General features: G+C 28.7%; 7 protein-coding genes across 7 annotated transcripts; all 7 read left to right on the top strand.

Moving 5' to 3' along the window:
- The first annotated feature begins 21,517 nt into the window (after positions 1-21,517).
- On the top strand, positions 21,518-22,820 carry LOC127248438 (zinc-finger homeodomain protein 1-like). The gene has a single exon (XM_051270769.1). It carries the CDS (start codon positions 21,579-21,581, stop codon positions 22,317-22,319), a length of 741 nt encoding a protein of 246 aa, XP_051126726.1. The 5' UTR covers positions 21,518-21,578; the 3' UTR covers positions 22,320-22,820.
- Positions 22,821-36,717: 13,897 nt separating this feature from the next.
- On the top strand, positions 36,718-44,165 carry LOC127248888 (ATP-dependent 6-phosphofructokinase 5, chloroplastic). Its single transcript, XM_051271441.1, has 13 exons — positions 36,718-37,191; positions 37,327-37,417; positions 38,036-38,109; positions 38,950-39,061; positions 39,479-39,574; positions 40,100-40,201; positions 40,305-40,379; positions 41,494-41,634; positions 41,743-41,859; positions 41,951-42,055; positions 42,238-42,318; positions 43,435-43,563; positions 43,675-44,165. The coding sequence occupies exons 1-13, from the start codon at positions 36,896-36,898 to the stop codon at positions 43,840-43,842; spliced, it is 1,587 nt and encodes a 528-aa protein (XP_051127398.1). The 5' UTR covers positions 36,718-36,895; the 3' UTR covers positions 43,843-44,165.
- A 10,140-nt stretch (positions 44,166-54,305) lies between these two features.
- Positions 54,306-60,183, top strand: LOC127248761 (protein DETOXIFICATION 27-like). Its single transcript, XM_051271277.1, has 8 exons — positions 54,306-54,718; positions 55,948-56,489; positions 57,114-57,200; positions 57,316-57,372; positions 58,471-58,709; positions 59,472-59,590; positions 59,674-59,763; positions 59,990-60,183. The coding sequence occupies exons 1-8, from the start codon at positions 54,461-54,463 to the stop codon at positions 60,032-60,034; spliced, it is 1,437 nt and encodes a 478-aa protein (XP_051127234.1). The 5' UTR covers positions 54,306-54,460; the 3' UTR covers positions 60,035-60,183.
- A 6,970-nt stretch (positions 60,184-67,153) lies between these two features.
- On the top strand, positions 67,154-68,787 carry LOC127248421 (putative clathrin assembly protein At4g40080). Its single transcript, XM_051270741.1, has one exon. It carries the CDS (start codon positions 67,198-67,200, stop codon positions 68,209-68,211), a length of 1,014 nt encoding a protein of 337 aa, XP_051126698.1. The 5' UTR covers positions 67,154-67,197; the 3' UTR covers positions 68,212-68,787.
- An 8,138-nt stretch (positions 68,788-76,925) lies between these two features.
- Positions 76,926-79,261, top strand: LOC127248822 (uncharacterized). The gene is made up of 5 exons (XM_051271364.1): positions 76,926-77,209; positions 77,287-77,361; positions 77,657-77,730; positions 77,823-78,025; positions 79,111-79,261. Exons 1-5 carry the CDS (start codon positions 77,028-77,030, stop codon positions 79,183-79,185), a joined length of 609 nt encoding a protein of 202 aa, XP_051127321.1. The 5' UTR covers positions 76,926-77,027; the 3' UTR covers positions 79,186-79,261.
- Positions 79,262-92,782: 13,521 nt separating this feature from the next.
- LOC127248398 (dicarboxylate transporter 2.1, chloroplastic-like) lies at positions 92,783-101,669 on the top strand. The gene is made up of 4 exons (XM_051270712.1): positions 92,783-93,459; positions 97,178-97,491; positions 99,172-99,620; positions 101,353-101,669. Exons 1-4 carry the CDS (start codon positions 92,845-92,847, stop codon positions 101,466-101,468), a joined length of 1,494 nt encoding a protein of 497 aa, XP_051126669.1. The 5' UTR covers positions 92,783-92,844; the 3' UTR covers positions 101,469-101,669.
- A 3,065-nt stretch (positions 101,670-104,734) lies between these two features.
- On the top strand, positions 104,735-106,917 carry LOC127248684 (homeobox-leucine zipper protein ATHB-6-like). The gene is made up of 3 exons (XM_051271152.1): positions 104,735-105,517; positions 105,792-106,120; positions 106,204-106,917. The coding sequence occupies exons 1-3, from the start codon at positions 105,451-105,453 to the stop codon at positions 106,606-106,608; spliced, it is 801 nt and encodes a 266-aa protein (XP_051127109.1). The 5' UTR covers positions 104,735-105,450; the 3' UTR covers positions 106,609-106,917.
- The last annotated feature ends 10,196 nt before the right edge of the window (positions 106,918-117,113 follow it).

A 117,113-nucleotide genomic window follows, 5' to 3' on the forward strand; every position in this document is an offset into this window, starting at 1 on the left:
AAAATAAATTATTAATATTTATATTTTCAATTTTGTGTTGATTTTAATAAATTTATATAATTTACAATTAAAATAATTTATATATAAAAATTAATTATTTTAAATTTATAAAAGTAAAACTATAATATAATAAAATATTCTAATATAATTAATAAATAATCAAAATATATTTATTTGAGTAAAATGTATAATAAATTTTTAAGGGCAAATAAGGAATAAAAAAATTTAAACTGAAAAAGCTATTTCAAAACGTTGGGTAAGTTAGTTTTCCAGAAATTAGTTTTTTTGGTCCAAAAAAGCTATTCAAAAAAGTTAATTTATCAAACACCTAGATTAGTTGTTTGACCAGTCAAACAGCTAAAAGCTATTCAATAAGCTAAAAACTCTTCAAAAAGCTTTGTCAAACACCCTCATAGTTATATTTAAATTTAAAAAATTTGGTATGCATGTATAGATTGCTATGAAAAATTACTTGTGATAATGAGCTAGAAAAATTTAGTGTGTTTATGCGTATATATATTTTGGTTTTGTCCATTTCAATTTTGTGATAATAAGTCGGTCAATTATTTAATATATATTTGATAGTGTTTATAAGGTTTGAAAAATGAGGATAAGTAGGTACGTTCATTTGTCATTTTTACCAATTCACCTATTTTACACACTCTACATACAGTATATGATTTTGACAAATATATGCCTTTTGGATCTATCAACAATCGTTTTGTTTGGTAGTTGTAGAAGTAGGCATCATAAAAAATTGGAATATTCGACTCTTTTATACCATGGCACTTTGTTGATGTGAATTATTGTAGCTAGACAAATGAGTAACGTAGTTATGGTTATTTGTGGATCAGACCTTGTAGTTGAGGAGATTCGTCAGATTAATCATATCTGCAATGGACTTAAGTGAAATCAAGATGAAATTATACATGCAAAAGTGGAGAATTCGATAACCCAATTTAGTTAACCTAAGTTTGGGGTGAGTCAAGCAACATATTTTTACTAGTGTGTTTTTTTGTCTGAATTTAAAAGATAGTACAACAAATTTATATAGGCATTAAAGTAAAATAAAAATCAAATGGCGGTATAGGTCTTGGATGTATAGTACTCCTCTAGGCTTTATCTTGAGGCTTCACGATATAACATTTTTTCACTTGAAGTCAAAACTCTCCACACTTTTGTTTTCCATCTTCAACTAGTGATTCCAATGCTATCAAGCCTCAATTTTCAATCATCAAGGCTAATTGAGGTTGAATACAATTATAAATTTTGTATAGATACCACCTTAGTGAACATGTCAATTGGATTTTTCGCCTTGAATATCTCCAACTTTAAAATCTTTTTCTTCCGAGAGTTTACAGGCTTAAAGAATCCTCAATTAATATGCTTCTTATGTGCATGGAATATGGGATTCTTAGAGAAGTGAATTGCACTTTAACTATCACTGTAATGCTATAGTTCCTTAGATCATTTTCCAACTGAAGTATAAAGCTATGTAGCCAAATTATATCTTTGATAGCCTTCAATAATGGATTGTATTTAGTTTATGTCATTGATAAAGCAACTATCTTTTGCAGTATTGAAATTTATGATAATATTTTTTCTTCATAATTAAACACATCTAGACGTGCAATTCTTTTTTATCATAGTAATTTCTTACTAATTTAGCATCCTCAAATTCAACTAAACAAGATTTTTTTTTTTTTTTTTTTTCTCTCTCTGTCTCTCAAATATTATAGCTTTTTCTATAGTACTTCACAAATACCTTAATATCTACTTCACTTCTTTAAATGTTGCTTTTTAGAATTGTTCATAAATTGGATCACCATTTTCACTACATGTACAATATTAGGTATTGTACCAAATATGGCGTACATCAAGCTTTCTATGAAAAATGCATGTTGAACATTCCTCATATCATCATGTTCCAACTCATTTTTTGGTTAAGTCTTTATTTGAAAATTTGAAATGACTCCATAAAGAAGTGTTCACAAGCTTTACATCTTGCCTGTTGAAGCACTTCAAGATCTTCACATACTCTGTTTTTGAGAAATACAGTCTCTTGATCTCTCTCTCTTAAGATATTCACATGCTCAAAATATGTTTTTCCTCTTCAAGATCCTTTGTTGAGTATCTTTAAGACAATTATTGTGTTAGCTTCTTAACCTCTAAGCACGATACCTTTCAAATAGCATATTATCTACATACCACAAGAGTATTTATATATGAACTATCAAACCTCTTAAAGTAGCAACAATGGCCGCATTGCATCGTGTAAATATAAATAGATTTTTAATATTAAGTACAATAACTCAAAAGGTAAATGTAATTCTTAGAAACGGACGGAGGTAGTATATTATAATATATCAACACAAGACTATAATGCCACTAGCACCACATATATTTCATATCACCATTGAGATCCATTAATACCAATGATAGGTATCTACAACTTCAATACCGAAGCAACATACATTGAAATCATGATTTAGAACGAAATGATTGTTTTGCTTCGGGGGAAGCATTACACACAAGATATGGGCACGTTGATTGTGCGCCAAATAAATAATTTAAAAGAGAGAGAGAGTGTGTGAAAAAGGGATGTCATTTAGTTGCAAAAAAAACGAATAAGTTCACGAATGAATTGAATTTGAAGGCGGTGAAGGGTCTTTGGAAGTTACTATAGAGTGAGAGATGAGCGATTCACCTTCTGGTCCAAATAAGCCAGACGGAGTGCAAGAAGGTTTGAGAAATGTACATAGAGGTTTACAGGGAGGATTTAGAAGTGATTTAGGGTTTTCACAATCTCCATCCAGTTATATGATGTTCAATCCATTCAAGCGCATTGCCACTATTGCGAAAGATGCTAAGAATTCGAATCCTTAAAATATATGGAATGTATAATATTTTTATACAATTACACTCATGCCCCTATGATTGATTACAACCGTCCGATAAGGAATTAATCTAACGGATTGGAGCTAATCAACATTTTGTTGATTAACCCTAATTAGTATGCGAAACGCCGTCTAAAATAAATATCAATTAAATTAATTAATTCTTCTTACAAAAAATAAGTGTGCTATCTCATAATTAATATAAAAGATTATTGAAAATTTATCGAAAAGAGTTTATAGAAAGTGAATCCCACTTTATGATTATTATTAACCATGCCTACCATATATATATGAAATCAATTTAGTTATTTACCATATAGTGAAGCATACGCCCTATATAAAAAGGATGTTCTAACGGGTCATATATCGTCGAATACAGCAACTTCAAGCAAAATTTTCATCGACAAGCAACCTCAATACCATCTATTATACATTTCTCCATTTAAGTTATGGATCCTCAAAGTTCTTGGCTCCAAATTGTCTTTGCGAGTATAATCTTGCAATGGCTCAATAATCATTGGTGAGTCTTAAATCATTCCTTTTTAGTTATTGATTTCTCGAGTGGCTCTCTACCGTTTATGTCGAATACATTGATGTGAATATGATTATAAATTGACCTCTAAAATATGTGTAGCTTAACTCTGAGAAAAAACAAAAAAAAAAAGAAAAGGAATTATTGTTTGTATTTTTTATATATTTTTTTTATTAGAGATTGTAATAGTTTTAGTTTCTTAATAATTCAGATGTTTACTCCCTGATAGGATTCAAACATTCACACCTTTACAGATATTGAATTTTAAGAAACGAAATCAATTCATTTAAGTTTTTACCGTTTCTAATGTGAATTCACTTTAATGTATTGCTTTTAAAGGGAAACAATTTTAAGAAATTTATCATTATTTTTATGTCAGAAAAATGTTGTATAATAGTTTAGAAATATTTTATTAAACTTTAAATATTACAATAAACGACACTGCAATGAAATAATTTGAAGCTTGGTATTGATAATAACTTCTAATATTCTTATTAATTCAGTTTTTATATATCAAAATGAGTATTCTCTTTTTTCCTTTTTTCTTTTTTCTCTTTTGCAATTCAAATTATTTTTTGTAGCCTCTTTCACTTATATCAATTCATAATCACCATTCATACAATTTATTATTATTATTATTGTTGTTGTTGTCATCGTCGTCCATAGTAGTAGTAGTAGTAGTAGTAGTAGTAAAATGTCATTTCTCTTGGCATGTATATTACGTTGAACATTCTTTACATTTATATTTTCAGATGTCAATAATAATCAAATTTTCTGTGTATAACATATTCCTCAGGCAAATAGAAGATCGCCAAAGTGTCTTTAATCTTCAGAACAAGCATCGAGATCTACGCGAATTGGCAAGTGAACTTGTTAGGTGTAGTGGGCTTGATATTGGTGTTATATCATTTTCTACCACAAGCCCACCATCCTCCTTCTTTCATCCATCTATGGAATCAGTGATAGAACGCTATCAAAATCCTAACAAGCCAACGAACCATCATGCACAACTCAGAGATACCCACACAAGGGCCCGAGTGGAAGGCCTCACTAGTAGCCTAATTGGGGTGCGGGTGATGAGAGAAAATATCAAAGAACGAGAGCTGGACATAGACGAATTCGACATGATTCGACACAAGGGTTGGTGGGAAGAAACCCCTGTTGAAAATTTAAACCAAGAAGAAGTCCAAGAGTGGATAGAATGGTGGGAGACCTTGCTAGCCAGAATCCATGCTCGAAAACGTGATCTTCAAAGAGGACATTCGAGCACTTACACATTGCAAGGGCAAAGTAGTCGGAATATCCCTCATCATGCATATTCAAATGATCCAAACTCTGAAGTTTTAGTGAGGATCCAACCCGACTCAACTCAACACAATAATCATCTTTCAAGGACATCACCAAATAATGGCGGTGAATCGAGTGGAGATAAAAGTAGAACCATAGAGTCAGATCCGAATGATGATGTTAATAGTCCTTAAATGTTAATTTTATTTCCATATAAATGATTTGTATGGGAAATATTATGTTTTCGGATTAGAAAATAAGATATTATATAACAGAATATTTTATTTTTATTGTCTGAAAATAATTTACTGTATGCATCTTTAAAAATACCTTATACGCTATCCAATTTATTTGAAATTAGGCCTCAATATTTGTATTTAATTTGTATAAGAATGGTGAAAGTCAAATATATCGTTAATGATATGTAAATTTTTAACATTCATTTTTATTGCATCTAAATATGTGTAATTTTATATATTAAAACATATAAATATCCATATTCTATTGTTCAAAAAATTCCTATCTAACCTAGCATGGCATAAAATGAATAAATCTATTTGATTGATATAATATCGACCTAATATAAATAATCATAGTAAAATATATTAAATATGAAAATATTTCAGCATCCCATAATACGAAATTTACAAATATTAATTTCAAACACGTAGTGATGCACATTCGTTTCTATTTGTTTTTATTTGACCGTTGAGATTTTTAAATTTACTTTATACAAGTCGGTATGCTTAGTTTGAGTTTCAAATCCAAATCAACAATGTTTAATTCGTATATTTACATAAATATACTATTTATTAATAAAAAAATATTATATATAAATACTATCCAAATCAAAATTCAGTTGAAACTAAACAAACCCATATATATTATATATTTTCTTATATTCAACTGCTAATAAATATATAAATTAATATAATAACATTATAAAATTTGAAATCAATTGATTCCTTAGATGTAATTTAACAACTTGTTAGAAATTCATAGAAAATAAATATAATTAAAGACCTACCATGTTAAAGTTATTAAGAAACCTTAATTGAGATCAAATACAAAAATTCAAAACAATATAATACCGAATATTGAATATCGGAGTGTAAGATCTTATGTCACAAACCTTTAGTAAGCGGATCTCTAATTTGTACCAATATGTTTAATGGGTAATTCATAATTTTGATTTCTTTCTTTTACAACTAGGAATTTTATAGCAATGTGCTTCGACTTGATTTTGAGCTCTTACTTTTATTGGAGTACAAATCTGCAATCTGATGTCACAAAACAACTTGAGTGGCTTCTCGATGCTATCTACGATCCGCAAACCCATGACAAGGTTATGCCCCTACCCCTTGATTTGATATCTTGTAACATGTTACAGATCCACAACAAACCGTTTTGCATTCTTCCAAGAGATGGCTCATCCGGAAAGTAAATAGATGGTACCAAGAGGGATTAAAAGCTATCTTAGCATCCACAAAGTCAAAATCAGTATACTCAACAATCTCAAGTTGTTCCGATTCTCTATAAATGCACTAGGAATCTTTTGTTCTCTATCAATATTGTACTACCCGTTTCACTACTTTCTGGTAGTCTATGCTAAGATTGATCAAATATCTGTCTAATATTCCAACAATGTACGCAAGATCCAGATGCAAACATACTTGAGCATACATTAAACTCCTTATGGTTGACGCATAGGGAATACATTGCATCTCATTTGTCTCAAAGTCATTCTTAGAGCACCGTTTCAAGATAAACTTTTCTTCTTTTAAAATAAGGGTATCGTCTGGTTTGCAATTTTGCATACCAATTTTTTTAGAACTTTCTCAATATAACTTTTTTGTGATCATCCAAACATATACAGGGTGCGATTGTGATGAATCTGAATTCCTAATACAAAAGAGGCATCTCCAAAGTCTCTCATTTCAAATGTTTATATAGAAAAGCCTTAATTTCATATAATATGCCCATATCATTACTGGCAAGCAGTATGTCATAGACATAAAACTAGATAGAATACTTACTCCTACTAAAAGTGTGCTAAACATAATCATCAACCAAATCGACGTCAAATCCAAACAATGCAATGACTTGATGAAAGTTGAAATACCACTGACAATGGACTTGATTGAGTTCCACAGATGAATTTATTTATTCTTGACATCATCAATTTTTGAGTCACCAACCACAAAGTTTTTCGAGATTGCATAATATAAATTATCTCATCAATTTTTTTATTAAATAATTTTGTCTTTATAATTATCTAATGTAGCACAAGATCAAGATGTGTCACAAATGCCATTGTCGTCCTAAAGGAGTCTTTTGATGAAACTGAAAATAATGTATCCTTTAAAGCCTTTAGAAACTATTCAAGTCTTATATCATTTCACATTGCCTCTTGAATGCCTTTTGTTCTTAAATATCTATTTCTAATCATTGTGTTTTGTACGTTCAAGTAATGAAAAAATATCACAAATCTTGTTATCTTGCTTTCTTGAAAAAAAAAAAAAATAGAATACAATGATTTGGTATTGTACTTTCTTTCTCTAGTGAATCTTCGTAATGGGACTGGTACTTAAGGTAATTGATTTTGTCCCTTCTATATTTGGTGGTTGTTTATTGTCTTGTTTTGAGATAGCTTCTTGAACAATGGTAAGAATAGGATCCGTCTAATGTCAATTGCAAGTGTGAGAATATTAACACATTTTTATTTTTCTAGTAGAGCTTCTTGAACAATAGTAGAATTGCGATCCTAACCAATGTTAATTTCAATTGTAGGAATATCAACATATTCATCTTCAAAGACAAAGTCATTATTGTTATCTCCCTCTTGAGGTTCGATATCTTCAAAGAACCTGACATTTCCTATCTAAAAAATTGATCTAGAAATGGAAATATAAAACTTATACCTTTTGATCTCTCTAAGTATCCAACAAAATAATAACTAAATCATTCTTGTGTTCAGTTTCTTTCCGTTTATCATATAAGGTCTTGCCTCTATAGGAAATCCCCTTACATGAATATGATTTGAACTAGGTTTCTTACCTATCCACATTCTATATGGTGTCTTATCAGTTACTTTCGTTGATACTCGATTAAATATGTAAGGTGCAATATTTAGTAATTTACCCTAAAATGACTCAGTTAAGGTGGAATAAATTATCATGCTTCTCACCATACCCTTGATGTTCTATTTCATCACTCAACAACACCATTCATACTCGGTGAACCAGACTTAGTGTACTGCGGGAATATATTGTTGTCTTCTAGGAATTTAACGAAAGAACTTTGATGTATTCTCTAGAACCATTGTATATGCCATAGCAATCACCACCAAGATCAAACCTAATGTTTTTTATGTTTTTTAAGTTGATTTTCCAACTTCATCTATAAAAGCCTTGAACACAAATGATTGAGATTTTTATGAATATGACATAGGTAGCCATATAGAGAATAATTGTCAATAAACGTAATAAAATATTATTGGTCATTCTAAGAAGTTGTAAGAAATGGTCCACAAGTGCTTAGTATCAATTCTAAGACATTTGAAGCCCTATTGGCACTTTCCTTCTGGCTGTTTTTCCTTGATGCATCTTCTAAAGATTTTTAAAAATTTTAAAATTTTAAAATCAAAAGGTCTCAAAATTCAATCTAACACAAGTCCTTTCATTCACTTTTGAAAGATATATCCTAATTTTTTGTGCCACTATGATGTTAATTTTTTTTATTTAATTTTTTCTAGTTCTTCAATTTCTCATATGGAATTATCATGGTATGAAGTAATATTCATAAGAAAATAAATATTATTACCATCAAATAAAGTACCATTACCAATCAATTTTGAATTTAAAAAGAGGCTAATAAAATTATTTTAACAAGAACATGATAATCATACTGTCCAAAAAGAAAACTGAAATGAAATTCCATTTAAAAAGTAGTACTACAAAAGTCTTAATAAAATCCAAACAACAACTAATACATAATAATAATCTAAATTTTCCACCGGCATCAAATTCAACTTTCTTGCCACCAACAACATATATGTATATTTCAACATCACTCGCTTTTTAGCAACTGAAACAATCTTGCATAGGTGTACTAATATGAGTTGTTGCACCAAAATCTATCTAGTAGGTGTGTTTAAAAATTGAAACTAAATTAATTTCAAAACAAACCAAATTGAGAAAAATAAATTTCTTGACACGTCAAGTATTATAAATGGCATGTTTCTTTTTCATGCGTCCATTAGCTTAAAAAGAAACAACTATTCTTTTTAGGTTCTTATTGTTGTTTCTTTATAAATGAACCTGAAACTTCTTCAGAAATTAATTTTTGTTTTCCTTTACCCTTTGAAGTACTAGCCAAATTAGCATTTTATGTCGTATCTTACTTCAGCATTTCATATGGTTATACACAATATGAAATGAACTCATTCATAGACCAACTATCTTTATGACAGTTGTAAGTCACTTTAAATTTACCATGCAATGATAGAAGAGATATAAAAACTAATTGCACTAGAAAATACTAAAAAAGTATTAGGTTTCATTGCCCTTAACTTTGAAGTATGATTTGACATCTTCATGATGTACTCCCTTATATATATATATATATATTTAAAATACCTCCTTTTGTGATGAGTTTTATAAAAGTATATTAGTTTTAATTTTTCACTTTCAGGAAACATTTATTTATTTATTTATTTTGATATGATCAAGGAATTTTTTTGGCATTCATATTTTCTCGCATACTACCCCTAAATGCTTATAGGATGGAATATTTCATTAGTCGGCGATTAAGGTGTTAATTTGGTCAAATCAGCACCATGTTTATTTGACCAAATCAACATACTAATAAAGAGGAATTAACAAATCATCACATAATATAGCACAACACATTAACTTGAAACAATTAGGAAATTATTATAAGACATATAACATATATTGTGCTATATAATGCGTTATTGTGTAATGATTTGCTATTTTCTTTATGGACGCTATTTGGATCAAATTATTATTATGTTGAAATCAAAATATATTTTTCTAAAATCAAGATATATTTTACTACATATAATTATATAGTGTGCTATTCAAATATGTATTATATTCTATATCGATATTTGCTATTTTCTTTATAGACATTTTCTAATTTGGTCAAATCAACGGCATGTTAACTTGACCCAATCAACACAGTAATCGGAGCGATTTCATTATCATCATAGTCATGCGACTTGACTTCTTCTACCTTTTGAAAATTTTCATTTCATTTGATGAACTCATTATCAATAATGGCTATGGGACAATATTCCCTTATCACATAGTCAAAATCTATAATCCTTAGATGGTTGAAGGAGTGAGCATGATCACATTTGTTCATTTTAAGTCTAATTATTAATTTGATTGGTACTTCACCTTATGGATTACAATGGATTTTTATATTCACAACTAAGAATACTATTTCAAAATGAAACCACTATCATTGGATAGCTTTGTGATCCGATTGGCAAGTAATTATATTTAACTAATTCTTATGTTTCTCTTTATTCTAGATTAAATTTTGCTTACAAATTAATTAGGTTGAAATGGCTATCATATATAACTACAATGAATCATCTATACATTGTTATGCTATTCATGTACAGACATTGTCAATCCTTATTTGTTTTTCTACAATCTTAGCAAAAATCTAATTTAAACAACTTAAATGTGAAAATGAAGTTTGTGCGTGTATCAAAATGAACATAGAAAATTAGTGATACCTATAGCTAATGAAAAATGTAAATTGTTTTTCATTAATTATACTAAAAAAAACAATAAAGATGTCTTTGGAAATGGATTTTGGTGGCAGATATGAGTTTTCATGGGTTGAGAATCTCCATAAAACCCTATGACCTTACACTAAAGTACTAAAAAGAATAGGTCACATCAATCCATCTCGATCATCAAGGTAGTTAACTTTCAACATATATATTCTTCATTGGCAACATAGGACACAAGAAGAACAATTTGAAGGAAAGACTTCACTTGGAGCGATGATCATTGTCATTGTAAATCTTCGGAGAATGCTAAATCTATCTAGAAAGTTGCACCAAAGGTCTCACAGCTTGCTCTAGCATCCATCAAGTTTGCTCCAACAAATAATGTTTGCAAACTTGTAGTACTTAGGCACAAATGGATTGTCTGGTAGTGAAGCTCATGCCACTGTTGGCTCACGTCTTTGGGAATGAAACCTTATTTTTTTCAGAGCTTTAATGTAGTAACATCATCTTTGGAAGCTTGAATCATTTCAAGTGAGAAATAATGATAATATATGTCATGAATTAAATATTATGATGATTTTTGTGCAAAATACAAGTACTTACTATATTTTGAAAAAGATAAATACATTCAAATTTGGGGTTATTAGTCCTCATCTAGAAATCCTAAAAATTTACTCACCTTTGGAATTTCTTCTAACATATATGTTTTGCATATCATGAGGATTTTGCTATTGTTTGGCTAGAGGACTGAGCTTTTAATGGTTGCCCCTTGGGCCTCCACTCTAGACAAATATTTAGTTTGTGTTTTATGTTATTTTTTCTCAACTATATATGTCTATGATGTCAACTATAAGATTACTTATGTAATTTTTTCTGTTTCAACCTTCTTTTTTGGTACTAATGTTGTATTTAATATTTTGGTATCATGACAAATGTTTGGTGTAACTCAGAACATGATTCATTTTCCAACTTTTATTTTTAAGTACTTGGTCGAAATGTTAATTAGGATGTAGCATAATGACTACTCAATCCTTTGATATTACATGTCATATTTTGTGATCCATAGTAAAACTAACTTCTTCCATAGAGTATTCTTTGAAAATAAACGGTCACAAATAGGTGTCCTCCGTGAGAGGCTTCTATACGGCCAATTCTCTCAAATATGGTGATCTAAGATTATTTCTTTTGACCTATCCTTTTAGCCAAAAAAGATATCATATGTTTGTCTAGTCACACTCTAATAATACTTATTAGGGCTGAAAATGGATTTGTATTAACTTCAACTTTACATGGTTAGTCAACTTAATGTGGCCTTTTTTAATCACCTTTCGAACTGCATTCCAGAATGTTACATAATTTTTTACTTGATATACGAATATCCTATACCATTTAAAATATGGTTTTTTTCTAATTCCTTATTTTTCGGGAATATTTTGTCTTCTTGAAGTTGAATCATTTTAAGGCAGATAATTTGAAGTTCATTTTAAGAAAAATATACGGTCCTTTGAGAAAGATTCTTCCAATGAGTAAAGATCGCAAACTATTACAAGATTGGGAGAAACGGTTGAGGAGATATACAGTTAGGATGAATCCGAATTGTGATGAATACGATGACACGCTGATAAGTTCAACTGGTTATGAGTTGCCGTCTGTAAAGGCTCCTTAGGAAGAAAACTTGGAGGTCAACAACTAGTGCAATAGGCCTTTGAATTCAAAGTTTAGAGAAGCAAAACCAACAAAAATATCGCGCAATTCAATGATGTATAAAAGAATTGCACAATATTTTTTTGGGGCGGGGAGGGGGACATTGCTATATTCCACCAAAAATCAAATTGAACGGAATAAAGATTGGGTTATGGTTGGAGTGATAGGTCATTTGAATATTCTGAGAGTCATAAAAGAAAAAATAAAAATGAAAAAAAAGCCAAAATAGAAGCCCAATTTGAAATCAATGATGATGAAAAAAAAAAAAAAAAGAAGAAGAAGAAGAAGAAGAAATAGTTGAATTAATTGGAAAATTGGTGAGAGGAATTATGAGAGAAATATATAAATAAATAAACTGATGGTTAATGAAATTTTTTTAGATAAATGGAAGCAATCTATAAATAGAGGGCATGTATCCAATTCCACCCCATTTCAATCTATCTTTCATAATGTAATTTCTATTCTTTTTTATCTTTACTTTTGTTGCATTTTTTATTCAATTCCAACCACAATTTTTTTTAGTTGTTCTTTTTTTTTTTTTGTGCACTTTTTATCATTTTGATCTATTAAAAACAAAAACAAAAACAAATCACATATGACACATGACACTTCATCCGGAAAGTTTGCTAAAATTAGTCTGAAAACCAACCTTGATTCATCCGGGCGATCCAATATCCAATAAGACCGTTGATTGAAATTTTGATCGACAATAGATATATATATATATATATATATGAGAGAAAAATGGTTCAATTGAGGATAAGATTGCTATATTTTTTTGTGTGCCGTGAATGCTCTCGTATTGTCCTTCATTGTCTTTTTTTTTTTTTTTGGTTAGGTCCATATCATTCATTCTCTTTCAACTTTTCACTTATGCGATTATGGTCTCTTTATTTTGATCATGTATTCATCGTTTTTGCTCATAGGCCACCTTTTGTACACTTCTATTATTTTTTATTTTTTTGGGGGATATTCTCAATCCCGTTTTGGTTTGATTAATTTGTTAGATCTCCACCTCTTTTATTTCAGTCATGGGTTGAAGCCAAGTATTGGGCCAAGGGTAAGAATTTAAATTTTCAAACAATTAAAAATTCATATTTGAAGTAGTTGTGGGCTTATTCAATAAAATAATTTTTGTTGCTTTTTTATTGGATGTATCCTTCTGGGCTTGAGCTTTAATTTTTTGAGTTATGTTTTTATTTGAAAGGTAGTTTTAACATTATATTTTTTGTTAGAACAATCTATTTTTATAGAAAATTACAAATATTATATAGTAAAAAAAAATTGAAATAAAATTCAAAAGAATTAAATAGAGCTGAATCTTGCTACCATATTTGTTTTTCTGATTTATATATTTTGTTATTTTGCATTATAGAAAATTTCTGTCTACTAGTCAACCCTCGACAATGTTGTGACCACTTTGAAGTTTATAAGAACTTGGGAAACCTTTGACGAAAAAAAAAAAGAAAAAAAGAAGTAAAGTTGATGGTAAAAATATATTTAGATACTATTAATAAATTTCTGTATCAGTTCCTGCAATTGAATAGACCATTATATAATTTAAAGATGAATACACACACAGTTATATATATATATATATAAATATATATAGAAACAAGTCGACTCATAAGTCATAACTGAATTGAGAAGACTTGCCTCTGCTCTCACAAAATACATAACATACACACACTGACACACATATATATATATATGAATCTATCTATATAATTGTCATATTTTAATTTTTTATATCGTCGTGATTTGGTTAATTAGGTTAAGTCAAGCTAATACGAAAACAAAAAAATAAATTAAATAAACTACGAGAATAATAATAATAATAATAATAATAATAATAATAATAATAATTAACAATTACAAGTTAGAATAATAAGGCATGGATAGGACGAAGAAAGGTAGCGTGATAAAGTGAAAAATTCCAAAGATGATTAGAAAGATGCACAGTGTGCGATAAAGTGAAATTTTTTCTAAAGATGGATAGAAGCATGCACAGTGAGAAAGATGATGATATATATATGATGATGGGATAATTGAACAAAAACAAAAGAAAACCAAATTGAATAAAATTAATTAAAATTGCAGTATACATACATATATATATATATATAGATATATATAAAATGGTTGTTGATGTCACGTCAAGGCTTAGCTGTAATAAATGGAAAAAGGTAATAAGGAAGGTTGGCATTGTGGTGGTAGGGTAGTTCAGAAAGAAGGCTGAGGGGGAGCAGCTGCAGCTGTGGCTGTGGCTGTGGCTGTGGCTGTGTGTGCCACCAGACAAACCACATGAAAACAATTCCCTTCTTCCCTGCCTGCCTGCCTGCCTGCCTCCCTCAGCGCCTGCCATGCATATATATGTATGTATATGTGTGTATATATATATATATGTGTGTATGTGTGTGTCTGGCGGGGGGCCAAGGCAAGGCAAGGCAACAACTAACAAGTCTTTCATCAATTCAATCGGTTTGGATCGCAAAGGGGCAAATGATAGAATTTAATTTGGGGGAATCAAGGATTGCCTTTCTTCGTCTTGTCACTGTCTTGTCCCCTTCTGTTCTACTCCCCTCCCCCACTCCCTGTTTGAAAATTGTACGAAATGTTCTATTGTTTAAAAATTGTGTTGGATTTTTTTATAATTTAAAAAATCACCGTTAACTAACGATGAAAGCAGAGTTAAACGCAAAATTTCTGAAAGTATAATGATATTTTTACGTAATTTTTAAAATAATAGGAGGTTTCATCCACTTAATTTTTATAAACCCTAATTGATTTTTACACGATTTTGCCTTTTTTAGGATTTATAATTTGATGATGATATTGTTAAGTTTGACGAGGAAGATTTAATTTGAGATTTATATTTAAATAGTATTGAATGTGGTGTTTTATGAATATATTTATATATATATTAGAAAACATAAAGTGCAAATAATAAAATTTAAAAAAATTATTGGAAAAAAAAAAAAAACATCTTTTGTGTTCATTTATGGCATTGCATGCATTCATTTTATTTGTTATTGCTTAGATTGGAGTTGTGGTTGGACATTTAGTTTAACTTACCATATAGCTTACTTATATTTTTCAAATTCTTATTAGAGTTTGATGAGCATGTCCTATAGTGGATTGATTTCTTGTATGATCTCTTGAATATGTATAACATACAAATATAACATACCTCCCTTAGCTTATGTTAATGAATTGTTATTGTTCCTAATTGAGGCTTAATAATGAGTGGGCCATCTAAATACATGTGTATATATATTGTGTTAATACATGTATCAAAGTTTTGTACATTTATCTCCTAAGTATCCTAAATTAAAAAGGTGAGACACTAATTACTTTACACGAACAAAAAGCTAAGCCATATTTTGTTTAAAGACAAAGCAACGAATCGTATTGCAACGCAACATTATATTAAAGGATATGAAAAGGCATTCAAAGATACACAAGAACTTAGAAGGTTTTTGAAAGAATTAAAAATATGGTTGCCTAACAATTTTCTATACCTAAAAATAATTTGAAGAATATTATTTTCCCAAGTGTCATCGATAGTTATAAACGGTGGATATATGCATGGAGATAGTTTTCTCAATTGAAATTCTCATATATATATATATATATATATATAATGTGATGTATGATACAAGACACATCTCATTCAGACACATACAAATCAATTACATAGCATGGAGGTTAAAAAAAGTGTTGGAAATATATGTTTCTAACTTTTCATCAACGGTGGAGCGGACATTAGAGTTTGATTTCGAAGATTTTTTACATTTCAACTATAGTTGTCAATTAACTAAATCAAACCAACTTATCATGTTTGAGCTCGCCTAGTTATAAGAATTTAAGCTCGGTTAATGTCCATTTTTGAAAAGATATGGCTGAAAAATATGTTTGAGCTCAACTTTGTTAGGCTCGGCACATTAAGAAAAATATTTTGTTTTTGTTTGGATGGGCTCGTTAGGTAAATCTTTTTATTTTAATTTTTATTTAAGGTTATTTTAAATTATATAAGTACTTATAAAATTGTATATTTTATTAATTATTGGTGTAAATAAATATAATATTATACTATATCAAATAAATAATATTAATTTAATATCTTAACTGTGAATGAAAAAAATCATTTTGTTATTTTTGGCATATGGACAAATATGTTTTCTTTAACAAGTTATTCTATTTCTAGCATACAAATGTTGCAAAGAGTCGGTCACTGCAACCGTGCAACAACCAACTTTATGAGTTTGGCATTATTCAATGTGTTCAATCCCTTGAATTTCTCAAGTGTCAAATATGATATTTTCGGGGTGGTAAAAAATGTGCAGATTCATTCAAGAACACTCTATCCTATTTTATGTAAAGGGAAATTAATGAGAGGGCTGTTCTTTACAAGGTTGCATGGTATATACAACCAAATGAGACAAAAAGTTGTTGAAATTTCTAAGTGAACAAATTCTATTATTGCCATAAACCATTGCTCAAACTCGGAGGCAATTTCTCGATTATCACACTCGTGACGAACTTTTCTGGCAATTGCATTTTCTCGTCGATAACAAAGTGAACAATGTGTTGAAATTCTTCCACTTGTTCGACGACGGACTTGCCATCTACTATTATATAGTCCATAAATCGGGCCACAACAAATATTTTGGACCTGGCATTCTCAGAAATATATTTTCTCTCAAGGGTATCCCATAACCCTTTCTTACTCTTTATTTTACAATTTACATTATAAAGAGAGTTAGAGAGACTACCTAATATGGTATTTCTTGTTATGTAGTCTTCATGTGCCCACGATGCATAATTCGCATGCGTCTCCTGGTCCGCACCGGGCTCTGGGATAACTGGGCCATCGTGCAATATGAACATGGCGAACTCAAAGGCAGTCAGGTAGAAGGGCATCTTCTCATGTCACCTCTTAAAGTCCATTCCAATGAATTGTTGTGGAACTTGTACATGGGGCATCATCCGTGGGCCAAGCCCAGGACCAACAGTTTGGGCCGCGAAGGTAATAGAGGGTGCGGCACAAACCCAGGAAAGCCCTCACATCCTCCTGTACCAAATCCAAAAAACATAGGACTACCTATATAGGGAATTGGCCCAAAGGGGAGTAGTAACTCCGGTAGTAGCTCCGGCAACTCCTCTGACGGCGGCTCCGGTGGCTCCAGCGACTTCGGTAGGAGTTAACATTCTCGGAAAGTAGTATCTAATTTTCAATTATTAGTTTAAATGGGTAGTGCGAGAATAAAATCTACCGTAAACTCGAGTCAATGATGATCCCCTTTCCGAAAATTAGATATGTCCCGGTAGTGCCTCTGGTGGCTGGTGTTCTAACCCAAAGATAACTCGGTTTCCGTCTCCAACGTATGACACCTCTGATCGTGCTCCGGCGAACAAATGGAGAGAAGAATTGAGTTGGGGAAGTTGCCGAAAAGTTATAAGAGTTGAGAAAATAAGGAGTGAATTGTTGGTGTGTTTGGAATAAAAGGGGGAGACCCTTTATATAGGCGTCTCCACTCAACCAAAATGACATGGATCAATTACGATCATAATTACGACCTTAATTACCGATGTAATTTATTTTAATTTCAAACATTCCATTTGAGACGCCGTAATTAATTCTAACTACAAATCTTTCATTTGAATATGATCATAATTTATTCTAATTTGAAACATTCCGTTTGAAATGATTGTAATTTATTAGAATATAATAAATTCATCTAACGGATAATATTTTATCTAGATAATACTGCGACTTAAGTCATATGCTCGGGTTTAACTTAGTGTTGCACAATTTGGATTGTCTCGAGATAGGAAAAATAGCCAAAATTATTAACCAAGCCCAACGTATAATAAATAAATATTATTTATTTATTTCATCCAAATTAATTAGGTTCCTCGACCTTTCCTGCCACCTCTTAATGGTGAGGGAAGAATGATAATAATGAATTGAATAAACTCTTAGTTGTTTTATTTATCCTTAATAGGTCCTACCTGTAGTTGGTATGCAAGCCTTGGATCGAATTCTCTTCAAAATTGAACGAATTTGGAATGAGCCTTTAATGAAACGTTTATAGCCCTTTACCTGCATGGGATCGTGAAGTAGATTAAGAGAAACCTAAAATTTTTTATAAACCTTTTATTGGACACAACCCTATAAAAATCAAGTACTAATGCTAATTACTCAACTAATTATCACTAATCGAAGGCAACTCAATTCTACCAAATTTTTTCCATATAAAAAGGCCCAAAATTCATTTTGTGAAACTAAATCAAGTCTATATTGAGATTAATTAAAGATCTCACTTTGGCTTGTTGTTTTTCTTGGATTAACTAGTCACACGATATGACATCAAACTCACTTGGTAGAGTTTGCTCAAGTAGCTCATTTAAGTGAAACCCACTGTCAATATTTGTAGAAAATGAACCACGTAAAATTAATGCAAAATTGAATAAAAGACTTAGGATCTTCTGTATACTATCTTTACCTCAATTTCGAAGAGAATAAGAATTGTATTCGATGAAGTTTGCTCGAACCTTCACTTCTTCAACAATCGCGGCCAATGGCTTGAATGTATAGTGGGTAATGGGTGGAAATGAATGGGATTACAGATTTGAATCACATATTAGTCTTTCATAAATTTTGTACTTAAAAACACATAAAAATAAAAAATAAAAAATAATTGAAGAAGGACAACCGTGATGGTATTGTAATGGTTGGCTCTAAAAAATCTCTTGTCTTAACGTAACAATAAAATTGTCATTCTATTTTGGAATTATTTTGAACATTTGTGTGGTCCCACTCTTATTATTATTCATTAAGCATTGCTAAAAATGCATTATTGATTAATAAAACTTACACATATTATGTACTAGTAAAGCTTCATTTGAGTGTACTTTCTCAAATCATTCCAATAACAATTTGATTTGTCAAAAGGGAAATTCAAAATCAAATTTATCCAAATAATGGTTTTAGTTCATTTTACAAGTTTCGGTTCTTCTCCAATTGGAATGACTTGAAACCACTCATTTATTTATAAGTTTTTTTTTTCCTTTAATTTATTTCTCTATTATTAAGAGAAAAAATATCAGTGTGATGCACCAAAATTTATAAAATTACACGTTTTTAATTTAAACTTATATAAAATATATACAAATAAAATAATGTTCAAATTTGATCCATATTCATTCCATTTATCATATTTGAATTATAATTTGTTATACTGTTGTTGGATCCTAAAATTCAGAGGTTTTAAAATCGTTCGTCGATTTGTCGGTGTGGGTTCCAAAAATACTCCAAATAGTCAATCCGTTGTCGGGTCACTGAGATCTCGAGCGATTGATCAAACAAAACTAAGATAATTTATGGAAAGCAAATAAAACAAATTGCAAGAAACATAAAAGCTTATAATTCGAATTAAATTGCATAAAACAAAACTAAAACATGAAAAAAAAAAAAAAGAAAAAAAAAAATACGAGTTGTTCTTCTTCTACGTGTGTGGTGTTTTTTTTCCTAGTTTTAATCCTAAGATAGAATAACCACTTCTTCCACTAAAAAAGCAGTTTCAATTATTCCTCCACCACTCTCAACTGTCAAGTAACTTCTTTTCATCGGCTCCCAACTGCTTTCATTGCCTCTGGACCGTGTTCTATTGTTTTGAATATCTTATGTTGTTTTTGGACCGGGTTCCATTCGCTTTGAACTTCTTCCATTGCCTCTAGATCAGACATGCAGTTTACCCTGACTTGTTTCCATCATACTCCTAGCCGGTCTACGGGGATATGTCCCCAACAGCCTCGAGTTATATGAAATCTTTCTTGTTCTTTCTTTTAGTTTGACCTATGGAGCTTTTCATATAAGAAAAAGTAGGTGCCGGGGTCTTCCATTAATGTTATGAAGTTACCAACCCAGAGTTGATTGAGGTTGTTATGTAAAGGTCTGTGGAAACTACATCATCTTACTCTATGGAAGCACCGCAACCCGATGAAAGTTGTTACCTTCAACTTTGAGTCATTTGGACTTGGGATCCAACAATTGTAAATACATAACCTTACAATTTTAAATTGATAAAGTTTAAACTATTTTTAAAATATACATAAGTTATAACTCAACTTATAAATACAATTGGAAACATTACAAACTATACATTAAATATCAAATTATAATTTAATTCATATAAAACTTGCAACCTATATACAATCAAACATTAAGTAAAGACAAAATAAAATAAAATTTACTAGTCCTGTATTCCAATTTAAACGGCTGGTTCAACCGTCACAAAATACCATATATTTGTGTCTAACGGTAACTAAATCTCATTTGAACTAATAGGAAAAATAAAACTTTAAAATTCAAAATAATAATTTCAAAAATTTGATAGACTTAAATATATTAAGTGAACCTACGCATATTGAAACGGTCTCTGAAAACTTTTTTGTAGAAGTCCTGAACAAACGCTTATTTTGTAAGAACCATAAATATTACAGTCGCTTCGAAAATATTAAAAAGGGGTCCACTTATATAAAAGTCTTGACTAAACACTTTTATGTAAGACCCACGTATACCTACCAAACGTCTTTTCGAGCGTTTCTAGACCAAACACTTTTATGTAAGACCCACATATACCTACCAAACGTCTTTTCGAGCGTTTCTAGGTGAAACGTACATATCTGTTTTCTACTATTGTCTTATCCCGGCGGTTTCAAATGGGACCCACATACACTTAAATCCCTTGTCGAGTTCTTCTAGGTGTAACCGCACAGCGCGTGGTGAACTTATCGATAAATTTTAATTTAAATAGTACTAATTTTTAACGTTCATTTTTTTTCTATGTAAAAATGAAGTACTATGGTAAATATAATTTTTCAAAAACTTTGTTCAAATTAACTCTTCAATTTTTATGAACAATCTGAATCTATAATCATTACTCCCATGCTTTAAATAGAATGTAATAGAATAAACATAGATAATAATAATAATTAGAAAAAAAAAAAAAAAAAAAATTGAATCCAAAGCGATAAAAACATAGTGCAATCCGCGCGCGTGGCGGCACACGCGAGGCTGAAGCGTGTGGCAGTAGCAAAGCTACAGCTACATTTATTACCGAAAGAGCTGATACCTGTCAGGTACATAATTATATTAATTAATAAAATGATTTACATAAATTACTGTAAGGGGAAGTCCCTTAGAATTTATGTTGTACTAAGCACAAAAAGACAAAAACGGGTCGAACAGGTTGCCGGTGACCCCCACCCCGGCTAGGGTTAAGAAATGCATGTAGACAACCTAAAAGCCTATTAGTATATATATACGCAGCTGATCTGTGATAATTAAGCTTCAAAAATAAAGCTAAAAAAGGGGATATTGATGGAGTATGAGGATCAGCACGAGGGGGCCGGAGAGGGGGGATTGGGCCCGACTTTCAGCGACCCGCCGCCGCATCAGCCTCCCGCCGCCGCCGCCGCCGCCGCCGCCGACTCGGAGGCGCCGCAGCGGAGGCCCAAGTACAGGGAGTGTCAGAAGAACCACGCCGTCGGCCTCGGCGGTTACGCCGTCGACGGCTGCGGCGAGTTCATGCCGGCGGGGGAGGAGGGCACAATCGAATTCCTCAAGTGCGCCGCCTGCAATTGCCACCGCAATTTTCACCGGAAGGAGTCGGCGGACGCCCCCGCGGCGGCGCCGCCTCCTCCGTACCCGCTCCTGAACCCGCACGGGCATTTCGGATACCGCGGGCCGAGCGGGTACCTTCAGGTGGCGGCGCCACCGCCGGGAGTGCAGAGGGCTACTCCGCCGCCGCTGGCCCTTCCGTCGAGCTCCGGCGGCGGCGGGGCGGCGAGCGGGTCGAGGGATTATAACGAAATGGAGGATTACTACTACTCGAACCCCAACGGCGGCGGCGGTGGGAAGAGCAAGCGGTTCCGTACGAAGTTCACGCAGGAGCAAAAGGACAAGATGCTGAGCTTAGCGACGCGTTTGGATTGGAAAATTCAGAAACAGAACGAGGAGATGGTGCAGCAGTTCTGCGTGGAGATCGGAGTTAAGAGGCATGTCTTCAAAGTGTGGATGCACAACAACAAGAACACACTCGGTAAGAAGCTGCAGCTTTGATGACGATGAAGATGATGATGTGGCCTTTCGATTCATCGATTATTCAGACAACATCTCGATCTTGATCTTGATCTTGTAGGGGATTCCATAGACATATATGATCTCTAATTATTTACTAGTATTCTATGCACCTAAATAATTAACAAACTCTATATATATATTTCCATTCCTGCTAGATCAGTAAATGCAGACAGAAAAAAACTTGTGGATTCTGCAACCTCTCATGGAGACAATTGCTTGTGTGGTGTTCTTTAGTCTATTGTGGCTGAACTTTCCCTAAATTGGATAATTTAGGGTTTCCTTGCCCCTTTTTTTTATTTATATTTCTTGTGTCTGATTGCTGATTCTCTTGCATTATCATCTTCTTGTTTGAAGCTAGCTAGGTGTTCTTGAGTGGTTTTTTCCGTATGGGTTTTTGTGGAATGTATGATTTCTGTGATTCTTGAATTGGATTAGAATGTTGAATAAGTTTAAGGATGATGGGCATATATAGTTTGGTTGTGCTCAATTTTGGTTTGTGTTTTTCTTGAATTCTTGAGCTGTATCAATTTTTGGTTTGGTGATTCCAATGGAGTTAGAGCCATTCAGTTAGTTTTAAAGGCATTTATTACTCCAAACAACCTTTTTGTTTTCATTGTGCAGATATCTGAAGCCTTATGCACATCATTCAAGGCTTTGCTAGAATTTCGATTTCTGTGCTTTTCTTTTCGATATATATATTTTCTTTATTTCTGATGTATGAAAGTATTTTATGTGAGTTTTTTCATCAACTTTTTTTGAACCCAGAAATTAATTAATGAAATTAAATGTGGGCAGAGAGGGAAGTAAGAAGAACAAGAATTGAATACCCTTTACATTTATTTATTTAATTTCACACACATTGCATGCTTACATTAATATTTCTTTCATTCCCCTTCGATTCAATGCTCTTCAGCTTTTCTTGTGTATTCTTCTCAAATATTGTTTGTACGTATATATATATATTCGTACATATATATTTATGAAGTTTAGATTGAATTTAATTTGAGTTGGCAAATACGTGTGCTCTCACTTCATTTACAGTGACAATGATCAATTTTATGTGTATATATATATATATGTATATATGTGCCAGCAGTAGCCTGCATGAGACAACTGATCATCATTATTAACTCATAGTCAAGACTATTCTTGATTGTATATAGGAATCATGATTGTGACTGGTTTTTTGGGGGCTTTAATTTGTCTCGATCATCTCTCTATACATCACTAGTTTCCATTTTAATTAGTGTATAGAACTGTTAAATGAGTCGAGCGAATTTGAATATCTATTGTTCGAGTTCGATTCGAGTTTGTTAGCAGTAGAAGCTTGAGTTAGCTCGTTAAGAATCTGAGCTAAAATAATGGTTTGAATTGACTCGCTAGACTTAAATTCAAATTCGAACTTAGCTCGTAAGACTCGAACGGGAGCTCGAGTTTAAATTTGGCTCAAATTATATACTCCCTCCATCCCCAATCTATTTATTCATTTTGTTTATGCACGGGATTTTAGGAATATGAGTATTATATTGAGATAAAGTATAAATAAAGGTAAAAAGACTAAATTAACCCTAGTAGTATTGTATGATATAAAGGTAATGGCATTTGTGTAAAATATTGTAAATTAGAAGGGTATTTGTAATGTTAGGTAGATAGTACAATTACTAAAAAAGAAACGGATACTTTGTTATGGGACGGGCTAAAATGGAAAAATTGATAGATTGTTAAGGGACGGACGGAGTATAATTTTTTAAAGATACAAATTAAATAACTCTATTTTTATTTAGAATTTATTTTAATAAAATATTTAAATTTTATTAATAAATACTAATTTTGGTATTAAAAAATTATATATATTATATTAATGTATAAAATAATATAAATTTATTATTACTACAAACTCAATTAAGCTATCCCGAGCTCGAACTTGGCTTATTTATAAAAATAATAATTTTCGAGCTCAAACTCAACTTGTTTATCTCTATAACGAGTTGAGTCAAACTGTTAACAAGTCGGATCGAGCTTAGCTCACGAGCTACTTAGTTCGTTTATAATAGTCCTATATTGCTTTGTTGTTATTATTATTATTATTATTATTATTATTATTATGATATGTTGATGCACTTTGTATGTCTTCTTGTAGTTCTTGATTGTGTTCGAGAAGTTAATTTTTTTTTTAGGTAAAAAACTTGCATTCTTGATTACCATACATACATAGATCAACATTGATGGTCTAAGTGATGATGCAAAAGTTCAAAAATGATTGTTTATATTTTAGTCTTTGTACACCTTATTGGTATTTTTAATAAAATATTCGATTCAAAATATGAATTTTATATTGTAATTATTAAGACTTCCTCAATATTTATTGAAGTATGTCTTCGGAGTAATTTTAAATAAATTGATTAATATAATTAATAGGTTTTGAATATAATATTTTAAATATATCATATATTTTTAATGTAATTTTTAAATAAAAAAAATGGTTTAAATACCATATAGTATTATAGATAATTCATTTTTTTGATAAATAGTATAGACATAAATTAAAAACATAGACAAAGTGAATTAGGATAATTTGAAACATATATCCCATGTTGTTTGTTGTAATATTATTATAGGATTAGTCAATATAAATATTAATTATCTCTATCGCTAATTATTATTTTATATTTTGTATTATATTATATATTGTATATAATATAAAGTAAAATATATATATAGAAATTTGGATGTGTGTGCGTGAGTGTATATATATATGTATGCAGTATGTAGGATAGTATATATATTATATTATATGATGTATATATAAATATATGTATGTATGATATTGTTGAAATTGAAAGAGAGAATGGAAGAGAATGAGTGAATGGAGAGAATGAGTGGAGGGTATTTGATTCATTTCATTATTACCCATATTTATACACGACGAAACCTCACGCTGAAGGAAATAAAAGCATACACCCTACATAGCGATTATGTGTCTCGTACGTGGCTATTTTAGCACTCCCCCTTGAATGCTTTTATACAAAGAATGTGTATCGTTAAAACCTTACTAGAAAAAAATCCTGTGAGACAAAAAATTCATAATGAAGGAAAAAGAGTACAACATTCTTGTATCAATTCGCTCCCCCTGATCTGAGCATTATTTGAGATCCCTTAGTCGACGCATCCCAATTTTCTTTACCAATTTTTCAAATGTTTCCGTCGGATGCTTTTATACAAAGAATGTGTCTCGTTAAAACCTTACTAGAAAAAAAATCCTGTGGGACAAAAAAATCATAGTGAAGGAAAAAGAGTACAACATTCTTGTATCAATTCGCTCCCCCTGATCTGAGCATTATTTGAGATCCCTTAGTCGACGCATCCCAATTTTCTTTACCAATTTTTCAAATGTTTCCGTCGGATGCTTTTATACAAAGAATGTGTCTCGTTAAAACCTTACTAGAAAAAAACCCGGTGGGACAAAAAAATAATAGTGAAGGAAAAAGAGTACAACATTCTTGTATCAATTCGCTCCCCCTGATCTGAGCATTATTTGAGATCCCTTAGTCGACGCATCTCAATTTTCTTTACCAATTTTTCAAATGTTTCCGTCGGTAATGCCTTGGTTAATATATCCGCTAAATTATTATCGGATCGAATTTTCTGCACATCAATTTCACCATTCTGCTGAAAATCATGAGTAAAAAAGAATTTTGGTGAGATATATTTCGTTCTATCTCCTTTAATGTAACCCCCTTTCAATTGGGTTATACAAGCCGTATTATCTTCATACAATGTAGTTGGGGGAATTTTATCGTTGGGTATTCGCCCACAATTTTCAGAAAATGTTGAGTCATTGACCTCAACCAAACACATTCTCGACTAGCTTCATGTATTGCCAATATTTCAGCATGATTTGAAGAAGTGGCGGTTAAAGTTTGTTTTATTGATCTCCAAGATATCACTGTTTCGCTACAAGTGAATATATAGCCAGTTGAGATTTGGCTTTATGAGGATCAAATAAATATCCTGCATCGGCAAATCCAATCAATTCATGTCGAGAATCTTTCGAATAAAATAACCCGAGATCAATTGTTCCTTGGAGATAGCGAAAAATATGCTTAATCCCACTCCAATGTCGTCGAGTAGGCGATGAACTGAATCTTGCCAATAAATTTACAGCCAATGATATATCAGGTCAGGTGTTGTTGGCAAGATACATTAATGCGCCTATAGCACTCATATATGAGCACTTCAAGGCCAAGTGTTTCTTCATTTTCCTCTTTTGGTCTAAATGGATCCTTTATTGGATCGAGTGCTCTGACGATCATTGGGGTACTTAGCGGATGTGACTTATCCATCAAAAATTGTTTTAGTATCATTTTGGTATAATTTGATTTGTGGATAAATGTTCCACTTTCCAAGTGCTCAATTTCCAGACCAAGGCAAAATTTAGTTTTTCCAAAATCTTTTATCTCAAACTCCCTTTTCAGATATTCAACAGCTTTATGGATTTCATCAGGAGTTCCAATTAAATTGAGATCATCGACATATACAGCGATGAATACAAATTCAAACCCATTTTTCTTTATAAAAACACATGGACAGATAGGGTCATTTATATAACCTTATTTGGTTAAACTTTTGCTGAGACAATTGTACCACATTCGGCCTGATTGCTTGAGCCCATACAAAGATTTTTGCAATTTGATGGAATATGATTCTTTTGGCTTTGATTTAAATGATTCAGGTATGTTAATCCCTTCTGGGATTTTCATATAGACGTCATGGTCTAAAGAGCCGTAAAGACAGGAAGTAACCACATCCATTAATCGCATATCAAGATTATTGTGTACTGTCAAGCTCACCAGATACCTGAATGTTATTCCATCTATGACCGGCGAATATGTTTCTTCAAAATCAATACCCGGTTTCTGGGAAAAACCCTGGGCTACAAGCCTTGCTTTATATCTTGTGATATCATTATTTTCATTTCTTTTTCTCACAAACACCCATCTGTAGCCAACAGGTTTCACATTTTTAGGTGTTTGGACTATGGGTCCGAATACTTGCCGTTTATTCAATGAGTCCAATTCAGACTTAATTGCGTCTTTCCACTTTGCCCAATCATCTCTTTTCCGACATTCATCAACTGATTTTGGTTCATAATCCTCGTCATATTTCATTATATCGAGTGCTACAGAATATGCAAATGCATTTTCAATATTTGTTTTCTTTCTATTCCAATATTTTCCACTGGTGGTATAGTTAACAGAAGTTTCAATAACTTCATCATCACTTTCGTCAGAATTTTTAGAATCAACCTCTTCAGGGGTTGTACTGACCTTTTCAGGTATCTGATCATTGTTGATCTCTTCACCAGTATTTACAATTTTCTTCTTTCGTGGATTCTTATCCTTGGAACCCAACGGCCTGCCACGTTTTACGCGGGTAGTATGCTCATTAGCACTCGGCACCTTCCCTTCTGGGATATTTATTTTAGCCAGTGCATTTGCTGCTGCAATATATGATTTTGTAACTCGGGCAGCATCATTGAAAGCATCAGGCAATTGGTTTGCAATTTCCTGCAAATGCACAATTCTTTGAACTTCAAGTTCACTATGTTTAGTACGATGATCAAATTCAAGTGGTGTTTTCCACGAAATTTCTTTTTTCAGTTGATTACTGTCTTCCCCTAATGTCGGGAAATGAGATTCATCAAAATGACAGTTTGCAAACCTTGCAGTAAATAAATCACCCGTTGTTGGTTCAAGATATTTCGAAATCGAGGGTGATTCATACCCGAAATATATACCCAACCTTCTTTGAGGTCCCATTTTCGTGCGTTGAGGTAGCGCAATTGGCACATAAACAGCACACCCAAAAATTCGCAGATGAGATATATTTGGTATTTTTCCAGAAACCAATTAAGTAGGGGAATAACAGTGATAACTTGTCGGCCTTAATTTCACGAGGGCTGCTGCATACAATATAGCATGTCCCCAACATGATACGGGAAGTTTAGACCTCATCAATAATGGTCTAGCAATTAATTTCAATATTTTGATAAGGGATTCAGCGAGGCCATTTTGCGTATGTACATGGGGAACAAGATGTTCCACAGTAATCCCAATTGACATGCAGTAATCATCAAATGTATGTGATGTATACTCTCCAGCATTATTTAGACGTATTTTCTTTATTGGGTGATCTAGAAATTGTGCTCGCAATTTAATTATTTGTGCAAGTAGTCTAGCAAAAGCTAGATTGCAAGTAGATAACAAACATACGTGTGACCATCGCGTTGACGCGTCAATTAGTACCATAAAGTACTTGAAGGGTCCACACGGTGGATCTATTGGTCCACAAATATCACCCTGAATTCTTTCCAGAAAAACTGGGATTCAAATCCAACCTTTGTTGGAGATGGCCTGATTATTAACTTCCCTTGGGAACAGGCAACACAAGCAAATTTATTCGAACTCAAAATATTTTTCTTTTTCAATGAGTGGCCATTTGAATTTTCAACAATTCGCCTCAGCATTACATTGCCAGGATGCCCAAGTCAATCGTGCCAAGTTTTAAATTCGCTAGTAGCCATTTGGTCTACTAGGTGATATGTTTCAATGGCACTGATTTTTGAGTAATATAAGCCGGAAAAAAATTATGACAATTTTTCTTTCACAATTCTTTTGCCATTCACAATATGAGTTATCAAGAGATACTCATTTTTTGCCTCATTCAATGTTTCAATGTGATACCCATTTTTTCGAATATCATTGAAGCTCAGTAAATTCTTTCGAGCTTTGCTCGAGAACAAGGCATTTTCAATTGCCATTTTTGTCCATTTTGGGAGAAATATAGTAACTTTTCTTGAGCCTTCAATCGTTTTCGATGCACCACTGATAGCAGCAATAGTGGTCTTTCCCATATTCAAGTGGGAGAAATAACATTTGTTTTTCAGAATGCTGTGAGTCGTAGCATTGTCAATAAGACATATTGTCATCGGCTCCAAAATATTTGGCATCCATATCTTGCGGAAAATAAAATATATAATCGTGCTGATAACTTGTTGTAATATTATTATAGGATTAGCCAATAGAAATATTAATTATCTCTACCGCTAACCACTATTTTATCTATTGTATAAAGAATAACATATAGATATAAGTATTATACTATAGATATATAATATATATGTAAGCTACTGTGTACATTTAAATATATGTGAATTGGATATGTGCATTTGTAATTATATATATAAATATATTATATATAATATAATATTACTCTACCGGTATTTATACACGAGGATACCGCGAGGCGAAAGTAATTAAAAAGCATACAAAACGGTTACGTAGCATATTCGTATGTGCTACGTGTACAACACTCTCCTTACGCCCGGGGCGCGCTGTCTGTCGGGCTTCCCCCGATCCTTAGGATCGACTAACCCATGTGCAAGTACCGTTTAGAAATATTAATAATTTCTACCGCTAACCACTATTTTATATTTTGTATTATATCATATATTGCATATAATATAAAGTAAATCTATATATAAAAATTTGGATGTTTGTGCGTGAGTGTATATATATATATGTATGCAGTATGTAGGATAGTATATATATTATATTATATGATGTATATATAAATATATGTATGTATGATACTGTTGAAATTGAAAGAGAGAATGGGAGAGAATGAGTGAATTGGAGAGAATGAGTGGAGGGGTATTTGATTCATTTCATTATTACCCATATTTATACACGACGAAATCCCACGCTGAAGGAAATAAAAGCATACATCCTACGTAGCGATTATGTGTCTCGTACGTGGCTATTTTAACACATGTTACATAGACAGAGATTGATTCTATTTTTGTTTTTTTTTTTTTTATATTTTAAGTTGTTGGTTGTATAATTTGAATATGTGTGGTTGCTCTACATTTTTTTTTTTTTCAATTATTATATAAATTTCAATGATTGCAAATTGTGATTAGAATTGATTGTCATATCTCTAATATAAGTTTTAAATTAGACTAGTTTTTAAGCATAGTATTGTTACTTTTTCAACAATACAATGTATTTTTATGGTTAATACATTGTCTAGAAGGTTTAATAAATTGACTGTAGTTTGAAATTGATTTGAAATAATGTATTGATTTGAGTTTATGTTAAAATAGTATTTGTAATATAAGGTTTTGTGAGTGAAATAGTATATTTTTAATTTATTTAAAATTATTCAAAATAAGTAATGTTTATTTCAGTTTGAAATAAAAAAAAAAAAAACAAAGTATGAATTTACTTAACAAAAACAAATGTTTAATACATTAAATTTGTTGTCTAGTAAGTACATTTATCAAATAGTTATAGATATTCAATATACTATTTAACATATTTGCCATGAAGGGTTTAGTATATTTACAATTCAATTGATTCAATCAATTATTTTTATATATCTCTTTTGTATTCAATATATTTTGCAAAGACAAACTTTTTACTACAAATACATTAATATATTTCCATTTTCAATTTATAAAAATGTATCTTTTTTTTAGAATATAAATATAAATTGGAGATGAGAATATATTTTTTTAGAATATTTTAATTGCGGATTACACATCCGTATGTATGTAGATATATATATATTACTATTTATGTTTTTTGAAGTCTAGTTAGGCTATAATTTTTCGGCCATAATGATTCAAATAATTTCAAATTCAATGTATATCAAAATTATTTATTTTAAATCTACTCAAATTCAAATTCTCTAATCCAAAATAGAAATTAAAATGTTTATCCAAGTAACTTCAATAGGACTTTCCATTGAAATCATCGTGAAAAAATAAAATAAAAGTAAATATAATTACGTTGATAAAAAAAGCTACCAATGTAAATGTAATGTGAGCAATACATATGCCCAAAGTATGAAAATATTACCGAGTAGAAAACATCAAACAAATTGGTTTTGGTTTGAAATTGAAGTTTGATTCGGATTTAAATTTATATAGTATTTTGATGTAATATTTTATAAAAATAAAAATAAAGAAACTTTTTTTCTTTATCATTGAAACACAAACACAAACACAAACACAAACGGAACACACCCATACCCAGATCATTTCATTTCAATTCTGTTTTCTTTATTCATAAGGTTTCATTCGATGTACTATCATCCCATATTAGTTTGAAAATTCAACAAAAAAATCAATTACTTTTTTAAGCCTACATTATCGAATTTCATCAAGAATTTTGTGTGTGTTGTTCCCTTTTTCTTTTTCTTTTTTTCTTTTTTAATTTCCACAACAATATAATACAAATTTTATATTTTATGTTCTTATAACATTTTTGGCGAATGTTAGCTTGTTGAATTGAGTCGAAGCCAAATCTTTCTATTCAATGGTGACGAATAAGAATATAATTCAAGGGATGCAAATCTTTTAAATATATGAAATAATTTTTTTATTCATAAAAAAATATACTTTATTTTAATTTTATTATAAAGTAACAAAATACATAACATTAGTAACTATATATTGTAAATACTTATATTTGTATATTTTAGAATAAAAAATAATACTACCTTTCTCCGGCTCCAAGAGTCTCATAATACTAATAAAAGAACATTTGTAGAAAATATTATACTAAGGATATCTTGTAGAAAATACTTATATCTTTTAATGTCAAGTAAAATGACATAAAAGGTAAATGTGACGGTTTGAGAGGGACAGAGAAGTACAATTTTCAATTAAAAATAAATTAACATTTGATATCTTTTATTATTATTTTTTATTTCAAATACTTTTAATACATTATACATACATATATTTTCTTAAAAATAAATAAAAATAACTAAATAAAATAGGGGTGGGGCAAAAGGGCCCTTAATAGGTCCGCTCCTGCTTCTATTGGAAAGGAAAAAACATGTCTAGACGATTTTTAGAAAAAAATTCAATAAAAACATCTATTTATTACATGGATATCGATGTAAAAAATGTCCAACTTGAAAGACAATGTTTATATTAATCATACAACTGTAATGTTCAGTCAAAAAAATGTTTCAATTGGTGCCATCGCTTTCAAACCCCTATTATTGTTTTGAAACTCTTTCATAAGAATTTTTATGATTATTCTTATTATCCGGAACTTCGACTCTTTTTTTATTCGATATCGAAAATAATCAGAATAAAAAGTAGAGCTTTTGTAGTAGATCGATGTATTCCTAAGGATGCTATCATAGCTCTTGTCCAATCCTCAAATTGGGTTGAGTTTTTACTCATAAATGAATATTGTGCCATGGCCTAATGGCTTCTTGACATTTTTCATAGTAGCTTACTATGACTAAGGGTAGAAGATCAGACCAAACTTTAGCTAAATAGGCCAAACTTGCTTTATAATATTAAAGCATAAGCCTAGCTTATCGGCCTATAAAAATATATTTATAAGGTTTAGGCTTGGTCTACTTTAAAGTATAATATGACTTACAAGTTTATTTAAAAATCTATATAATATTTTTTTATTTTATATAATCATTTGTTATATATATAATAATAAGCTAGTTAAAATAAACTAATATAATTTTTATATGTTTTTGTTGTCACCAAATATAATTTCTCTATGAATTATAAACAATTAAAAAATAATATTTGTACATATTAGATAAAATATATATATATATATATATGATATAGGCTAGTCTGATAGGCTAAAAGAGTTTTTGTAAAGCACAAGTATATTTTGTTTATTTAAAAAGAATTAAAAGTATATCTAAATTTAATATTTTTAATAAATAGACTAAACCAGACTTTATGCAAGTTAGGCTATAAGCCCCTGAGAGACCGTTTGACCTATTTCCATCCCTGATTACAGTTGATAAAATCTTTTACGAAAAAATCTAAATTGAAATCTAAATGATTAGTTAATTGGTTAGGACTTTTGAAAATTCTATACTAGTCCATCCTACATGCTAATGTAGTTCTTGCAAATATGGTTAACCAATATGTTTACTAAAGTTTACAACCATGTAAATAAAGACACAAGAATTCAACAAACATGCAATACAAACTATCATCTCTTACAACTTTCTTTGGATCATAATATATAAAAAAATCATGGGTAAATTATAAAATATCCGTTTGTGTTGAAAATGTAAAATTTCCACGGAACACCTTCTTGTTTAAAATTGATATTTGGTTTTAAATGAATACCTAAATTAAGCAAGTTTTATATAAATATAAAATGCAAAATATCTTAAATTATTATTTTTTGAATAAAATAAATAAATAAATAATTGATTAATCCTTCATTTTATAATTTTTGGAGATAAATTGTTATCTAATTTTAATAAAAACTATAAAAATAAATGATTGATCAATTATTTATTTATTTATTTTATTCAAAAAAATTATTTTAGATATTTTACGTTTTTTATTTATATAAAATTTGCGTAATTTAAGTCTTTATTTAGAATCAAACATCAGTTTTGGACAATAAAGATGTTTCGTGCAAACTTTACATTAACACAAGACTTTCACACAATAAATATACGCATAATATTTTGTACATTTTTACTAAAATACAAGAAATGTTATATAAATAAATCCTTGTTATTTTATAGTAATTACTTCAGCAAACCATTTGTCTAACTGAAACTAAGTATGCCTATAGGTTGGTTATGGGATGTGATCCCCAACCCTCATTTCTTCACCTCTCACATAAAGTAATATATATATATATATACATTATATGTATGTGCATATATATGGGATATATATACATATATTATATGTATTTATATATTACATATATACATACTGTGTATATATACACAATATGTATTAGAGGGGGCGTGGAGGGATTGGACAACAAAAGGGCTAGTGATCCCATCTCGTTACTCATATTCTTCGATTGGACCTTCAATTTCTCATTCATTAGATCTACTTTCAATTATTTTGGAAATTTTAGAAGTTCTTCAAAACATGATGGGGTAGAATGAATCATATGAGATAATACTAAATATTGTCACATTACAGAATTTGATCTCAAAACATTTACAAAAAATAACTTTTGACTCTCACATTAATTTTATCTTTATGTTTGGTTGTGTCTACAAAGGTAAAAAAATGATCATTTCATATTTCTATTGTAAATGTGAGAGAGTATTTCAACTAGTAGACCATCCATTTTGAGAATTCTAAGACAGATTTTGCTTAGTACGAAAAACAAAATTTTGTGATCATTTTTATGTGCAATTTTTTTGTCTGATCGCCTTTGATATTTTTGTGGACATATTTTATCTTATTAATATATTTCTATGCAAACTTTTTTAATATCATTTTTTACGGTAAAGATATTTCTTCGTCCAATTCCACCAGTTGCATGACTTCAACAAATAGTAAAATATTATTGAAAGTGTCTTCTTATAAATAGTTCATCTTTTAGGCAAAGAGAATCTCATTCAATCTTTTAAGACTTAAGCGTATTTGTTTCTTCAAGTACATCAAAATTTGAGAGCAAACTTCTTTGTAATAATACAAACCATTTTCCTCACCAACTTTTATTTTTTATATTGGAGTCCAAAACCGTATGTTTGGTGTACCACATATGTAAAACGACTATAATAGTGGACAACACATCTATCTTCAAATATTCAAATATATTTTTCACAATTTGAAGTTTTGATACTTTCACTTCTATAGTTCATTTGAAGACACTAGTATTTTTCTAGGGATTGTCTTCAATGGTGAAGTCCATCCAAACTTTATAAAATCCCATCTATCATCTCCAAACATCATCAAGATCGCCACCATATAGGTCTTCCAATACTTGTAGTTTTTTTTTTTTTTTTCCATCAAATAATGGTAGACGAATTGTAGAACATCTTTCTCGACTTATTTTCTAACAATGAATAAATCTACTCGGGGTATGTGCATATTGTTCTAATATCAAATGTTAAAAATAAGATCTGATCACCACTAGAGAGGCCAACCTCTATAATGCGAGCAAAATAATGAAACCACGGTAAGATTGCATATGTGACAAACACATAGTTGTTTTGAGATTATAGTGACGATGAATATTAGGATGTGATTTAATCTATGGGTGAACAAGTTAAAAAAAAATAACCGAGTAACACACAATGTTAATCTAATTTTGGTATCGATACCTACATCTAGCATATTCCAATTCAAAAAAATCTATTAAAACGTATCACCATATATATATATATAATAATAATAATATTAAACACCAACAAACATACAATACAAACTATATTTTACTATGACTCTCTTTGCATCAAAATTCACAAGAAATCCGTCATCATTTCGAAAAAATGACACTAGTAAACTATGTGTCTGGATGAGAGTAAATGTACATATAAACTTATTCGGTTAGACCTCCAATTTCTCTTTTTTTTTTTTTTTTTCAGATCTTCGATCTCCTTGATAATTTTTTAATTTTTTAAAATTATTGAAAGCTGAATTGATACAGTTGCAATTATATTATATGTGCAAAATGGAAAAATAAAAAATCCTAACTAATATGCATAAAGTATTTTTAATAAATACTTGCAAGTAACAATAAAGGGTTGTCTATCAAATTACACTTGCAAATATATTTTCTCACCGTCCCATCTTAAATGATACATTTGATTAGATATACATATTTTATAAGTAATGATGTTTAATTAGTTAATCACAATAAGTTATAATATTATTTTACTATAATTTATATAAAGGATATTGTTAGTAATTTTAAAATAAGAAATAATATACTCCCTCCGTCATGCAAATGTGTGTTCATTTGATCGGGTATGGATTTTAATAAAAGTGAGTAATAATTGTTATTTTTTTCTTTTATAGTAAAAAGAGTATAAAAGTGTAATCATTTTTTACTTAAAGAAAAAAATCGAGAATATTTTTTTATGACAATCCTAAAAGGAAAATGAACATAGATTTGAGGATGAGGTATATGATTAAAAGAAATCTAAAATATGTATTTAAATATTTTAAAAATAAATCTCAAATAAAATATATATAATATAAATATCATTTTTTATTAGAGAATAAAATTTTATATAATACAAATAAATAAAAATACATTTATTTATTTATAATTATTGTAAACTAATTTTTTCTCAAAAAAAGAAATTAAATATAAATAAAAATATTTATTTATTAATAAAAAGAAATAGATAAATTTTGAATCATATTTATATATCATATTATATATTATAAAATTAATTAAATTATTTATATTTATTAAATATATACCCAATTAATTAATTTAATAGAAACAAAAGAAATGTCCTGTAAATGACATGGACAGAGCCCAGGAAGACGAAAGGGCTGATTCGCTGAAGCACTTCACATGGCCGCTTTCCAGGCCAAAGCCAAGACGTCTCTTTTCTCTCACTCTCTCTCTCTCTCTCTGCACTCCATTGTCAACTATAAACCAAACACTCCTTTTTTTCTCCGTCACTTCTCTCTCTCTCTCTCAATTATATATATATAGAGACACTCTCACATACACATTAATCGAGGAGTTCGAAATTAGCCTTTTAGTTTACTGTAAATGGAGGCGCTGTCGCCGGCAGTCAAGCCGGCTTTCGTTGTCCGGCCGAGAACACGGTTTGATCGTGCCCTCCTCCCGTTCGGATCGTACAGCTGCTCCGATTCGAAGCGGGGCTTGTCTCGGACAAGAGTTGCGGTGAAAGCACAAGGGGAGAAGCATGCGGCCTTTGATTTCAACGATCCCGATTGGAAGTCAAAGTATCAGCAAGACTTCGAGTCTCGCTTCCGTATCCCGCACATCACTGATGAGCTTCCCGACGCCGCTTCGTACCCTTCCACTTTCTGCCTCAAAATGAGGTTCCTCTCACACCTCTTGATTGTCTGCTCTACTCATTTCGTGCTGTTCCCCTTTTTTGTTCTTATAGTTTTGAAAATCATTTTTGAATGCTTCTCTTAGATTTAGGAAGAATCTCATCTGATTTTCTTTGACAGGACGCCGGTGAGTCCTGATTTTGCGGAAGGATATCCATCGGATGAGGCGTGGCATGGCTACATCAATAACAACGACAGGGTACTGCTAAAGGTATAGGGTATTGATTTCTTTTAATGTTCTCCTGTTAGGCTTCATTTGGGTTGGCGATAATCCCAATGCTAAACTAATGAAATTAGATCTTCTTCTATAAATTTTATGTTTGACTAAGTTTGTGAAATTCTAACTCATTTTTGGATTTCCGAACTAGTGATTTCCCTGTGGCCCTGCTAGTGTTGCAGTGTATGAATACATTGCTCGTATACATGTTATGAACTTGTATATAAAAGGAAGGCACTTTATCATCATTTAACTAATTCATTCATTCATTTGTTCATGTATATTATGAGTAGTTTAATGCTTGTTGAGCTCATACTTTGAATCTTGGACTTGCCTGGAAAAGCTAGTCTAGCTTTGGGATCAAGTCAGCTATTTTTCTAGTTGAATATTTAGTTGCTTATGAATGTTCACTCTTGTCCATACCCCTACACAAATGTTTTGTTATGATAAGGTGAAGTGTTTAGGAAAAGGAGTGTGTAAACTGTCGTAGGTTGTTGATCTTAGTTTTCGTGCATACCTTTAAATTGGGACTTTGAGGCTTAGTTTCCTTTTCTTTATATTAGTGCTTTTTATGCTGATGTTTTAAATGTCTTTTGTTTCCAACGGTTTTAGGTTATATATTATTCATCTCCAACGTCAGCTGGTGCTGAGTGCATTGATCCAGGTTGTACTTGGGTTGAGCAATGGTAAAATATCTATTCATGATTTGGAATTTTGAGGTTACTGCACATAGAAGTGCAGTAAGAGCTGCACATTTTTAAAACATGTCTTTGATGGAAAACCTTGAGTTTGTCGTGCAAAATGATCAAATGGTATAGAACCTGGTTGTGACTTATGCTACTTGATGTCATTCTAAATGATAAATTGTGGGAGAATCACTTCTGTGCTTATACGACTGCATATTGTTTGTGGCCATGCTTTAGAAACATTTCTGAAAAGTCATTTAGTGTATGTAGTGTGCCAAATGCTTGTTGGGCTGGCCATTTGGCTGTCTTAGATGTAAAAACCAAGGGTACTCTAGTAATGTGGCATGGAAAGAAATTTCACACAAATCAGTTAAGGGACCATTTAATGTGTATTGCGATTTGCGCCTGATTTTTTTTCATCGTCATACATAATTGATATTCAGGTTACAAAATTTAAAAGATATTACGTCCATCTAACTAATGTTTTCTCTCTTTTGGAATTTTTACCCATGTAGCCCATATCGAATTAATTCAACTTCATAATTGTGTGATAACATCCTCTTGTTGAAATTATATTATCGAAACTCACATTCATAAATTACTGGATGCATCTGTATCCATGTAAATTACCCAATTCATGTTAAACCATGTTGAGCTATGATATTTCCCAAAAATAGTATATATTCATGTGATTATGTCACTTTTAGCATAGGTTGCCATTGTTGTACTTCATTAAATTTTATTTATTCACTTTAAGCACATCATTACTCATTACAATTTTCCTTTTATATGATATTATTGCATTAATTACTAAAATCTTTTACTTTAATATAAATTCAGGGTTCACCGTGCTGGTCCTCGAGAAAAAATATATTTCAAACCAGAGGATGTAAAAGCAGCAATTGTTACCTGTGGAGGTCTTTGCCCTGGTCTCAATGATGTCATACGACAGGTAATAAGGCAAAAGAAAGTGGATTGTGATAGTTTATTGTCTTTAGTATTGATACAATTCAAATTAGACCATAGCAGAGTCCTCATATAACAATTGAATAAGGAAATGAGAATTCCCTGCTTTTATTGCTTTCGCATGGTAAGAGTCAATTCATATGTGCTTTGAACTGGTGATGGGCAATAAATTCACCTGTTGTCAATTATACTAGTTTTGGCACTACTTTTGCTTGCTAATTTATTTTATATACCATGTAGTTTCATATTTTAGAAAAACTTTTCTCATGAAATGCAAATAAAAATGTCTTTATTTAATCTTGGGAGTTGACAGTTTCAGTTATACACCATTTTGAAGCCGTGAAGTTGTTAAATTAAAGCGATGACCCATTAATCTAACTTGTTTGCTTTGTAATTTCTGCAGATTGTCATTACCCTGGAAATATACGGCGTGAAAAAAATTATTGGAATCCCTTATGGTTATCGTGGGTTTTCTGATAGCAGATTATCTGAGATGCCTGTGAGTACATACATCCATTTTGTGAGGGCTATATAGTCGGTATCTATACATATATATTTTTGCTTCTGTAATTCTTCTCTCCATGTGAATGGATTGCTTAATTCTGAGGCAAATTAACATTTATGGTGACAGTTCAGAAGTTATGGCCTATATGGTAGCTTGTTTCAGAAATAGATATTTGCCTTTTGATTTGTAAAATTCCAATTTAAGCTCCGAAAACTTTGTAAAACAATTTATCAGTAACCTTAATTTCATTTACGTATTATATTATTCAGGTTGGACAGTAAGGTGTTGATTCCTACTTGTATTGTAGGATTTGACATGCTTGCCATCGGTTCATTCTGTATTTATTCTCAAGTCTGGAGACATTGCCACTTTTTTTTTTCTTTTTTTTTTTTTTTTTTTTTTTTTTTAATTATAGCATATATAATTTGTCCAATACTCTGTGAAGTCATGTGACTCTACAAACATTTCTTCGCGTGCCTGTAGCATGCTTAATTTGACTGTTTTCATATGAAATTGCAGCTATCCAGGAATGTGGTCCAAAATATCCATCTATCTGGAGGAAGCTTATTAGGTGTCTCACGCGGAGGACCAAAAGTTAGTGACATTGTGGATAGTATGGAGGTACTCATAGATGCATCTACCTCATTTATCTATCTTCAACAAACATTACCAAATTTTCATCACCATACATTTGCCTAGAGCCTAATTTAAGAATTTATTGCAGGAAAGAGGTATAAACATGCTCTTTGTTCTGGGTGGGAATGGTACGCATGCTGGTGCGAATGCCATACATGAAGAGGTTTTTCCGTTAAATATAGCATCTCGCTAATTATTGTTTTCATTTTCAGAAAGCTCGGGTTTGTTCACCCAACCAATTTTGGATGGCACGGATTCTCTATAAATATTACAAATATATATATATATATTAACGCAATATATATAATATATGTATACTCTATTCATCCCAAAACGTAAAAAATTCAATACAAAATATTAATTTTTATATTATCGACATGATTCTTCATATCTAACATAAAAAAATAAATTATTCAAAAACACAAAGTGAACACACCAGTCGATTTCGTGTTGGTTTAATCTTTTGAATTAAACTAAGGTTGTTCTTACAATGGTGTTTGTTTTTTCCTAGTTTTTGTTTTGTTTTGATATTTTTGAGGTAAAATAGAATGTGATGTTTTGTATTAAAAATGGGTGTTGGATTTGATTTGGTTGGAGGAAAATCAGAAGATTGAATAGTATAAAAATGAAAAAAAAAAAAAAAAAACTCAAAGAGAACAAGCTCTAAATTACCTTTTTTGCTAGACAAACACCTGGGTTTTCTATATAGTTAGATATTAAAAAAGGTATTCATGATTTGGGCTTGTCCTGTATCCATATATAGATACCTTTCATGAACTCTGAAAAACATCGTGCTTCTGCTTTTAAATGAATAGTTTGAGAGTGTTTGTAGATTTTCTCTTCTGATCCTAAACATAAAAAGAGTTTTCAATTAGAATAGAGAGGTGGTGCTTCAAAGTTCCAACAGCTTCTTGAGTCATTTGAAAGTGATACATTATATAGTTTTTTGATGTATAATCTTTATTAAAATAACAAGAACACATATATATATGCAGTCATACACTGCAATCAAGGATAAAAATTCTATTTTAACTTGAATATTGTTATGAAATCCCTTTTGGTACAGCTAACCATTTCTTTTTATGACCTTATTTGAAAATGGCCCCGACTACCACTTCTGATTCTAATTTCAACTTTCAATTTTAAGTTTAATTAAAAGGAAGGTAGAAGGTTTTGCTGATAGTGCTATATGTATCTGAACATGGAACCATGTCTTGTAGTGGTTCTTTCACTACTCATTTTTCTTAATGTCTGTGTTCTTTATATTTTCTATCCAGTGCCGAAAAAGACGATTAAAAGTAGCTGTAGTTGGTGTACCGAAGACTATAGACAATGATATCTTGCTTATGGATAAAACATTTGGTTTTGACACCGCTGTTGAAGAGGCGCAAAGAGCAATTAATTCTGCATATATTGAGGTCTAAAACTGTCTTATATTTATTTAGTTTATATTCAATCAGGATTTGACCTGTCATTCAAGGTTTCTTTTCCACACCCATCTTTTGAATGAACATCCTTCCAAACAGGCACACAGTGCTTATCGAGGCATTGGGATTGTGAAACTAATGGGGCGTAGCAGTGGGTTTATAGCTATGCAGGCATCTCTTGCCAGCGGACAAATTGATATATGCTTGATTCCTGAGGTTCTTCTACTCTTCAATACATATGTCAAAAAGGTTAATGCCAGTGCAATTATTCGGCTAGCTCTCACAGTGGATTTTTTTAATGAATTAGGTGCCATTTAATCTGCATGGTCCTCATGGTGTCTTAAGTCACCTAAAGTACCTTCTTGAATCAAAGGGATCCGCTGTTGTATGTATTGCAGAGGGAGCTGGGCAGGTAAGATTTTGTGTTTGCCCCTATATAATTTCACAGTTGGCTCTTTTTATATCCCTAAAAAACTATCAAATCATGATGTATAATATAGCCATCTTAGCAAAGATGCAACAGATTTTCACAAAATTGGTGGTTTTTGGTAGTCTTTTTAAATTTCAAATCATGATATGAATGTCTGTGTGCAGGAAATTGTTGAGAAAACCAATGCTAAAGATGCATCGGGAAACATTGTACTAGGAGATGTAGGTGCTCATATACAGCAAGAGGTTTGTCTTCCACCTAGTTCTTGATGCCTGATAACAATATGCATCTCTTTGTTAGCTTTCTTCCATCAATTTGGTGATATCTATTCTGGTTATGCTCTGCTTCTTACCGTTCTTGACTAAGTTGAATCTGAATGTGCCACTGCGTTCTTCTCTATAGCTTATTTCCTTGCTTATTTGAAGTCGCTTCTAAATGTTGATACTTTATCAGCTGTGGAGATATATTCAAATGCTAAATTACAAATTGTTCGTATGAATTATATTAATCATATCCTGTGGTAATCTTATTTAGTCCCCCATGAAGTCAATTACATTGGCTAACAAATTTCTTGTATTTTAGTCTTTTGTGCGCATGTGTGTGTGTTGTTAACATTAACAGAGAAAACTAAAGCATATATTCTTGAACTTGCATTTTCTGTTGAGATGCAATATTATCAATTATGGGACTAAAATCACAAATAATAACATTTTTGTAACCCTCCTAAATTTAAATTTTGTAATAATGTCATTAAACTGTATATGGTACTTATTCAGGAGCTGAAGGTGCCATTTTGCCACATTAGATATTTGAGAAGCTTAGTCTCAGAATTATTCTCCATAAATGAGAATGTTTGCACTCTACATTTTAATTCTTCTAATATTTTTGCCTTTTTGGAGGATGTGTTCATACAATTGTCTATAGTTACTGTGAATGCTTTTAACACTTATCACTGACACTTTTTAACAAGCTTCTGATTTGATTTTATTTTCAGTTATTTTTATTTTTTGCATTTTGTGACTATCTTTCCAGTTTGTATGCTTTAGTGTGAAGATGTTTTGGTGTGAGCGAATATCTGTATCATATATATATGTATATTCACATTGTTTATTGGTTTATCATCACTCTTTGGGTCTAAGTGAACTTGTAGTTCTATTCTTTTTGTCTCTTAGTTTAAAATTCTGATTAAATCCTAACCTCACAGCAAGAACTACACTGATTTTTACTGAGTTCATTTTTGTGAAGTCATTCAATGTTTTGTCGATAAGAAAAGCAGTCAGTGATTTGGTACTCTAATGTTAACTTGGCTCGATCCTTTTGATTGCGTAGTCTTTTCATTTTTCAATTATTGCATATTGCAGATCAAGAAGTTCTTCAAAGAGATTGAATTTCCAGCTGATGTAAAATACATAGATCCAACATACATGATCCGAGCATGTCGTGCAAATGCATCCGACGGGATTCTCTGCACTGTTCTTGGTCAAAACGCTGTTAGTCTTCCTCTCCCATTCCCTCTTTTCCCATTCAAACTTCAACATATCTAAATTCAAAACACCAACAGGACCTAACTTTAAACCACGATCTTAACATCCCGGTGGCAGGTTCATGGTGCATTTGCAGGCTACAGTGGAATCACAGTCGGTATATGCAACACACATTACGTCTACTTCCCCATTCCTGAAGTGATCGCCATGCCCAAATGCGTAGACCCTAACAGCCGGATGTGGCATCGGTGCTTAACTTCCACAGGTCAACCGGACTTCATTTAACCCACCCGGTACGCCTCTTATCTATTCATCTATTCATGCTCGAGAAAATTTATATTTTGTAGCTAGAGATGGGAAGGCCTGGTGAGCATTTTTTTTGGTCTTGAGAAGTGTATAGCATTCACAATGCCATTAAATTATGATGATGATATGCTGGAAATAAGTCTTACCATTAAATTATGACTTGTAAGAGGTAATAAAACTTAACTTGAGCTTTTACCCATTCATTGGGTAGTGCTAATTCTGTTGTAGTAAGCAGTGAAGGAAGCAGAGAACTTGTCAAGCTACTTCCTAGTGCTATTTATAAATAAAAATAATTCATGATTTTTTTAGTATCTTTTCTCTTATCATTTTTGTTTTAAGGGTTTGTTTAAATGTTTACACATGTTTTGGATATATATATATATATATATATAAAATAAACAAACTCAAAGTTCAACTCCCAAAATCACAGTTAAAGAAATCTATTGTATTTTTTTTTTTTTTTATTGAAAAACATTGTATCAAGTAATATATAAAATATTCTCCTTCTGTCTAAAATTTTGCTCATTGTCTATATATATATTTTTTTAATTTAGTATAAAATTACGGAATATTTATATATTTCCTTGAACCTATGACCTTATGGTCACAAGTCCAACCCCTACACCATCACCATCCCTTACGAGACTATAAGATTGGAATATTGTATATATAAGAATATATCACAAGAATTGTTCAATGAGTAATAGGTGGCAAGTTGTACATCAATAACTTGAGTCTCCTTATTCATGGATTGTTGAGTTGCCATATAATGACAAATACATTATAGATACTTAATGTTTGAAGCTAATTAAACGAATTTCACAACTAATTCATCAAAATCAATTTTTTTAAAACTATTATTATTATTATTATCATTATTATAGTCTTTAAGAAAAATAAATACACTAAAAATAAGTACAATACATATATTATCAACATCTAAAAATAAGTCCAATAGATATACGATGAACTATAATAACAAACACAATACTATGGAAAACTTTTGTATTCATACGCAATAAAAGTGATTGTGATATATGAAACGGTAACCGTAATTAGAAATCTCCTTCATCAATGGTATAAAGTTTATGAACTACTCAAAATCTTAAAGAAAAAAAAAATTCTACAAAGAATTCACAATAAACATAATTAAAGTGTAGATCTTTATAACAAGTTTATGGGATTCCATCGAACACCTAGACAATGTTGTTTTCCATAAATAAATAAATAAATAAAAGTACTTCGTAGCATAAATATACTCATGTACCCAAAACTTAAAGAGGTATTTTTTTTAAGCATAAACCAATCACATAAAATTTCATCCAACAATATGAAATAAAGTTAATAACTAAAAAAATAAACAAAAATTATTCAACAAAAACATGAGAGATGAAAGATGTAAAAATATCAAAGAATATAATATATAAATAATATTTCTTGCTTAATTTAAATTTTAAGTATTCGTCTTTTATTCCAACAAATTTTAAAGTAATAGAACTTGAAAATGTAAGACGCAAAACAAATTTAAATTTAAATTTTTGAAACAATTTGAATACAAAAACAGTCCTAACAATATATAACATCAAACAAGGCCAATCACAATAGAAAAGGCATCGGACACCATAAACAACTCCAACAAACAAATTAAGGTTAAACACACAAACCTTTCATTTTAGAACAAATATAAAATTTATTCTCGCATAAATAAAATGCAAAAAAGGCCTAAGCCTATTAGTCTCCCACACAATTATAATACAAACATATATAGGCCATATAACAATAATAAATGTACAAAATAACCTTGTAAAAGCTAATTAATACCGTCGGAATTCAAAATAGTTAAACATGATTATAATTGATGTGTATTAAAAAAAGAAAAAAAAACATAATTAAAATTTTGAAATACATAGACTTACCCATATGAGTAGAGTTGAACAGAAATATAATTTCAATATATTTAGTTCTATCAAGAAAGATACAATTTTGACTAAACTAAATAGTAGAGTGTCTATCACCAATATATATATATACATACATATATTATTTTCAATAAATTTAGTTTTAGATAAAAATATTTTTCAACCATAAAGCCTTTTTCAATGCTTCAGTGACTATCATTTACTCTAATTTGTAGATAATGTAAGAATGTGATGGAGTTGAGATTTATAACTAATGTAAAAATAATTTAAAGTAAAGATATATGATGTATAATCAATTTTCAGTCATTTTTAAAGGTATGTATAGTTAGAAACATATTTATTCAATTATTATTGAATCTAATCAGAATTTTATAGTATTATTTTAATGTATTCCAATAAATTTTTATTTCAAATTAAACATATAATGTAAATATCTCAAAGCATATATAGTTGGTGTAGTTCTTACATTTAAATACATAATTGAACATATGACATTTAAATAACGTCCATTCTACATATATTTCACATCAAAATTAGATTTAGGATATTGATTTTTACTTAAAGCAAAACAGGCAACCAAATGAATATTTTCAATTATTTGCGTCAAGATATAAAAAATAATATTATAACATTTTTTTTCAACATAGGGAACTTGGTTAAAAAACAAAGTATATATTTTTCTATTATTTACAATTTTCATTTCAAAAAAATTACTTTAGTATTGCCCAAAATTTTATGTCAAACTTTTCACTTTGGCATTTATTGACATATTAAATGCTTTTAAAACAACATGTAACCAAAAGTGTATCATTAACATAGATAAACAGAAAAATATTTAGATTTTTAAAATGTAAAAAAAAAACATTCTATTACTGCTCTAAAGAGATTCAATCATTTATAAGAATCGTAGAATTGAATACTATTGGTAGATCAAATCACACACCCAAATATATATAATACATTTAACCAAAATATTTCTTTATATACATATCCACACAAACCCTAAACCCCAAAAGTGTATCATTCACATAGATAAATAGAAGAATACATAGATTTTTAAAATGTTCAAAAGACAGAAACATTCTATTACTGCTATAAAGAGATTTAATAATTTATAAGAATCATAGGATTGAGTATTATTGGTGGCAGATCAAATCACACACCCAAATATACATCACACATTTAATCAAAGTATTTTTTCATATACATATCCATACAAAAATACTTGTAAAAGTCCACTCGAAATTACATAAATCTAAATACACACTATAAACATAATACATATCACAATTAAATAAGAAAGTTGAAGAAGATCAGATGACTCTTCACATACGAAAACAAATATATATTTGATATTAGAAACAAATAATTAAATACACACTTGCAAATGTCAATCAATCCAAAGATCAATATATCCCCTTTGTGTAACTGGTGTGCTTTGGACAAACAAAACACTTATAATCAGTAGGTTGATCACGAAAAATCAAAACCTATTAAATTTACAGTGTACGTTGACTACATTTAAAATTCAACGATTGTATACATTCATCAAACTTCAAATTACATTCTCGAGTAGACTATTTTAATTCCTACAAAGACATTTTTATATAGATACATGTGGTTAACCTTGGTTTTATCCGCAAATCCAATCACGTTATTACATAAAATTCTTTCAAAACATCTTGTAGAAATTTATTTTTTACAGCAATTTATTTTATTTTTATAATGAGTAACAATAAATAGCATAATTTGCACAAGAGTAAATATTATTACTTGAGAAAATGTTTAATTTTGATTTACAAATTTTTTTTTTTTTATGTAAATTTATTTTCTACCATCTAGCCTCAAGCCTAAAACTTTTATTTGTTGTTTTTACGTTATAAATACATTTACAATCAATTACTCAATCCTAAAATCTTGTGACACAATTTATTTAGTAACATATAAGAAGAATAATTCATCATCTATGTAGAAAAATATGAAGAGGCTATCATGTTCTCACTTTTTCAAAAAAAATTCCTTAATTTTTTTTGCAATTATATTTTATTGAGGTATATAAAGAAAGTTCTATATCCATCAATGCAACATTCAACATATAAATAATCAAACTATTTATTGTAAAAAATTAAAAATTTGCCATTCTAAAAAAAACTCGATAAACTTTCATGTTTGTTTGTTTGTTTATTTGTCATCACTATCATAATTAGAATCAACAAATCATTTCAAATTAAATAATAAGAATAATAATAATACTTTGTGTAATTTTTTCTGACATTAATAGTTCCAACAAAATATTTAAACAATCACTTTAAAGTATACCAATATTCTAAACCAACAGCTTAACATTTTTTTTATATATTTTTTTTAAAAAGATACACAACAAGAGTTAAAGAGAAAAACATAATAATCCAAAGTTATACGTTGAAAAATTAAATAAAGATTTCAAGTTGTGCTATGTAAACTCGACTGACAATATATATCCTTTTTAGATGCAGTTCTCGTATGCTTACACTAATCCTTATTAGGGACTGCTATGACCCTCATAGTATGATTCTTTAGGTGATGGTAGCCGTTGAATATGTTTCGTTACCCATTGATATTCTTGATGACAGTTACAAATATATCAATATGAAGCAGTATCATGAAAGTCTTCGGATGAGACAAACTTTTGCAAAACTTGAGGCTCAAAACAAACTTATCAAAACTTAAAAATCATACTCGCATGAGTCTTGCCACCAACATGCTCAGAATATGGTTAGAGTATCAAAATGACACTTTCTAAGCACAATGAAGTCTTAGTAGTCCAGCATCCTCCCTCCATCAATATCTTAAAAAAGCTCGACTATAGATCCAATTCACTTCAACTCGAAGATGAACTCGACCGAACTTTGTGTTAAAGCTAACAAGTACATGGTTCATCCCAAGACTGAAGACTTACATGTTTCTTTTGGTGCTCTCCAACAGCATCAGGTAGAAGAAAGATTTTTGAATGTTTGTCTCATATGACTGTGGTCTTGTATACAATGGGAATCGGCACTATGCTCCCATCATCCGGTGATTGACACGGTAAACGAAAGGCAATGCCAGTTTTATATCTTAGACATTATTCTTTATTCAAAATAAAGTAAAATACCAACAAACTTTGCATCAGACAGAGAAAATTTATGCAAAATTATATATATATTGTTTGATATATAAAAAATGAATATTAATGCTTATTTTTAATTATATTCATTTCAAGTATTATTTTAGCATAGGGTGTGCTTGGTTATTGTTTCAATTTTGGTTGGTATTATCTTCCTAAATTTTTATTTATTTTTTACAATATTGCATCATATTAGAAATTTTTAAAATATTTTATTTTTATTTTTCTCTTTAATAAAAAAATATATGTATATACATTAAAAAAAATTTATTTTTTATAAAATTAATTTATATCAATCATAAATAAAGATTTTTATCTTTTTATTTATTTGTATAATATAAAATTTTATTCGCTACAAAATTATATATATTATATATTTTTTATTGAAATATAATTTTTATAATTTCTAAACACATTTTAATTTTTTTTAGTTGTATATTATATCATAAATAAGATAAATTATTTTTAATTCAACTTTTAACTTAAAACTCAATCGATATCCAAACACACCCTTAGATACTTTATATTAAAGCGTTTGCTCAAACGACCATTTATATGATTTATAATACTCACACTTGAACTAGTTAATATTGTATCATTAATATAAAACAATAAGAAAATATGATGTTTTCCAACATTTTTGTAATAAAGACAATGATCATATTCACTTTTAAAATTTAATAGTTGCATACACTTCTAAGAGATTATTTTAACTATACAAAAATTTATTCAACAAATACACATAGTCAACCTTGGTTTCATTATTATATTTCTCATGTTGCTTCATACATATTCTTCCATTCAAGTTGTCGTATAAGAAAGTAATTTTTACATCTATTTGTTTTGATTCTCAATTAAAAAAAGAAAAAAAAAAAAAAACAGCATAATACAAATAATAGAAAACTTAACAATCAATTAGAAAAATTCATGTAATCAATACTCTTTCTTTATCTAAATTTTTTTACTATTAGTCTTAGTCATAAGCACAATATATTTTCTTCTTATCTTACTTTAAAGACTCATTTATAATCTATAAACAAATAGCTTGTGACTTTAGACTCTAAACTTTATTAACATGCAAAAACTCACTAATGGTCGTCAACCATTCTTTTTTATTTTCACAATTAACCGTCTCATCAAAAGGTTTAGGTTCATTATAAATAAAAGCATAAAATGAAAAATCATATTCTTCTAATTTAGAAAGTTGCTTTATTATTCTTCTACTTATTAATAATATTGATCAAAATCATGGGATGTATTTTTCGCACTTTTCAAAAGGGCATTTGTTTCAACAACGGAGTGTTCAATACTTAAAATATATATTTTGGATTTTGCATTTCAGTTTCAGACGCGGACAAATTAGGATCAGACATGGTAATCTAAAAAATTATGGTCAAAATGTATGATTCTTCAATCTTATTTGAACTAGGGGCAATTTCATCTAAAGAAACATAATTTTCAAATATGAACTAAATAATTTCAAATTTATTAAAAGTAACGTCGCTATTGATAATATTTTTTTAAAGTAAGTTCTTATTGTAACCATAATTTATAATTACTTTTCACTCTCTTAGGCGAACGCTACAAAAAATTAATGTATTTGTAACGGAATTTTATTCCTAAAGTTCACGTAGCTAACGTAATTCCATTCCTATTTCCGTCTCTAATGTCATTAATAACGGAAAAAATAGATCTAGAGACAACAAAATTTTGTTACAAAAATAATTTTTTCTTATAGTGAAAAGAAATGCAACTCAAACTGTTGACCTCAATCCATGTATAGATGTGTTAGGAATATATGCATTTTATTAGAAAAAATCATATTTTTTTGAGAAAATTATCGATAATAGATTGAAAATACATGTTACCACTGCCACCTTATATAGTCCTACATAATTTAATAATGCTCACCAATTATCATATAAGGATAGATGAAATTTATCATTACCAAAATATCCAAATTTATTTAATAATTCAATCTCATTGTTAATAATAACCTAATATAATTTTATCCTATCAACAGTTACAATATTAACATAAATTTTAGTTTGCCCAACAAGAACAACTATTACAGTATACAAGTTATTTTTTATTTTTTATTTAAACAATTGCAAAGATTTTTTTACAAATTTTTTGCAATTAACTTTACATTTGTTTTTTTCCTTTAAACCTTTAAAAAATAAATTTGCACAAGACAAGAGATTTTTTGACAAATAATGTACATGTCTAATTTTATTTAATTAAAAAAATGATCTAATTCAAATTTCAAATACATAGATCCAACATCCATAATGTTAGAGATTCTATCATCCATTATGAAAATATGCAAACCATTGGAAGGTTTATAATCTAAAAAGGTCTTTATGGAGGAGGTCATATGAAAAATCAAAATAAAGTATTTAGTTTTGTATCATATTTTATAACATAAAAGTTTTAAAATGTTTTTATTTTACAGTAAAACCATCTTTTTAATATTTCACTTTGTCTCATATTTGCAGTTTCATTTTAGGGTGTGTTCATTTACAAGATTTTCTCCAAAATTTACTATTTAGCAATTTTTCTCCAAATATATGAAATCAAAACACTTATTTTATATTTTTTATATTATATTAAAAATTAATTTAAATACAAAATATCACATCGACATAATTATATCATATCATACAACTATTCTAATTCAAAATTTTTGCTATTCAAATCTCAATTCAAAATTCAAAACCCCAACAAACATACCCTAATCATTTTTATTTTTGTTTATTTTTTAGAATAATTATCTTTAGGAGAATATTTAACAAAGTGATTTAATTCACTACATTGGAAAACAACATTAACATTTTGAGGAGTTTTAAACTTAAATTAATACTTTAATTTTATACTTCATTTGTCATCCAATTGTGTACTTGTTTGATCGTGAACAGATTTTAAGAAAAATTGATATAAATAGAAGCTTTTACTTTTTTAAGGTAAATTAAAAATAGAAAAAATTGTATTTTTTTTACTAAACAATGAAATAAAAATATATTTAGATGACAATAAAAAAGAAAAATAACAATAAAATTTTATAACATATGGGAGTATACTTTATTTATTTATTTATTGTTATTATTATTATTATTATTATTGTTATTATTAGAAAGCCTATTTTTATTTGATAGCTATGATAATTTACATCTTGTATACTACAACTAAATCTATTATATTTCAATCATATTTTATGAAAAAATTAATGTGTCATAAATTTGGAATAACATTTAGACTATAATTATCTATGTTATTATACCTCATCAATTTTATATATTATATATTTTTTTACTTTGATCTCTTCCACGTATTTTACAATATTTTTAAAATAAAAAATAATTTACTATATTTTATCACATTGCATCATTCTAATAAAAAATTAAATATATATTTTTATCTCTCATTACATAATCTAATTCTCAAATTATACTTGATACTATCCAGTTAAATTCACATGTCGAAAACTAAATATTTTACCATATATGGGACAAAGAGAGTATTAATTTTGTAAAGTATCAATATTTTCATAAATTATTTTTAAAAATCAAACTTAAAGCTAAAAGTTTTTTTCAACAAAAGAATCATAGTAGAAAGAAAGCTTTAGATAAGTAATTCATCAAGTTGATTCCAATACACTTTTGTTGATTCTTTTTTTTTTATTATTATTCTAACTATTGGATTACCCAAGTTTAAAATAAAAAGAGACTAATCCATCTATTTTAATTCTCTTTCAAGAGAGATATGTATGGGATGTGATCCCTTAGACACTTCTTTATCATTTATTCACACATGGCAAGATTATTTTATCATAAAAAGTTTGAATATTTAAAAAGGCAGGGGTTGAGACCATTTTTGTTCAAAAGCATATTACTTGAATAACAAATAAGTGTAAAGAAAATTATATCTTTTAGACCTTTAGTTATGGTTAATTATAATTTTTATAGTATAAAAATGAGATATATATATATATATATTTCGTTCAGTTATCAATGTTCTTCGTAAAAACATAAATACTAATCTGTTTCAAACATAATGGTTTTGTTCATCAAACACTATATTTCAATTGCAATTTCCCTAAAATTATAATAAACAATACAAAATATTTTTTACAAAAGTAAAAAATTCTAAGAAAAAATTATATACTCATTACAAAAAGTCAAAAAGTCAAAATATTCAACTTAAAACAATATATTTTATATTTTTGACACAATTTCTCATATCACACATCTAATATCAATTCATCTAAAAACGCTGGATAAACGGAGATTTGTTAACCGGAACATCAAAACTAATATCTATTTCTTCTTGAAAAATTTAGGGGCATTTTTTTTTTTTTTTCAAATTTATTTTTTAGGTCGGTTTTTTAGTTTTTGATATTTTTAAGGTGATAATAGTTGTTTTCTTTTATGTTTTCATATAGAAAATAGGAGTGTTTTCTTTTCAACTTGATTTCTTTTTAATTGCTTAGTAATATAAACCAAATCAAATTCCGAAAAATCATATATATTTGACGGTAATAATTTTGAAGAAAAAATAAAATACTAAAAGAAAAAAAAAGGGATTGAGAGCATAAATGAACAAAAACTTTGTTTTTACACAATTCCCGATACCTAATATAAAAACAATATATCAAAACACAAAACAAACACACCCAAAGTCTTAATATTTTTAAAACAATTTATATGAAGTAGTCTAGTGTGAGAGGTGAATCCGCACTTGTAAAATAACCGCTGCAATTTTATACTCCCTCCGTTCCATATAATTTGTTCCTATTTTTTATTTTCGTATGTACCACATAATTTGTCTTTTCATTTTTTGAAAAAATACAATTACACTTTAATCATATTTTAAAATTTAAAATTTAATTTTTTTAATATTAATTAAACTATTTAGTTATCTTAATATTAATCTATAATTATTTTTAGTATATAATAATTAGTTTTACTAAATACACTTTTTAATTATTTACTAATTATACTTTACCTAAATTCTCGTATCTACAGTAATAGACTCGTATTATCTAGGACGGATTGAGTAATATATTTAAACAAAGTCTTATAAAGTTGATATATGTACGCACTAGATGTATTTCTTGAACGTTGTGGTCTATGTAATATATATACTCTTTATAATATATATATATATATATATTTTGTGTTAATTTATTAAATTCGTTTTATTAAATAATTTGCAACCTTGTGCACGAGGGAACACCACTATCCTCGCGCTAAATAATTTATACACTTGAGAATTAAGCAATCCAAACACAAACAAAACTTTTACTACAATCCAATACTACTTATAAATTCTTGCATGTCCACACAACAATTTATTAATACTTACCACAAGTTGTAATAACTAAGCTTTATGTCCTCTATATATATATATATGAACAGAAAGTAACAAGCTAATTACAAGTAAGGGAGAATAAAAAATAATAATAATTATTATTACTATAATTATATAATAATATCAATAATAATAATAATAAGTTGTAAGCAAGAACTGAAGCATGGGAGAATTAGAAAGCAGCAACTCCAGTCCCTTATTGATAAAGATCAGTGATCCCGACGAGGGTGGCCTCCGGCAAAGAGCGTTGACGGAATCGAAGCTGTTGTGGCGAATAATCGGGCCTGCGATTATAAGCAGGCTCTCGAGTTATTCGTGGAATTGTATAACCCAAGCCTTTACGGGGCACATCGGTGAGATCGAGCTCGCCGCGTTTTCCATCCTCTCGAGTGTCGTTTGTGGCTTCGATCTTGGCTTTTTGGTAATTTCTTCTATATTTGATTATTTAATTTTTTTAAAAAATAAAAAATAAATGTATTAAATATTTTTTTATAAATTTTGTTGTAGAATTATTCTTGTATTAGCCTAGCCAAAATGGTTTATACCGTAACGTAAAAGAATGTAACTAAGCTATATAGTAAAAGTTTACACAAAAGAGGCATTTCGTGGGTAGATATATAGTAAAGCAATTTTAAAACGAATGTATATGATATTTTTTTAATGTGTTTTTCTTTATATATATAATATATATATATATATGTATATTAATTCAAATAGTAGTTGCATATGATGTTTTATAATAATAATAATAATAATAATATCTTAGAAGATATTAAAGGGGAAAAAAAACTAAAAAAGAACGTAGTAGAATTTATATCAATTTTATTATGTAATCCACACACTTCTTTTTTTTTTTTACTAAAAATATCAAATTAAATAAATATATATATTTTTTATATTATACTAAATTAATTTTATATTTAAAACATCGTATCAACGCCTATTTATATCATATTATACAACTATTACAATTCAAAATTTTTACCATTCAAATCTCAATTTAAAATTCAAACCCCAAACAATTACACCTTTAAACTAAAATTTTGTTACATAGACTCAAAAATCACCTATTCAATATAATTAAAAAATAATAATAATAAAATAAAATTCACTTATGGTTTATAAAAATTGTGTGAAACCCTATTGGCAGTGATTAATGTGCTAATTTTGTACCATTTAACTGTTTTGATAGCACCAAATATATTTGTATAAAAGCTCAACATATTTTTCTAGAACACCAATTTTTAAAATAAATGATATTGTTCGTTTTGAGCTTAGACCGTACGGATTTATTTTTGAACTTGCTCCAAAAAGTTTCGTACTAATGTGGAGTTCACTTGGAATTTATAATATGTAAAAAAATTTTCACAATTTTCGTTGTGGAACTTGAGTTTGCACCCAACAAAACATAACTATTATATTAATAAAAGCACAATATTATATTTACTCTGGAAAATCAAAATAGTACGGACATTTAAAGTGTTTCACGGTAATTAAAGCGAACCTTATTATTCAAAAACTTTGTCAGATCCCTTTTATAATTTCATAAACTAGATGGCCATTAAATAATAACAAAAGATTAAACCCACAATTTCTGAAAAATCTGTTTTGCCAAAAGATAAATATATATATATGCATATATATGTATAGATCGGTATGTCGAGTGCAATGGACACGCTGTGCGGACAAGCCTACGGCGGAAAGCAGTACGAGATGCTGGGCGTATATCTGCAGCGCTCCTGCCTGGTCCTCCTCGCCACCGCGCTCCTCCTCCTCCCTCTCTACCTCTTCACGGCGCCGCTCCTCAAGCTGCTCGGCCAGCCGCCGGAGGTGGCGGATCTCGCCGGCCAAATGGCGCTCTGCACCATCCCCATGCACTTCAGCTTCGCCTTCATCTTCCCCCTCCACAAGTTCCTGCAGTGCCAGTACAAGAACTCCGTCTACGCCTGGGCCGGCGCCGCCGGCCTCTTCGTCCACCTCGCCGTCACCTGGCTCGTTGTCTCCGTCATGGGCCTCGGCGCCGTCGCCGCCTCGGCTGTGCAGAGCGTCACCTGGTGGTTCTGGGCGGCTGTCATGGCGGTGTATATCTTAGCCGGCGGCTGCCCGCTGACGTGGCAAGGGTTCTCTGTGCATGCGTTTTCTGGCCTCTGGGAGTTCGTCAAGTTGTCTGCTGCCTCAGGCGTCATGATTTGGTATATAATTTTATTTTTTCTAATAGTAATTTTTTCAAATAAGTATTACATCAAACAATATTCTTTCCGTATCTTACTTTTTTATTATTTTTAAAATAATGATATCAAAATATTAAATATACAATTATTTTATACATAAAATTAAAATATAAAATATAAAAAATTCTTACAAACTTCCAATAACTAATAAAATACTATTATGTTTTAACTTACTATAAAATGCCAAAGGCCTTTTCAATTTGAGACAGAAAGAATAATATTTTCTATATAAAATACTCTCTACATCTTTTATTTATCTATCCGTTTGTTTTTTTGAACGGAGTTTTAGAAAATTAGTATTATACTGTGGTGTGATATGAATAAAGTAAAAGAAAAAAGACTAAATAACTTTAGTAGTATTGTATGATATAAAATTAATAATATTTATGTAATATATTGTAATAATATTTTTAATGTTAGTAGAAAGTACAATAACTAACCATATGAGACAAATCAAAATAAAAAGAAAATGAATAAATTGTTAAAGGGAGATGAAATATTATATGGATACTAATTTTTTACTATTTTTAAAATTTTATAAAAATTTGAAAACTTGCGTCTGAATATGCCCAAAATTTTGGACAGTTTGGAGAATTGGTATTACAGAATATTAGTGCTCATGATTGGCAACATGGACAACGCTGCAATAGCAATCGGCGCTTTATCAGTTTGGTAACGGAAAATTAATTTATTTTTATTTTTATTTTTATTTTTTTCAAATAATAATAGTCATAATAATAATAATAAATGATGATTAATTAATTAAGGTGTGTGAATGGGTATGCAGCATGTCAATAAATGGGTGGGAGAATAGCATTCCACTGTCCTTCTGCGGTGGTACGAGGTAACCAACTACAACTAATACTAATACTACATTTCTTACCACATAATATATTTTCACTTCATCCTACCTCAGACCTTAAATTAAGCATACAAATAATTACTTTTGATACCAAAAAAATAAAAATTGCAAATTTATTGTGCATATGACAATAGCAATTTTATTTAGTATAAATTTGAACCGATTGGAATGACTGTCTTACCTAAAATGAGATGTATGCGAGACTCAAATTCGACACCTAAAGTCTAATATCATATTAGATGAGTGAAATGACCGTCTCACCTCAAAATTTAAGCTATTTAAAATACTTCATCCGTCTCATAACAAAGTATTCATTTCTTTTTTTCTTTTTTTTTTAAGTAGCTTGTATTATCTACTTTACATTACAAATACCCTTACAACTTACAATATATTACACAAATGTCATTACCTTTATATCACACGTACTAATAAGGTTATTTTAGGCATTTCTACTTTATTCCTACTACATCCAAATATAATACTAATATTTTTAAAACTATGTGCAAAAAGCAAATGGATATTTAATTATGAGACGGAGGGAGTATACGTTATTAATTATTTTTCTAACATATGAAAGTCCCCAAGAATATATATTAATTAGAGAATGTTCATGGTGCTAATCAGCACATGAAATATAGATGGATAACATATATTGTGTTTTAAAATTAACTGTGCTATATATTGTGTAGACTATTGTCATATGTTATATTTCTATTAAGTGAAAAAAAAAAAAACATTGTGTTGTTAATAACAATATATAATCACAATCCACAAGAGTAGTGTCGCCACATTTTAATCGATATCTTAAAAAATATAGATATACATCTCATTTTTTTAACATATTATAAAAATCATAGTTAACCATAAATAAAGGGCTAAAAATTTGCAATTTTCCCTCGTAATCATCCTAACCATTTTGAGTTTTCAATAGAAGTTATAGATACCTACTTCATGCATTTTTAATCATAATCTTTACTCAAACTTAAAAAAATTAGTTTCCAAATTCATCACCATGTATGTATATAATAGACAATGCTTGAAAGCGATATAGTGTGACATGTATATATATTATCCTTGAAGTGTAAGGGTTGCAAACGAGCTTGGCGCGGGAAAGGGGAAGAAAGCGAGGTTTGCGACAATAGTGTCGGTGGTGACATCGACGGGCATAGGGGTGTTGATCATGACCATAATTCTAGTTTTCCACAAACCAATTGCATTGTTATTCACTTCAAGCAAGTTAGTTCTTGATGAAGTCAACAGCATGTCACTACTCTTGGCTTTAACTATTCTCTTCAATAGTGTTCAGCCAGTTCTTTCAGGTATATTTATATACTCCCTCGGTCGTGCAAATATGTGCTCACTTGATCGGGCACGAGTTTTAATAAAAGTGAGTAATAATTGTTATTTTTTCCTTTTATAGTAAAAAAAAGTATAAAAGTATAATGATTTTTTACTTAAAAAAGAAACGAGAATATTTTTCGATAACAACCTAAAAAGGAAAGTGAGTATAGATTTGAATGACGGAGGGAGTATATAATACTATGGCAAAATTATAAATTTAATTACTCATGTATATATATATATATATATATAATCTACAATCACTCTTGTTTAATTTCCTATGTTTTCTTAGTTATGTTTTAATCAAATACTCTTGTTATCTTTACACTTTCTCCTAAATTATACTATATATTAGAACTCAATGAATGTGTGAGTATGGTTAAATTTAAGTGTTTTTGAACTTAAATAACAAATAGGTATTTGATCGATATAATATAAAGAATACGAGTCTATTTATGTATATATTTTTAATTCACTAATTTTTCAAAAAAACCACATAAATACTTAATACATCATATTCATTATTTAATTATATATATATATATATATACTCTCAAGTGTTCCATGTAAGCTCTTAAACTCCAAAACTTCAAAAATATCTATCTAAACTGAGTTTTTGAAGTAATTTTTATATATAAAAATGAAGTATTTGATAGAATACTTCTTGAAAATATAGAAGAATTGATAAATATTTCAAAAATAAGACTGAAAACATAAGTACAAAACCCATTTGATTGCAGGAGTGGCTGTGGGTTCAGGATGGCAAGGTCGTGTAGCTTACATTAATATTGCTTGTTATTACATTGTGGGACTCCCTCTTGGGATTCTCATGCAGTGGGTTTTCCACATGGGAATTATGGTAATATTTATTTTATTTTTATCATGTTGGATTAATTCGATATTTAATTAGTTAGAATAGTTAATTATAAACTAATTAAGCAGGGTGTGTGGGGTGGAATGATATTTGGTGGAACTGCACTTCAGACAGTAATTCTGTGCATCTTGACCATCAGGTGTGATTGGGATAAAGAGGTAATAATAATCAAGAATTTAACACACGACACAAATTAATTTAATTATGTCATATATATGACATAATTAATTGCCCATATTTTTTTTACTACAGATATATATATTGGACAATACATAATTATATTTTTAAACATCAAAAACCCTATAATTATAGACTAAAATGATTTTCTTATGTACAGATGCTCTAGCTAATTGAAATTGTACGTTTGATTGTATTGAAATGCAGGCAGAGAAAGCAACCAAATATGTCAAGAAGTGGTCAGAAGTTTAGGATTTAAAGTTAGTTTGATCTTTGCTGTTTCACATTTAATTTCCTATCTCAAATTGATCGAGATGATATATGTATTGTTATCGATCATTCTAAGAGCATATACAATAGTAATGTTTTAAAAAAAAGCTTCTAAACCAACGTATTTCTTACGTGTCCGGGCATCTATTCGGAGACAATTAATTTAAATATTTTATCCCACAAAAATTATTTTTATGCCGTCAAATAATCTAGTTCATTCTTCCATTTAGCCGAGTAAAAATTAGCTTGCCCAAACTTACTATGGAGAAAACTACCATTGATGGTGGTTCTAAGTATAAATGAAATTAATTTGAGCAATGAAGTATTACTTTGCTTCATGGTTTATGAATTAAATTTTAAATTATAATTCAATTTATAATTATTTTCTTCCATGGAATTTATTGTTCTTTATACAAAAATATTGTGTATATAGGTGAAATTCTAATTAAAAAATATTTTATTATTATAGAAAATAATAATATAAAATAGAGTATTATACTTAGAGTTGGCAATGAGTCGATTCGTGTCGGGTTGAATATTTTAAACGAGTTAAATTACTCAACCCTAATCCGACCCGTTTATTATTGTGTCGGATTCGGGTTGACTCGTGTTGACCCGTATACATAATTAAGTCGAATTTCTTGATTTAAATTAAATAATTTTTTGATTGTGTTGTCGTGTTATGTTAGTTTTTATTGGTTTGAGTGTAAATTAGGTTAATTATTTAAAATTGAATTTAGTTTAAATTAATTTACGAGGAAATTATTAAATTATGATTATTTTACATGTATAATGAATCAATATTAATATATTATAATTGGGTTGTCGTGTCGGGTTCGAGTTGAAAACCCCAACCCTAACCCGACCCGTTTACTATCGTGTCGGGTTCGTGTCAACCCGTATACATAATCGGGTTGAAATCATTGACCCAAATCCAATTATTTCGTATCAGATCATATCTTGTCAGTTTTTGCCAACTCTAATTATACTCCATCCGTTAAATTTAAGAACATTTCATTTGTAATTTACAAAAGATTTGTCTCTAAATCAGACGGAGTGAGCATATTTTTTAATTCCCCCACCCCTCTATTGTGTATATATAGATAATATTTTCATCTTCCAATTTTACAGTTTACATTTATTTTTTTATATGTGAATTAAAAAATGTTAGTGTTTTAATAGCAACGGGTAAATATAATAGTATAAAGGTCAAATTATCATTACTTTTAGTGTATAATAATAATGTGAGGATAATAATGTAAATAATTATTATAAAAATATTACTCTCTCTGTCATTCAAATCTATGCATACTTTACTTTTTTTTGTTGTCATAAAAAATATTATTGTTTTATTTTTATTTTTAAAAAAAATAACAATTATTATTTACTTTTATTAAAAATTTTATCCAATCAAATAAGCACACCTCTGCAGAGAAAGTAATACTTAGTATTTGAATCCACTATTACTAAAAAAATAATATATATAAATCTTTGAATTTGATAGATTAAAATGGAAATATATAAATATTAAAAATAGCTAATGCATTATCAAGACTTTCTAATAATTTGTTATTTTTATATAATAATTTTGGAAAATAATAATTTATACATTTAGTTCAGACCTATGGATGGATACCCAACCTCAACAAACAATATATTAAATAATCCTTATTTAATTTGTGGGTCCAAAGTAACATATTTTGTCGTCTTTCTTTATTTCATATTAAATACAATTTCTAGACTTTTTATTTTTTATTTTTTTTTTTATTTTTTTATTTTTTAAATAAGTACAATTCCTAGACTTTTAATTAAATATGTCCGTCTATATTTATTTCCTGAATGTTCGCCTTTATTAACTATTGCACAATTAAAGGATTCATTTACAAATCACCATTCAACTTTAATCATTAACATAGGCCAATTTTGAAAAAAAATTTAATGGTATCACAATATATAAAATTAAATAATATTAAATTAATAAAAATTAAATAATTATGAAAATATACAAAAAATAATAATATAATAATATAGAAAATATTGTTTTTTATATTAATATTATTAAAAGATACTCCCTCCGTCCCATATATCGTGTCTACTACACGACACGGTATTTTAGGAGGGCTGTAATCAGTAGATAATTAAGAATGTATTAGTGAAAATAATTATTCTATAATATAAATAATTATAAATTAAGATTAAGATAACTAATTAGTTTAATTAAAATTTTAAAAAAATAAATTTAAAAATTTAAAATGAGATTAAAGTGTATAATTATTTTCCAGAAAAAAGGAAAGTGATAGGAATATGAGAAGGAGGGAGTATTAATTATTTTAATTGGATTGAAATTTAATTTGCCTTTCTTCCACACTTCTCAAAAAATACATTTTGCTCAAAAAAATTAATATATTATACACACTCGTTATTTTATTATTATTTACATAATTTTTTATACTTTACATAAAAAAAATATATATATATTTTTTTAAACAATTTCACTATATAAGCACACATATTTTAAACTTCAATTAATTAAATAGCTGTGATGTTTCAAAATTTAAATATTAAATAGAGCATTGTATATTTTTTAATAATAACAAAAATATTAAATTATAAAACAATTTTTTTTTAATAGAACGAAATTACTAGTGCCATGTGTTACAGTAATATCAACATCTGCCTATACTTTGTGATATAATTTTGTTTTCAAATAAATTTTCGCACTAATATCACGTTAAGTAGTTTTTTTTTTTTTTATATAGAATTTTACATTAAATATTAATTTTTACTATGGAAAGGATCTATGCTTCAATATATATTATATAGAGAGTGTTTTATAGATTAGATTCAATTATTTATATAAATTTTATAGAATTGTAAAATATTTTTTATTAATTTATATAATTATATGAACTTATATATAATACAATTGTAGATAAAAATAATTGAAAAAAATATTAAATAAAAATATAAAAAATATATATTAGTTTTAGAAAATACAATATTATTATTATTGTTGTTGCTGTTGTTGCTATTTAATTTATTTTAATTTTTATTATTATTATGCGTCGATTTCATTTCTCAAATAGCATTAGCAATACTAATTTTTTTTTTATATTAACTCTTCTTTATAATCAATGAAAAATTAATGAAATGAGCATGCTTTAATAAATATTTTTATATAATTATTAATAATATAGAATTATTGTAACATAATAGTATTTTATATTAATATTTTAATTTTATAATATTAATTTTATTATCATTTAATATATCAATTTATTTTAATTTATATTTCTTATTAGTTAGTATTATTATTCTTATTTATATAACTTTTTTACATAAAAAATAAATATATAAAAAAAATTAACATCAGAATTAACTATTTTTGAAAAAATAAAGTAAAAGTAAAAATGAAAAATGAAAAAAATGAATAAATATGAATTAATCGTTCAAAAAACAACTATAAATATTTAGTCCATTTTACCGGAATGACAATATAAAATATATTTCAATAATTGAAAAAAAAAACGTTAATATATATATTTATTATGATAAATAATATTATATTTATCTTATATAAATACATATTCTTAATAAATTCGATAATTATAGTATATTTTAATTTTAAATATTATATTTTATTAAAAAGATATAATAACATTAATAAAATAATTCTGTTATTATAATAATAATAATAATAATAAAGAAGGTGGGTAATTGTATTAAGCAAGATAAACACGGCCAGATTCTTTTTCTGAAATAAATGGCTGTTGAAGGCGTGTGTGCATGTCTTTTTTATTTATTTTAATTTTATTTTGTTATCAATAATTAACGTTGAAGATGGCAACCTAAGCCAAGTTTGACCATTAAATAATTAATGCCAACATTGTGATATTCAACTAATTGCATCATATTTGGATATGAGAGGTTGACTTTTGTGCACTAGTTGGGACTCTATTATATTAATCCGCAACTAACAATTAACTATATATATATATTATTAGTTATACAAAAAAATAAATATTTTATAAAATAAAATATATATATATATATATGTATTTATTTATGATTAATATAACATACTCTCTCTATAGAAGAGTAAATTTTTTCATTTTATCGCCTTTAGTTTGTCCAAGTAAATTTTTCTCATTTTTTTTTAAAAAAAAAAGTAAAATCTCATCTAAATACCAAAATAATTTTATTTTATATTTTCCACATTAATTTTTATTTTAATGTCAATGGTAAAATGAATATTACACTATATATATATATATATCTATAAAATACTAATTTATTTTAATTACGATACAAAAGTCAAATGAAAAACTTACTGATGAACGTAGGGAGTATTTCTTTTTATATATAAAAAATAAAATATTTTATATATCGATAAAAATATTTGTTTATTAAAAAAAAATAGCAATATACATATTTTAAGTAAGACCTAACAAGTTCTAAACTTTCATGGAAAGCATGAGATGCAAATTTAACAATTGTGGTTACTAACTATAATATAATTATTTTGATAAAAAAAAATATGTAGATCATACGGTCATTAATTCGATCTTTTTTTAAAAAAATAATTCTATATTATTATAGATTTAGAGATGAATACATAATATCTATCTCAAGTAAATATTTTGTTTTCGTTGAGGATCGAGTTAGTTTAAGTTTATCAATTTCAATGTTTTGTAGATTTATCTAATTTCATCGGTAGATGACATGTCTCAAAGAAGACTATATAAGGAATTATGCCGTTCATTTATTTTGTTCGATCATTATTTTTTTTTTCTATATATCCCACAATCACTTTTAAAGTACTTTTTTGTTCTTATGATTACTAATTTTGGTTTTTTTGTTGGTTTGGAATGATACAGCGAATAAATTTTGTAACAGTAGAAATAATTATTATATAATATAAATAATTATAAATTAATATTAAAACAATTAATTAATTTAATTAAAATTAATAAAATATTGATTATAAAATTAAAAATACAACTAAAATGTATAATTATTTTTTCTTCAAAGAAAAATAAATAAAATAAGATAAATGAAGATAAAAATAATAAACAAATGAATTGAAAGAAATGAAGTCTATTACTAGTATAATCTATTTCAAAAGAGTTCATTATTAATATCTTTCTTAAGACACACATATCCAGAAAATATATATGAGCTCTTATTATTCGATGTTTATAGATGAATTGATTTTTAGTGTATGATATAAAAATTGTATAAAATATATAAAAATATATTATTTTAAATTGAATATTTAATCTTTTAACTTTTTTGTAACAAGTATTTAATTTTTTTTTTACTTTTTATAATAAAATCTTTTATATTATTTATTTATTATTTTTTAGAATAGTAATTAAAAAATAGTATCAAAAATAAAGAGCTCATATTTCATGCCTCTAAAATTTAAGAAATTCAGTGATATTGATCATATAACAAAACTTCTCTTTAAATTTCTTGAAGTTCATTAAAAATGGAAATAAGTATATTTGGATAGTACAAATGATTTTTTTTTTAGAATTATGTTCAAATATTTATTATCAAGCAAAACAAGATATTTAATTAATTTTAGATAAAATACTATTATAATCTTTAATTTAATATAATTTTTTTTACAAGTTATCAATTATATTTTCAAAAATATTTTAACCATAATCCAATTACATACTGCTTACCTTATATTAATGTTTTTACTATAGTATATACCCCCTCTCTCCAAAACGTAAATTTTCTATTTTAGTTTGTCAAAATCAATTTCTTTTTAAAATAAAGTAATTTTTATTTGAACATTAAAATACTCGTATGTTTTATTTTTTACATTATTTTTATTTTAATGTCAAGAATAAAATGAACATTACTATTTTAAAAAATCAAATGGAAAGCTTAATAGTGAACGGAAGGAATATATAACAAAGATAAATGTGGGCTTTTTGTTTAGTGTCTTGATCCGAATTTTTTTTGATGTAAGGTATATGTAATGTTGGTAATATTTTATGTTAAATATTATTTTTTATCAGATAATAAATATATATATATTGTGAATTTTGTCGGAAGAAAAATTACAAACCCTAGATACATAAATAATAAAATTACTCCATATTTGAGACACAAAGTTGTGTTCTTTTGTGGACTAATTTTTTACAAAATTTTTACTATTATTATTTTTAAAATATCAAATTAAAAAATTATTTTTTAATTTTTTATTATATTAAAAATTTATTTTTTATTCAAAATATTACATTAATTAAACAACAATTCAAATACAAATTTTTAATCTTAAAATTTCAAATCCAAGAAACAAATTTACACACACAAAAGTAAAAGGTTGGCCTCAAATATGTTTTAAGATTTTGAGAATACTTATAAAATTGAATAACAACAAATGCTATTTATATATTTAAATAAAGAGGTATAATTGAGAAAAAAAAAAAAAATCGAAAACTTCAAGCATACAAAAGCCTTTTCAAAATGTGCCAATCATCCAAAAAATTTGTCTAGAACAATCATCCACGCGCGCGCACACACACAGGGGTTTATGATAAATTAATAAATAATAATATTAGTTTATTGATTAATAAAAATATAAAATATTTTGATATTTTTTTCTATTTGATTTTATGTATAAAATAATTATATATATATAAAATAATATATTTATAATTTATATAAAAAATTAAATATACTTTAATATCAATATATAATTATTTTTTTTTTATTAATAAAATAAAAATTCTATTTTATTTATTTTCTTTTTAAATAAATGTCCGAACAAGTAGATATAAGTTTAGATTATACTCCCTTTGTTTTATAATTATGCATCTGTTTGTTTTTTCACGAACTTTAAAAATATTAATATTATATTAAAATATAATAAAAATAAAGTAAAAAATAATTAAAATAACTTTATTAGTATTATATAATATAAAAATAGTAATATTTATTTAATATATTGTAAATTTCAAGAATATTTATAATGTTAAAATAGATTGAGACGAACTAAAATTAAAAAATTAACACTTGGAACGAGGGAGTAGTAATTATTTATTTATTTATTTATGCACCCACTATATAGGCAAGACTTGTCCCATTCTTCTTCAACATTCATTTTCTGTCATTCTTAATCTCTAATGGGAAGAACAGTCAGTCTCCGGCGGCGTATCGTCGCCCTCCTCAAAGACAAAGCTTCCCTATCCAAAGCCTCCTTCCTCTCCGCCGCCTCCCTCCGCCTCGCCCTCCTCCGCGCCACCACCCACCACCCCCCCACCCCCCCCGACGACCGCCGCCTCTCCGACCTCCTCCTCCTCGGCCAGACCTCCCGCGCGGCCGCCTCCCCCCTCATCTCCGCCCTCATGGACCGCCTCCACCGCACCGGCGACTCCGTCGTCGCCCTCAAATGCCTCCTCATCGTCCACCACATCATCCGCCGCGGCCCCTTCATCCTCCAGGACCAGCTCTCCATTTTTCCGGCCGCCGGCGGCCACAATTACCTCAACCTCTCCGCCTTCCGCGACGGCGCCGCCTGGTCCCTCTCCCGCTGGGTCCGCTGGTACGCCCGCTACCTCGAAACCCTCCTCTCCACCTCCCGCGCCTTCGGCTACTTCCTCTGCTCCTCCGCCGCCATTAAAGACTCCGACGACCTCCGAATCTCCTCCTTCCTCAACTCCGATCTCGTCCGGGAGATCGACGCCCTCGCCGCCCTCGTCGAGGAGATCTGTAAACTGCCCGACGCCGACGCCGACCGCTCCGGCGACGGCGCGTTGGTGAAAGAGATCATCGGATTCATCATCGGAGACTACCTCACGGCGGCGAACGAGCTCCTCCGGCGACTCGGCGAGGCCGGCGGGAGACTCGCCTGCCTGAGCTTCGGCGACTCGTTCGAACTCGTCTGCGCTCTGAAAAGACTGCTGAATTGCAGGGAAACACTTTCCGCCATTTGCGTCGTTCAGAAACCTTCGATCGAGATGATGTGGAGCACGATTGAGGAATTGAAGGACAGAATTCAGAAGCTGCAGGTGTACAGAGACGGCGGAAAGTTCTTGATCTTGGGAACCCGGGCGAAACCCAGTGAGTCGGCCCGGTTCGATGGCCGAGTCATCCGAGTCGGGGGTGACTCGGTCGAGTTCCACTCGGGAAGGTTTTGACAGTTTTTTTTTTTTTAAATCCATAAAATCAATTGAATAATTGGTAACAAATAGAAAGTTTATTAATTTTTTTTTCTAAAAAATATTCTATTTTGGTCTTTTTTTACTGTGAATAGTGATTGATGTATATTATAATATGTATGGGGTAAGGTTGGAGAATTATATTCATTTATTGGGATAATAAAGGCAGCACCTGCCCCTTTGTCTATATTATTATTATTATTATTTTTATTATTATTATTATTATTATAAATCAATTTTGCAAATACTTTGAGCACTGTAGGTTAGAACGGATCAAAGCAACATTTTAGAGATATAAAAAAGGATGTTGAAAATGAAAGCACGTGCATAAATACTAGTAATATTAATTTTATTTAATATTATTTTTAGTTGTACATTAAATTTTTTATTTTTTACTTCATTTGTGCCCAAATGTTTCATCTGCAACGGTAACTGTTGTGTTGTTTTGTATTTTTTAATTTTAGTATGGTAAAGATGAGAGGTCAATCATTTGTAACGGATATTTATTGTTTGTCTGTTACTTTTTTGGATGTCTGCTTTTTCTGTACATTCTTTCTCACATGATGAACCTTCTCTTTTGTCAATATTATTATTATTATTAAAATATTTTAAATGTTTAATTTTAAATTGAATAAGTTTAGATTTAAATTTGATTTTATTCGTATATTAAATTATTAAAACTTTTAAAGATATTTAAAAGGTGATTTCATAAGTTTGATAATTTAATAAATTCAATTTTTGTAGGAGGGGCTACTACATAAACTATTTCATACCAGCTCCAATAAATAAATAAATAAATAAATAAAAGTAAGTTGTAAACATTTTGAGATTAAAGTCTATAAAAAAAATAAAAAATAAAAAAAAGGAGTATAATTTATCCTATTATATATACAACTTTTGTTACTGCTTTCGTTTATTACATTCGAGTATTGTTTCTTCAATTGTTCTTTTATTTATTGCTTTATTAACAGCTTTTTAACAACCTTTTTGCTTTATTTAACAAAATTTATTGTCATCAAAGTTTGTGTTCTCCCTTTCACATGAAATATTCAATATTTTCATTTCGATTTATCCCATATAATTTTTTATTTTATTTTTTAAAAATTAATCATACATTTTTATTATATTTTAAATTTTGTGAATCTTAATTAAATTATTTGATTAACTAAATATTATCAATTTATAATTATTTGTATTATATTATGTGTTACTATTTTTAAGTTGTTTATTTAATCCATATGAGAGGATTTTGTTGAAAAAGTAGTGTTAGAATCAAAATTGATTATTTTATTTTAAATGATATAAAAATTGATCAAAATTTTAATAGCACCAAAATTAATTTCTCTATGTTTATCGTGTACACCTCTTTATTTTCGTCTATTCTATTTAGTCTGTTACTTTTTTTTTTTGGAAAATATTTATACACTTTAATCACATATCAAAATTATTAATTTTAATTAGACTAATTGATTATCTTAATATTAATATAAAATTATTTTTATTAATATATTTTTTAATTATTTACTAATTATACCCTTTTTAAATTCTCATGTCTACTGTAAACGGGACACAATACCCGGGATAGATGGAGTATTATATTTAAGATGGGACAAAAATGATTTTGTTTCCTTTTTGTTAACTATCATATATCAGCAAATCTATGCATAATTTCACCATAACTTCACACAAGCACGATTTTTTTTTATGACAGAAAATTCGCAAAAACTATTCTTTGATTGCACTATGAATAAATTTTTATCGAATTTAATAGCCTGCAAATTAAGTCAAATAAAGTAAGTCACACTAGATGTGTGACAGGTAAAACCAGAGACATTGAGGTTTAAACTCATGACATATATATATATATTTCTTCGTAAAATTTTGTTATATATTTATATATATATATATAAATTAAATGTCCCAACATTGGATCCTATTCAAAGTGAGAGGTTTTGAATTGAATGCCCATCTGCTACTACAGAAGAATTTAAATTTAATTTGCCCCACTATTCATTTGCAAGTTTTTAAAATTGATGATTAGAATTAATTTGTATCGCTAATCAATTTGTTAGATGATATGAACGATTATCTTGCATAAAAGTCTAAACTGTTAAAAATACACATTATTTATTTATTTATGTTAGAGGGAGTGATCCAATACAATCCGATACTTCCCTCTTCTCATGCCTGTTAGCCAAGCCGAAGAAACAAAATTTCTTGTGTCTTTGCCGAGGTCGAAAATGGCATAATCCTCCGGTCAATTCAGCCAATCGACAGCTAAGGTCAGCGACAGCGACGGACAACAAAAGAGGCGGTTGGCGGCTTCGCGAACTCCAATTTTTATGGTAATCACCACATAATGTTAAATTCGTCCTCTAGTTTTTTTCCAACGCGCTTCAATTTTTAATATTATATATATAATCTTTATTTTAAGCAATTAAAAAAGCTTTATTCAAGTTTTATTTATTTATATATAAACTTTATTTTTTTTTCATAAATTCAAATTGTATGATATTAGTAAATTTTAAAATAAAATAATAATATAATAATAAATTATTTAATTAGATTATATTTTGTATGAAATATTTTATAAATGGATAAAATTCATTTTGAATAACATAATTGAATGAATATAATTCATAATTCAGCATCGAAAATTTGTGAGTGCATCCCTTATATGATCATTGCCGGAACAAAGAAATCTTAATAGTTGAATATAAGACCAAGACATTACATATGAGCCTTGTTTCAGTGCCGAGTAATAATATTGTACTTATCAACTACGTCGAGTTTTGTGTTTCAATGGTAAGATCCCTAACCACATTTTCTCAAGAACAGTTGCGACATTCATTTCTAAGATTCACCTAAATAAAATAAAAGGTTTCTCCAATACACATGCCGGTAACACCTCTATATCGTAGGATATAGCATGGCGGGAAAACTTTTATAATGAGGCTCGAGAAAGTATGTCTGGTCGCATCATATCTATTAGAATTATACAATCCGCTCAAAAAGATGACATTGTGGTTAACTAATATTGAGAGTTTCAGCTTTCTATACCAATGCAACCAATATTACAAAAATTCATACAACTTCACTCTACACTATGAGCTTTCATCTTATTCGAAAGCTATAGCTAGCGTAACATCGTCATCTTCTCTAATAATCACACCCCAACTACAAATGTATCATAAATCATTATATAAAGACAATGTCTATACATCATCTAGAGTTATACATTTTGCTTATCATACATGTGGATTTCTCTTATATGTTTTTCTTTCGATTGTATAAATATGTTTGGCATCCTTACTCGGTCTCACCTACACAGATAGATTTATCAACATCCTATACGAACGCTGATCGACCTTACTGATATCTTTTATAGAATATCTTTAAGGCCGCATCCATAAATTTATCTTTACATAAACCATCAATAACAATGATGTAAAAACAAGAACAGTGCTTGGAGAACAGACTCAGAGTAGAAAAGGGAAGATCGAACCGGTTAGATAAGCCAAAGATTTTTTGAAGTAAGAATTGAAGTACGCCTAACAATCGAACATCATTGAAAAGGAAGATGCCAGTGGAATCATCTTCCAGCTGCACAACATCCGAAAGTAATCTAATGAATACATTTAGGCTTGGCAAAGGATTAATATGTTAAAAAAAAAAAATAAAGGGGCTTCATACTTTCGAATAACATCGTCTAAACGATCAATAGTTCCACGGGAAAATAGAAGTTGTACCAAAACATCCAACAAAGCAAAATCAAGAAGTGTTCGAGTAAAAGTATGAACTTTACCTGACGAATTCGGATCTGGAAATTAAAAGTAAAAAACCTCTACCGAATCCCGGAGAGATTGAAGCCCTTCATCGAAGCCGCCACACTGAACTTACAGAAGGGAATGGGTGAAGAAACCTAGAGAGAATTTATTTAGGCAGCTATAGCGATAGAAGCGTGTTTCAGATTCATCGAATAGTAGTGTTTTTGTTTCCTCTTGTTACTTTTAACGATAGAAATACACTTTGCGGATATATGAATAATGATTTAATTTTTTTAACAGTTCGAGTTTTTAAGTGAGACGGTCATTAACATCCGACATGGTATCAGAGCCCATGATATCAGAGCCTAAGTTAGGTTTCGAGTTCGAGTCCCACGGCTTAGTTTTCCTAACCGTTTGAACGTTTAGGTGAGACGGAAAATGTGTTTGTATTTTAGTTTAACCACTCATTTTTAGGTGAATTTAAAATATTTTTATTACACTAAAAATTTATATTTTTGATTTGGTTATTACAACGTGAGTTTGTTAATTAATTTATTTGTCGAGTTAAAAATGTATTGACATGTAAGAAAAATATTTAAAGTTTTGGATCCATTCATTCTAAACATAATAAATAATACTAAAAAGTTGAACATTTTATTTAACAAAAAATAGATGATTGATATGAAAAAAATGCATCTAAAAGCTTGGAATAATTCGATTAAAGAAAAATATCCCAAAACTTCATTTGAATTGATGCATCAATTATTTACTCCCTCTCCCTCCGTCTTGGCTATAGTATATATATTACCGTAGATGCGAAAAATTACGGGGTATAATTAATAAATAATTAAGAATGTATAATAAAAATAATTATTTTATAATAAAAAATAATTATAGATTAAGATTAAAATAAGTAATTAGTCTAATTAAAATTTAAAAAATTATAAATTTAAAAAACTAAAATGATATTGAAATGTGAAACTTTTTCAAGAAAAAAAAAATGACAAAATAAGTGAGACATATGAAAATAAGAAGATGGACACAGTGGGTAAGACAAAGAAAATATTATTTTATGTTAAAAATTATAAAATAAAAATCTATAAAATTGATACAATTTGCACCTTTGAAGACTGCGAAATCGGCTCCCAAAAACCTCTACCAACCGGCTTGAATTCCTTTTGTGACGGGTTGATCTTTCTGTGTGAGGTTCTCGGCCATAAACCGTTCCATGTGTTCGAGCACCTTGTCCTTTACGACTGATCGATTATATATGTTTTGGTGTTGTGCGTACTTTTATTAAGTATTATAATTTTATCTATTTAGTTATAATAGACATTTTTAAATTCAGCATTATAGTAGCCACTTAGTTGAATATGACCTCAAAGTGAACAAACAAGCTTTTATATCCACCACTCATGTGTTAGGTGAAGCACAAACAATGAAAATTGATATCAGAACACACATAAAAGACGAGAATTTGATGACCCAGTTTGGCAAAATAATGACATTATGTTTCCTAAGGTCAAATGTGTGGTTGTTTTGTTAATTAATTTATTCCAAACGCTAAGGTCATATGCAATTCACGAACTTTATTTATAGTATTTTAACTCAAAAAATGCAGTTGTTAGAGTATTTTTATTCTAATCCACAACTCTATTTTTTATTCCTAAAAAAAAATATTCTTCACATATTATATTTTATATATGATTTTAAACTACTTTTTACATCTAAAATTAATACAATATTATCTTTTAAAAAAATTAAAAATAAAAAATAAATAAAAGAAATAATATACAAAATTAAAGAAAAAAAAAAAAGAAGAAAGAACATACCACCAAAAATGGCATTGCTACAATGCACAATGTGTCAAAAATGACGCATGATTGGAAGGTCACAACTCCATTTATGGGACTGTGGCGTAAAAAATAAAATTGTATTGGAGATGGTCTATACGAAAATTTTCAATCTTAAAAAAAAGGAAAAATGTTGTTCAATATTTTATATAATTTCCGTTAAACTATTATTCAATACATACCAAATTTCATTAGGTTAAGCTAATTATTTGGTCGTTTACTTAATTGCTCTCCTACTCATAGCGTATTGTATTTATATAAGAGTTTTGAGCAATATTAAGAGCTTCAATCCAATCAAACATGGACTTAAACAAGTGTGAATTAATCATGCTATAAAATATGTTAATAAAATATTGAAATAAAATTTATATGACATAGTATAAGGGTGGGATCCCATGTTGAAACCTAATATTCAACATCACGTTGATTCATTAATAGCTTTTGGATTATAAAAATTAATTTAAAGACTTATATTAATTTAGAGGTATAAAAGTAATTTACTTACAAATAATTTATGTAATTGTCTTCTTCTTTCTTGCTTTTTTTCTTTATGCTATTTTTTCTTCTCATTTTGTAATTTCAACACCACATACAAGAAAAAAAAAGCATAATCTTTCAACAAAATTTTGAATAAGATCGATAAAGACGAGCAAAATCTATGTATTATTATTATAACCTCAATAAATTCCTCAAAAAGCAACGGAGACATCGAAGAAGTAAAATTTTCAGATATTTCATCTCATTCGCTCAACAACCTTATAATTTCATAATTTTTCAAAATTTATAGAACAATCAAATATCAAAATCTCGTTTGCATTTATTAAAAATTTGAATAATATAAGTGATCATTATTATATCAAAATATATAAATTACTGTTAATTAAAATAAATTAGCATCTTGAATTTAACATTTATGTATGCATATGAAGCATTTCATACTATATTATACAACTCGATACAAAACTCAACATTCCTTAAAATGTGTGACAACATTTTAATACTCAATAGACAATATATTCTTTGACATTTTCAACACCTGATATAAACATGATCAATTGATTGACATACAATGAAATTAACAAAATTTTATACTTTTTATTATGAGTATGCACATAAAAGGAGTTTGTAGTCTGGATTGAATTAAGATTCAAAAAAATTTCAACATTCATTATTGTATAAAAATACTTATATTATTTTTAATTAAAAAAAATTTAGCATCTCATTCAATTGAATTTAGCAAGCATTTCATATTATATTATATACTACTTGATACAACAATCATCATTTTGTAAAATGTGTCACAGTATTTTATTATTCAATAGACAACATATTGATTGATATTTTTTAGCATCTAATATAAACATGATTCATTGATTGATATACAATGGAATTGACAAAATCAGATGTTGCTTACAATTTATAGTGTACATATGCACATATATATATAATAGGGGTTTGTAGTTAGGTTTAAGATGCATAAAAAATTCAGCATTTATTGTAACACAAAAATACTCAGATTATTGTTAATTAAAGTAAATCAGCATTTTGTTTTATTGATTTCAGTGTTTATGTGTGCATAAAAGAACATTTTATACCATATTATTCAGTACGACATTAGTTGTCGACACATGCTTTTTCAATATTTTTCCGATCACAATCACTACTCTTCTTCCACCATCGCTGCCGCCCTCCGCTGCATCCACTACAAGAAAAAATTATTTTTGTAACAAATTTTTTTTTTCTCTAAATCTATTTTTTCCGTTACTAATGACATTAGAGACGGAATTAGTAATGGAATTACGTTAGCTACGTGAACTTTAGGGACGGAATTCCGTTACAAATATATTATTTTTTTGTAGTGATCCTCCCATACTAATTGAACGCAAATTACCACTCACCATTGTATCGCTCAACACCAACGATCATTCATTCACCACCAATGACTTTCCACCTAACAACCAAGCCCACATACACTCCCGGAGAATGGAGATCACCGCCAGGACAGCGGCGATGGCAGCAACAACAACAGCGTAGACGACAGTAGTTGCAGTGGCGGCGGCGTAGACGACAGCAGTGGCGTAACAATATAAATGAATCATAAATAATTACTTTTAAAAATCTGAATTAGATAAAATATTTTATATAAAAAGTCAATTTCACCTTTATTTAATCTACACCATTAATTTTATATCAAATTTAATTAATGAATGAAATTAAATCAGCACCGTACTGATGACGCTCCCATCAGCAGGTGATCCACATCCAAAGTGTAATCACGATTGTATTACACAAAGACTAATATTAATGTTTGTTTAGTTATGTGCTTTTTATTTTTTAACCAATAATTATTTTCATGTCAAACATACACAAGTAATTAAATACACTGGCTGGTTGGCTTTTGGGGGAAAAAAAGAAAAATGAATGCTTTGATTATTTATATACTAACGATCAATACAATTTATTATGCACAGATTTGAATAAAAAAGAAATATATTACAAAATATTATATCAAATACTATTGAGATAAAAAATTCAAATAATAATTTATTTCAAATCAATTTTAAATCACACAAGATAAATTTTATAATTTTTGTGTCATTTTTGTTTTCTTTATTTGTTTTTAGAGAGAGGGATTGTACAGCATTAAAAAATTTCAATTTATGCTCTTACAATTGTGCAGTTTTAAACTGTGTGATTAATTATCACAATTTATATTTGTATTAAAAATCAATATTATTCCATATTTAATCATAAAAATAAGAATAATATTAATTATTTTTATTATATAATCTATATATTAAAAATAATATTATAACCTCATTCTAGAAAGTGAACACACCTTAAATGAGATTATTATTTTAAAATTTTATATCATTATCTCTTATTTATTTATTTTTTTACCTAATAATTGTCTAGTACTGTCAAACTCTTTCTTTAATTATATACATATATATATATATATATATATATAAGGATACATTTAAATAAAATAGAATAAATAACAATCCTTATCACTCTAGTCTCCCTCGTCGTATAAATTAAGCTTCAATTCTACCTGCTTCAACTCAACACAAATTTTCTTACATTGTAATAATAATCAAAGCCAAAGTCATCTTGCAAGAAAACATCCTTTAGCTACACAAAAATAATTGGGCTGATTTTGGGATACCAAGTCATGTCTACCAATTGTATCTCAACTTCATCATCTACCTGCAGCTACTTGATCTGCCATGGCCAAGGCATCAAAGCTGCTCGAACTACAAAATTTAGTTTTCCGGCAACAACCAATCGCAATCAAACCATAGGGCGAACTCAGAGCCTCAGAAAGCTTGGATTCAAATATGGATCGATTTCATCGTAAGTTCTTATATATATATATATATATATATATTTTTCAGTTTATGTCTAAAGTTATGAATTCTATCAATTTTCAGGTTTAGATCCAAATCTAGGATTTTGGTTCCAGTCAATGCATCATCTTCACCAAATGGTCCCTTTCCCTCTTCTTGGTATGAATATTTAATTAGAATGATTTTGGAAGAAATAATCCAAAAACATGATTAATATGAAGAAAAAAAAAAAAATCAGCTAAAATTATAGTAGTTTTACAGAAATGTAGAGTATTCTCATGTCTTATTCTTCTTAGGGTTTTCTCTACTCTTTTGTATATTAATTATATTAACCATACTGATGATAGTTATAAATTTGCATGTATATAAATATGTATATATAACAAGAAGCCATTGATTGTATTTTTCATGTTTAATTTCTTGTTTGATTTATTTTTGCACCTTTAATTTGCAGGCAAACATGGATGGTGGGAATCCTTATGACAATGTTTCTAGGCTACAAAGGAGGGCTACTCTCGAAACTTAAATGTTGGAAATAATCTTACACATTTAAAGAGTCGAAGAAAATAAAGTTGACATGTTTTGACACTATTTATTATGTTGTCGAATTCATTTTTCAGGCAAGATTGATCAAGCCGTACAAGTAGTCGGGAATTTGGCAAGGGTAGTTGAAGAGGTTGGCGAAGAAGCAGAAAAGATCGTAGAGGAGGTGGAGGAGAAACTCCCCGGAGATTCAAAGCTTAGGCAAACGTTGGAGTCATTCGATAATCTTGCAAAGCACGCCGTCAACGATGCTAAAAAGGCCGAAGAAGTTGTTCACAAGGTAACTTATTATGAATATATCGGCTCTTATACGATGTAGATATTCTCAGGGTCTATTTGAATGTTCGTTTAGAGGTTAGAAATAGTAAAAAATTTATTAGAACAAGTGTTCGATAAAAAAAATAAAAAATAAAAATACATTTGATTTAATGTTTGTTAATGAAAGAAAATAGGATGAATACTGAGAATTTACTAAAAATTCAAAATTTCAAACACACACAAATAGGATGAATAGTGAGATATTATTGCAAATGACTTTGGTAAATTAAAGTCAACGATTTAAATCGATCATCAGATCTATAAATCAATAAATTACTTACCAAATGATATTTATTTAATACTTATTATTTTATTTATTTTATTTTATGTTGATCATTTGGATTGCAATATCATTTAATTTAATAGGATATATTATATGCTGCCCCCATCACATGGTGTTGGCTTATTTCAGAAGAATATATATTATCTATCTTTCCATTATTATTTAATTTGGGCAAAGTTCTCAAAGACAAGAAAGCTTCACCTGCCCATACCCACATCAATTTTCCTAACAAAAAATAAAAATAAAAATTACACGAATTATTTTAATATTATTGAATCTAAAAAATTTGGTTTTCTTAGAAAAGTGCATGTTGATTTTGAATTGGGCCAAAGTAAAGTGTTTGATTTAAATAAAATTAATTCATTTCAAATATAGATTTATTTTGTTAAGTTATTGAAAGATATACTCAACTTTATATACATAATTTTAAAGGTTTTAGACATTATTCATCATCTATTTTTTTAAAATATGTTATAATAAATACTTATTTCATGGTCTTATAAAATATTACGTCAAAATATTTCTAAAATTCTTTTCTAACAGAGCATGGGTAATTTTCTATTTGTGCATGTTTGTAAGTCTAAATATTGTACATTGTACTTTAAGGTATATCTTCAATACATATTGTTAGAAATATATAAATAAATATTACATCTAATACTGCAAATGTAAAATGAGTTTTAATTTATTTATAATTATAATAATAATAAAGATTTTTTTTTTTTTTTTGTGCCCTATTTTGATCTGTTGATATAAAATATCAGGTAAAAGATGTAGAAGAAGAAATTGAAGAGACGATCAAGAAAGGTGAGAAAGCTCAACCCAAGAAGAAATTATAAGTGTGCTTATAATATATATATATATATATACTTTATGAAGTGTTTGAATTGACCCAATGAAGAAATGAAACTTGCTTTATATATTTGAATTTTTTCCTCTGGATATCTTCTGCTTCCTCCGTTATCCAATTGTGTATTCATTTCACCAGACATGAATTTTAAAAAAATATATGTAAAAATAGAAATTTTTACTTTTTTTGGTAAAAAAAATTGTATTTTTTTACTAAAAAAAAAACAAAAATAAATTTGGATGACAACAAAAAAAAAAAAAGTGAAAATAAATTTGAATGCCAGAGGAAGTATTAATTAATTCTCTATTTCTCTTATAATATATATATTCAAATATTATCTAAATTATATATGTATATATTTCATAATATACAAAAAGGCTAGAGAATGAAATTTTTTAATATAAGTAAACATTAGAAATGAAATTGATGTCTAAGTACATAAAGGACGAGGATATGTTGCATAAGTAAAAGTGCCCCATCTTCTACGGTTGTTATAATAAATAAAGGTATTTGTAATCATTTTTGCTTAATTATATAACTTTGATTGATGTATTTTTTTAAAAAAAAATATAAAAATTATATTAATAATATAAAAAATAATATTTTATATTAAATTTTTTTATTTGATAAAATATATATTATATATTATGTTAACATACATATATATTATGTTTTTTTATAGTATTTATATAAAATTGTATCACTAAAAAACTACTAAGCTAGCAAATCATTTGTTTTCAAATAAAATGATTCTGAGTACCCAATACACAATAATCGAACTAAAGATAAATTTAGACATGAAATGTCAATATCATCGCCCCCACCTCCATATAGTTGGGAGAGGGGAAATTTGTTGAGTTTAGGCTCCCAACTATGTGAATTAAAGGCCCAAAATTATTAGGTAATTAGGCCTAATTAATGATTATAACCTAATTACCATTTGGAGAAAAAGTCAGAGCAGCAACAGTAGCCGCGATAGAACAAAAACAACGCTCTCTGCGCAGTTTTGGAGATTGGATCGATCAGCATATGAAATATTGATAGAACAAAAACAACGCTCTCTGCGCAGTTTTGGAGATTGGATCGATCAGCATATGAAATATTGTTCGATCGGCTTGAATTTTTAGTGAAGATAGAAGACATTTGTATCGTCAATCTGAACGGTGGAGATCGATTTTCAACGGTGTGAAAATTCCCCTAAGCTATTTTAGCATATAGACAAATGGTGTCTTAATTCCTGCAACAAAGACTTTCTGTTTTAAGCAAACAACGGTCGCAGGGTGTCAAATACTTCAACCGTGTTGCAACCGAGGTATGTGGGTTTGACCTTATCCAATTTGTCCCATCCTTAAATATTTACAAAATACAATGCATATTTGAGAAAATGTCAAATTACATTAGTTATATGGAAACTCACTCATTTCATTTCGGTGCAAAGAAAAATTAATGTGAAATTTTTTATTTCAAAAATGTGAGTGATTTAGTCAGCGGTACAAGGAAAATATGGTTGCTGGTGAGTGAGTTTGAGAGCATATTTTAGAAAGGGAATACAGTGTGAATCTCTCACCCCCTATCTATATCGATTCTCTTTAGTTTGAATAAGTGTTTTGACACTAAAATCCGTCGGAGAGTTCGACGGTGAACGGAGTTAAAGGAGTTCCAACCGGAGAGAAGTATCCAACTCTGAGTTGCTCTGTTATATGGTCGTTGTCAGTACGTATTTGTGATAACGTGAACCTGTGGAAATATTTTCCAAGATAAACCATAATAAAAGTTTGGGTTGAAGGAGTTGTGATTGTTTATGTTTTGTAATCAACACTGATTAGTAGAATCTCTCTTAAATTGGAATCCCCTGCATGTAGGTTGGTTTATAACCGAATCGGGATACCAAATACATTGTCTTCTCTATTGTTTTTTTAGTTCTGCGTTTATTCCGTTGACAATGTGTTGTTTTAACAAACAGTCCGATTTTCAGATAAAAATGTGGTAGCGGATCAGGTTTTTTTGCTCTATTTCTGTGCGATTTTGTTGTTCTTGTGAACTCGAGATTTCGGTGATATTGTTTAAGGCACATCTCAGATTGTATTTTTGGATGTTTGTGCTCTGATTATTGGTGATAGTTAGGTTTAAGAACCTCGTGGTTTTTCCTCTTCGCATTGGAGAGATTTTTTTATGTAAATCGGCATGTCGTATATTTCTCGTTATTTATTACTGCTCTTGTAATATTGTAACAATTGAGGAATTATATTGTTGTATATCGTAATTATTCCCAACACCAAATAATCTCTTCCTCTTCTCTATTTGAAATTGGCGAAGTCGGGAGGTTTGAGATCACTTTACTTAATTTCCGTTGCATTTATTTTAATAAATATTTTATGGGTATTCAAATGTTTCGGGTGTGTTTACTTGTATAATTTTTCATCCAATTTTACTATTTTAATTATCTTTTTTCCCCAAAAATATCCAATCAAATATTATATTTTATTTATTATATTATACTAAATTTTAATTTTATATTTAAAACTATCTTATCAGATATTTATATTAAATCAAACCACTGTTGCGATTCAAAATTTTATAAATAAAAACACCCCGATGAGATGGATTTGGATCACTTTACAGGCATGTGACTTAAGACCTATCCTAAGTCAAACATAGCAATTTAAGTGTAAAGCAATGGTGACCATCGAATGAGGCCACTATTGATTTTTATTTAATTAGAAAATAAAAAAATAAAATAAAAATGACTTAAAATAGACAAGATCAACATGAATAAGGAAATACTATTATTTTCTACAACTGAAATATTTGGGAGTAAATTGTACATTGAAATTAAATGTATTATTTAGATTTTTGTTATATTTTCAAAACATATTTGAAATTAGTTTAAATGAAAATTATTATTTCCCTGTAACAAAACTTTTTTATTTAACATATATTTATATAATTTTTACAATATTGCATTATAATTGGTCTTCGAGAAAATAACTTAATTATATTTTCATTATTTATCAAAGTTTTCTTCTTTAAATATACAACATATTTAAAATATAACTTTTATTTGAAATATTGTAGCTAATACTTATTTATATTACATCGAATTTTTATTTCTATTCAACTTTTTTATTATTTTCAAATAAATCGAAATCACTTTCAAAATATATTTTAGATAAATTAAGCTCGATAGACAAGTTACACTAGGCGAACTATGTGCGACAAATGATTTGAGGCGTTGGAATTTGAACTTATGATCTCACGGTCACAGGTCCACTACCACCAAGCCATTCTTTACGGAATATTTTTTTTTATCTTCCAAATACACCGTATATCAAAATATTAAAAAAGTACTCCCTCCGTCCCGTTTACCATTTTTGTCCGTCTCAAAACAATAGTCTTATTTGCATAAATAATCATATCACTATAAAACCATTCTTATTTTTTCATTATTATTACACAATTGCCACTATTTTTTACACTAATACACTCACAAGGGCACAAAAATATTTTACCTGTATCTTTTAACTACTATAAATATAATATCAATATTTTTTAAATTTGGTGTCAAACATAACTCATACTATAATTTTGGAACGAGAAAATATATTGTATTTTCCGGTACGATTGAGGCACGAAAATGCACAGAAAAAGTTCCACGGCGCACTATCTATTGATTATTCCTTTTAGTATTTTCTTAAAAATCCATCACATCACTCCATTCTCCTACACACTTTTAACATAACTTATCACATCAATTTCTTCAAAGCACCATCACTTTAACCATCATTATTACAAATTCAACCATCCATCGAGTACATTACCATTAAAAAAAAAAAAAAAAAAAAAAAAAACCCTCGTTTCTATATATTTTGAGTGTATTACTTTATATACAAAAATTTAAAAAAATTATAATTAGTAAATAATTAAAAAATATATTAATAAAAATAATTATTATATAGTAAAAATAATTATAAATTAATATTAAGATAACTAAATAGTTTAATTGAAATTTAAAAAATTATAAAATTTAAAATATTACTTCCTCCGTCCCAAAAGAGGTGTCTTATTGGGTGTCGGCACGAGAATTAAGGAATAATAGTATACAATTGAAAGTGAATATAAAGTATAATATAAAAGACTAAAATACCCTTACTTTTTGAATAATTTTAAAAAGTAGTTCAGTAATAATTAGGGGTAGTTTGAAAAAGTAGGGATAATTTTGTTATAAAGTGACGACCACGGTTACTAAATAAGGAAACGAGACAATTGTTTTGGGACAGACAAAATGGAAAAACAAGACAACTCTTTTGGGATGAATGGAGTATTAAAGTGTATAATTATATTTCAGAAAAGGAAATGACAAGTTACGTGAAACAAACGAAAATAGAAAATATGGATAAATTATATGGGACGGAGAGAGTAAATAAATAATCAAACAACTCGCCAAAATTCAATAACATACCAAATACTACTCCCTCCGTCCTACTTAATTTGTCAACTATTTCCATATACGTCTGTCCCACATAATTATCCTTTTTTTAAAAAAAAATATACTCCCTCCGTCCCAAAAAAGTTGTTTTATTTTTTCATTTTCATCCGTCTCAAAACAATTATTTTGTTTCCTTATTTAGTAACTGTGGTCCCCACTTTATAACAAAATTATTCATACTTTTCCAAACTACTCATAATTATTACTCCAACATACTTTTTAAAATCTTTCAAAAAGTAAGGGCATCTAGTCTTTTATATTCTACTTTATACCCACTTTCAACGGAGGGAGTAATTATATACTTTAATCACATTTTAAAATTTAAAATTTATAATTTTTTTATTTTAATTAAACTATTTAGTCATCTTAATCTTAATATATTATTATTTTTATTAGATCATAATTATTTTTACTAATACACTTCTTAATTACTTACTAATTATATGATACCTAAAACTCCGTGTCAGCTAAAATAGACAAATTAGCTAGGACGTAAGGAGTATTATTTTTATATTACTCCATCCGTCTCACATAATTTGTTTCTGTTTTTTTTGTTTTTCGTCCTTCTTATATAATGTGTCCTTTTTTATAGTGAAAAATATGATTATACAGTTTAATCACATTTTAAATTTTATATTGTATATTTTTTTAATCTTAATTAAACTATATAGTTATATTACTCTTAATTTATAATTAATTTTACTATACAATAATTATTTTTATTAATATATTTTTTAATATTTACTAATTATATTTTACCTAAATTATCGTATCTACGGTAATAAATCCAAATTACACATAGGGCTGAGAGAATATAAATATTATTCCTCATATATTAAAATATAAAAAATATATTGAAAAAAAATACAGAAGGAAGAAATTTACTAATTCCGTGTATTAATAAATTTTTTATTTTTATCATTTTAGCATGTAAAAATCATAACTTCTTATTTATTTTTTTTCAATTAAATATCAAAATTTTTTATTTTTTATTTTTCACATTATTTTTACTTTAATATTAAAATAAAATAAGTACTACGTTACTTTATTATATTACTCTCTCCATTCCACCTAATTTGTTTTTATTTTTTATTTTCGTCCGTCCCACATAATTTGTCCTTTTTTTAAAAAAAAAATCTTATTTTCCACTTTAATCACATTTTAAATTATAAATCTTATAATTTTTTTAATTTTAATTAAACTATTTATTTCTCTTAATCTTAATCCATAATTATTTTTACTAAATACTCCCTCCGTCTCATATCTATATATCCATTTGCTTTTTGCACGGAGTTTTAGAAATATTAGTATTTATATTGGAATAAAGTAGAAATAAATGTAAAAAGACTAAATTAACCCTATTAGTATTGTATAATATAAAGATAATGACATTTGTGTAATATATTATAAATTGGAAGGGTATTTATAATATTAAGTAGATGGTACAATTACTTAAAAAAAAATTGATACTTTGTTATCCAACTGACCAAAATAGAAAAATGAATAGATTGTCAAGAGACGAAAAAAGTAATAATTATTTCTAATAATACACTTTTTAATTATATTTTAATTATATCTTATCTAAATTCTTATATTTACAAAAATATGTTCAAAATATATGAGAAAGAAGGAATATATATTTATAAAATATTTATTGATTTTAATTCCCGTGCAAGTATATAAATAGAACTCATTGTGAGCGAGGAGAGGGTCAGAGACGAACGGACTAGGAGAAAGTTTTGGCGGGTCCCGCAAAAATAATGGAGACACGTGCGAGAACTTGTAGTTGTACATGGAAAAAATTGGGTTGAAGAGAGCCATACATATAGTGCCAAATTAGGTTACGTATATCTTGTTATTTACTCACTCCGTCTCAGATATCATATCCATATTGCCGTTTTTGTTCGTCCCATATACCATATCATTTTTCTTTTTTGAAGAATGATTACACACTTTAATCTTATTTTTAATTTTTTAATTTTATTTTTTTTAATTTTAATTAAACTAATTAGTTATTTTAATCTTAATTTATAATTATTTATATTATAGGATCATTATTTTTACTAATACATTTTTAATTATCTACTAATTACATCCCTCTTAAAATACCGTGTCTGGGACGGAGAGAGTAATAAATATATTTAAAAAAATGCTTAAGAATTAGAGCTATGAGTTCAGAATAGTTGTATAATATTTCCAACCATAGAATTGATATAAAGCAGATTTTACAAACATAAAGAGGTCGTTCTTTTATCTCTCCAGTATTTATTCCTAATAAAAAAAAAATACTTATATATTTAATAAAAATATTTTGATTTTTATTAAAATATTTAAAATATATATATATATATATATATAACTATTTCAATCAAAGTACTTTTACAGTTCTCAAAATATTTTTATAATTGGCAATACTCAATAATAAAATTAATTTTACAAAACTAGAATATTAAAAGAACCGAGTCAAAAGACTTTATGTTGAGGAATGAATACTGCACTTTTATTCTCTCGGTTGAGAATTCATATATATATATATATATTGTGTTTATTTATTTTTTAATATTATATAAAATTTTATAGTATGTTACTGTATTGAAATAAGGATTGAGAAATTATATATAAATAAATTTTTTTGGAATAAATAAATAATTCATAAATTTAACGGACAATAAAAAAAAAAAATCATATAATTATCTTTATTGAGAGAGTAGTAATATTTATTTATTGGATAATATTATTAGAAAATGGTACCACTTGTTTTTGGTTTTGAGGAACACAATTAAATGGTTAGTTTAATTTGTATTACTAAAAAAATGTTGATGTCATGTTAAATTATGTAAATAATCATTTCACTTAAGTTTATAGGATGCACATAATTTATTTATTTTACAAACGAAAATCAACTAACATTATTATTAGCATATTTTTATATATTGTTTTTTGAGATCCACGTATATATGCCTATATATATGCACTCTCTTTTTTTGGTTAATATATAATTTTTATTTTTCAAAAATATTCAAATATTGTATCAGAGTTTATTTTTCTTCTGGGATAGACATACCTACTAATCCTCGTTGCTTTTACCACCAACGCCGGCGCGTGGCAGCTGATGCGCCTCCGATGCAAATCGAAGTCGTATCCCGGCGACCGCCGCCTCCTGCTTCAATCCCCGATATTCTAGTATGGTCAGTTTTTCCATCTGACTTGAATTTATTTTCAACTGTTACTAGGTTGGCTTGCCCAGTCTGATTTTCTGCACTATCCTTTTGCGCGCACTATATTATTCTTGATTTTCTCGCTTCATAGTATGACTCTTAATATGGATCGTGTAGACCCTTCCGGAATTACTGTTATTCTTTCTGGTGATAATTATGATTTGTGGGCTGGATCCATGAAGAGTTTCTTGATTGGTAAAAAATTATGACGCTATGTTACTGACGACTTTTCTGCACCGGTTTTTCCTGTTGTCACTTCTACGGCGCCACTCAACAATAAAGATCTCACGGACAATCGGAATGCCTTGGATGAGTAGGATAGTAAAAACCACATTATTCTTACTTGGATTCGGAATACCTCTTCCAAGTCCATTCAGATTCAACTTCGGCGAATGGACACTGCCAAGAACGCTTGAGATTATTTGCAACATCGATATCAGGCCACTTGAGGCATTCATTATTACCAGCTTATACGGTCATTGAATGCACTGACACGCATGACTCGCACCAACATATGAATGAGTTCATCTATACTATACAGTCTATGTGAGATCGCATTGATGAAGCCGACATACAGATTGAGCACTTTAGGTTGATTCAGCTCTTGATGAAACTTGGTCAAAAATATGAGTCTATGCGTGCTTTCTTGCTTTATCGTCATCCCTTGCCTTCTTTGGAGACAGCGATGAAGGAGATTTTGTTTGAGGACACCCGCCTCAAGATGCTCAAGGCTTCTACTCTTGATTCGGCCTTGGCTGCTCCCTCTTCTACTCTTCATCACATAGATAATCGCAAGGATGCCCGACCACCGCAGTCTGATAAATGTCGCAGTTGCCGGAATTTTGATCACCTTTTATTTATTGCCCTAAGGTTGAGTGTCACTACTGTCATCAGAAAGACCACATCCGTATGCATTGTCCCAAGAATCCCAAGGCTGGTTTCTTCAGGCTCTTCTTCTGCCATTGTTGCTGCCACTAGCGTATCACAGTCGCTTCAATCGCCTCCCGCTCTTGAGGACCTACGTAACATGCTCACTCAGGTTTTATCAATTCATCTTTCATTAGCCTCGACATCAGGTAACAACAAATGATATATTGATTCTGCCTGTTGTAACCACATGACACCTGACCCTTGCCTTTTACATTTCTCCCAACCCGTCACCTCATCCCATCCTATACTTACCGCTGATGGCACCCTATGTGCATTATCCATACTGACCATATATCGTACCCCTACCTCGATGATGTTTATGTCATTCCCAAAGTAGCCATAAACCTTGCGTCTGTCGGTCAGTTGGTTGAGCAGGATTTTACTGTAATTTTTTCTTCTTCTGGTGTGCAGGTTCACGACACGCAGATGGGTCAAATACTTGGGACGGGTTGCAAGATAGGCCCCCTATTTGAGTTTGACTACATTTGCCCTCGCCAAACACCATATCTTTCCGTTGCAGTCTCTTATTCCTTTTCCTATTACTGGCACCTCAGACTTGGTCATGCCTCCCTATCTAAACTCAAATCTCTTGCAAATACAGGTTTTTAGGCACAGTTTGTTTTGAGTCTTTTGATTGCTTGCATTGTAAACTTGGAAAACAACCAACTTTACATTTTTTGAATAACTTGTCTATTGCTGATAAACCTTTTTCGTTAGTACATTCTGACATTTGGGGACCCTCTCCTGTTGCTACTCTTATTGGGTTTCGTTACTTTGTGTTTTTTATTGATGATTACTCTCGCTTTACTTGGATTTACTTTATGCGTAAACGGTCTGAACTTACTTCCATTTACTCTGCATTCGCTAAAATAGTGCAAACTCAGTTCTCGTGTCCTATTTAGACTCTTCGCACTGACAATGCCCTCGAATATAATGATTCTACCTTTCTTAGTTTCCTGTCCACCCAAGGTACTCTTGTCCAGCGTTCTTGTCCCTACACATCTCAACAAAATGGTAGGGCAGAGCGCTAGCATCATCATATTTTAGACACAGTTCGAGCCATGTTGTTATCTGCCAATTGTCCATATCGGTTTTGGGGCGAGGCTGCTCTTACTACTATTTATAATATTAACCGATTATCCTCCCCTGTCCTTTAGGATACCACACCTTTTGAGAGGCTCTTCTGCCAGGTACCTGATTATTCCATCTTTATCATTTTAGTTGTGTCAGCTTTGTTCATCTTCCTCCTTATGAACGTAACAAATTAGAACCACACACCCGTCTGTGTTGTTTTCTTGGGTATGGGATAGAACATAAAGGTTGTCGATGTTGGGATCCTGTGTCGAATCGTCTACGTATCTCTCGGGATGTTACTTTTTGGGAGCATAAGTTCTCGCAATTCAAATATCTCATAATAATGTCTTTCACGAGCATACCAAGCATATTGAGATTGATTGTTACTTTGTTCATCAGCATGTTCGTGCAGGCACTGTTCATCTATCTTCTGTCTATTCCGAGGATCAGACTTCAGATATATTCACAAAGTCTCCCTTTTCAAGCAGGTTCTCCACGTCGTTGAGCAAACTCAAATTGATTTCTACTTTACCACCTTGAGTTTAAGGGAGGGTGTTAGCATATTTTTATATATTGTCTTTTGGGGCCCACATATATATGTCTATGTATATGCATTCTCTTTTTCGATTAATATACAATTTTTATTTTCCGCATATATTCAAATAATTATCAATAATAAAAATAAAAAATACTCATATATATGCCATCACAACGGGGTGTTTCCACGTCAATATTTTTGTTTTTTAAAAAAAAGAAAAACATTTCTGACACAAGAAGCGCACACCGCATGGAGACCGTTTCTTGCTTTTACTTGTGGGCCATCCTTTTCTTTTTATAATTATAGTAATTTGTAACTTAATTAAATATTATAAAATTATATTAAAAAATAAAAGAATATATGTATATATTTAAATATAGAAATAAAAATTTGGATGTAAAAGAAAGAAGAATATGTCAGCTGATATAACATAAAGAAAAAATAATGTAAAAAAAAATAAAAAAAATAATAAAGATATTCAAATATGGATATAGTTATCTCCATTGCGAATGTTCTTACAAACGCAAACCAAACGTACTAAAAGCACACTGAGCCCATCAGTGTGTATTTGCGTTGTATGGGTGTAGAAATTTCTTAGGTCTTGATAAGATCAAAACAAATCAGCCTAGCATGGTTTTATATAGTGTGTATAAACACAATATATATAATACACAATATGTAAATATAATATAGATATATATATATATATACATATTATGCACTCCCTCCGTCCCGAAACTAAATATTCATTTATTTTTTACACGTAGTTTTAGAAATATTAGTATTATATTAGAATATAGTAGGAATAAAATAGAAATGACTAAAATAACCTTATTAGTATATGTGATATAAAAGTAATGACATTTGTGTAATATATTGTAAGTTGTAAGGGTATTTGTAATATTAGGTAGATATTACAGTTACTCAAAAAGGAAATTGATACTTTGTTATGGGATGGACTAAAATAGAAAAATGAATACTTTGTTATGAGATAGATGAAGTATTATGTATTAGAGCCGGCTCTTAGCAGGAGTAATATGAGCAATTTGCTCAGGACCCCTATTTTATAAGAAGGGCTCTTATTTTTAAATTTCAGCTATTTTTAGATATAGTATTAAAATTTATTTTAAACTTTATCCCATAATTTTCTCAACAATTAACTAATTTAATTTCAATTCTAAAATTAAATTCTAATTTCATATATTATTATTAAATTCTAATTCTAATTCTAATTTTATATTCGCATTTAGAATTTGTACTTATTATTATTGAATTATTGGTTTTATAATACTCAAAATATTGTAAAATTTTATAATAGTTAAGATATGTATTACAAACTAGCTAGCTCCGTCGGTCTATCCCTGACGGGACATATATATTTTATTTATTGTATATATGATTAATATAATTTTTATTTTTGTAAAATTTATTATTATATTATTTGTTGATAATATTTTGAAAAAAAAATATTTATTCATAGCACTTATCATTTAATTTTGTTCAGAGCCCTGAAAAAGTAGAGACCCCTCTGCTATGTGTATATATATTTACACTGTATTAGAGAAGACTAAGAGAATAAGCGCCTGACAACCGAGATATCAAATTCTATGTGCCAATTTTTCTGTCTTCCCCTATTCTATTTAATAAGAGGATTACAATTGTAACAATAAATAAGAAAGAAATATATTAAATATATATAATAATTAATTAAATTTAGATATATTTTTTGAATTCTATTTTGATTATTTAATCTTTTCATTTATTTTAAAATTTAAAATAAAATAAAATTTATATCCTATTTTAATTTTTATTTATTTTTTTTATTATATATATATTTGTATAAATATTTTACAGAATATCACACTCAACATTTTATAGAAAAACTAATACAAAGTAAATTCTTAAAAAATATATATTTCAATTTATTTTCATCCAATATTATAAAGGTCTATATTTTTATACTCTCTCCTTTCCATAGTAAGAATGTCATTTATTTTTGGCATGATTTTTTTTTTTTTTTTTTTTTAATATTAGTATTGCTTTGTTTATGATACAAATTGATGTAAAATAATTTATACTTTTATTAAAATGTTTCTACTAAAAAAACATTTGGTCCTTAGTAATCTATACAAAATACGAAACTAACAAAATAAAATTTTATGCTAACGTGATATATAATTTTATTATGCTATTTTACTATTTTTTTTAACAAAATATTCTAAATATGTAAAAAAAAAAGAAATGAAAAAATGTAAAAATATATATCCTCAAAGTATTTTATAAAAAGTGAATGTATTTAATTTTTTATATAGTTTTGCATGTAATATTTTGTATAAAAATAATTAATTTTTACAGAAATGGTAAAGTAGCATGAAAAAAAAAATAACATTAAAAATTAGATATAATATTTGCTTTATTTTTGTAATTTTTTTAAAAAAATTGAATATGCAAAATAATAGAAATTGAATTTAAAAAATATTTCTAAATCTAACTAAATCCTAAGCTATTCTTTCTCTTATTTATTAATACAACTTGTAATCATTTTATTGATTGGAACAGAGAAATATAAAAAAGTTTAAAACAGATGATTTGATTCTGGCAATGGAAGGGGCTGAGGATTCGTGTCATGCAGGGTGTCAAAATTAAACCCGACCTGAAAAATCAAACCTGTTCGGCCTGAAATTTTTCATGTTCGAGTTTGAGTATTTCGGATTTGCAAAAAATCGGGTCGATCCGAACCTGAAACAAAAAAATTCGTGTTGTGTTTCGGGTTGACTTGATAACCCGAAATATAAAAATTAGGTCGTGTTTCGGGTGGACCTGAAATTATTTATTATAATTATTATTTAAAATAATATAAAAATTAAAATAAAAATGATTTTTTTAAGATTCATTTAATTTTTTAAAAATTTTCGAGTTTGTTTTGTATTGGATTCGTATCGGTTTTGTTTGGATTTAGGGACCTGAATCCGACCTAAAAAAATTTATGTCGTGTTCGGGTTTAGGATTTCAGGTCAAATTTCGAATTCAAATTTACGATTTTTTTGTTACCGAATAGGACGCGAAAACACGAATGGACACCCTATTGCCATGCACATACATATGGATACATTTTATATTCGTACACACAAAATGTATTTTTACATTATGCGTGTGGGATTGGATAAATCCTATAAAACTTTAAACTTGAAGGTCTCATCTTTATACATACTTAGCCTCTTTTCACATACCAATTTTGAAAATTTTGTTACTATCAGAAATATCATATTAAACATATATTTTCAAATTTTCAAAAATTTTTGTATAAATTAAACTTAGCCATTCATTCCATCCATTATATCATTCTCTCTTTCCTTCTGTGCCCACTCCACTTCCAAAATATAATAATATAATAATAAAATAATGTCTCCTCCCCCTCCCCCCGCCGCCGGCCTCCCCACCCACATCTCCGCCGTCCGCCGCTGCCTCGCCGCCTGGAACGGCGCCCGTCCGGCGGCGCTGCTAATCTGCGCCGCGGTCGGCTTAATCCTCCGGTTCGGCGTCCCCAAACCGGGCCACGTCACCCCAAAAGCCTGGTCCCTCCTCTCCATCTTCGTCGCCACCGTGGCCGGCCTCATCCTCGGCCCCCTCCCCGTCGGCGCGTGGGCCTTCGTCTGCGTGACCGTCACCGTCGTCACCAAAACCCTAAGCTTCGCCGCCGCCTTCTCCGCCTTCACGAACGAGGTGATATGGCTAGTGGTGGCGGCGTTCTTCCTCTCCCGGGGGTTCGTGAAGACCGGGCTCGGCGACCGGGTGGCGATGGTGTTCGTCCGGTGGCTCGGGAAGAGCACTCTCGGCCTGTCGTACGGACTCGTCCTGGGAGAGCTCGCCATTTCTCCCGGCATGCCGAGCTCCACGGCGCGCGCCGGCGGGATATTCGTTCCTATTATAAAGTCGCTGGCGGCGGGAGCCGAGAGCCAGCCGAAAGACCCCTCGGCGCGCCGGCTCGGAGCTTATCTGATTCTGTCACAAATGCAGGTAAATTACTTTTTGCTTGTTTCATTGGATTTCCTTCTGGTGTTGAGGTCCAGGGAGCTGCCGCTGCCTTTATTATATAGGGTATGTGTTGAGAGCTCCCCTTGGAAGGTTTGTCTGGCGAAAATGTGTAAGAATTTGAGCCAGGGAATTTTCGTTTATTGGTACTAACTATTCAAATTAAAAATTTTTACTATTAAATCTCAATTCAGAAATCAAACCCCCAAACGAACACATCCACAATTATATTACTTATATTATGTAATAAAGTAAATCAAAAAATATTAATTTTGTAGGTATTCAAAAAATATTAAATTTAGTGTAGGATCCATTATCACATTACCTTTTTCGTCATTTAAATCTATTCTCATTTTTTTTTTTTAGTTGTCATTTAAATTTGTTCTCAATTTTTTAGTAACAAAATACCATCTTTTCTATTTTTTCCTTACCAGAAAAGGTAAAAATTTTATTTTTATCTATTTTTTTAAAACTCTGTCCCATAAAATAAGTACCCAATTTGGTGTCCCATAAAATAAGTACACAATTCGATGACGGAGGAAGTAAGAAGGAGAAGACAAAAGAGTGGAGAAAAAGTAGGGGTGGATGTTTTTTTTTTTTTTTAAAAAAATTTTGTCTTTCTTTTTTAATATATATATTTTTTTAAAAGAAAATTGCTTTCAATATCTATTTTAAATCCAAAATATTATTAACAACTACTTGTTCTACTATCCAATTGTATGATCAGATGTTTGATCGAGTATATACTTTAATAAGAATAGATAATAAGTGATATATACTTTTTTCTATTTTTTATAAAATTATAAATAATAATATGATTTTTTACATAAAAAATTATAATACATTTTTTGTTTTTTTTTTTTTATAACAGTCTAAAAGTGAAAGGAAAATGAGTATGAATATGAATTTGAACAAGAAGAGAATCTAATTTGTCACATAAATATAACCAACAAAAAATATAGCATACATCTATTCCTTTTTATTTTATTTTAATTGTGTGTTACAACATCATTTTCACTATTATCCAAAATCAAAATCATCACATGATATATTTATTTTAAATATATATTTTTTCATTTAAAGTATTATATTAAATTGTCATTTCTGTTTTTTACACTATATCACATCGACTATCCATCTTTTTAATTACCTCTTTTTTTTTTTCTTTTTTTTTTTTTTACCATTTCAAGAACTTTCCATAATCCAAAAATATTTCCAAAATATATTAAACATACTTTAAATATCTATTTATGGCATATGAAATAGCTTTTAATTCTAATTTTATTTTTTTTTTATTTCCAAAACTTTAAGAAACACAACCAAACAAACCTAAATTAAATTATTTTAAATTCTTGCCTTCTAAAAACGTATTAATTATTTTAAATTCTTCTGCAATTTTAGGATAAGTTTACTACATTTTTACTTATTAAATTAAATAATATAACTTTAAAAACGTATCAGTCAATCATTAGAACTATGCGAGTGTTGATATTTTCTATCAAAATAGAATAAAGGCATTTAATACAATTAAATAATATAGTAATTTTGTGCCACCTAAATACTCTCAAAAGAAATTTTATAATAAATTAAAAAATAATAATATTATATCTATGAATAAGTTTGTGTAAGATGAAAAAATCAATAATGTCCTTAGATTTATATATAGCGAGTATATTTTGATAAATATATAGATAGTTAAGAATGGAGTAAATTAATAATTAAATAGAGGCCACATAAATTATAAAAGGAAAGTAACTATATTGAGATGAAATAACTTTAAGGGTGAGTTTGTTTGGGAGATTGGATTTTAAATCCACTATTTATCCCATTTTTTTCCCTCAAAAATATCAAATCAAACACCTATTTTTTATTTTTTTATATTATACTAAAAAATCAATTTTATATTCAAAACATCACATCAAGACCTATTTATATCACATTATACAACTATTCAAATTCAAAATTTTTACTATTTAAATCACAAGTCAAAGTCCAAACCCCCAAACAAGCACACCCTTAAATGAAAAGTAAAACTATTTAGTTGAAAAGAATGCAGTAAATCAATATTATGAAAATACTATTTTCTCCGTCCACCATACTTAGGTGTGTTTGTTTGGGGGTTTGGATTTTAAGTTGAGATTTAAATAGTAAAAATTTTGAATTAGAATAGTGGTATGATGTGATATAAATAGATGTTGGTGTGATGTTATGAATGTAAAATTGATTTTTAGTATAATATAAAAAATAAAAAATAAGAGTTTGATTTGATGTTTTTGGGGGAAAAAAATTGGATGAATAGTGGATCTGAGGTAAAATCCCCAAAACAAACACTATATATTTTATTGAAAAAATTAAAAAAAGTAAAAAAAAAATTGTTGAAAATATTTTTTAAAATGTAATTAGTAATTAAAAAAATGAAGTAAAAAGATACAATAAAATTTGTGCCATTTGTGATAAATAAGTACCGGATAAAAGTAATAATTAAATATAGATTTTTTTACTTTTTCAAATATAATAATAGAATAAATTCGACATAAGAATAATAAAAGTAAAAATAAATTTAATTAGGCGTAGCTGTAAAAAATGGATAAAATGCATGTGTTGCATGATATTACTCCCTCCTTCCCATATAATTGGTCCCTATTTTCTATTTTCGTTCGTCCCACATAAATTATCTTTTTCTTTTTTGAAAATATAATTATACACTTTAATTACATTTTAAACTTTATATTTTATAATTTTTTTAAATCTAAATTGTATTTAGTTATCCTAATCTTAATCTATAATTATTTTTACTATACAATAATTATTTTTACTAATACACTTTTTAATTTCTTACTAAATTATATTTTACCTAAATACATATGTCTACGGTAATACGGCCAAATTACTTAGGACGGAGGGAGTATTATTATTACAAAAAGATTTGGATTGGACTATTTGTGCGTATGCATGTGCCAATGTGCCAAGATGCTAAATTATGAACGTTGGAAGGACTGTAGGTCTAGTAGAATAATTCAATAATAGTGTGACAACGATCACTTTATATTTATAGGCTATTAGGAATAAATTCATACATATATTGTGTATAAATAAATAATTGATCAATTATTTATTTTTATAGTTTTTATAAAAATCAGATAACAATTTGTTTAAAAAAAACTATAAAATAAGGATTAATCAATTATTATTTATTTATTTTATTCAAAAAAAAATTATATAAGATATTTTGTATTTTTTATTTGTATAAAACTTGCGTAATTTATATTTTTAATTAGAACCCAATATCAGTTTTGGACAAATAGGATATTTCGTGCAAACTTTACATTAACATAAGAAGTTTCACGTAATAAATAAAACACAAAGTATTTTGTGCATTTTTACTAAAAACATAAAGGAATGTTATATAATTTACTCTTTAAAAAAACCTACACCCCCCAAAGTTCAAATATATTTGAAGATGACTTAAAAAACAAATAAAGCAACTTACACGACCAAAAATAGAGTAGATATTAGCCATTGAAATTTTATTTCATTGCCAAATATCAAGCTCATGAGCCATTTAAATCATTCAAAAAAAAAAAAAAAAAGAAAAAAAAGATTCATCTTGTCTATTCGAAAGTTTATTTTTATCTTTTAATTTTTCTTGCCAGCATAATTTATCAAATAAATTTTTCTGCTACGATCAATTGTCCTCATCCAGAGTAGCAATAGTTCGGGCGCATTTTTTATTACGGCTGCGGCTCAAAATCTGCTGTGCATCAAGTTAGCCGAGAGCCTCGGCGTCGAAATCAAACACCAATGGGTGACTTGGCTTAAGGCATCATGTATACCGGCCGGCATCTCCCTTTTGTCGACGCCGTTTCTCTTGTACAAAATATATCCTCCTAAGCTGAGGACCACTCCGGAGGCTCCGGCTATGGCGAAACAGAGGCTGGAGCAGATGGGCGCGATTAAAAGAGAAGAGTGGATTATGATCGGAACTTTGCTCTTGACTGTTGGCTTGTGGGTTGCCGGGTAAGTTCGAATAATAACCTCTTGATTATTAATTTTATCTTTTAAATATATATATATATATATAGTGATTGAGCTAACAGTAAAACTTGCTTCATTGTTGTTTTTTTTCTATTTCTTTAAAGAAAAAGAAGAAAAAATGAGTAAAAATTAAATATTTTTTAAAAAATTTAATAGAACTATATAAAAGTTAATATTTTTTTTTTCTAAAATAAAAATAAATAAAAAATAGAAGTTCAAATTAACAAAACTACAAAATATTAATTATTTCTTAAATTTTTTTTAAAAAAGTTAGAAGGCAAATTAATGCAAATACATATAATTTTATCATTTTTATACTTAAAAATACTCATATTTTTAAGAGTTGAGGTCGATTACTGCCCACACGTGTGTGTATATATATATATATTACTCCCTCCCTCCCAAACATTCTACAACATTTTCTTTTTGGCATGTCCCTGCAATATTTCCAAAATAGGAAATAACTGATTATACTTAATTTCTACCCCACACTTTATCCTCTTACATCATCCAAATAAAAAAATAAAATATATATTTCTCTCTCCATTACTTCACCTAATTTCTAAATTATCTTATTTACTACTACCCACCTAAAAATTCGTGCCAAAAGTAAATGTTGCACATTGTTTGAGAAGGGAGTACATTATTACATATTTGTAAGAAAAATTACATTTGATGAACCATACGAGGTCATGGGTCCAAATATGTCTAAATCTAACCTCACTAGGCCACCCCATGTTGGATATAATATTAATGTACTATGATTTTTGATTATTTTGGTTGCAATATATGTGTATAGTCATATGGCCTTCACATTCACATGCAAAAAATCGCTATCTTGTCAAATAATTTTTTCCTCCTCCTTCTACATTCACACACAAAAATCTTTTTTTATTTTCAATTTCAATTTTTATTTTTTGAATTTTTTTCTTGGTAGGCATTTAAAGGGATTTTTTTTTTTTTTTCCGATGTAAAAGATTAAAAAATTATTGAAGAAACATACAACAACAACAATAATAATCATAATAATAATAACAAACACGATATTAAATTGACAATTTCCTCAAAATCTCCAATTTATTATTGACAATTTCGTCAAAAACTCCAATTTATTTGTCTTAGTATTTTGTTTAGGGGACGCAAATCCCTACTAATTGAATCAAATCAACCTGATATTGATTTGACTCAATTAATATAGATGTACATGATACAAATAGAAAATATATATTATATATCATATGTATTTATCGACTCAAATCAGCATGGTGTCAATTTGACTCAATAAGCACAAAATTTTGATGTTTCAAGATTCAATAGTTATTTCATTATGCAAAACAATGTCAAATATATATACACATATATTTTAAAATAAACATAATAAAATATTAAATATTTAAAAAATAAATAAAAATCATACCCTTTGAATCCATATGAGAATTTTAGCAAAATCTAATTCAAAAATTGCAATGAAAGGTGAAGGGCGTATTTGTTTTGTGAGATAATTTGAAGAAAATTTTTTTGATGTGAAGTATAAGAAATTATGTAGAGAATATAAAAATAATGAATATACGTGACATATTATACGTGTAGGTATGTTTTTGTTAAAAGAACACACCCGAAGCTTGTCCATACGAATTAATTGTCTTGTTCTTGCACTTGCAGGGAGGCTTTGAACATGGCAAATGTTGTCACAGCAATGGTAGGTTTGTCGATACTTCTCCTCTGCGGCGTCCTCGATTGGAATGACTGTCTGAGCGACAAACAAGCTTGGGACACCCTCACCTGGTTCGCAATCCTAATCGGCATGGCCACAGAATTAAATGTTCTCGGCGTTGTGCCATGGCTGTCCGGATGCGTCTCAGACTTGCTCAAGCATCTTTCCCTTAGCACATTCGGCACATTTTCTCTCCTCCAACTATCCTATTTCTTCATCCATTACCTGTTCGCCAGCCAAACCGCGCACGTCGGCGCACTCTACTCGGCATTTCTTTCGATGCAATTGTCCTCTGGAGTCCCTAAACTGTTGGCTGCTTTGGCTTTGGCATACAACACAAATCTTTTTGGCTGCATCACTCATTACAGCAGTGGCCAAGCTGCTGTCTACTATGGAGGTTACTTTTCTCTTCCATAACTTCTTAATTCACTTTATCATTTTTTCATTAAGAAAATAATTATATACTCCCTCCTTCTTAAAACTATAGTTTTAATTGGGTTGGACACGAGATTTAAAGAGTATTAATATTATATTGATAGTTGATAAAAAAATATAGGTAAAAGACTTTTTTGTCCTTGTAAGTGTATTAGTGTAAAAAAGTAGTGACAATTGTGTAATAAAAATGAAAAAATAGGGTTAGTTATTTATGAAAATAAGACTATTGTTTTAGGACGGAAAAAAATAGTAAACAAGACTGTTGTATTAGGATGGAGAGAGTATAATATATATATATATTTTCCGTCCGTCCTACATAAAATGGTCACTTTTTCTATTTCAGTCTATCTTACGCGATTTGTCATTTTTTTTAAAAAAAATATGATTATACACTTTAATATTAGTTTAAATTTCATCATTTATAATTTTGTTAATTTTAATTAGATTATTTAGTTATGTTAAGATTAAATTATAATTATTTTTATTATAATTACTCATTAATTATATTTTACCTAAATTTTTGTATTTATAGTAATATGAATAATTAAGTTCGGGCGGAAAGAGTACAATTTTAATCTTTATGTTACAATTTTAATGAATTTTGATGATGTTGCCGTTATATGAGTCTATGTGGTATCAAACATGTCCTTATATAAGCCCGAATATTTTAGGATACAGTCATATTGCTTAGTACACGGCCGTGTATCTCAGAAGCACGGTTGTGAATTAAGTAACATGGTTGTGTGTGTCTGAAATATAGTCTTGCTTTTTAGATATATAGTCGTGTATTAAAGAGTTTAATTATCTTTGAGATACACGATTGTATATTACTAATATAATTTATTTTTGAAATATAAGGACATATTCAAAACACTATTGTATATTAAAAAATGTGGTTTATTATTTTTTTTTTTAATATCTGAAATATAAGGACAAGTGATTATGTTTTTGGGTTGTGTTCGTAGGATTCACAATCGTGTATTACGTAACATAGCTATGTTTTTTCTTGTGTATTGAAAAACATGATCATGTTTCTATGATACAGAGGTATGCTTTCTTGTTGTATTCCTAACATATATGATTGTATTCCTAAGATATTCGTGAAAGTATATCGGTATCTTTTTTTTTTTTAAATGAAATATATGTGTTTGGGTTTAGTTTGAAAAAATTTGATTTAAATTTTATATTAAAATAATATTTGATGATATATTTTATGAGATAAAAATATGTATTTTTTTTTCTAAAAATATAGAGTACAAAAAATAAAATTTGAGAAACTTTTATGAAGAAAGTAGTGTGTTTGAAACCTCGTAGGCATTCGTAATGTTCGCATCAGCAAATTCTATTAAATTTGTAAATTGTCATATAAGGATTAATTTTGCATGAATTTGTTTGAAATGCGATAATTTTTTATGTGATTAATTTTATAGCTAGCATATGTGTTAGGATTAAAAATGCATTTTTCCCATTTTCATATTCCAAACTTAATTATGAAAATTAAATGAATCAAATTAATTATATTCTTCCTCTCTGTTTCTTCATCCTTAATTCTAACTTATTTTCCAAATTAGATGTCTTTTTTCATCCTTATTTAATTATGTATTCTCAATATGAATGAATATACATATTTATAACTCTATCTCTCTCATGTTTTTTTTTTTTATTTTTTTTTTATTTTTTTGTGTTCGTTACAGCCGGTTATGTCGAGCTTCGAGACCTCTTCCCATTGGGTTTAGCAATAGCCCTAATTAACTTAGTGATATGGGCATTGGTTGGAGCTGCTTGGTGGAAAATATTAGGCCTCTATTGACACGACACTCAAATTCGATGATTTGTGATGTTGATTATGTAATAACGATGACGACATTATTATTCAACAACGGCGGAAAATAGTACGTGTTGAATAGTGCTGATTTTCCATCGGTCATTCGATCCCAAAATAACTTGACGGCTTATATATATATATATATATATGAGAGAGCGTTCACATCATTTTCTCTATATTTTTTCTTCATCGTCTAATCTGAAACATAATTTAATTCTAGCAGCGCGAAATTAAATATTTTTTGCATTTTTCGATTTACTCATACATGACCCAAATAATAAACGTATACAAAACTAAATTTGAAACTAAAGCCCGACAAACAAATTAAATCCACTAGTCCAATATAATTGAGTTGCAACATATAAGGAGATATCATAATTCTAAATACTGTTCAACAACACTCATATGGTGTAGTCCTCTGATGATATGTTGTGAAGCCTAAGTTCGAACTAGGTTTGATTTGTTTGCCATTTCGTCTGGATGGGTGGTTCATTCTCTTTGTAACTTGTATCCTAAAATTAATAATACAAATATCTGGTTTGGCTGCCCTTAGACGTAAATCATTTTGATCGAACTAGATCACCAAATTTTTGCATTTCTATATATTCTATTCGTCTCATCTCTATGTATCTGTTTGTTTTTTTTGCACGAAATTTTAAAAATATTGGTATTATATTGGGATATAAGATATTATAATTTGCCAGAGTCTTTGTAATATTAGATAGACTGTACAATTACTAAAAAAAATAAATAAATATTTTGTTATGAGACAAAATAAAATAAAAAAAATGAATAATTTGTTAAAAGACTTAAGAAAAAATATTTTTCTTGATTTTCTGAAAAAATTACTATCTCGGTGCGCCAAATATAATAAAAGGCAAAGTGAACTCTATGTTATAACTAAATTAATAATATCGAACTGAAATTAAAATTAACACTAAAAAATAGACAAAAAGGCTAACACAAGATTGAAAACATAATAACCAACAAAAAAAACACATAACACAATTAAATGAAAGGCAAAGTACACACCATGTTTGTCTCTAGTTTTGACTCTGATGCTGAGAAACATGTACACTTCCAATTCCAGTCAAGAAGATCGATTAAACAATGAAACTGAAGATCAATGGTGATGATACACGAAGGCAATTTCAGGCCGACAGTAGCGGCTGCTCCGCTCCGGCAGCGGCCAATTCCGGCGGACAGCTCCAGCATCCAACTGGTGATGAAATATTTTTTCTCGCAATCCGATCGGTGTCTAGAAGCTCCGGGCAGAACCAACCGAAGACATTCTTTTCCGAAGCTTCTTTCTCTGGTGAAAGGGACGACAATGTTCGGCTCAGACCAAACCAAGGTGTAAAATGACTATGGTAACCTCAAGAGGAGCTCGATCGTTTTGACACCCATCCAAAACAACTAAAAACGAAAGAAAGAACTTTGAATTCTCACCGAAATGACTCGCAAAAAGAGACGAATTGGGATTAGATCACGATGGGCCAAAATTTGCAATAGTGTTAAAAGGTTATATTTTAAATCTAAAATTAATTTTGAATGTAATATAGTTTTAAGAAATAGTATTTTAATTTTATATTCTTAAGGGAAAGAAATTAATAAATGATAAAGTTTATTTTTCATAATATTTTAACTATTTAATTTTTATTTTTTTTAAAAAAAAATAATTAAATAATTATTATTATTTTTTATTTAAAAAAATAATTTTATATTCAAAATATCACATCAAAATATCACATCAATATATTTGTATTAAATCAAATAAGTATTCAAAATATTTAAAATTTCTTTGAATTGTTTTCATTTTGGGTGCATATTTTTAACGATTTTTTTTTTTTTTTGGCGCAACAAGAACTTCTCGTGATGTTATTTATCTTATAAAGATATGATAATATATATAACGCTTTATTTTTTCTTTCTTTCTTAATACTAGATTATTGTAATTCTCTAAAAAAACATGGTTTTCTTTTTTTGTTTTTTCCGCAAATCTGTTCACTATTTAAAAAAATAAAATATATACACATTAATAAAATATATTTTATTTATTTATATAAAAAAATAATTTAATATAAAATATTATTTTTTATATCATCTAAATAATTTTAATATTTTAACTCTTATAAATATAAAAAATGAATATTTTATAAAAGTGGGATATTTTGGTATTTGTAGATGAATTACTTATAAATAATACTCCTTCCGTCCCAAAATTATAATTTGGGTTGTGTTTGACACAAGATTTAAGAAATATTAATATTATATTAATAGTGAGTAAAAAAGTACGAGTAAAAGATTTTTACCTTTATGGTTATTTATGAAAACGAAACTATTATTTTGGGACAACAAAAATTGTAAATATGACTATTGTATTGGAACAGAGGGAGTATAAAATGAACGCGTCCTCCCTCTCACTTCAATAGGTCATTTTAAATTTTTTTTAAGTAGATTAAGATATAATATTATTTTTATTACTTATTAAAAATGTATAAAATGATTTTAATAATTTTTTTTGTACTTAATATGTATATATATGCATACTCGTATGTTTGTAATTCATATAAAAATTAATATTTTAATAGTGATAAATAATTATTTTTATTATAAAATACCATGAAAAAAATTAGCATCCTAAACAATTTTTTATGATAAAAATGCATTCATAATAAGAACAACAAATACTAACAATAATAATAATAATGATGTGGAGGGAGGTCGTCTGGTTGGACTTGGATTATGTTCCTTAGTCACAAAATATTTTTTTAAAAAAATATATAAATTTTTTTTTATAAAAGATCTAATCAAATATTATTTTAATATTAAATTTAAATAAAAAATTTCAAAATTAAAAAAAAAAAAAAGAAAACCAAAAGTTTAATATTAACAAGTAAAAAGAGTGGGCACGTGTGCATAGTGCAGTGCAGAGCAGCTACACAAGTCCACACAGGCACCCACCCCAACTCCAACGATCCGCTGACGCCACTCGAATCTCTAACGGCTCCACTCCAGCCGCGCCGCGCCGCTCCAAGGAACGGTCCGAAAGCCACCGGCTGAGCCGGTACACCGACAGACCTGCATTTCATTTCCCCTGCATTTGGGGTTCATTTCAGTTCATTTGTGCCTGTTGCATCCATCCATACATACATGCAAACATACACATATACCCTAACCCAAGTAACATATTTAACCATACTTTGAGAGCGAGAGAGCGAGAAGAGAGAGAGAGAGAGAGAGACATGCCCTTCCACTTGGGTTTTATTTAAAGAGCAGTAATGAAGAAATTGTTCAAGGACAGCTGGATGTCCATACTCACACTGCTCTGTCTCATCATCCATCCATCCCCCACCCCCACCCCCACCCCATTTCTCATAAATCTTTAGGCAACCCCCCCAACCCTTCTGCTGCTTCTTTGGGTTTGATTGAGTAATCATGTGAAGAAACTTTGAAGACCCTCCTGCCTAATTAACTTCTTCTGTTGATTTCTTGCTTCTTCTACTGCTATTGCTGTTGGCTTCTCTTTCTCAACTTCTCTCTCTCTTTCTCTCTCTCTCTCTCTAAATTTTAATTTTTTTTTAATTTTGCTGTTTTTGGGTTGTGAATTTCGGTTTTGTTTTGGATGTGTGGAGCAGGAAATGATTAAAAAAGGGTGTAGTGAATACCCAGACAGTGAAAAAGTCTACACTGCACAATCATGTATAATTAGATAGATAGATGCATACAAAACTGTGCCCTGTTCTTGAATAAAACCAGTGAGTCACTGATCGATCCGATCTCCCCTTCATAAAACATGTGAGAGCTTGGGGTAGTGGTTGTTACTCGTTAGATGTGAGTGTGAGAGAGATCTATAGCATAGAGTTAGAGATAGAGATAGAAGTAGAGATAGAGATAGAGTGGGTAGTGTTGTGTTGGTTCTAAACTCGTGCTGTGGATTCATCATCATCATCATCGTCAATCAAGAATGAAGAGACTGAACAGCTCTGATTCTGTGGGTGCTTTGATGTCCTCCATTTGTCCCATGTCTACAGGTGCTTCAAATCGAATCTAAACAATCATAACATACATATATATACATATATATATATATATATTCTTCCATAGCTTTTTTCTTCAAGCTTTAATGCTCCCCAAGAATCAAGATTCAAGCTTTCATTCATTCATCATGTTTTCCTGTCCCTAGCTTCCCTATTATTTTTTAATTTCTTATATTCCACTCATAAATCAAGACTAAAATTTTTCGATCCAACCATCTGTTTTCTTTAATATTGTTATGGTTTTGCTGGGCCTGAAATGTTGTTGCAGAGGATGGGAAGACGATGACCATGGAAGGTATGGATGATGAAGAATTGGGACATGTTTCGGAGAAGAAAAGGAGGCTGAGCGTGGATCAAGTCAGGGCATTGGAGAAGAATTTCGAGGTGGAGAATAAGCTGGAGCCGGAGAGGAAAGTTAAGCTCGCGGAGGAGCTCGGATTGCAGCCCCGGCAGGTGGCGGTTTGGTTCCAGAACCGCCGCGCACGGTGGAAGACGAAGCAGCTGGAGCGCGACTACGCCGCCCTCAAGGCCAGCCACGATTCCCTTTTGCACAAATTCCAAGCCCTCCAAAGGGACAACCAATCTTTACTCAACCAGGTTTGCTAGTTCATCAATTCATACAACAAATTTAACCGATTCCCAAAATCAATCGATCTTCAAGAAATCAAAATTGTCTGCAGATCGAAGAGCTCAAATCAAAGATGAACAATGGAGACGATGGGAGAGCAGCAGCAATAATCAAAGAAGAGGCAAAGCCCCATGGTAGCCGCGATGGATTTTCCGACAGTGATTCGAGTGCAATTCTGAATGAGGACAGCAGCAGCCCCATGGCCATGGCTGCCATAAGCGAAGGGATTCTCCATCACCAGGTGCTCAACAGCAACAATAGTAACAGATTGGTCAGCAGCTTGGGTGGGGATGAAAACGTCCTGGAGGATTCGCAGAAGGCGTATGAGCCGCAGTTCGTGAAGATGGAGGAGGAACACAGTTTCTTCGGGGAAGAAAGCTGCTGCAATGGAATATTGTTCTCTGATGAGCAAGCTCCCACCCTGTCATGGTGCTGCTGCTCTCATCAATGGGACTGATTCACCCTGAACTGCTTTCTCAATGCAACCCAGCCATCCATCCATCGATCAAATCTATTCCCAATAACTGAATTGAATTGAACTGAACTGAAGTGAGCTGAAGAACAACAGCTAATAAGAAGAAGGGGATCAATTTTGTATAGCAAGGAAGGTGGGGAATGTACAATGAAGAATGAGAGATGTCTGAGTCGAGTCGAGGAAAAGTTGTGTAATGGTGATGGGATTAGGACGACAATGGAACATAAAAATAAGAACATGACTAAAATGTGGTGACGATGAATCAATGACACTTGTGGTTTCTTCTCTCCAGTATCGCCATTTTAGTCGTTTTCACTTCTCCTTTTTCCCTAGTGTTTCTACTCGGAAAGCTCTCACAGTTGCGCATTTAATGAAATTTTTTTCGGAAATGCAATGCACCGCGGTGACCGGACCTTCAAGTTGTTATTCGAGCCTAATGTTGTGTTTTTCGAACTTGAACTTTGAATTATAACTTTGTGTGCTCGTGCTTATCAGACGGGTGCCACGTGCGTATTTCTAGGTTGGAAGATAAATTGTCTTAAAAAAAATTTGCTTACGGGACGATTTTTATACAAGTATCAATTACGAAACTGCAATGATAAGAGAGACCAGTTACGAAAAGATAAATTTGTTGTTATATGAACTTGTTTTGACGGATTAGGATTAGAGATCGAATAACAAACAGAAACATAAATGTAAAAAAGAAATATATTTACGTAGTTCACCAACAACGTGTTAGCTACAACTCCAAAGCCCAATACTGCATACCATCGGACCGGGGCCACTCCGCGCCCCCAGAAGGCAAGGGGGACTTCGCCCTTCTCGACCCCCGACTCACTAACCAGGTAGCAAGATGCCTGTAAAAACTCAGTAAAATAGCAAACTAGATTCAAGGCATATCAATATAACTCTTTTTTGAGAAAGAAGTTACATTGTACATAAGAAAGTAGATGTTAAAACCTCATACTAGTATACATGGATGTGTTAGTTTGAGAAAAATTTGTTTGAATTCAATATTAAAATAATGTTTGGTAAAAATTTTGTAAAAGAAAAAAAAAAATTACATCAAATTTTACATTCTATTACACTACCTTCGTCTGACTCTAAGTGTTTAATTTACTTTTTACGTGTTGATATTTGAATATTAATTATTATATGATAACGTAATACAAATTAAGAAAAAATGACAAAACTACTTATATTAGTGTCTTATAATACTATTATAATGATATTTTTGTAAGAAATTATACAAAAGTAAATTTTTAATATTAAGTACAATGACATAAAAAGTAAATTGGACCCTTAACGCCGAACGGAGATAGTATTAATTAGACGACTAATTGCGTCTTTTACTTTTCATTTATTAATGACAATGGCAGGGATAAGCCTTTCATTTTTACTATTCAAGACCAATTTAAGCTATATATATATAGCTCTAACATCTCTGTGAAGTAACAATTTTAGAAAAAATGTAGAAGCACATTTTTTCTTGCATCAAATCTATATCATAGCTCATTATTATTAGAAAAAAGTTATTTTGTCGCAGGAAGTTGAAAAAAAATTGGAAACAATAAATTTATTTCTTGTTTGTTGCGGCCTTCCGTGACAAATAGAAAAAAATTAATTATTGTAACAAGGATTGTTGCGGAAGTCCGCAATAATTAATTTATATGTAATTTTTTAAAAAAATTTTCAGTAAAAATTGTGACAATAGATCATTCCGCGACAATCCCATAATTTCCTAGTAGTGCATGTTAAGTTCAACATCGTATATGTGTTTCAAAGGTTATGGTAAATCATTCATTGTTCGGTTTTCTATTGGGATCATATTAATTTTTAAGCTTAAAATGTGTCTCATGACATGTATCTCTCACCTATATCAATTCAAAGTTTTAATCCAAATATTCCTTTTTTCTATAATTTCTACAACTTATTATCGATAAGATAGACATTGTTAAAGTCCTTAAGATATAATATTCAGTTCTTCCGTAAGTAAATGAGATTCTAAAGGATCTTTAAGAAATTACTCATGCTTAGATTTTTCTTAGGAGCTGTTTGGTTCAAGAACTTTTTGATGGGATTGAGATTTTACGGTAGGATTTATACGTGATAGAATTATTGTATTTAGATTTGGAATTCTATCATGCGTTTGGTTGGGGTGTTTGGTTCAAGGATTTTGATTTTTGATATTTTAAATGACGTAATTATCCTTCCACGGGTTTTATTTATTGTGATAAATTAAACTTTACATTTTTTTTTTCCGTAAACTTTATTTTTTACTAAATTTAGTGTATTCTAATAAAAAAATTTTAATACGATTTTCGATTAATAATAAATGATATAATATATATATATATATTCATACAAAATATACACTGTAATATATAATTTATAGACTAAAAAATACAATAATTTAATTATTTTTTATACTATCGACATTCTTTTTCATATTTAATATAAAAAAATAATTTAAACTAAAAATACAAAATAAGTACACCATTAAAATAAATTTAAATTATTAATTGATATTTTAAATTATTAATTTATTTAACTTATCATTAGTAAAAGAATTAAATATATATAACATTTTTATAAATAAATTTATGTTTGTAGTTGTATGCTTAAATATAATATTATATTTTATAAAACCAATAAAATATAATTTAAACGTAAATATATATTTATATACATTTAATATTAAAAAGGAAAAGATTTTATGGGAGGGTATAATAGTAAAATAAAAAATACAATAACATGGAATTTTAAAGTAATAGAAGTATACTGTTACCGAAAAATATGCAGGATTTTAAAATCTCATGCACTTAAAATTTTATTATCAATTTTATAACCAAACATGATTCATTAGAATTTTAAAATCCAAATCTCATGGAATCCCACCGTATCCACGAACGAAACAGCCCCTTAGGGTTTTTACCATTTGATTTTTACATTTTGTAATTAAAAAAAAAAAAAAATTCTCTTACCAAAATGAAACTATTATTTTTAACAAAACTAAAACTAAAAAACAAAAACAAAAAAAAAAAAAAAAAAAAAAAAAAAAAATCTTGAATCACTTGTCATTTTTAAAGTTGAGTACACTACACTACTAGTTTTGAGAAGTATTTTTTTATACGTGAAGTAATATATATATATATATATAAAATATTTCTACCTAATAAATTCATTGAATCTAGATGGTGTGTGTGCACATATATAATCCCTTATTAAGTTTCTAATTATATCAAAGAAAACGATTATTTTTCTTCCGTATGGATTGGATGTTGAATTGGATCTTGCTAAAATATGTTGAATATCTTAAATTATAATATTCTTTTAATTATATCAATTATATAATTTAATGGTGTAAATTAATGTATTATATTTAAGGGATTCAACATAATTCAGTATGATCCATCTCAACATAATTCGAGTGTGCTCCGAAAAAATCCACAATAAAAAAAAAAAAAAAAAAACCTTGCAAATGTATACACTAGCAACATTAAGGACACTAGACAAATCATATACGAAATATAAGATTAATAGGACATCGGAAGATTTTGGATACATGACCTCAGAACACAAGTCAACATACCGATTCGATAATCCCCTAAGAGGCATATATATCTTTTAATGATAAAAAAAAAATAATAAAAATAAAAAATAAAAATGTATCTTCCTTAGCCTACAACATCAACTTTAATTAGGTTCTTCTTCAATATATATGTCTCACTCTTTCTTCTTACTATTTTAATTTATAACAATATTAAATAAAATTTTGATATATAACTACCACAATGTCTTATAGTTGTTCCCTCTTTAAAATTTTCAACTTTATTTCCTTTATCACATTCTCCTACTAAATCTTGACCATGTTGGTAAAAAGTGTCACAAGTTAATAGATATTTATAGGTATTGTTGTTCAATTTCCATAGACCTACCACAAAAATCGAACTATCAATTAAAACCAACAATTATATAAGATCCATTCTTAATCTCAATCTAACGACTATATAAATTCTCTCTAAGTTATCGAATCGTTATATTTATACATTTTGTGGATTAACTAATAAGATTCTTAAAGAGGTAAAAAAAAAATTATTGCCCGACAAAAATGATATATCAGAAGGAACAATCCGATCCGATAAAAAAAACAAATAATGCAATTTGATTTTGCGGGAAACAATCATTATGTAACTATTTGTGGTAAATAAATTGGAAATATATATATACACACGCAAAAATTATTTAGGAGATATAGGATATAAATATTTTTCAAAATAATAATAATAAATAACACTTCCGGATTTGCTTTTAAGGTGTATATATACAATTTTCAATAGTATACATATATAATACGCCGTCCACGGATAAAGTATACAATTACTTTTGGCGCAGTATTTAAGAAATAATAGTATTTTAATTATATTGGGTAGTTAAAGTAGTGTAATGACATTTTTGCTCTTGCTTTTTGATATAAAAGTAATGATATGATATAAAGTAAATGTATTTGTGAAAAAAAGTAAGATATTTAATGAAATGTTTACTTTGTAATTAGACGTCCCAAAATAGAAATACGTATACTTTGTAGCTGGACGAATGGAGTATATTTTAATAATTTTATTTCTGTTACATATAATAAGTATCTTAACCTCACATGTATTTATATTAATTATCATTAAATTAAATCAAAATATAAAGATAAAATAATTTAGATATCTAAAAAAATATTCATCGATTAATATTAAAATCTAGTCTCTTTGTTTCAATTCAAATGAATTTTTTTCGATTTTTTTAGTAAATTAAAAAATAATATTAGTATTTTATAAATCGGCGAAAATGTATATAAGAGATTTTTAAATATTTTTGTTTTTTTAACTTTATATATAAATTAATTGTATATTTTTAATTTAAATAAAAATTAAAAATATTTTAGTATTAATATATAATTATTTTTATTAAAATAAAAAAATAATACTTTTGAGCGACATAAACAAAAATAATAAGAAATTAAATATTTTGAGTTGAAAAGAGTAACATTTATTTAAGTTTACATTAAAATTAAATAAATACTACCTATAATCTTAATACTCCATTCGCCCGCCTAAAATATTTATATTTTTCATTTACGATCATCTCACATAATTTATTTTTTTTTAAAAAAAATAATTATACATTTTAATTAAATTTTATATTTTATAATTATAATTTTTTATTATTAATTTATAATTATTTTTATTAAATAAACAAAAAGATTAAAAGAGATGGGTAAAGTACGTGCAGGGAGGAAGGCAGGGGCAGATTCCCATAACCCCACGTTTATCTTTCCAGAGTAATTCTTTCCTTACAAAATGTGGGCCCATCTCTACTGTCCTATCCTAAGCTAAGCATAGGTCTGGACATGTGATCGTGGGTCCCCCTAACATTTGTCATTGTCACCATTCTCAATTTTGTAAGACTTCCACCATTGCATGCCTTTACAACTTTTAAAATTTAATTTTAATTATTATATTATATATATATATATATAAACATAAACTATTCCCTCCGTTCCAGATACCATTTCTATTACACCGTAGATACGGTATTTTAGTAGAGGTATAATTAGTAGATAATTAAAAATGTATTAGTGAAAATAATTATCTTATAATATAAATAATTATAAATTAAGATTAAGATAACTAATTAGTTTAATTAAAATTAAAAATAAATAAAATTTAAAAATTTAAAATGAGATTAAAGTGTGTAATCATTTTCCAAAAAAAGGAAAGTGACATGGTATATAGGACGGACAGAAACAGCAACGTGAACATAGTATCTATGACGAAGAGAGTACTTTTTTTTATTAATTATTATATTCAAAATTAAAATTAAAATTAAAATACTTTTATTTTTGTTCTATTGTTAATGTCAATTGAGAGAACTAGTTACAATACTAATTAGGACAAATCAAAATATAAAAGCAAGGCAGGCTTTATATATTTTCAAATAACATAACAGCATCGTTCACCCAATAAATGACTTTTTATATGTGATTTAGAAAATTATATCAAAAATATAAAATATATTGCTTTAAATTGAATATTTGATTTTTTTTAATAAGTATTTAAATTTTTTTTTTCCATAAAATATTTTGTATTTCTCATTATTATTTTTTAAGAATTGCAATTCAAAATTGATGCTGGAAGAACAGAGCGAAATTGTTTGTATTATTTGAAAATATATATTGTTAATTCAAATTTATTAAGTATGTTGTATTAATATATATATTATATTCAAATTAGTGATAATATGTGTTATCTCGATTATTGTTATATGTTATTTAGAACTGGTAATGGGTCGATTCGTGTCGGATTGAATAATATAAACGGGTTAAATTACTTAATCCTAACCCGATCTATTTATTATCGTATCGGGTTCGTGTTGACCCGTTTATTATCGTGTCGGGTTCGGGTTGACTGTGTTGACTTGTATACATAATTAAGTCGAATTTCTTAATTCAAATTAAATAATTTTTTGTTGTGTTGTCGTGTTGTGTTAGTTTTTATTTGTTTAAGCGTAAATTAGGTTGAATTATTTAAAATTAAACTTAGTTTAAATTAATTTATGAGAAAATTATTAAATTATTATTATTTTATATATATAATAAATATATTAATCAATATTAATATATTATAATCGGGTTGTCGTGTCGGATTCGTGTCAACCCGTATACATAATCGAGTTGAAATATTTGACCAAATCTAATTATTTCGTATTTGATTGTCATATTAGATCAGTTTTTGTCCGCTCTAATGTTATCGCATGATGGATTCCATTTATATTATATTAATATAAATATTATGAAATTTATTTATTTTTCATTGTTGCTTGTATATATCTAAGGTGTTATTAACAATTTACCGAATAATTTTTTTTCAGCATACAAACAACTTGTGTTTAATCAGACAATATGTAGCCTACGTCAAATATAAAAATGAAAAATAAGCTATAAAAAATAAGAAAAATAATTAAAAGAGGTAGGAGCAGGAGGTTGATTGTTTTTATGAATGACTGTAGATACGTAAATTTAAGTAAAATATAATTAGTAAATAATTAAAAAATGTACTAGTAAAAATAATTATAGATTAAGATTAAGATAAGTAAATAGTTTAATTAAAGTTAAGAAAATTATAAAATTTAAAATTTTAAAATGTGATTAAAGTGTATAATTATATTTCCAAAAAATAAAAAGAACAAGTTATCTGGGACGGAGAAAATAGGAACAAATTATATGGAATAGAGACAGTAATAAATAGAATGGGTTTGATTGAATTAATAATAAATGCCATCACTTTTTGCTACAGTAATTTCTGCTCACTTTTAATTGTTTCCAACTGTGCCTTTGACAAAATTAATGGACTCCCCCTTTTAACACGACAACGACTACTCTCATGTTACCATCACATTATATATATAATTTTACCATTTTTAATAACACCTATTTATTTTATTTATTTATTTATTTATTTTAATGGTATTATGGTGCCTTTGGACTTTGGATGCCTTGCTTAGGAATTTATTTATTCATACTAGCGCCTTAAAATCAGGAATTTATTTTATTTTTATTAATTTAGATTTTTATTATTTTATTTTGAATCATAATTGTTTTTAAATGATAACTAAAATTGGATTTTATAAGTTTTGAATACAATTCCATTATCACATGAAATGTTATCTCCGCAATTTACTATTTATTTGAAATTATAAATCCAGTCGAACTTAATAACTTGCATGTTAGGCTCGAGAAGACAAATTATACAATGTACAATGTGGGGCAGGCAATCCTAGAATATATAGTTTCATTATCTACAACTATAATTTAGTTTATGACATTAATAACAAAGGTATCTATCTAACACATGTGGGAATATGATCTTGCTTATATTTGTGTTTTGAAATGAAGCATCATATTGTGTTTTGCCATTGTTAAAGAGTTTTATTCTTTACTAAAATATAATATCAAGAGATAAGTTCAAATATATAAAATTAAAATCAAATAACATTCAAGATTTTGTTGCATATACAATTATCATCATAGTAAAGTTGAAACAATAAATAATCCTACGGACACGTTGAAAGAATTTGTTTGTGATTGCAAATTTTATTTTGGACCGACTTAACATATTCAAGACAAAAATAAAATAAAATAAAATAAAAGTTTAATAGAAAACCTCAAAAATATGAAAATCAAACCAAAAGCTATAGAAATCGACGTATCTAAACACACCCTGAATTAACAAGGTTTTTTATGTTTAGGCGCCCAAATTTTAATCCAAATCAAACACATCAAACACAAGCACCACAACTAAGTACATACATGATTAAACACACCACACACGGTTCATTTCCCCAAACAACAATCAATAGTGTGTTTAGATACATCGGCTTTTGTGGCTCTTGGTGTGATTTTAATCGATTCGAGGTTTTCTTTAAACTATTTTTTGTTTTTATGCAATAAAATTTGTTAGATCTGTCCAAAAAAAAACTTATAGTGATTCACATTAGGTCTAGATGTATTATAGTGAGTAAGTTTTGGCAAAATTGACTTCGTTAAGTGTTCAAAGAAATGTTGGTAATTTGCATCAGGGCTCGGATATGTCTCATATTATGAACCTAGATGTGTTGACTCAAGTATGCTTTTTTATATATATGTAAAGAACTATTAATGATGTTAAAAAATATTTCAAAGTATGGTTATCTAACAACTTTGTATGCATCTTTTATAATGGATGTCGATTCGTACTTATAAGTGGACATAAATTAAATATTGACACATTGATATCGACAACAACAATAGATTTTGTAGGTAGCACGGCAAAGAGACTTAAGATTGAAATTAGGGTTTTAGCACACTATTCTTTTATATAGATTGTGTAAGGTCCCAAAAATATGTGTATACAAGAAAGAAAAATTACCATCTTCATTGCGACAACATCAACTCCATAAATTTCTACAAAATCACCTACATCAATCATCCCGTAAACTATTTATCCTATGATTCTCTCTGCTATAGTTACCAACGTAATTATCTTCGTAGATTATATCACAACACGATTTAATTTTTTGAGATATACCGAAACTTAATTGACCATCTCTCTTCCATAGATAAAAATGTAATCATCTCCGTAAAGTATGTCATAAACCAATTTAGCTCATCAATCAATTTAACTCCTTCAAATGTGTTTAAACCTAATTATCCCTTAAAGTGACTCTCTCCCTCTCCCATAAATGATTATGTAATTATCACTGATGTTGTAAATTAAGTTAGCTCATTGAGATATGTCTAAACTTAATTATTTCTTAAATAAGTAAATCTTCTTCGCCTATAAAAAGGGCCACTTGGCACCATTTTAGAAAAGACATGAAGATAGGAAATAACTCATAAAAGAAGAAAGAAGGAAAGTAATCAAGAAAATTCTTAAGTGAGTAAACTATTTAAAATTTTGATAATATTTGTCACTTTTTCTTAATCACTTTGTTTTTAGTATTAATATTCGTGCAAGGCATAATTGTATGTGTGTATATAAATATATATTCACTTCGTCTTAATATAATAGTCTTGTTTATCATTTTTGTCCATTCCAAAATCATTATTATTAAACAAATGTCACTAGTTTTTATAATAATATACTCATAAGGGCAAAAATAATTTAACTCATGTTTTTACCAACTATCAATATTATATCATTATTCCCTAAATCTCATACCAAACATAAATATGACTATAGTTTTGAGATGGAAAATGTATGGTTTTTTTTTTGTATACGTACTTTGATAAGAAGAATTATATTTTATATTTAATTCTCTCACAAAATATCCTATCATACATAATTTTAATATCAAATCCAAACAAAAATTTTTCAAACTAAATCAAAAGAAACAACCAATGTGTTTTCAAGCCTAAACTTTTAAGAGACTTTCAAATATAAAAATTTATAAGCACTTTTTAAAATTCTTGGCATTGATGTGCATATAATGTATACATATTTTGATTCTTTTATGTCTATGAAGATATATATGTACATCAATATATTTTTATCTAACATTATACATATGTCACTTAAAGGTCAATGACTATATGTATAAATTTCTTTGGAATTAATGAGAAATAGAAACAATTTTATGTAATTAGAAATGTCTCATATTTTCGGACTTATCATCTCTAGACGTAGATCACTCTAATCAAACTAAATCAACATATTTTTATTTTTTTGTGTTTTCTATTGATCATTCTTAATTTTGAATTTCCTTAACAATATGTTGCCAAAATGATTTAAAATCCATTAAATTTGGTTAGTTTCCACTATTAATAGGTACGACACATTTGATAAGTAAGATTCTTTTTATGTTGGAAAGAATAAAATGGAATGTGCTAGGATGAGAGTTTGTTTGTGTTTCAACTTGTTTTTAACAAGATACAATTTATAGTAAAACATTGATGTCACTAA

Source organism: Andrographis paniculata, unplaced genomic scaffold (assembly GCF_009805555.1).
Source record: "Andrographis paniculata isolate CXL003 unplaced genomic scaffold, ASM980555v1 Contig34END, whole genome shotgun sequence".
In the NCBI taxonomy this organism is placed as follows: Eukaryota; Viridiplantae; Streptophyta; class Magnoliopsida; order Lamiales; family Acanthaceae; genus Andrographis; species Andrographis paniculata.

Bases quoted from the DNA above. Each gene is read 5' to 3' on its own strand.
- LOC127248438 (XM_051270769.1), top strand. From the start codon at position 21,579: ATGGAGTATGAGGATCAGCACGAGGGGGCCGGAGAGGGGGGATTGGGC.
- LOC127248888 (XM_051271441.1), top strand. From the start codon at position 36,896: ATGGAGGCGCTGTCGCCGGCAGTCAAGCCGGCTTTCGTTGTCCGGCCG. The intron at 41,860-41,950 runs GTTCTTCTACTC...TTAATGAATTAG, and splicing joins ATATATGCTTGATTCCTGAG to GTGCCATTTAATCTGCATGG. The intron at 42,319-43,434 runs GTTTGTCTTCCA...TGCATATTGCAG, and splicing joins GTGCTCATATACAGCAAGAG to ATCAAGAAGTTCTTCAAAGA.
- LOC127248761 (XM_051271277.1), top strand. From the start codon at position 54,461: ATGGGAGAATTAGAAAGCAGCAACTCCAGTCCCTTATTGATAAAGATC. The intron at 57,373-58,470 runs GTAACCAACTAC...TTATCCTTGAAG, and splicing joins TCCTTCTGCGGTGGTACGAG to TGTAAGGGTTGCAAACGAGC. The intron at 59,591-59,673 runs GTAATATTTATT...CTAATTAAGCAG, and splicing joins TTTTCCACATGGGAATTATG to GGTGTGTGGGGTGGAATGAT.
- LOC127248421 (XM_051270741.1), top strand. From the start codon at position 67,198: ATGGGAAGAACAGTCAGTCTCCGGCGGCGTATCGTCGCCCTCCTCAAA.
- LOC127248822 (XM_051271364.1), top strand. From the start codon at position 77,028: ATGTCTACCAATTGTATCTCAACTTCATCATCTACCTGCAGCTACTTG. The intron at 77,210-77,286 runs GTAAGTTCTTAT...ATCAATTTTCAG, and splicing joins AAATATGGATCGATTTCATC to GTTTAGATCCAAATCTAGGA. The intron at 78,026-79,110 runs GTAACTTATTAT...ATAAAATATCAG, and splicing joins CCGAAGAAGTTGTTCACAAG to GTAAAAGATGTAGAAGAAGA.
- LOC127248398 (XM_051270712.1), top strand. From the start codon at position 92,845: ATGTCTCCTCCCCCTCCCCCCGCCGCCGGCCTCCCCACCCACATCTCC. The intron at 93,460-97,177 runs GTAAATTACTTT...GTCCTCATCCAG, and splicing joins TGATTCTGTCACAAATGCAG to AGTAGCAATAGTTCGGGCGC. The intron at 99,621-101,352 runs GTTACTTTTCTC...TGTTCGTTACAG, and splicing joins AGCTGCTGTCTACTATGGAG to CCGGTTATGTCGAGCTTCGA.
- LOC127248684 (XM_051271152.1), top strand. From the start codon at position 105,451: ATGAAGAGACTGAACAGCTCTGATTCTGTGGGTGCTTTGATGTCCTCC. The intron at 105,518-105,791 runs GTGCTTCAAATC...ATGTTGTTGCAG, and splicing joins CATTTGTCCCATGTCTACAG to AGGATGGGAAGACGATGACC. The intron at 106,121-106,203 runs GTTTGCTAGTTC...AATTGTCTGCAG, and splicing joins ACCAATCTTTACTCAACCAG to ATCGAAGAGCTCAAATCAAA.